The sequence below is a fragment of the Lemur catta genome, chromosome 13, assembly GCF_020740605.2.
Source record: "Lemur catta isolate mLemCat1 chromosome 13, mLemCat1.pri, whole genome shotgun sequence".
Classification (NCBI taxonomy): Eukaryota; Metazoa; Chordata; class Mammalia; order Primates; family Lemuridae; genus Lemur; species Lemur catta.
The window spans coordinates 8,550,883-8,695,061 of NC_059140.1; the positions used below are offsets into that span (position 1 = coordinate 8,550,883).

General features: G+C 39.3%; 1 protein-coding gene and 1 pseudogene across 1 annotated transcript; one reads left to right on the forward strand and one right to left on the reverse strand.

Moving 5' to 3' along the window:
• Positions 1-54,247: 54,247 nt before the first annotated feature.
• On the forward strand, positions 54,248-67,479 carry LOC123649402 (zinc finger protein 679-like). The gene is made up of 3 exons (XM_045567522.1): positions 54,248-54,419; positions 66,032-66,158; positions 67,370-67,479. The coding sequence occupies exons 1-3, from the start codon at positions 54,390-54,392 to the stop codon at positions 67,477-67,479; spliced, it is 267 nt and encodes an 88-aa protein (XP_045423478.1). The 5' UTR covers positions 54,248-54,389.
• Positions 67,480-76,022: 8,543 nt separating this feature from the next.
• Positions 76,023-91,813, reverse strand: LOC123649033 (annotated as a pseudogene).
• Between the last annotated feature and the right edge of the window lie 52,366 nt (positions 91,814-144,179).

Consider the following 144,179-nt stretch of genomic DNA (forward strand, 5'->3'; position numbering starts at 1 on the left):
CCTGGGACAAAGGATACCAGTTGGGACAAACAATGCACATGCTGAAAAGCCCAAGAGGAAAGACTAGGGAATCAGATGCTTTGATGATTAGGGCTTTGAAACACATCCACCAATTCCTGGGAATCTAGAGATCCATGTCAATGTTCAGGATGGGGTGCATTCTTAGGAAAGACCTAGAAGGTGAGGGAGTGATCACCACTAGACCTGCCTAAAAGAAATGCTAAAGTGATTTCTATATTTGAAAAGAAAGAATGATAATAAAAACAAAAGCACATGAATATGAATATATATACATATCACTGTTAAAGGTAAATAGATAGATACAGAGTAATGTAATGCTGTGACTGTGGTGTGTAAATCACTTTAAACAGAGTATAAAATTTAAAAGAATGTAGTATTAAGAATAACTATAGACTCAATAATTTGTCAATGGACACATAATATAATAAGAACTGAATTCTGTTGAGCCTAAGAAATATTGATTTATAAAAATTCCCCTATAATTTTAGAGACAGAAATGATTTTGGGAGTCTTGCAATGCTTTGCCCTGAAGAAAAATGTAAATGTGTTAGTTTGCATATCAAAAGCTGCCTCGCCTCAGGAGGGCATCTCAATGGTCAATAGCAGCTGTTTTCCAAGGTGAAGCTGCAGTCTCAAGCCTGTGCTTCTCACCTGCTTTGAAAGACAAAGCAGGTCTTGCATAGAGCCATGGGATGGGGAGCTGATCAACAAAGACAGGCTGTTCAAGATGAGAGTTGATCAGAGATGAGAGCTGTTCAGTAAGATATGCTCCCAGAGCCAGGGCCCAGACGGAACCATGTGGATAAAGTAAATAACATAAGGGACAGCTCATGCTTGACTTCTAAAATCTATATTCTAATACACAATAACCAGAGCCACGATGTCTCCGTTTTTGCTAAAGTAATAGCTTTATCTTAAAACTTAGAAGTTTGCCCTAAAAAGATTTCATAATCCCTTTGTTCACCTAGATAGAGTTAGTTAAGGGATCTGTAGAAGCCTTTTGGAAGACTTTGAACCTAAACTAAACTACCTGTTACTATGTAAATCCTGTTACCCCTGGCAACCAAAAACACTGTACAATATAAATACCTGTGTGAAACTTCAGTCAGGGTTGCACCTCTAATGGGAAAGGGGTGTAACCTGCCGAGTACCCTCCCTTGCCTATCTTCATAAATCTGTACTTTATATTTTTGCCTCTGTGTATTATTTTTATTTCTGTTTTCTACTATTTTTTCATCCTTTGTGATGACCCCTGTCTGAGGGACCCAAACTTTTGCTGGGAGCATAGCTAACTCCCCGCAGAATTCTGACATAATTACTATAACATGTGTGAGGAAAGTAAAAGTGAAGTTTGTGTATGTGATCGAAGATAAGTTATCAGCTTAAAACTGTAATTAACTACAATAACTTTTACACAAGTCTCAGAGTAATTGCAAAGAAAACTTTCAGGAGGCACAAAAAAGATATAGAGAAATGAATCCAACTGTATCACTAAAAAAAAATCTAAAGGAACAAAACACCAAATCACGAAGGAAGATAACAAGCAGAAGAGAGGACCACAAAAATACTGCAAAACAGACAAAAAGCCATTAACAAAGTGGCAATGGTAAGTCTGTAACTATAAATAATTATTTTGCATGCACATAGACTAAACTTAGTGATCCAAAGATATAGTGTCTGAACAGAAAACAAAGATCCAACTACATGCTGTCTATAAAAAAACTCACTTTAGATTTAGCAAAAACAAAGAAACAAACAAAAAAACTGCCTTCAAGGAAATTAAAATGTCTGAAGGTGAGAGGCCACAAGACCCCTATATTACAGATTTCTGTCTTTCCCTTTTTCTGAAGACAAAAAGGAAACATGACCCAGATGTGGGACTTAACTGAAAACTTTCAGTTAAGAAAATTTCTAGAAAATTTTATTCTAGTAGACAAAGCCCAAGAATCACACCCCCAGTCATACAGCAATCAGGTACCACTACAATCTATAGCTATCCCTCCTTTAATTACAGTCAACCAACAGACAACCTCATGTCGCTTTCTATAAGGGTCACTTTTCTTACTATATCTGCATTTTTTTCAAATCCTAGACCTGTATGCTCTAAATTATACTGAGTTTGGGATAAGCTTTAAAGTATTTTTCTTGGCTGGGCGCGGTAGCTCACGCCTGTAATCCTAACACTCTGGGAGGCCAAGGCAGGAGGATCACTCAAGGTCAGGAGTTTGAGACCAGTCTGATCAAGAGCAAGACCCTGTCTCTACTAAAAAAATAGAAAGAAATTATCTGGATAAAAATATATAGAAAAAATTAGCCAAGCATGGTGGCATATGCCTGTAGTACCAGCTACTCGGGAGGCTGAGGCAGGAGGATTGCTTGAGCCCAGGAGCTTGATGTTGCTGTGAGCTAGGCTGATATCACGACACTCTAGCCTGGGCAACAGAGCGAAACTTTGTGTCAAAAATAAAATAAAATAAAATAAAATAATATAAAATAAAATAAAATAAAGTAAAATATTTTTCTTAGCTCCAGATACACTGAGAGCGCACAGAAATTCAGAACCATCACCCACATTCCCTACCCTGACAAATCATACTATTATATATGGTATAGATGGGTACAAAATGTGCGATTACCATGGGACTCAATAACAATGCTATCACTTGCCTTAGTATGAATTTTAACCTTGTATTTTATTGCATTTTAATACAAAAATGTAAAAACAAACCCAAAATAATATTTTAATACTGAAACTTTATGCAAATGACTTCATCTATCTTTTTTTTAATAGATGCTGTGACCTACCAGATGTAAAAACTGACTCAGCTTCACTTTACTCTTTTTCTCTGTACTTAAATCTGCAGTAAAACAGCTTTAAATACCAAGACACTTTGGTTTAAGCCTTCAGAATAAAAAAGTATATATAAATATTTCATACACACACACACACACACACACACACACACACACACATTTCCACTGCTCTTTCTCCACATTCTTGGTTGTGATTCTCTGTGCAATGTTGGTAGATCAGGGAGGTGGTGTATAATTTGCACAAAATAACTTCAGCCAGGGTGAGGCTTCAGAAAGTGTATCTTAACAAACAATTTTTCAAAACACATCATAATTTTCTCCCATCATACCTCTTTATGAAGCCCAGTTAGCTGACCCTGTGACATATTTGTTCACAGATAAAATGGGTCATTTCCTAGGCTCACAGATGCAGACAATTAATGTTAATAATAGAAAGAAACAAAAGACATTGTTTTTTGTTGTTTTCCTTAGTCAACAGCTTTAGTAAAATAACTAAAAAATGACATTAAAAAAACCCGATAACTGCCTGAAGAGAATTTGATAAAAAATATGCAAGGCATGATTGCTATTATTTTGAAAATGATATCCAATTATTTTCCACAAACTACATTCAGACACTGTCACACAACTTACCAATGTATACAAAAATGTCAACTGCCATAGGTTACATACATTTTAGTTTGCATATATTACTTCTTAAGACCCCCAACAGATGAAGTTCTAACAAAAACAACTTTTAATTTCTCAAAAGTTCCAATAAGATTTGTAAAGTTTATATGTAGTATTGTTCTTTTGTGTTCCTGGTCTATTTCATTAAAATTTGATCTCCAAAGGGTGTATTAGCTAGCTGTCCAGAATGCTAGGGTTATGATGAATACATTGCTTCCTTTGGGAGTAAAGAATGGCATTTAAGGCCAGGCACAGTGGCTCACACCTATAATCCTTGCACTCTGGGAGGCCAAGGCGGGTGGATCGTTTGAACTCAGGAGTTGGAAACCAGCCTGAGCAAGAGCCAGACCCTGTCTCTGCTAAAAATAGAAAGAATCATATGGACAACTAAAAATATATATAGAAAATATTAGCCGGGCACGGTGACATATGCCTGTAGTCCCAGCTACCTGGGAGGCTGAGGCAGGAGGACTGCTTGAACCCAGGAGGTTGAGGTTGCTGTGAAGGAGGCTGACACCATGGCACTCTAGCCCAGGCAACAGAGTGAGACTCTGTCTCAAAAAAAAAAAAAAATGGCATTTAAGAATAATTGCTACGACATAAATTTTTCAAGTATGGCCTCAATTTGAAACATTGAAATATTTAAGAATTAAGATTGGTATAACACCACTGTGTCAGTTTCTTTTATCATTCCAATGACGATAGGGAATTTTTAATGTTTTTTTATTTTACTGAAATTAAAGTCGAATAAAATAACTGACTTATAAACAAACTCTAACAAAAGGACAAATATTTAGTCAGAGATAACAGTACTTACTGAAAAAGAATACCCACCTCCTCTAATTAAAATCTTTGTGAAGGTATCCTACTGATTTTAGATAGAATTTAAAATTCGAGAAAAACTAATAAAACTATGCTCAAACTTTCTGACAGAATCATGGGTACGTGATACAATAATTAGGCACTAGCAGTTTTAAGTAAAGTCAATAAAGAAAAAAAAATTCAAAGCCAGCGTTTCCCTTTGCGGGGGCGGGGGATGGGGGAACCACTTTTGACCAGTTGTTTCCCACACACATACACCCCGTGCCAGGGTGTATGTACCAGCGAGCCAGGTCCCTCCTGGTCTGGAGCGGGTGGGGCACGGGCTCTGGAACGTCCCGGCCCCGCGGGGCAGCAAGGCCACTCCTGCAGGCCTCCAGTTGCAGTGACCGGGCAGGCGATTGGCCGGGGGCAGAAGCCAGGTGGGGGTGCCAAGAAGGTGCGCAGAATTTCTAGGGCACCCGGTGGGCTCGGATCCGAGCCCGGCCGTGGAGGGCCCGGCTGGGGCGCGGGCTTCCCACTTCAGAGAGTTTGCTGTGTCGCCCGGGGGCCGGGGGCGGGCGGCTCCGCAGCAGCTGGGGAGGGACCGAGGCGAGACGGCAGCGGCCGGAGCCAGGCTGCCCGGAATCCCCGGGTGGCACGAGCCAGGCGGATGGAGGTCGGAGAAGTCCGGGAGCAGGGACCGGGCCACCGCCGCTCCCGCCCCTTCTGGTCCAGGTGAGGAGCTGTCCTCCCTCGGCAGCAGCGCCCTCCTCCCGCCGGCGACGGCGCCCACCGCCTGAGGACGCTGCGGCCCTGTCCCTGCGCCCTCGCGCTCTGCGTGGCTGCGGGGGCCGGCGCCGCCTCAGAGTCCCCGGGGCACGGAGCAGCGCGTTTTGTACCTAGAGCTGCAGGTGACAAAGGACCTGTGGGCACCGGAGGGGACGGGCCATGCAGGCAGAAGTGTCAGGAACCCGGAATGAGCGTGGCGGGGTCGCGGGTTGTGAGTGGCACCGCGGGTCCAGTCCCTGCGATCTCCTGCTCTGGGTCCCTGAAGACCGAGGCCCAAGCGGGCGCAGCGGTTTCCGTTGCTCCTGGAGCGGCAGGGCCACCACCCCAAGTGCAGGCTGCCATGGGGAACCGGACCGGAAGTGACCGCACCCTGAGTCCCAGTTCTTGGGTTCTCTGGCCAAAACCAGAGGCTGGGCTTTGGAGGGTGGGTGTGAGTTTGTCAGCTGAAGCCCGGTTCCTGGGTCCAGTAGCTGTCTGGATGAGATGACACCCTCTGGTGCCACCATTGCCCCATCCTGCTGTGGTGCCCGGGAGTCTAAGGGATCTTCCCTGGGGGTACGTGCCCAATTCCAGGTGGAGGTGAGCAGACAAATGTCCCAGGGGTGTGAGGGCGCTGACAGTCAAGGTCTGGGGCAAGGTGGAAGGTCTTCCAGGAAAAGCCAGAGAGAGGGAAGGGGAGGGTCTGCTGGGCTCACTTTGCACAGGCCGGAGGCTCCAGGCCCCGAGGTGCCGCCCCGGTGGCCCCCAGCCAAGCCGACTGATCACTCAGGTGCTGCCCAACCCGCGCACACACGCAGCCAGGCTCCTGGTGGCTGAGCAGAGAGGAGTGACCAGGCAGGTGGCCACAAGCAGCCAACTCTCAGCCTGGGTGAGGGGCACGTGCATTGCCATCCTGCCAGCCGGGAAGAGAGGTCGTGACCCTGCCATCCATGGGTCTTTGCGGAGGGCGGGTGGTCCAGCCTGCCCGAGCGACTTACACATGCATTAGCGGGGTGTGGAGCCGCCTCTGGCTTGCTGTTGGGGGATCTGCCCGGACCTCCAGGGCTCCAGGATACTAGCTGCCTGCCCAGGCTCTGGGTGCCCTTGTTGAACCTCAGTTCTCTGTCCTGTCCGAAGACCTGTAATGGTGGGGTGGTTTGGAGGATTAGGCCACGTAATCCTAGTAAACCCTCATCAGCCCGCCTGGCCTCTGGGAGTTTTTTGTTTTTGTTTTTTCTTTTCTTGTTAATCTAAAAACATAGAAGGCTACAACTTAGAAATAAATTCTGAGATAGGAGCAAATCATACAAGTTAAAGTTAAGAAACATATTTATAGACTTATATCTTAAGAAATAGAATATATGAAGAGACTTATAATCAGATATGAAATTAATAGAGAATCTTCTCATGAACGAAAGCCCAAACACAGGTGTATTCACTGGTGAATTCTACCAAATATGTAGTGAAGAATTAATACAAGTCCTTCATGATCATTCAAAAAAAAAAAAAAACCATAGAAGAAATAGTGGAATAGTGTTTATGGGGTGGGGTCAGGGGGCTGTTCATCAGAGTATAAAAGCTTTCATTAAGATACCAGGAAAAAGTTAAAGAGATCTCATTGCATAACATGGTGACTATAGTTAATAACAATGTATGGCATTCTTGAAACTGAGAATAGATTTTAAGTGTTCTCACCACATAAAAATAAGTATGGGATGTAATTCATGTGTTTAGTAGCTCAATTTAGCTATTCTACAATGTAAACATATTTCAAAAAATTGTATTGCACATGTAAACATATGCAATTTTGTCAATTAAAAATAAATTTTAAAATTGAAGAAAAGGAAAAACTTACAAATTCATGATATGAGGCTGGTATTACCCAGATAACAAATCCAGGCAAAAGCATCAGGAGAAAAGAAAACCATAGACCATAATACCTTCTAAATATAAACACAATTTTCAAAAATACTAGCAAACTGAATGTACCAACATATAAATATGACTGGACACTACTACCAAGAGGGGTTATCTCACTAATGCCATTATGGTGTAGCTTCAAAATCAGTCAATGTAATACAATATAATAAAATAAAATATAAAAAATTCAATTGACAGAAATAAGCTTTTAGTAAATCCAATACTTGTTTATAATTAAACCCCCAAGCAAACCAGGAATAGAAGGATATGTCCTAGACTTGCTAAAGGTCATCTATGAAAAACCTACAGCTAATATCATACTGAATGATGAAAACCAGTGAGCTTTATATCTGAGAACAAGAATACCTGTTTTTACAATTTGTAGTCAACATTATACCAGAGGTTTTACCAGGTGTATCACACAAGAAAGAGAAACAAGTGGCCTCCAGATTGAAAACCTATCAGATGACATTATCCTGTATATATCAATTTTTAAGAAATTCATGCATAAAAACTCCTAGAACTAATAAATAATAAAAATACTAAATACTAATAAACACTAATAAATACTAATAAATAATAAAAACACTAGAACTAATAATAAAAATACTAGAACGAGTTCATCAAGGTGCAGGTTACAAGACCAATATAAAAAATAGAATTTTTGTAAACTGACAAGGGACAATCTCAAAATGAAATCTCAAAAAACAATTCCATCCACAGTAGCTCAAAAATACTTAAAAATTTAACAAAAGCTTAAGACTTGTCAACTGTAAAGTTTTTAAAAATTTAAAAGAAATCAAAGAAGATCTAAATGAAAAGGCAGCTAACATTCAAAGATAACACAACTTAATTTGATAAAATCACAATATTCCACAAATAGAGCAATTCCCAACACCTTTTTGCAGAAATTGGCCAAATGACCCTAAAATTCATATGTAAATGCAAAGGAAATCAAATAATCAAATTAATATTGAAGAGTCTCCCCCTCTGGACAAAGGAAGCAACATACCTAGATTGTTTCACAGCCTAAGAACAGAGTACAAGGTGTGCTGTTAGCCAGACTAAAGCTGTGAGAAAAGATCTAATGATAGATCCAGATAGGAAGGGCTCAGTGGAAAAATATGGGGAGCACAAAAAACCAAAGGGAAACCTCGCCCCCACAGAGAAATACCAGCTCTCTTCCAACTGACACAAACCAGATTCAAAATACCAACATGTTACCAGAAGAGTTTCAGTTATGGATTATAAATAAGCTGAATAATATAGAAGAAAAAATGGATAACCAACACAAAGAAATCACACAAAAAATCCAGGATTTGGAAGAAAAATTCACTAAGGAAATTGAAATATTGAAGAAAAACCAAACTGAACTCCTAGAAATGAAGAATTTATTCAGGGAGCTACAAAACACAGTGGAAAGTCTCAAGAACAGGGTAGATCAAACAGAAGAATCTCAGAGATTGAAGATAACTCTTTATGATTAAATAAGTCAGTCACAGAGATAGAACAAAGAAATAAGAAAAAAGATCAGAGTCTACAAGAAATGTGGGATTATGTGAAGAAGCCTAATGTGAGAGTTATAGGCATCCCTCAGGGTGAAGAAGATAATAAGCAAGGGCTGGATAAGCCATTTGAAGACATAATAGAGGAAAATTTCCCAGGCCTTGCTAAAACTCTAGATATACAAGTTCAAGAAGCTCAAAGAACCACTGGGAGATTCATAGCAAATAGGAAAACACCACACCACGTAGTCATCAGACTGACCAAAATATCCACTAAAGAGACCCTTCTTTGAGCTGTAAGGAGAAAGAAACAAGTAACATACAAAGGAAAGCCCATTAGAATTATGCCAGATTTCTCAACTGAAACCTTACAAGCAAGAAGAAGTTGGGGTCCCATTCTCACTCTTCTGAAACAGAATAATGCCCAGGCTAGAATCTTGTACCCAGCTAAGCTAAGCTTTCTATACGAAGGAGAAATTAAGACATTCTCAGATAAACAAGGACTGAGGGAATTCACCAAGACAAGACCAGCCCTCCAAGAAGTACTCAAAAGAGAGTTACACACGGATCAGCACAAGAAAGACCCACAAATGTAAAACCACTCAAGAGCTAAACATCAAATTCCAGCCACCACAATGGCTCAAGAGAGCAAACATAGCAATGAAGTTCTACCCAATAAGATGTACAGAAATCTGTCTCACTTATCAGTTCTCTCAATAAATGTCAATGGCCTGAATTCCCCACTCAAGAGACATAGACTGGGCCAATGGATAAAAAAACACAAACCAAGTATCTGCTGTCTTCAGGAAACTCACCTAACCTGGAAAGATGTACTTAGACTGAAAATAAAAGGATGGAAATCGAAATTTCAAGCAAACAGTAGCCAAAAGAAAGCTGGTGTGGCAGTTTTAATTTCCAATGACTTAGTTTTTAAACCAAAAAAAGTAATAAAAGACAAAGATGGTTACCACATACTGGTGAAAGGCACAATTCAACAAGAAGACATAATCATACTTAATATATGCACCCAACTTAGGCGCACCCAGATTCATAAAGCAAACCCTACTTGATCTGAACCAAATGATAGACAACAATACTGTAATAGCTGGAGACTTTAACACCCCACTGACAGTACAAGACAGATCCTCCAAACAGAACATAAGCAAAGAAATAATGGACTTAAATAGAATGCTAGAACAAAAGGGCCTGACTGACATCTACAGGACATTCTACCCAAAATCCACTGAATATACATTCTTCTCATCAGCTCACAGGACATTCTCTAAGATTGACCATATCCTAGGACATAAAGCATGTCTTAAAAAATTTAAAAAAATAGAAATCATACCATGCATCTTCTCAGATCACAGTGGAATAAAAGTAATAATGAACTCTAACAGAAACTCTCATTCCTACTCAAAGTCATGGAAGCTAAACAACGTTCTCCTGAACGATTATTTTATAAACGAAGAAATCAAGTCAGAAATCAAAAAATTCTTTGAATTAAATGACAAAGGAGACACAACTTATCAAAATATATGGGACAGAGCTAAAGCAGTCCTGAGAGGAAAATTCATTTCCATAAATGCCTGTATCAAAGAGACAGAAAACTTACAACTAGACAACTTAATGAATAGACTCAAAGAGCTGGAGAAAGAAGAACAGACTGACTCCAAACCCAGCAGAAGGCGAGAAATTATTAAGATCAAATCAGAATTAAATGAAAAGGACAACAAAAATACCATAAGGGAACTTAATAAAACAAAAAGTTGGTTCTTTGAAAAGATAAACAAAATAGACACACCACTGGCTAGACTAACGAAGAACAGAAAAGAAAAATCTCTAATAACTTCCATCAGGAACATGAAAGGAGAAATGACAACCAATGTCACAGAGATACACGATATCATCTATGAATTCTACAAAAATCTTTATGCACACATACTGGAAAATATGGAAGAAATGGACAAATTTTTAGAAATACATAGCCTTCCCAAGCTCAATCAGGAAGAAATGGAATTCCTGAATAGACCCATATCAAGAACTGAAATTGAAACAGCAATAAAAAACCTTCCCAAAAAGAAAAGCCCTGGTCCAGGTGGATTCACACCCAAATTTTACCACACATACAAAGATGAACTGGTGCCCATCCTACATAAACCATTCTCCAATATCGAGAAGGACGGAATTCTCCCCAACACATTTTACCAAGCCAATATAACATTGATACCAAAACCAGAAAAGGATGCAACAAAAAAAGAAAATTACAGACCAATTTCTCTCATGAACGTAGATGCAAAACTTCTCAATAAAATCCTAGCAAATCGTATCCAAGTGCTTATTAAAAAAATAATTCATCACGACCAAGTAGGCTTCATCCCAGAGATGCAGGGGTGGTTCAACATACGAAAATCTATAAATGTAATTAACCACATAAATAGAAGCAAAAATAAAGACCATATGATCCTCTCAATAGATGCAGAAAAAGCATTTGACAAAATTCAACACCGCTTTAAGATAAAAACACTTAACAACATAGGCATAAACGGGACCTACCTAAAAATGATACGAGCCATACGTAACAAACCCACAGCCAACATCATACTGAATGGGGAAAAATTGAAAACATTGCCACTCAGAACTGGAACCAGACAAGGCTGCCCACTGTCCCCATTACTTTTCAACATAGTATTGGAAGTCCTTGCGAGAACTATCAGACAAGAGAGCAGAATCAAAGGTGTCCAAATGGGGACAGAAGAGATCAAAACTGATTTAGATTGGACAGATTTATGTATAAAGTTTTATTAAAATTAGCTTTAATATTAATAATAAGTAATTGAAGAGTAAAATTTGGCTTTCTCACTTAAACAAGATTTTCATGAAGTATTTATTGGAGGTAATAAATGTGTTTGCTTCACCTTTTCAGTAAACTATAAAAAAAAAGAAGAAAGAAAATGACCAAATTTCTTACTTGAATTTTTGTTTAACTATGACCCTCTACTCTTTTCCTATTCCTTCTTGGGGATTTCCTTCTGAGCTTCACAGAGACTGAGAAACTCCTTTCACAGGTCAAATAATTCAGTCTATTTGCACCATGTGACAAATTTCTCAGAATTTCTATTGTGAACACTACCCTCAGTCCTCCAGACCAATAGAATATATAAATGAGGTACTACAACATCAACTGACAACGTTTACACAAACTTTTAACCTTCTCTGGACTAATGCTCTCCTATTGGTATGTTTAATATATGTTCTAGGCCAGGCATGGTGGCTCACACCTATAATCCTTCCACTCTGGGAGGCCGAGGCAGGAGGATCGCTTGAGGTCAGGAGTTTGAGACCAGCCTGAGCTAAGAGTGAGACCCCGTCTCTGCCAAAAATAGAAAAAATTAGCCAGGCATGGTGGTGCACACCTATAGTCCCAGCTACTCAGAGGGTGAGGCAGGAGGATTGCTGGAGCCCAGGAGTTTGAGGTTGCTGTGAGCTAGGCTGATGCCATGGCACTCTAGCCCGGGTGAAAGAGTGAGACTGTCTCATAAAAAAAGAAAAAATATATAAGTTCTACCCCCTTTGGAAAACATTAGCTTTTTCCCTTCAAAATAACAACATAAAAACCCATGCATCTGCATTAAGCATCACATAACCAAGATCTCCTTAAAGGTGATATTCTTCGTTATCACGACTTCAACCTAGAAAATATGTGTATTGAAAATACCATCAAAAAAACATTCCCTCTAACCCTGGTGGTAGAAAGCATATGAGGTATTGCTCACCAATCTCTGTGATGCTAAACTGAAGGTCAATATAGAGATACAACATTTGATCACCCCTCTATATAAAAATGGCCCTGACAAATCCCAACACTGGACTATGTACCTCAAATTTTCTTCCAGGAATGACCACCTATCATTTTAGATGGAGATTCTATTTTGGGGAAAACTACCAATTGCCCACCTGGTCATCAAGAAGATAGCTACATGCAATTCAGAGTACTTTTGCCTTAACAGGGTGCCACTTCCCATGAAACTCTAGGAAAAATCATAAAAGATGACACTTCTAGAGACAAGTCTCTAAGAAAGAACGTAGATTTAATTTTCTTCCTGATGTTTATAATTGGCTAATGGAATAGGTTTTTGTTGTTGTTCTGGCATACAAATCCTCTTTTGATTATCCTTATGAGCATTATATTCTACTATTGAAATTATTAATGCTATGTATCTCATGGTTTTACTTCTTCCAACAAAACCAAAATCATGGTATTCCAAAGATTACAGATAATAAAACAAGCAACAGCAGCTATATAAATCAATGACTGGACTGAAGTCTCATTCTTGGCACTCTGTGATGCCATTAATTTTGCTTTTGGGTGCTCTTAAAATAACTCACTAAGCTACATCCTCTTCCCCGTTTCCCAGTGTGGGACAGGACTGTCTAAGACAGAATACCTGGTGATGAGGGACACCTAGACACTGAGACTTTGAGCCACAAAGCTTCTGAAGTGAAATATTTTGATTAAAGGGGAGAAATATGAAAAAAAAGAAACTTTTGTCTGAAAAATGCAAGCCTCCTCTAAATCATCAGGCTTAGAGAAGCACAGAAATCAGCCAGCAGTCATGTTCCACTCCCCACCTTGAGTATTAAGCTAATTAATTATCTCTAGAAACTGCTTGTTCTGTGTGGCCTCTAGACAGATTGACACAAGTAGCTATAAATCAACCTCAAATGCCACATGCTGAACACCATAACTCACTGCATACTTCAACAACTTACAGCCAATCACTAATCAATGTCTGTGTAAATCAATAAGAATTCCTGACAAACAAGTTTGCTTTGGTCCACTCCGTATCCCCCCTTTTGCCTTTAAAAACCTGCTTATAAAAAATACCAAAAGGATCTCATAGCCAAGGTTACTTTGGTCTGTGCTTACTCTGGCTCAAGTAAACTCTTCAAAATCATATTTTGTGTCTCAGTTTCTTCCTTTAGGTTCAAAAATTTCCAAAGTGTTAATACTTAGAGGACAACACCAAAAATGGCCTTGTCTACAACATCCAAAACTGAACTTGAGGCTAGGCTTTCTGGCTCATGCCTGTAATCCTAGCACTCTGGGAGGCCGAGGTGGGGGGATTGTTTGAGCTCAGGAGTTTCAGACCAGCCTGAGCAAGAGCGAGACCTCATCTCTACTAAAAATAGAAAGAAATTATATAGACAGCTAAAAATATATATAAAAAAATTAGCTGGGCATGGTGGTGCATGCTTGTAGTCTCCGCTACTTGGCAGGCTAAGGAAGGAGGATTGCTTGAACATAGGAGTTTGAGATTGCTATGAACTAGGCTGACACCTCAGCACTCTAGCCTGAGCAACAGAGTGAGACTCTGTCTCAATAAATAAATAAGTAAATAAATAAATAAATAAATAAAGTGAACTTGAAACAAAGTCCCATTAACAGTGGAATGTGCGAGCAAATTGGGTGAGCCACAGCCTCAGACAGCAGTATGTGTGCCACGAACTGAGGCACAAAAGCCACAGAAAAACCTTTAGAGCATAATATTAACACAATATTGAAGGTAACAAATTATGAGAACTCAAAGAGGCAAAACAGAGCCATCCTCCGCTTCATGATAGATATTTAAGCTACAAAGAGTCACAAAAAGAATCAGCATGGCAGCGGCCTCTGGGAGCAGAAGGGAGATGAGATCAAAGGGCACATCACAGCTGCCTGAGGCTGTTTATTTACCTGGATGTTCAGATTCTTATTACTTAAATTCTGCATGAAACTATTTATTTTAAGAATACTCTTTGCTTTTTCAGATCCTATCACTCAATCCATTCTGATTTTCTGGCAAGAAAATAAGAATCTTACGCTGAAATCATGGAATAAAATTCACAGATACTTGGGAAAACTGGAATTATATGGTAGCAAGATTTTATAAAGGAAACAAAAGGGAAACAGCTCAGACAAGCAGCCTGTTCCATCCACAGTTCACAAGGAACCCTATATTCAGTAGGTTGAACACATTCTCAAGCTTGGGGACCACACCTACTGTGGAGACACAGCCTAGTGTGGCTCACTATTAAGTAGTGAGTGAGAGAAACCTGAGAATCTGGGAAATTTAATTCTGGGATCTCCACACATCCTACTGCCCCTCCTAACAGGATGGAAATGCTCCCTCTTCCAGTTTGTCAATTTGCACCAGTGATCACTCACCAGGAGTCAGTTTAAGGTTTTGACTTATGATGTCATTATTCTGACAACGCTTCTAACACCAAAATGTTTGGCATTTGCTGAGCACCAATCAATTCTCCAACACTAATTGGTGGGCCAGCAATTCAATCCTGACACCATCCAGAGATAGCACAGAACCCACAGCTTCAGGGCCTGGTCCCACATCAGTGCTCACACTTTAGACACCATTTGCAAGCTCTGAGGGCCCATCTATACTTCTGAACACCTGCCTATATACCAGGATTCTCATAATCCCCTTCTCATGTTCAATAATTTGATGTAACTATTCATAGAACTCAGTAAAACACTTTAAATACATTTCCAAATTTATTAAAATTGCTACAGTTAGGAATGGAAAAATGGAAGAGAAGTGTAGGGCAAGGGAAAGTGGTGGGGTAAGATGGGGCTGGAAAGTATACCTGGCAAATAGCTGTGATTAAAGAAACCCCCATCCTCTCTGTTCATCGAGAGCACCTCATTGGAAAACAAACAAACAAAAAACCTCTCCTATTATGACTTAGATGGTGCTTCCTCTTTTACCTATCATAAAGCTAGACACAGACTCTACAAATTTCCATTTTTGCCTCATAAACAATTAGATGAACAATTCTGCTTTCACTGGTCTGAACAGAGTACTTGTTGAGGAAATACAGCTTAAGTTACGCTTTCTGCCAGGTCCCTGATGGTGGTGCCCCCTCAGCCTTAGTCAGCAGACAAACCCTCTCTGTGCCCCTTCTAAGAACAGAATGAATACTAGGTAAATTAGTTTTTGGTTTTGCTACCCTACATTCTGCCTTCCCCCTCTCATCCATCTTCTAAACTTATTTACTCCTGCCTATGAAAGAAAGCCCATTTCCGCCTAACCATTGAGAAGCTTGTAGATTTTTTTTTTTTGAGACAGAGTCTCCCTTTGTTGCCCCAGGCTAGAGTGAGTGCCCTGGCATGAGCCTAGTTCACAGCAACCTCAAACTCCTGGGTTCAAGCAATCCTTCTTCCTCAGCCTCCCCAGTAGCTGGGACTACAGGCATGTGCCACCATGTCCAGCTTATTTTTTCTATGTATATTTTTAGTTGGCCAGATAATTTCTTTCTATTTTTTAGTAGAGACAGGGTCTTGCTCTTGCTCAGGCTGGTCTCTAACTCCTGACCTTGAGCGATCCACCCACCTCGGCCTCCCAGAGTGCTAGTGTTACAGGTGTGAGCTGCTGCGCCTAGCCTGAGAAGCTTGTAGATCTTATATTTGGTGATTTTCTCATATTGCAATACTAGAATAAAGTCACTTCCCACCTAAATCTGAATTTGTTTCATTTGTCAACGTATAAAAATAGCCCTAAGGCAATGACAGTTGCAATAAAAAATGGGGCATCACACACTCCTGCCATCCCAAACCCAACCAAACTTTCCTCTGGATCCCCAGATTTTCAGGGCTCTATAGCTTCTCTGGATAAAGGGCTCCTTCCATGATGTTCTGAGCAGGCTGGGACACCTCTCAGGGTGGCTCCCCAGAAGAAATAATTGGGCTTTCAATGACCTCCTCTTGCAAATTGAAGATTGGCCTTGGCTTCGAGTCACTGGGCTTATGTCTCTGCATCTCAGTCAGGGTTATTCATTTAATTGTAAATGAGAAAATACCCAGTGTTTCAAGAATCTAGCAAAATCACTAAAATTCAGATTTTATGTTTATAAAAGGGAAGGAAATTCTGAAGGAAAAAATTTCAAACCACAAGTGTTTTTTCTTTTCTCTCACACCACATCAACCAACACAGAAGACTTCTCTGACAAAAAATGTACAATTTCACCCTACCACCACAGAAGCAATCAATTTGGCAAGAGACGCCAGTTAAATATCTCCAAATACAGCTAAATTCTGACTCTATCTACCTGGACATAGCATCAAATCACACAGAATGAGGACTCAGTCCTACAAAACTGTCTGCACTTCAGACACCAGTTGAAAATCCAGGACTCCAAAATCTCTGACTAACCAGCTTCAAATTACGGTTCTGAAGACTGAACTCTGATCTGTTCTTTTGCTCAAAATTTATTCCTAGGGTGGCCAGATGAGTCAAGCTCACAAATGGTAAAATCCCACTAGGCAGGATTTGTGAACCAAATATAGTGTGGTTTACTTCCCAACTGACTCTGGTGTAGCATTAGCATCACCTAAAAGGTAGAAAGCCCCCAAACTTAACTCAAGCAGCCTAGCAAATCCTTATCTTAACTTTAAAGATTCTCCTGTCTGGACCTCCCAGAGTGCTCACAACTTTATCTTAAATTAAGCATTTCATTTCTTGTCTTTTAAATAAAGCCTCACTCTCTCCAATTGTCAGCCAAAGATCTTTAAACCCACCTATAATCTGAAAGCCTCCCCCCCCAGATGTCCCACCTTTTTTGGCCAAACCAATGCATGCCTCCCACGTGTTGATTTATGACTTCACCTATAACCCCTGCCTCTCTGAAATGTACAAAACCAAACAGTAACCCAACCACCATGAGTCCACATGCTCAAGGCTTCTTGGGAGTGACTCCAGGCCATGTCCTCAAATTAGGCTCAGAATAAACCTCTTTCAGATATTTCAGAGTTTGGATTTTTCCATCTACAGTTCCATGACTCCCTTTGAAGATGTGATTAATCTGCTAGATCACCTGAAAGAATTCAGGGAAACACTTACGTTTACCAAGTTATTATGCAGGATATATTAAAAGATATACACAACCAGCCAGATGAAGAGATACATACAGCAAGGTATGGGGGAAGGGGTGCAGAGCTTTTGAGTCCTTGCTAGGCTCACCACCTTCCAGAAACTACCATGTGTTCAGCTGTCTGGAAGCTCTCCAAACCCTGTCCTTTTTTTTTTTATTGAAGTTTCATTTCATGGGCACAACTAATCTAAGAATAGGCCATTTTCAATCATCTTAACCTTCAGCCCAAAGGTTGGGGGTGAGACTGAAAAGTCCATCCCTCCAAGCACATGGCTGTGTCCCCTGTCAACAAGCCGCCATCCAGTGGTTTCTAGGGGCTTTGAAAAACAAACCACACAGCAACATAAGCTCAGGTGGGTTTGAAAGGCTTATTGTAAATAACAAAAGACTGCCATTCACCTTACCATTCAGAAGGTCCTTCAGGAATCAAGAATGAAAGATCAAATATTTAAAGAAAAGAAATTCTTATTGCTCTAGTCATTTAGCAAATACCAACGCTTACAGGAGTGGAGAGCCAGGAATCATGGACAAAAAAAAAAAAAAAAAAGAATATATCTATCATAGTATCACAGAAATTGTAAGGCATTTAAATTTTATACCTCAATAGGAAAATCAAAAGTATCTAGCCATTTCAGAAAATAAACGGGTCATTTAATTGTTCTTTTCATGGTAACAAATTACTTTGTAAACAATCATGTGTGAACACTTCTAGAAATTGCCAATCCTATCTCAAAGGATTTATCATTAAACTCCAACATCCAGCTAACAGGATACAGAACAGAATTACCCACTGTCACAAACACTCCACCAAGCACAAGAGAGAAACTGATGCTTGGCTAAATCTTTGTAATTCACCAACTTTTCTACTGTGCTTTCTTGTGGAAATACATTAATTTTTCTGCAACAAAAATGGAAGAGATTTTTCCTATTTCCTTCCCTGAGTAGCATTCCCAAAACAAAGTCCTGAAATTCCATTGAAAATTACCTCCAAAGAAGACATATCTCTAAGAGCCACCACAGTGAGGCCAGAGTGAGTGGTGGCTTGCACTTGTAATTCTACAATTTTGGGAGCCCAAGGTGGGAGGATTGCTTCAGCCAGGAGTTTGAGACCAGTGTGGGCAACATAGTGAGACCCATCTCTACAAAAAATGTTTAAAAATTATCCAGCATGATGCCACATACCTATAGTTGTACCTATTAGGGAGGCTAAGGCAGGAGGATTGTTTGAGCCTAGTTACTGAAGCCTGCAGTGAGCTATAATCATGCCACTGCCCTCTCTAGCCTGTGCAAAAGATTGAAACTCTGCTAAAACAAACAAACAAACAAACAACAACAACAAGCAAAATTAGACCTGAGAACCTTACTACACTCACTCTAGGGAAGAAAATAGGCAAATAATAATTTTTAACAAATGGAATATATGAGTAGTTTTTATTTTCTGAAACCCACCAGTTTCATGCCTCTTTTGAAGTATTTTTTATCTTTAAAGATGGACTGCCAAAATTCATTTTACTGTTGATGAAAACCAAAGTTGCAATGAGTAAACAAATCCTTTCAAGGTGACAGGCCCAAGGAAGAGCAGTGATGACAGAAACACAGTCATGTCTGACTCAAGTGTCAAATCATGCCATCCTATCACTTGGGACACACTCCCACACCCAGCCTGCTCACCATAGTGCTCAAAGACCACCCTCCCAGGAGCCACTGCACCATTCCTGCACCACACTGAGTGCCTCAAGTGCAAATTGCTTTGCAGGTTCTTGTACCAGCTCACTGGGGAGGGTTTTTCTTGTCCTTGGGGATAGTTTTATCCCATACAAGTGTGAGAAAAATCCAAAGAACAAGAATCATTTTTGTCCTTTCCCCTTAAAACCAGCAACTTATTGGTTTTCCAACAATGTGTCTCCAAGAAATGAAAACTAGGGCTGGGAGAAGAAAATATTAACGTCTCAAGGGGTTAGCTTTTCAGGTGAAAGGTAAACCAGAAGACTCTCTCAGTTCCAGGACATCCAGCAAGCTGGTCCCTATAGGCTCCAGCCCCATACCTCAGGCTGTCCTGTGCAAGGAGGTGACCCAGGGCTGATGGTATTCACTAGACACTCTAGGACACATGGTTTCTGTGGGTGTCCTGATTCATGTTCAGACAGCTGTGGAACTCATGACCAGAAAAAAACAGGAGAGTGGCTGAGGACATATCACCCTGTAAAGTCTCCAGGGAAGAAACTCAACCTAAAGCCATCCTGGTAAGATGTCTGTGCCTAGGAAAATATAGAAGGAGAGGCACAAAGAGGTTTTACAAAGAGGTGTCAAGTGAATATTCTCTGATGTCCTCTGATCTGAATTTTTCAGCAAGAGGAAACAAATATTCTTAAAAGACAACTACTATTTTGTGAAATAATAATAAAGAATTAAAATACTCTTTTCCCTTGGACAACACAATAAAAACAAATAATTGGTAATTTTTTTACTTGTGAGGGGAAGCTGGCATTTAGGAATGTGGGGAAAGAACTGGAAATTTAGGATTTTACTGTAAGCCCTAGAAGACTCAACACTGGGGGCACAGTGTTGGATTTGAGACCCTGCATACATCTGGGAAACATCGGAAAAAAACAGTCCCTCTGTGGAGTTTTAACTAAATAGGAGGCCATTAGACTGAAGTGATTCTAGTGCCCTGGGTTCCTACCTAATAGAGAAATATAACTCAAATGTAGTTTTTATAAATTACTACCTTAGTGCGAAGCAAAATTCAGGCTTAGTGAACCATGAAGCACCAATTACATGTAACAGCACCTTTGATTACATAACCAGAAAATAGCCATAGTCATAGTCCAAAAAAAAACGACTGCAAAACTATAACCAATTCATTATTGAATTAGGTTTCCTTCTTCATTTACCTTATAAAAGCCTTTCCTTAAAGTCCCCTAGTGGACCTGAAACCACAAACCATTGCTGGGTGCTTCCAGATTCATAAATTGCTGTTTGCTCTTATAAACTCTTTAATGTTCTAACAGTCCCTTAGTTTAATTATTAACAAAAGAGAGGAGGACTGGGGACCCCACTGACCACAGCTGCTCCCACGCACTGGCCCCCACACACCCAATGAGCATCTTCCTGTGACGACCACCCCATCGTCACAGCACAATCTGGGGACGACGTGGAGCTGTGGGCACGAACTGCCCAGAGGTCCTGCTGGGCCAAATACGCCTCAGCGGATGGGACAGGATGCTCGGGGTTCTGCCTGCTGGCCCAGCCTTACCCTGGAGCTGAAGGGGACCGAAGACGGAGCTGTATCATGGGGGGCTCAGATCCGCAGACGCAGCTGGCTGTTGGGAGGCCTGGGGCCGCCACAGCCACTTTTGGTTGGTTCCAAGTAGCCCTCGCCTCCCTCAGGACACCTGGCCAGCATGCTCACCAGTTCCTGGATTCCTGAGTGTCCTGCCACGCTCCACACAGATCTTCCAGTAACTGCAAGTCACAAGAGGACATAAGCTGCAGCAGAGCCACCCAGACCTGCCCCAGCAACGGCAAAGCAGCAGTGAACACAAACAGAGCTATGGGCGCTGACGCAAGAAACAAAGGGCCCGCCAAGATGGTGGAAGAGCCCCTCCTTCCGCTGAGCGCCTGATTGGACAGTTCCCACAGCTGTGCCTCCGATTGGATAAGGCCCCAAGCCCCTCCCTTTTGGGCCCTGAGTGACAGGTGATGGGATCCCATATATTTATGGCTACAACCAGGGCTGCTTCTCTGCGCTGGGACCTGGCCCTTCCTTCAAGACATTTGTATTTAACCTTGTGTATAAGGTTATATCCGCTTATATATAAAATATGTGATATTCAAAATTGGAAACAATATAATAAAATTATTTTTAGATTTCAGATTTTCTAACCTTTCTGGCTTCTGGTCTTTTGAAGAGGCAGGCTGAGTTTTAAAAAGGGAGGTGATCCTCTCTGACCTCAATGCCTAATAAAAATAAAATATGAGCCACATGTGTTATTTTGAACTTTCTAGTAGCAACATAAAAGAAAAGACAAAGAAGCAGTGGATTTGATTGTAATAATTTATTTAACCCAATATATCCCAAATATTGTTTTTATAAGTAATTAATATAATACTATTTACAAAGTATATTTTGATTTTGATATTAAATCTTTCAAAGTCACTTTGTATTTTAAGCTTCCAGCACATCTGGATTCAGAAAGCACATTTGGATACACATCTCGGGGTTTTTTCACTTTTATTTATATTAAAGTTGATAAATGTGTCCAAATAATGTCTGCCTGTTTCTTTCAAATAATTATTTAGCATTTTTTGATTAATATTTTTCTAATTTCACTTATTTTACTGAGGGTTGCCTAATAGCAGTTTTCTAATTATTATTAATATATCCTTTGAATGTATTAGTTCTCACTCTTTTATTAAGAATTGCATTTTCTCATGAGCTCTTCATTATATTAAAAATTAGCCTATTAGGGCCTGGCATGGTGGCTAACACCTGTCATAATATTTGGGGAGGCTGAGGCAGGAGAATTGCTTGAGGCCAGGAGTTCAAGACCAAACTGAGCAACATGACAAGATCTTGTTTCTACAAAAAAAGATGTGGTTGTGTGCACCTATACTCTCAGCTACTCAGTAAGCTTAGGCAGGAGGATCTGCCACTATACTCTAGCCCCAGCAATAGAGTAACACATTGCCTCAAAAAACAGAAATAAGAAAACTAGCCTATCTGGAAAGGAAAGCTAAAAGCTTGATTCTTTCTTTTATCTATTATCATAATGATGGTGTGGGCCCAGCAAACAAAAAAACATATAAGTAATATTTTCTTAATTTTTTTGTGTTTTTGATGGAATTTCATACACTGCCATCTAAGTTTATTTTTGAGCTCAAATTTTCCCATCTTAGATGAGTGAGGGACCCTTCTCATTGCTTCCTTTGTCCTTGTTCCATGAAACCACATGTTTTGAGAATATTCTTGTTTGCTAAACAAACAGATGTGTGCTTCCTTTTGCCTGTTATATAAGTTGCAAAAGATGTCCCCTTGGGTATTTTCCTTTTCACTTGACCTATGGGGCTTCCTGCCATACACAGTATTGGTTTTCTTTTGTATACTTTATCGATCTTTTTTTTTATTAAGATTTCTTGGTTTGAGTCATAAGCCAGATTTATCACAGCTTATAAAAATATTTATCAATGTTTTCTACTATTTGTATGTTTCAATTTTTTGCCATTTAGATTTCTCCTTTGCCATTTATCTTACTATAGCATGTAAAGAATGTATCCATATTCACCTTTTTTTGAGGAATATGCAGCTCCCAAACACCAAGTATTAATAAAGGTTCCTCCTCTGTAGTTTTTATTGCATATATTCTCTTAGGCATGTTATGGATTTCTGAATTTTCTATTGAACTGGTCTGTTTGCCTATTTTTGCATCAATATCATACTGCTTTATTATAGAATATTTTATTTAATAATGTGTTTTAATTTGTCATAGGACCAGACTCCCTCACCGTGTTTCTTTCTCAGGGATTTTGGGCATTCTTATGTGTTTGCTCTTCCATGTGCACTTTGAGAAATCATTGCTAGCTTAAAAAAAAACTGACATAAGCTATCATGAGATCAAATACAAATCTGAAGTGAGTTTAAGGATAAATTCCTTCTTTATCTTACTGAGTTTTTCTATCAAAAAATAAAATACAACTTTTCATTTGTTTAAGTCTTCATTCATACATTTCTGGAATTCTTTATTTTTTTTAGCTCATATAGACTATGCAAATTTTTAATTAGATTTTTTTTCCCTAGGTAATTTTCTTTTACTTTTTAAAATGTATGTCACGCTTTTTATTGTATTCTTCACACAATATATTCATGAATAATTGTCAATTATGCTTAGAAAGTCTACAGTATTGTGCATCAATGTTATATTGTATTAGTCTGCTGAACTATTTTTGTATTAGGTTTTTTCCTACCATTTGCTTCATGTTTCCATATATATAATCATATCATGTGCAAATTGAGTCTTACATATTTATTCTCATTTCTTCATTTTCCTTCAATTGCCTTTGATAAAGCTCACTGCAAATTTAATAAATACTATAGATTTGTTATAGAATAGTGTGCTTTTTAGTATTGTTTCTGAAAATAGTAGCAATCTCTTGTTTTTCATGAGAATGAAAATGACTGTTTTGTCAATTTGAAAAGATCTAATTTCTCATTTTGATGGTTTTATTTTATTTATTTATTTTTTAGTTTTTTTGAGACAGAGTCTCACTCTGTTGCCCAGGCTAGAGTGCCGTGGCGTCAGCCTCACTCACAGCAACCTCAGACTCCTGGGCTCAAGCAATCCTACTGCCTCAGCCTCCCAAGTACCTGGGACTACAGGCATGAGCCACCATGCCCAGCTAATTTTTTTCTATATATTTTTAGTTGGCCCGCTAATTTCTTTCTATTTTTAGTAGAGATGGGGTCTTGCTCTTGCTCAGGCTGGAATCAAACTCCTGACCTCGAGTGATCCACCTGCCTCGGCCTCCCAGAGTGCTAGGCTTACAGGCGTGAGCCACTGCGCCTGGCCTGATGGTTTTAAATGAAGAGTATTGTATGTCAAATTCTGCTAAGTGGACATTTTTGAATCTATAAGCACAATCATGTGACTGTTCTATTTATCTCCATGAAAATGATGAATATTATCAGTGGATTTCCTACTAATGAATTACTCTTAAGTATCAGACATAAACTGCATTTTTCATTATGTATTGTTTTTAATATTCAGTGAAGATTTCTTTGCTAGTATTTTTTTGTGACCTATTTGTTTATTGTCCCATTTTTCTGTTGTATGTTTGTTTCTTTCTTGTTGACTTATAAGAGTTCTTTACAGACTGAAAATATTTACCTTCTTTTATAATAAGGATTGTCACCATTTCTGTTATATGTTACAAATACTTTTTCTCACAGCAGCATTTTCTTTTAATTTTAGTTTTATTGTATTGTTTCAAATACTTTTTTTAAATTATCAATAAAAAGTAAATATGTTACTTTTTATTGTATTTTTTTTATTTCAGCATATTGTGGGGGTACAAATGTTTAGGTTATGTATATTGCCCTTCCTCCTCCCCCAGTCAGAGTGTCAAGTGTGTCCATCTCCCAGACGATGTTCATCGCACTCCTTATGTATGTATATACTCATCCCCTCCTCACGCTCTCATCCACCCAACGCCTGATGAATGTTATTCCTGTATGTGCACTTAGGTGTTGATCAGTTAAAACCAATTTGATGGTGAGTACATTTATTTTATGTTTCTGTGGTACAAACGAATGTCCTGAAGTGTTTCCCCAGTGTTTTCTTTTAGTAGTTTCAGATTTAGATTTAAGTCATTAATCCATTTTGATTTGATTTTTGTATGTGGCAAGAGATATAGGTCTAGTTTTATTCTTCTACATACAGACATCCAGTTTTCTAAGCACGATTTATTAAAGAGACTTTCCTTTCCTCATTGTATGTTCTTGGAATCTTTGTCAAACATAGGTTCACTATAAATATGTGAATTTATTTCTGGATTCTCTATTCTGCGTCATTGATCTGTATTCTGTTTTTATGCCAGTACCATGCTAGTTTTGTTACCACATCTCTGTTGAGGTTAGTATTTTAGGGAGACAGAGTTTGTAGAGGAACGGGGCTTATCAGGATTCTGGGAAAATGCTTGTGGAAAAGAGATTCTTCTAGATTTCCAGTGAGCCCAGTGCCAAATACACTCAGGATAGAAAAATAATTCCTGAGTCAAGAGCTGACCTCTTGAAAATAGACCAGAGGTCCTAGACCCTACACTGATCTTTATCTTCTCCTAATACCATTTAATCAATAGTAGTGGAAGTTGATGTTTTATCTTAGTAAATTTAAGCTGATACTTAAATTCTCTATGATTGTCATTTTGAAATTAACTTCTTCTACTTAAATACAGACACTATTTTCTGGAAAATAAAATTATTGGTACAAAATCTCCATGTTTGTGATTATAATTATGTGGAACTATAGTGCAAAATTAACTGCTGTACAAAAACCATGTCTCTATGTGCCAATGAGTTAACTGTATATTTTCTCTAATGGTTGGTGTATGATGTGCTTAACTAACTATTATTACAGAAAAGCTGTGTTGTTATTACGATGAGATTATTTTCTGTGTTAAAATAATGGAAGGCACATTTAAGGAACAAGTTACATTGTGATTTGGGGTTTCATATAGTAGAAAAAGAGCCTCAAAGCCTTCCAAACTTTCTGTTTAAAAAATTTTGCAATGTCATCTCTCATCTCACTATGAATCTCTCCAATAATTTTTCAATGTACTTATTTTAATGCCTTCTATATGCACCTTTATGAATTTATCTCATATTGAAGTACAATTTAATAATAATTACATTGTCTTTAACTATTATTCATGTATTATTTTTAAAATCATAATATGGCTAGAATCAATAATAATTTCTTCAGTATCGTGCAGTGTTTTGTCTTTTATTCACATGTCCAATCCCATTGCATAGCTCATAGCAGGATTCTGCAAAGATATTTGTTCTTGCCATCACTGTATAATTGACATGTTCCAGGAGCAGAGGAGTCTGTAGTAAAAACAGACGTGCTATTTTTCCCAAACACTTCTCTCACAGACAAAGCAGATATTCTTATGTGGAAAACCCCAGTATGATTCTACCAGGTTCTGGTGGTATAGTATCCTTTTCTCTACTATTCCCTCCTCCCCTTCCCCCTTCCTTTATAGTACATAAAGTATCTGGTGTACGTGCACAAGCATATTACTGAATGACAGTGGTCTCTGTTGATGGGTGTCCAGAGGAGATGGGGAGAAATATTGGTTCTCTGAAGAGACTCCCTTTCTCCACCAGTGGCTGCTCCCTCAGCTCTTATCTGTATATTCCAGGACTTAATTTAATGACACCAAAAACCACAATAATCATTGCATACATATTTTAATTGGAGAATTTTAATGTTTTTTATATGTCATCATAAAACCAAGGACAATTTAATAACTTTTTTTGTTACACATAGAGGAAATCTGTCTGTACAAAGAGATAAATGATACTTTAAAAAAGAATGAATCATAGATACTTTCCCTTTCAAATCAAGCATCTGGTTATTTAAATACACATCTTTTATAAAATAATAAAGTAAACAAAATAAATATAAAAATGAAAACATGAAGTGAAGTTTCTCTTGCCTCCATGTGTATTGGTGAACCAAAAATGAGGAAGGAGGATGTCTGTCTGCAGAGTTCTAACCTCTACTGGGAACACAGAAACAACCAGCACCTTGCTAGCGCTCTCCCCTTCCTCCACCTTCTTCCCCAGTAAGTGCCCTCATAAGATTTCCAATTCCTGGCCCAGGAGGTGCAAGGATGGGGAGAGGTTGTCTGTCTCAAACCCAGACAAATATCCCTGGCCCAGGACCCTCTGGGAGAGTATTCTCAGGGTTTCATTTGGCTTTCAGGGTTGAGCCCTTTCAGAAAAATTATATGGATAAATTGTTCTTGGGTGTCAATCCATTGGTGATACCAAATGACAAGGCATCCTGGACAGAGGCCAACCATCTAATGCAACTGCAAAGTTCAGCAAAGCTGTATAAGCTGACAGAGGCAGAGCCTGGGGCATCCTCCTTGATGCTTTGAAGGAAAGGAGAACAGACTAGAGGGGTGAAGCTCACCTGTTCTTGACTGTTGTCTGGGTCACTTTAGAAGTGCAGGAAGGGCCGGACGCGGTGGCTCACGCCTGTAATCCTTGCCCTCTGGGAGGCCGAGGCGGGTGGATCGCTTGAGGTCAGGAGTTCGAGACCAGCCTGAGCGAGACCCTGTCTCTACTAAAAATAGAAATAAAAATTATCTGGACAACTAAAAATATATATAGAAAAAATTAGCCGGGCATGGTGGTGCATGCCTGTAGTCCCAGCTACTCAGGAGGCTGAGGCAGGAGGATCACTTAAGCCCAGGAGTTTGAGGTTGCTGTGAGCAAGGCTGACGGCACGGCACTCACTCTAGCCCAGGCAACAAAGTGAGACTCTGTCTCAAAAAAAAAAAAAAAAAGAAATGCAGGAGGTCAGAAATGGGCTGAATGGAACCTGTGAAGTAAGATGGTGGCTCCACTTCATGGAAACAGAGGACATTTTTTGTTGAATAGTGAAGAAAAAAAGAAGAAGAAGAAAGAAAGAAACCCGAAGGCCCTCTATTACCATTAAAAAAGAAAAAAAAAACTCCATAACAAAGTCCTAATCAGGGTGTGGATGCCACATAGATGCTTTCGAGCAATGATTGGATGAAAACTGCTACCAGGAAATTATTCCAATTGCTCCAGAAAATTAAGAAAAAATAACATTGCCTGTACTCTTTTCACAGACATGTGAGAAACTCAGTTTCCACAAGTTACATGAGAAGAAAAAAAAAAACTACCCAGATTATATTGGAGATGAAACTGATCGCTGCTGGAACAAAATACACTCACATACATTGAAGTGTTGCTCCTGGTGTGTGTGTGTTTGTGTGTGTGTGTGTGTGTGTGTGTGTGTGTGTGTGGTGTTGTGTGTTTGCCACTGAGGATCAGAAAAGCTGCCTGCTTGAACTAAAGAAAATGCTATGAGTCTAAATAAAAGCAATTCCCTATGGAGCCGCAGAATCCTCCCAGCTGGTAGTTCCTTCTCCAACCTCAGGTATCAACCTTGGCTTTTTTGAGAGTTGTGGGCCAGCAGAGCCATTGGAGTGGATCGGGGGATCCTTGGAGGATGTCAACGCCTTTGTTCGGGGCCAGGCACTAACTGGGGAGAATTCTTCAAAAGAACACATCCCCATCCACAGCCAGGAGCTGAGTCCTGATTTTGGCTCCAGAGAAAAAGTGGTCACTTCTCACCCCTGTGCTTCCTTCTCCATTTGAAGGTGGTCACCACCAGGTGGTGGCCAAAGATCAATATCACCAGGACTGAAACTGGCTGCAATTCCTTTGACTTTGTCTTGTTTAAAATTGACAAATTAAAATTTTGTATATTTATGGGGTACTATGTGATGTTTTGATGTATGTATACATTATGGAAAATTTCAATCAAGCTAATTATCATATCCATCACCTCACCAATTTATCTTGAGAAAATGAAAATTCTATTTTTGCAATTTTGAAAGATACAATACATTACCATTACCTGTGGTCACCATGCAGTGCAATAGATCACTTAGTCCTCCAGTCTAATTGAAACTTTGTATTTTTCCATAATCATCTTCCCTCCATCTCTCCCTTCTCCATGCCTCAGCTTGTGATAACTGTAAGGCTGGTGCCAGGCACTCCTCCCTTCCCTAATGAAAAACAAGAAGCCCCTCCTGTTCCTGAATAGCCGCTCTAAAGCTGAAACAAAGAAATTCCTTACTCCTAGAGCTGACATCTCCTGGTCAAAGAAGCTCCCATCCCCCATCCCTAAAAACGTATATAAACCCACTCAGACTTCTGGGCAGGGTGGCTTCTCTGGTTCCACTCATGGGACCATGAGGCTCGCCTGGGCCCCTCTCTTGGGACCCGTTACCCTGTTAGAACTGGTTCCCCGTTTGGCCCCAGGAACAGAGTGGGAGAGTCCAAGGCTACAAAAGGCAAAGGAGTTTATTGGCTGGCTCGAGCCAGGGTCCAAGTCCCAGAGCACCAACGCAGTGGTCTCTTTACGAACTAGGACCCCGCCCTGGGGTAAAAACTAAGCTTTTATGCTTTTCAGTAGGTTACACACGCCGTGCACACCATTCCCCCTCCCCCCTTAGTTCCTTAGCTCCTTCAAAGGTGGCTTGATCGAGTTGTCTCCTGATTGGTTGGCTCCAAGGTGCTCCACATCCCAATAGTTTTCCAGCTGTTTTGCAGAGTCATTGGGCGGGAAGAGGATGACCCATCCCAGGAACTCGTGACTTAGGCCCACCCATCTTGGGGAAACTGAAACTTAGGCCTGTGTCAGGAGATTCAGCCTGTCATGGAGTCACTCCTGCTCCCCCTTCTGCCCTTCACCCCCACCTGGGAGTGCCCCAATAAAGCCTCTTTACTTATCTCTTTCAAGTCTGCTCATCTTTCTTTCTCTGGCGCCCGCCACTCCAAAAAACCTTACATTTGGTGCCGAAACCTGGGAGGGGCGTTTGGCTACGCCACCCGCTTCCGCGAACTCACTTTCCGGACCTGGACCTCTGCTGACTTCTTAGAGTCCCTGATTGACTACCTCAGCCTGGGTGAGTCGCCCCGTGTTATCCCAACCCGGATCCCCCACCGGGAGCCTCCATTCCCTCCAGGAAGCTGTTCCCTGTCCATTAAACTGTGGACCCACGTCCGAGGCTCCCCCTTTCCAGGGGCTGAGGCTATTCCGGTATGCCTGAATTCCTCTCACCCCTTTCCGTGTCCGTGGCAGTGTAATCTGAGTGGAGACATTCCTCCCTTTACACTCGCCATCCCTCTGGCACTCTAGTCTCGGGTGGAGATGTCTCCCCAGACTTTTGCTGCCTCCGTAGCCAGCCTGTTCCTGGCTATTTTCCCATCCGGGTTGAGACATCATGGGTAGCCAAAGTTCCAAAATTCCTTGCGAGATGCCCCTGGGGTGTCTGCTGGCAAATATGAAGACCCTGGATTTAGACATCTGGCCCAAAGGCCTCATTCTTTCCTGCAATACTGCCTGGCCAATGTATAAATTGGACAATGGCCCCCAATGGCCTAAAATGGGACTTTCAGTTTCAATATTCTACAAGACCTTGATAACTTTTGTTGCAGGAATGGCAAATGGTCGGAGATCCCATATATCCAACAATTTTTCTGTTTGTGCTCCTGTCCTTCTCTCTGTCTGACCTGCCACCCCACATAGGTCCTCCTTGTGCTGGGTCCCCCACCCCCCTCCACCTCTTCTCCCTCTAATTCTCCACCGGTCATCTCTTCAGATACCCCTTCTGCTTTCTCCGATCCTCCTGACTCCCTCAGCCCTCCCCCCACCCAACCTCCACCATACCCACAGGTGCCCGCCCATCCTCCCACACCGCCCAGCCACTTGCCGATGTCTCCAGTCAGCCAGCACACTCACTCCCATGCAAACCCCTCAGACCAGCCCCTCCTCTGTCTGTTACAGGTGGTGGCAGGCGCTGAAGGGCTTGTACATGTACATGATCCCTTCTCCCTTTCTGACCTTTCTCAGATTGAAAAGCGCCTAGGTTCATTTTCTAATGACCCTACAGCATACACCAAAGAGTTCCGTTACTTGACACAGGCATATGACCTTACCTAGCGTCATATTTTTGTTATACTATCCTCTACCCTTACTACTGATGAAAAGGAGTGCGTCTGGACAGCAGAGGAAACACCTGTTGCAGTACGTCCTTGCCGGCATCCAGGCTGCTGCCCACTGTGCTGTAAATTATGATAAACTCAGGAAAATCACTCAAAGGGCAGACAAAAACCCTGTGGCCTTTCTCAGATGCCTTACAGATGCCCTTATCCAATATACCCGCCTAGATCCTACCTCCCCTGTGGGGACTTCTGTCCTTGCAACTCACTTTATTACTCAGTCCTCCCCTGACATCAGAAAGAAGCTCAAAATGGCAGAGGAGAGCCCTCAGACCCCTATCTGAGACTTGGTGAATATGACATTTAAAGTCTTTAATTCCCCAGATGAACAGGCAGAGGCCCAAGAGGAGGCCCATGTCGGCCAAAAGGCACACCTGCAGGCCCAAGCCTTGTTTGCAGCCCTGAGGCCAGTGGGACCCATAAAGCCATCAACGTGGTCTAAGGCAACCAGCCACGCTCCACCAGGCACCTGCTTCAAGTGCGGTAATGAAGGCCACTGGGCCAAGTGGTGCCCGCAGCCACTTCCACCCACCAAGCCTTGCCTGGCATGTGGTCAAGAGGGACACTGGAAAAGTTATTGCCCCTTGGGACAGAAGTCTGAAGGGTCAGTCCTTCCATCCCTAGACCTGCTGATGGCAGTTTTGGGTCTGGCTGCTGAAGACTGAAGAGGCCCCGACTCGGCAACCCCGATAACCCTCGCTGAGCCCAGGGTAACAATCAAGGTAGGGGGTAAGGCAGTGTCCTTTCTGGTTGACACAGGGACTACCTACTCTGTCCTGCCTTCCTTTGCAGGCCCTACTTATCCTTCCCAGGTGTCGGTCATAGGTATTGACGGCAATCCCTCTCGGCCCCCAACACCAGTCCCCTAACTTGTCTAATAGATGACCGTCCCATCACCTATTCCTTCCTTATCATGCTCTCCTGTCCCACTCCACTATTGGGAAGGGACTTATTAACCATGCTGGGCACCACCCCCCACTTTTCCTCCAGAACTTCCACCCTCCTTCTTCTCTCTCTCCAGATTCCTCAGCTCTGCCCACAGCCCCCTCCCACTTTACCGAGTCCTACATAGCCCCTCCCACCAGAACTCATAGACCCCCAGGTTTGGGACACCTCCACCCCAGTGGTGGCCACATACCACACCCCTGTCTTCACTAGACTCAGAGACCCCTCATTCTTCCCTTCCCAGCCAACCCACCACAGAGGTCTAAAACCCATCATAGAATGTCTTCTGTGCAAAAAAACTTTTAATTCTGACCGACTCTCCCTATAACACACCCACTCTCCTGGTAAGAAAGCCAAAGGGCTCCTACAGGCTAGTCCAGGACCTCAGACTCATTAATGAGGCAGTTGTCCCCATACACCCTGTGGTGCCTAATCCCTACACTTTACTCTCTCATATTCCACCCTCCACCACCCACTTTCTGTCCTGGACCTCAAGGACACTTTCTTTACCATTCCTTTAGACCCAGCCAGCTACAATCTCTTTGCCTTTATGTGGGAAGATCCCGACACAAACTTGTCTCGACAACTCAGTTGGACTGTCCTGCCCCAGGGCTTCAGGGACAGCCCCCACCTCTTTGGTCAGGCTCTCGCCCAAGACCTTCTTCAATGCCCCTTACAACCAAGCACTGTCCTCCAATATGTGGATGATTTATTACTCTGCAGCCCCTCATACTCCAACAGAAACACACACACACACACACACACACACACACACACACACAGCCTCTCTACTCAACTTCCTTGCCTATAAGGGCTACCAGGAGTCCCCCTCCAAAGTTCAGCTGTCTAAGCCTACTGTCACATACCTTACACTTAGTCCCGTCATCTCACTGTTAATCACCAGCAGGTCCTTCATGACTTTCAGCCTCCCACCACTGCTAAACAAATTCTATCCTTCCTCGGGTTCATTAGTTTCTTCCAACATTGGATCCCCAACTTTTCTCTCCTTGCCAAACTCCTCTATGAGGCAGCACGTGATGCCTCCACTGGCCCTCTGTTAAACCCTCAGGCTGTCTGCTGTGCATTCCTAAAACTTCGAGAGTCTCTCTTTCAAGCACCCCCTCTAAGACTCCCTCATCCTGAAAAACCCTTTAACCTCTACATGGATGAGTGCCAGGGCCTGGCCCTCAGCGTCCTCACTCAACCTCTGGGACCTACTCCCATTTCCACCCCAGTGGCCTACTTATCCAAACAGCTAGACGCCATGGTCTGTGGCTGGCCACCCTGTCTCCGTGCCTTAAAAGCAGCCACTACTCTCACCAGGGAGGCCCTGAAACTCTCCCTGGGACAGAACTTACATGTCTTCTCCACCTACCACTTACAAGACCTTCTAACTCACTGCTCTTTAGCCCTCCTCACTCCAAGTAGAGTACAGGAATTACTTTTCTTGTTTGTAGAAAATCCCACCATTACTTTATCTCAGTCCCCGACTCTAAACCCTGCCACTCTGCTCCCCATTCCCTGCCTATCCCTGTCCTCACACTGCTGCTCAGAAATGGTTGAAATCTCCACTACCCATAGACCTGATCTGTCAGACAAGCCACTCCCTACAGCTAACTTAACTTTCTTTATTGAAGGTAGCTCAGTCACAGGTGAGGACGACAAATGCCGGGTGGCCTATGCCATTGTCTCTGTCTCTCAGGTAATAGAAGCCTCCCATCTTCCACAGGGCACCACCTCCCAAAAGGCAGAATTCATTGCTCTCACCCAAGCCTCACACCTAGCCAAAGGCAAGATTGTAAATATTTACACAGACTCCAAATATGTGTTTATAATAACTCACTGCCATGCTGCCATATGGAGAGAACGGGGCTTTCTCTCCACCAAGGACTCCCCTGTTATTAACGCCACCCTTATCTCCCATCTCCTCGAGGCCCTTCAGTTACCCACCCAATTAGCTATCATACACTGCAAGGGACACCAGTTGGACCGGTCCCCTGTCACTAAGGGAAACAACTATCTGATACTATTGCCTGCAGCCTAACATCCCCAAAACACCCTAGTCTGGCTCCTCTTCTTTTCCTTTCCATTCCTTCCCATTCCTTCCCTCCAACCTTGCTACACTTCAGAGGAGCACAACAGCCTTCTCGCTCAAGGGGGCCTCAAACCCCCCATGGCTAAATATTATTTAACATACCCTCACCTTCCTAAACTCCTCTGAAATAATCTCTAATGTCTCCAACTGTTTCCTCTGTACCTCCCTTCAGTGAGCCCTACTGGCTGCTGTCCCCCTAAACTTTTCTAACCCCCAGACGACTCCCTCATCGGCTCCCTCATGCTCCACTCCACTCACTCAAGTTTCCCTATGGGAACCTGAGCCCCCAAGGCAACCTTACACAGATGGAGTGTGCTATCTTACCTCCCTCACTGATCCCAACCTACAACTTCATGGACGCTGTCTTACTAACCATACTGTGACCACCACCACCTCTTCTGCTCCAGGACAGTTCTGGTGTAATGGAACACTTACCCGCTGCATCAATACTTCCACCTCAGGTCCTTGTTTCCCTGTCATGGTGGTCCCTCAATTAACTCTATACGGTGAGTCTGAATTCGGGTGGCTTCTCCTGGGACCCCGCTCAAAACGAGCCATCTTCTTGCTGGTCATGGTGGGTCTCAGCTTGGTCTCCTCCATCGCAGCCTCAGGGCTTGTGGGAGGCGCCCTGGGCCATAGTGTCATTTCTGCCCAAGACTTTGCAGATCGCCTACAGCTATCTTTGGAAACCACGTCCACGTCACTAGCTTCCCTGCAGAGACAACTAACTTCTCTGGCTCAGGTAACTCTCCAAAACCGGAGGGCCCTGGACCTATTAACGGCTGAAAAAGTAGGAACCTGCATTTTTCTCCGAGAGGAATGCTGCTACTATGTCAACGAGTCGGGCCTTATAGAGCAAAACATAGACAAACTTGACACCCTGAACAAAGAACTGCATGACCGCCATGGGCAGAATACATCCCCCCTTGGATGGATACAGTCCCCACTAGCCACCTGGCTGTTATTCTTAATAGGATCCATTGTCATTATTTGCCTAATCTTTTACAATATCTCCAATGCCGCCTGCAGGAATTATCCAGAGTGACAGTAAATCAAATGCTTCTTCATCCCTACTCTCCCCTTCCAGTCACCCCTCCACCAGCCAACTCCGGGCCATAGCCCCCACTACACCCCTCAAAAGCAGGAAGTAGCCAGAAAGACTGCAGTGCCCCATTATCACTAAAAGGCAAGAATGTAAGGCTGGTGACAGGCACACCTCCCCTCTCTAATGGAAAAAGAAGAAGCCCATGAGACCTGCCAAGGGCAATGCCTGCAAGGCCCAGCTAAGTTAAAGGATGACCACACCTGGATGGTTACCCTGATAAGAGTTTCAGTTCCTGGAGTCCACACATACCACCAGCCCCTCCTATTTCTCAATACCCACCCTAAAATTACAAGGGACAATTCCTTGTTCTCCCCACCATAAATCTTCCTGCCAAAGAAACCCTTACCCCCAGCCCTAAAAACATATATAAACCCACTCAGACTTCTGGGCGATGCGAATTCCCAGGTCTCTCTCTCTTAGGGGCTGTGAACCTTGCCCTGGAGCATCCCAATAAAGCCTCTTTACTTACCCCTTTCAACTCTGCTCGACTATCTTTCTCTAGTGCCAGTCAATCCAAAAAACCTTACAATTACATCATTATTCAAAATAATAACAGAAAGAACAGTGTGATGCATTGAGTCTAGGGAATCTAGTAGGTCAAGTAAATACTTCCATCGTTCAGCATTCCAATATTGGCCATGAGCAAATTTAATGCAGATACGAGATCTAGTCCATAATGAGAGCTCTTAGAGCAGTGGATACTTGTTGACTCTGAATTGGCTCTTGCTGACTCTCAAACTCCAGAATGTTCTTATGCCAAGGCAGCATCTTTGCAACTATTCTAGAGGTGTCGGGCTGGATTACATGTAATACCAGGCCTTGTTTTTTTTCACTTAAAGATATCTGTTCTAGTCCAGACAGGTAAAACAGAGGGAAGCAATTTTTTAACAGGGTACTTGAAAGCCTATCTGAGAAAGTTTTCTGACTGAATCCATAGGGCTCTTGAGAGGCTGGGGTCTTAGTGAGACCACGAACCTGCACCCTCCTACTCCAGATGAGTTCTTCAGAGGTGAAGATACTCATGGAAATGATGTCAAAAGGCTGTCTTTAAATTTTGACCTAGCCAGGTGTGGTGGCTTGTACTTACAATCCCAGCTACTTGGAAGACTAAGGTGGGAGGATTGCTTGAGGCCAGCCTGGGAAACCAGACAATGTAGGGAGACCCTGTCTAAAAAAATCTTGACCTAAATGTATTATTGCATTTCCTGAATAATCTAGTGAAGGCAAAAATTTACTGACATTGCAAGACAGTAGGATCTCCTGCATTAGATTATACATGTGACAAGTGGGGGGCAGATTTTTAGTTCTATTGTCAGCATCTAGGAAAGTGCTGATACTTAGTAAGTTCTCAATGAATGTACAATTTGGTTCAGTGTGTGCCTTGGGGTTTAATAGTTGTGACCAGTATTTTTTAAACTTAAAAAATTTTCTACTTCCATACAAATAAATGAAATTAACTTGGGGGGCATTTAACTATTATAGGTTTCTGTGTGACAGAATGTAGTTTGTTAAGCTTGGGGTTAATACTTGAATCTACAATCCACTATCAGAAGAAGTAAGCCTAAATTACTCTTGGTGTGATTTTGGAAAACTCAGTTTCCACTTTGGAAAATGAGGCAAACATTTCCTATGAGCTCTGAAATTCTGTTTCTATGCCTAGTATACAATAAGTTCTCAATATTTGTTGGATAAGTGATTTTCCAATGTACTCCAGACCCTACATTAGTAAAAAACTGAAAGATATTGCTCAAAAGCCTTTATTCTATCTAGTTAGAAAATTTTCTGAAAACTATTCTTGGTAAACATTTTCAAACTTAACAATTTTCATAAAATATTTAATCAAATGAGAAATTTTATTTTTCTATATCAGATCACATAAACAGTAAGTTTCCCAATTCCTCAAACACTTTACATAATTTTTCCAGTCAGATATCACTGACTTTTAGGCCAGGCATGGTGGCCCACGCCTGTAATCCTAGCACTCTGGGAGGCTGAGGCAGGTGGATTGTTTGAGCTCAGGAGTTCAAGATCAGCCTGAGCAAGAGCGAGACCCCCGTCTATACTAAAAATTGAAAGAAATTACATGGACAGCTAAAAAATATACATAGAAAAATTAGCCGGGCATGGTGGTGCATGCCTGTAGTCCCAGCTACTCGGGAGGCTGAGACAGGAGGATTGCTTGAGCCCAGGAGTTTGAGGTTGCAGTGAGATAGGCTGACACCTTGGCACTATAGCCTGGGCAACAGAGTGAGACTCTGTCTCAAAAAAAAAAAAAAAATGATATCACTGACTTTTAATGGCTTGGCCTAAGAAATAAAAATAATGACTAATTTATTGTATTCTGTACATTTGATTGGAAATCATATGTGTTAAGTTGAACTATACTAAATTGCTGCTATTCAATGGTTTTGACCTTCAAAAATGGCAATTTTAAGTGGCTCAAACTAAATATATTTAGCATTAACAGGTTTAAGAAATATGACAAGAGGGGTTCGAAAGCCTCTCAGTTCTCCCTTTCACTCTTTTCATCTCCTGCCTATTAGGGGTATGGCAGGGATTTTCCTAATTTCACAGTCTTGTATCTCTTCTACACAGCATTTGCAACTTGTTGTTTAAAAACAGTATAAATTTGTATTTTGTTTTTCTAACTATGGTAGGGGGCAAGTATGAGTAATTAAACGTTTTACAGAGAGAATCTACTGTAAGTTCCTTAATGATTTAGGTCAGTGCTTCACCATTTTAACATTCATCACAATCACCAGAGAACTTGTTAAAATTGTTAAAACACAAGTTTCTGGGCCCTATCCCAGAGATTAACAAATTCACAAATTATGCTAATGATGCTGGCTACTAAAACCAAACTTTGAGAACCACTGACCTGGGTGTAGGAGAGACTTATTTGTAACCAGGCTTTTTCTTTCTCTCTTTCTTTTCTTTCTTTCTTTTTCTTTTTTTTTTTGGGGGGGGGGGTCTTTCAGTAGATAAAACTCAAGTTGATGAGCTATGAGATATATTCCCTAAAATCAAAACCATTTTTGGTAAATTAGTATATTAGCTCAATTGTAAGATAATTGTAAACTAGATTTGCTTTGACTTGACTTAGTTGCTACAGTCCACAATTTCAGGACAACTAACTCCGAGGAATTCATTTACCAGTCCCTTCTTTCCAACTGCACTGTGCTCTGGCTTGCCAAAAGAAACAAGGGTCGCCCCAGCCTTGCACTTGGAACTCCAAGCCCGGGTCACCTCACTGGCATTATCAGAGACAGGGCGTCCAGCTTGACAAACTCTGCAGGAGGCTCCTGATAGGGAAGCTTTTGGGCATCAATCTAGGAGACCAAGCCTGACCCGCGGCAGCGGGCAAACCCAACCCCATCAGCGAGTTTTCTCTCCAGTGACCTTCTCCGAGCAAAGGGCGCCCGAGCAGGAGCACAGCCCCCAGGTAGGACCCGCTGGAGATGACGCGGCAAATCTGCTCCGGGAACCTCCACCTTCCAGCAGTTGTTGTTGCCGCCCCACAAGGGGCCACTGGGCCGAGGATCAACCTCAGCCCCGCTCTCAGTTTCAGGAGAGGCTGTGCAGATCGGCGTTCAGGGTGCGAGCTCGCCCACTTAGCTCGCCAAGATGTCGGCCAAGCCCGGTGTCGGCTTAGCGCGAGGCTTCTCGGCAGATCGCGGCCGCTGGTTCTGCTGGTAAGGTCGCCCCGCCCCGCCCGAGGCTAGTCGTTTTCCCTACCGCGTGTCCCAACAACATTTCCCGGACAAGTGTCACAACCGCAGTTCCACCCTCTTCCTCAAAATTCCGCGCTCCCGGCACAACCCTTGAGCCGGTGAAGCGCGAGATCAAAGGAGGTGGGAGGAGGCCGCGGAGGCCGGTGCCTCGGGTAAAGTAGCCGCGGCGCCCGCGCCCGCGCCCTCGGGTTCCGTCCAGCCTTCTTTGTTCCTAGCCTAGAAAGCAAGGGTGTCAGTCCCAACGCCCGCAACTTTAAGGAGTCCTTTTTGCCTTGCTGGTTATTTTACTTCAAAAGGGTCTAGTTTCGTCTTACTTATGTTGTCAATTGTAGACTGTTACAAGCTAGCTCAGATCTTATATAAATCCTGCCTCCCTCCTCAAAGTACTCAGGGCTTCTTATTGCATACTCTGCTTGCTTGGGGACATTTGTGCCTTAAATACTCACATTAAAGTCAAATGCATATGTTAAGACATATAAACACCTTTGATATAATGGGCTCACAATTTATGGAGAGTTATGCTGTGGGGAAAAAACCTTTAGAAAAAAATCTATTATAACTAGTCTTGGAAATAATTACCTCTAAATGTGGCTGGAGAAAGTTACTAACCATAAGATACGTCATGTGCATGTAATTTAAAGATATTTAAACTATAAATTATGAGTTGGTTGAAAATTTAATCTTACATACTGTGATGCATTTTTATTATAAATATGTAAAGTAATTATCATTGTCTAACTGGCTCATCACCATAAAACATTTTATAAATGCAGCTATTCTTTTAATAAATTATATTGTGGTAACTCTAATAACTCATATTAAGACACAGACTAAAAGATGTCTAATGTTTAACTTTGACTAGGTAAAATTTACTTTATTTTCACACAAATTTGGACTTTTTATAAGGGACTACTGAAAATTATGTTTAGTTATCATTATGTCATGAACTGCTTGCATCTCAGGGATACCAAAGCCACCAGATGTGTCTCTTACAATCTGCACACTTTCCTAAAAATGTCCTTCTATTAATATAACAATGGAGGCATTCTTTTCTTTTAGGTAACTGTGTAATGTCCATTCATTATTATCATGACAGTGGCCCCACTGCTTACTTTTTTAGTTGTTTCTCAGTAGTGATGATGAATTTGCACCAATTTATTTGCTATTTTGGGTTAAATTTCACAATGTTCAAGGCTCTGCCGGCTGATCACCTGCCTTGTGATCAAAAAAACTCAGATGTCCCAAAGGGAAAGTGAGGCTAATTGATCAGTATCCTCAGCTACGACTAATGACTCATAAGGCATCTGTATGTTGATTTAGATGATCACGCTACATATTAGGCACTGCCAAACTCAAAGAATGTTAAAAGTGGATCAGACTCTAATCCCACTTACACAGTTTTGTTGGATGAGTATTTACCACAAACATAATGGGTGATTCCATCATAATTCTTACAGTTGTAACTAATGTGAATGAAAATTAGAACATTTATAAGACAAAAGTAGTTGCCTAGTTAATTTGTATGTTTTGTACTTTCATAATAGTAAAATAGAGTCATGCTTTCTTTTACTTGACTAAAAGTATTCTCATAAAACTTTATGTTTATTACATTGTAATAAATGTAGACTAACACTATTACATAAACTAGATCAAGGGCCAGAAAGCAATCAATATACAAGAGAGGTAAAATTTTAATAAAAACAGAAAATGCACTTGGTTCTCTGGCACTCAATTGTAATTACTAATACTGCCATTGAATATAACCTCTATGTGTGTGTGTGTGTGTGTGTGTGTGTGTGTGTGTGTGTGTGTGTGGTGTGTTATATGACCTTTTGGTTATAAAGGTCAAAAATATATTCTGGCTTTCTTAGGGAAAATAAAAAAGAAACTTGGAGGTTTATTGGAGAGATACCAGGGTACCTCATGGAATTGAAGGTCTGGGATGCATTCTTGGAACAAACTGGAATCAGGGGCTTAAGCACTGATGGGAAGTTAGGAAATGAACTGCCATTTCTCTTCTTTTTTTTGTTTTGGACAGAGTCTCACTCTGTTGCCTGGGCTAGAGTGCCATGGCATCAGCCTAGCTCACAGCAACCTCTAACTCCTGGGCTCAAGCAATCCTTCTGCCTCAGCCTCCCGAGTAGCTGGGACCACAGGCATGTGCCACCATGCCTGGCTAATGTTTTCTTTATATTTTTAGCTGTCCAGATCATTTCTTTCTATTTTCAGTAGAGACGGGGTCTTGCTCTTGCTCAGGCTGCTTTCAAACTCCTGACCTTGAGCGATCCTCCTGCCTTGGTCTCCAGAGTGCTAGGATTACAGGTGAGAGCCACTGCACCCGGCCTCCATCTCTCTCTTTTTTTTTTTTTTCCAAACTAAAATATTTCAAATTTTTTTGTTTGGAAGTAGAGTAAATATGTTGATTGACTTTGTTTTTGTTGTTGTTGTTTTGTTTTGTTTTTACATCTCTTCTCTTTCTCAAGTGGTCAAGCATTCCCAAGGCAGCAAGGAGGTAGGAATAATAGGGCCACAAGTATTACTACTACAGCTGTTAGGAAGGCTTGCCATAATTTCACGAATTTGCCTGATAAGGAGTAAACATGCCAAAATAGATTCAGACAGTTTATTACTTACACAAATAGCAAAAGCAAGTCATCATGGCACCAGTTCCTGTGCCCTAGTACCACAGAACGCAGAACTGAAGGCCAGAGTGTAGGTGTTATGATTGGTGGGTCACTCTGCTTTTCAGGACCCCCCCCCCCCCAACCACAGCCAGGCAGGTTTATAGACTTATGCTGAAGTCGGCAGTTGTAATCTACATAAGGGTAGGGTGCAAAGTCTTGTGCTGTTCTGAAACTTTAGAGATGGATGGGCAAATGGCCTTGTGGCCATCTTCCACAAGATAGAGAGGAGAAACTGCCTCTTAGTAGCTCCTCACAGGCTGCTTACCTTCCCTTTCACTTGGAGAAATTACAGGGCATTCTGTGGACTCAGGCCAGACTGTGGTCAAGCTTTGCCTACCCAGGCTATGTGGAGATATATGTCATGCTGTGTAGCTATTTCCCTGTGTTCTTCTGGTGTCCACTTCAGTCTTGTTTCTTACATCTGACTGCTGTTTTGTGCTCTTCCAGTCCATGTAGCAGAATGTGGTCACTAGCAGATTCTAAGTATACATGCTCTTGGCTTCTGTTCCTTGCAGAGAGCAAGAGACTGACTTGCTTTTCTTTCAGTTCTAGCCCAAAATCCTGGGGTAAAGACTCAAAATAACACAGCTTTGGCAGGGGACCACCTCTGTAACAATCAAGATAGTTTGTAATATTTGCATTTAAAAGACCAAAGAGATTGATGCATTGACAGTTGCTTGGACAATACACATCTAAAGACTGGTCTTGAGATTGTAGCTACAGCTATTATATATAGATCTTGTTACCAATGGTAACTTTGTCTGACTTGATGAAGGCTGTGCTCAAGACAGGTCAGTATGTACTGGACTTTTACAGAGCAGGCTTCGAGTCTGTGTTCTCAGTTTCAAGTGATAGCATAAGATTCAAGTTAGAGAGTCACAGAAGCCAGTGATGAGAGCTATAGGAAGATCAACAAGGCCCAGCACTGCAAAGGGGGTAAAGATGAGAATGAGAAGAGCCCACTGGATTGGATCTTTGGTACTCAAATTGTGGTCTATGGATGAGCAGCCAGAAAGAGTATGGTAGCACTGGAAAGCTTGTTGAAAATGTAGGATCTCAGGCCTCAGTCCACACTGACCACATCAGAATCTGCATTTTAGGAAGGCCCCAAGTCACTGGTTTGTACTATATAAAGTGTTAGAAGCACTGTGTTAGAGGACCTTTGAGAAAAAATATTCCATAGATTGGGAAGACCAAAGCCAAACTGCAGAGGGTTGCAAGTGAAATCTGTCTTGGTTTTCATTGCTGACCAGAGAGAGAAGAACGAATTCTGTATTCCTTATTATGTGCCCTCAATTTAGCTTTCAGGCTTATTTTCTATCCCTCACCTACACATTGCATCCAGTTTCTGGTAAATAGGCCTGCTTACCATTTTTGGATGTTGCCTAGAACTTTCCATCTTTATTCCTCCCAGTGCCTGAAATGTCTTCCCCCTTATTTTCTCTACCAAATGAAATCCTATCCATTTTCCAAGGCCCAGCTTGAAAATGAGTTTCTGCATAAATGTTTCCCAGATGTCCTCTACAGCTCCATACAGCTTTGACATTGTCATTAACACAAAAATGATGCAAACTATAAAGCTAGCTAACATTTATTGGGTAAATACTAAAGTCAGACCCAGTTCTAAGCTTTGCATATATTAACATTTTTTAATCCTCACCACAACTCCACAAGGTAGGCAGGATTATAATCCCCAGTTACAGGGAAAGACACTGATGCACAGAGGGGATAATTAACATGCCATGGTTAAACAAGCTTGCAGCCATTTTTACAGGAAGTGAAGGGTAGGATAGGGACTGGGAGAATGCTGTTCCCACTTCCAGGCTGTTTTAGAAGCTGGAAAGCTCAAGTTGTGTTTACTAGCTATCATTATCTCTGTAGCTCTTATTAGTTTACATTCCTTAAAAGAACTCTTTTATCTACAAATACAATCCTTACAGTTTTGTTGCTGAATAGTTTCTTCCTCACTCCAAATAATTTCATCTGTATAGGAAAAAAATTAGCTTTCAAGAGCACAGGTCCACCTCAGACCCTCCCATTCTCCCTGATGACTAATTTGGGCCCTTTCATGTATTTCCAAAGCCGATAGGGTGTTCTTATTTTCCATGTCATATAGGAGCCTGTCAGGCCCACACAGAGGGTCATTCTCTACAACCTCTCACTGGGTTCTCACACCCAACCTCAGAACCTCCCAGGGTCTGTGACAAAGTCCCATTGGGCCTCTGAGAGGCCCTGCTCTTGCCAGGGCCTGTCAGGCTTCCTCCTTAGGTCATGCCTAGGTCCTGTCCACACCGAATTCCCTTCTACAGTGGCAACTCTAGGACCCTCCTCCTGCCTCCCAGAATCTTATATCACTCAAAATCAGCAAGGCCAACTGAGAACAATTCCTATAGCATCATTCCCTTCTATATACCATATACATGAGCACCGTGCTGGCAAGACACTGATTTATTTTCCAAAATCTCTAGGCTGCTGATCTCTCCTCTCCAACCTCAACTTAGTCCCTGGTATCTTGTAAGGACTTGCACTCCACCACATGTTCATCACTGATTGTGTTTTCACTTTGTGCATCTCTCTGGAATCCATTGTTTTCATTGCAATGAATTGTTTTAGCCAAAGTATTCTGGAAACATGTTTTCCAGTTTTACACTAAGCATAATTCAAGTACTTTGTGCAGTGTAATCTCACTAATCACCTTCAAAGAGTCAAATGAGAGTGAAATGAAAGAACTTTTTTGGGGAGGGAAACCTGGGATTCATGCATAGGCTTCTGGGAGAGTAATTGTCTGAAAGTATCTGCAAACTGTGCCCTATTCTGATAGGGAGAGAGTCCAAGGCTTTTAACCTAAAAAGGTTAATAAAACATAATAAAAACATAAAGGATAATTTAAAATCTTCATTTTTTAAAACTGATCTTCTGTATCTTATGCTTCATTTTCACAAGATTTCTACATTTTCTTACTTTAACATAACAGTTAAAATGCAATTAAAAGAAATGCCTGAATAGTCGGTATGTATACTAGAAGTCTTCTGGATTTTAATTTGGACTAGGTAATAAAAGGGCTGATACACCAGGGGGTAATGAAGGCTAAATTTTTTATCAAGGAGAATTCTTTTTTAGAATGGGTGCAGAGGGGACACACATGTGATTTGGATGAATAGCACCTTTGGAAAATTCAGGATTTGGGAAAATGTAAGTGTTTGATAATAAATAGCAGATTCTAGTGAAACCGGTGAGCCTTTATGACACATCAAAGGGAGGCTCGAACCCATTATCTGGGTGATTAGGGAGGAAAAATATCCCCCTTTTTTTAACCACATAAGAGGAAGCAACTCTATTGCTCAAATTAATTATAAAATATTTTTAAGGGATTTGTTTCAATTAAAATGCAGCTTGTCTCTCTTTAAGAAAGTCTAGTTCTCTAAAATAAGAATTTAAGAACAAATAAAATATGAGTTGCATAACCACATTTCAAAGGATATCTTATTTTACTCTCCTTCCCTTCAAGATGTTTTAAAAGTGTAAGTACCCTTAATATGTGGGTACCTGATTCAACTGACATAAAACATAAAACTTTTACACAATGTTCTAGGAACGTATTGTTAAACCAGCCCTTCCTCACCTCCCCCTTGCTCCCATACTTGATGTACAACATCTCAGAGCATTGAGAAATGGGTGTTTCAGAGTATAGCATAGTAGGTGCTCAGAAATGTTTGTTGACGATATTAATAAATAAATGTCAGAAGCCCAAGCCATAGAATATTATTCTTAGGCTCCTACTCTGAAGAAAGAAAAGTATTCAGGGGTTCTAGTCATTAGACAACATTTGCAATAATATTATACTTTCTTTCAACAATCATTTCTTTTGTTGAATTCATTCAGTAAATGATGTGAAAAATAATACCTTTAGGTCTAAAATCTCTGTCACCTTATGAGTGAGACGCTTATGATAATCTTTTTATTTATGTTTCATTTCTCATTCCAGTATCACAAACTGAAGAGAGTTGGACAAATCCTTTTCAGACATTTTTATGATTTAACTAGGTGATATCTTTAAAATGATAATGAGTGAAAGAAGCCATGTCAATGGGCTTCTATAGCGTTTTCACAATTGTACTAGATTTTAACTAGTTTTTGTTACCAATTTCCTTTTCCTTTTTCTTTCATTCTCACATTATTTTTATATCCAAATTGGCAGACAGTTATTTTCCAAGTAGTTAAGATATTTAAATGTTTTTGTCAATTATTTCACACTTTAGTATGATCATGGTTTATACACATTGTAAATATTCTATTAGATCTGTATTTTTTATTTATTTCCACAGACCTTGTATTAGTTGATAGGGTTGCCAGAACAATGTACTGCAAATTGGATGGCTTCAAAAACAGGAATTTATTCTTTCATAGTTCTGGAGGCTGAAAGTCCAAAGTCAAGGTGTCATCAGGGCTGGCTCCTTCTGGAGGCAGTGAGGGGAATCTGTTCCTTGTCTCTCTACTGGCTTCTGGCAGTTGCCAGCAGTCCTTGGTATTCCTTGGCTTCTGGGCAGAGCACTCCAATCTCTGCCTCCATTGTCACATGGCATTCTTTCCCTGTCTATCTATTTGTGTCCCTTTTCTCATAATGACATCAGTCATTGGGTTAGGGCCCACCGTAATCCAATATGACCTCATCTTGATGACATCTGCAAAGACCCTATTTCCAAATAAAGTCACATTCACAGGTATTCAGGTTAGAACTTGAACACATTTTTTTCAGGGACACAGTTCAACCCACAACAGACATTTTACTGTACTTTCCACCTCATGTTGTGTTTCTGAGATTCACGTCCCATATCTCAAGCTATGGGCCTGTGTTCCTGCTTCCTTTCACAGTCAATGCTTCTGACAGATTCTTCACTCAGTCTTCAGCTTAGTATGATTGGCATATCCATCTTTACCTTTCTGATGAACCTGTTAACTGCTGCTTTTCATTTCTGATTCTATCTAGTCTTCATGGAATTTCACATCTCTCACCATTTTTTCTCTTTAAAGGGTCTCTGTGGTTGATTTTCGCCCCCTGCTTTTCATCTGATCACTTTTAGTGTCTCCTTTGCTGGCTTCTCTTCCCCTTTCCTCAAAAATTGATATTCTACATAGTTCTAAGCTTTCTGCTCCACACATTCTATTATGTCCCTGGACAAGCCCACCTACTCTGTGGGCTCAGTAGTACCTATTTGCAAGTGGCTCCCAGATCTGTATCTCCAACTTCTTTGTGCCCTGCAGACTCACATTTCTAAGGCATACAGTAGAAATAACATGGAATGGAGGGTCGAGTTGACTCTGTTGATTTTCAAACATGTTTTAGAGATATACTTTGAAACTAATATCAGACCTTCAAATACCATTTTCTGATTTTTGTATAGTTCTGTTCATCCCTATTTTGAGTTCAGTTTAAATTTTTTTTATTTCAAAATATTAAGGGAGTGCAAATGTTTTTGTTACATGGATTGCTTTTGTAATGCTTGAGTCATGGCTATAAGTATTCCTAACACCCAAATAGTGTTCACTGTACCCTTTAGGTAGGTTTTTGTCCCTCCCCTCCTACCCCTCCTCCCTTCTTGATTTCCAGTGATTTTTACTTCCCTCTGTGCACATGTGTGCCCATCCATTAGTTCCAATTTAATAGCAAATACATGTGGTATTTGTTTTTCCATTCTTGAGATACCTCACTTAGGATAATGTTCTCTAGTTCCATCCAAATTGTTGTAAAAGACATTAATTCATCCTTTTTATGGCTGAGTAGTACTCCCTGGTAAACATATACCACAATTTGTTAATCCACTCATAAAATGATGGGCACTTCGATTGATTTCACATCTTTGTAATTGTGAATTGTGCTGCAATAAACATTCGAGTGCAGGTATCTGTTTCATAAAATGACTTGTTTTCCTTTGGGAAGATACCCAACAGTGGGATTGCTGGATTGAATGGTAGGTCTACTTTTAGTTCTTCGAGAATCTCCATATTGTTTTTCATAGAGGTTGTACTAATTTGCAGTCCCACCAAGAGTCTATAAGTGTCCCATTCTCTCTGCATCCATGCCAGCATCTATTGTTTTTGGACCTTTTAAGAAAAGCCATTCTAAATGGGGTTAGGTGATATCTCATTTTGGTTTTTTTTTTTTTGTTTTGTTTTGTTTTGAGACAGAGTCTCACTCTGCTGCCCAGGGTAGAGTGCCATGGCATCAGCCTAGCTCACAGCAACCTCAAACTCCTGGGCTCAAGCAATCCTTCTGCCTCAGCCGCTGGAGTAGCTGGGACTACAGACATGTGCCACCATGCCTGGATAATGTTTTCTATATCTTTTTAGTTGTCCAGATAACTTCTTTCTATTTTTAGTATAGATGGGGTCTCGCTCTTGTTCAGGCTGCTCTCGAACTCCTGAGCTCAAACGATCCACCTGCTTCTGCCTCCAAGAGTGCTGGTATTACAGGTGTGGGCCACCACACCAGGCCTCATTGTGGTTTTAATTTGCATTTCCCAGATGATTAGTGACATTGAACATTTTTCATATGTTTGTTTGCTGTTTGTTCATCTTCTTTTGAAAAGCTTCTGTCCCTGTCTTTTGCCCACTTTTTAATGTTTTTTTGTTGTTTTTCTCCTGATTTGCTTGAGTAGATTCTGGATATTAGTTCTTTATCAGATGTATAATTTACAAATATTTTCTCCCCTTCTGTAAGTTGTCCATTTGCTCTGTTGATTATTTTTGAGTTCATTTATTTATTTATTTATTTATTTATTGTCATCTTAAGTCACAAATAAACTTTGTTGGGTGTTTGTTTTGGTTGAGTGGGTCCTCCCTAATTCTAGCAGTGAATAAATAGGATAAGATACAAGACAAATGTCTTATGTTTTTGAGTGCTAACTTTTATTGACTGTTTGCTTACTATGTGTAAAGCACATTACTTTGCTTAAATCATCTATATTAATTTGTAACTTCTTGAAGATGAGAAAAGTGAAGCTCAGGGAAATTGAGTGACTTGCTCAAGGCCAGTGACAGAGCACAGATTCAAACTTTGTTCTCTTTGTTTTCCAAGCTTGCGCTCTTGTCCACTATGGCACCCTGCCTCTTAGAGTGCAGAATGAGAAATGAGGTAAGCAGCCCCATACGTGTGTTGTCCCCATAAGGCTTCGGGTTAAATGTCATAGCTGCCTTGGAAACTTGAGTATTGATGAACAGAGTTTGTAATCAGTGCAACAGGCCATTTCTTGTTTTTGTAGTAGTTTTAAATGCCGTAGTTCATATACAAAATTAGCCATATTTCCCAGCAGGGGGCTCTGTCAGCATCAATGGCGGTATCTCTTTCTGCCAGTCCTTACAGGCAATTGATTAGGAATGGGCAAAACCTCAACCCTCATGTATTATTAATAGCAACAGAACGCTTATACAACCAGGTAAGTTTCTGGAGTGTCTCACTGAAATGAGAGCAAGCCCAGAATGGACAGGAAGAGCCCATTTGTGAAAAGGGAGGGCTCTTAAGTTGCATGAAATAAGTTTGTCTTGAGCCTTTTCATTTGTATGAGTCTGGTTTCTTTAGGTTAAGTGCAAGGCTGAATTTAGTTTAATGTCCGTAAATAGTAGAATGGACTGCTGTAGGGAGAAGACATAACTTCCTTATATTTGGAGAAAGAAGAATGAAATGTATGTTTCAATGGAATTGGATGAACCCAAAATGGAACTGTGGCCAAAATGAAAATTTCAGAATGTGTGGGGGGAGGAAAAGTGGGAGAGTGAGAGAAGTAGAGGGAGAGGGAGAGAGAGGGAGAGAGAGAAAGAGAGAGCAAGAAGAAAAGAGAGAGAGAGGAGATACCAATATGCTAATATTTCTTGAAGAGTTACCAATATTTATGCACTAGCAAATGTACCAAATCAGAGTAATACAATGTGAGAAACACTGGTTTAATTTTTTGTTGCTGAGGCTGCTATTTTTAGTAGTATTATTTGGGGGAATGATTGTAGAAATAGGTTAAAACACTTTGGGATAAATTGCAAGATCTTCTCCAGAGATTTAAGAATGAGCAGGGTTATTTGGGAGCATCTTTCTAGGGCAGTACATTTGATTGGCTAGTGTATCACAGTGGACATTCATAAGAATGTTGAGATATGAATTCACATAGATCCAGATTCCAGATCAACGTTCTGCACTTGTGCAAACCTATAGGTGTGCTGTCTTCCTATAATTTTGGTGATTTGATTTTTTTTTAAAAAAGGAAAATCTTCTGCAGATAGAGTTAGATCTAGAAATGGATTAACTTCAGATTAGATTCCATCATTGCAAAGCATTTGTGACAGGTGCCTTACATAGATCATAGAGGATTCTACACTTGAGAAATACAAAGGACTGTACTTTTGGAGTTAATTTTTCCATTTAATTATGATGTGTATGGAAAATAGGTTCGTATATGAGTAAGAAAGAGAGATGGAAGAAACTATTTCTATTAGTTATAATATTTATTTTCTCTATGGTGGTTCTTACTTTGGAATTTGAAGTAGAGTCCTGGATCAAACAAAACTTTTTCTCAAAGTTCTTAGGGCTAGAGTGTATATTACAGTAATAGTAAATTATACACTCCGGTGAGCATGAGCTATAGTGCTACATGCATAGTTGTTTTAATTTATGTATCTGAAGCAGCTACTGACAATGCCATATATTGTTTTAACCTAGTGGCCTTTAACATAAGATATTGGGGAGAGTTATGAATAATATTATTTTTCTTAAATGTAAGTTCTAAACAGGAATTTTTTCAGGATAATACATACTGTGTTGGGGATTTAGTTTGTCAATGGGAAATATAAGTACTTGCTGCTGTAAATAAACTTTTAACCACAAGATGGCAGTATAACTTTCTCATGTCTTTATTTTTGTTCCTTAATTTTTTTTTATTTCAGCATATTATGGGGGTACAAAAGTTTAGGTTATGTATATTGCCCTTGCTTCCCCCGCCTCCCCATCAGAGCTTCAAGCGTGTGCATCCCCCAGACGGTGCGCTCCGCACTCATTATGTATGTATACACCCATCCCCTCCCCCCCATCTGCCCGACACCTGATTAACGTTATTTCCCATGTCTTTAAAAACTTTTTTTTTTGTTTGGTTAAATGATTACTAAGTTAAACAGATTACTTTTTCTCTCTTAATGAGAAATGCATACAGCTAAGGAATTTTAGGACAATTATTATGTAAATAGGTTAATATTGAAAGTACCCTAAAAATATACGAAGTATTAAAGACTATTTAGTGATTTTTTTGATTGAGCAGTTTTAGTTGCCCTAAGAAAACATTTGTTTTATATCCTTAGCAGTGAAACAGGAGTGTAATGACATCAAAATGCTAAGGCATGTCAGGAACTTTGTTTTACAGAACAATATAGTTTTGTTGTGTTTGCCTGATCGAGTCTCAAGAAGTGATAAAAACTTTTCCTGTTTCCTTCATTAGTTCATAGAGATATGCCTTGGCATATACCTGCTATCCTTTTGAGCACATGTATGCTGGAGATTAGAAGTTCAACAGAGAAGCAAAGAAAGGAAGAAAAATTGAGGAAAGTAGAGACACTGGTGTCTAAGTTAAACAAAAAGCAGTGGTGAGAATGATGTCTACGTTATTGTTGTGGGATTAATATCTTCTATACTAAAAATATGGATCATCTGTTCATTCAATAATTAAAGGGCCATAATCTAGTATCATATGTACTTATAATGTTTTCATTGGTATGCTTTCATATTATGTAGTATTATGTCTCACTCTGCAAAGATGCTTATGACAATTATTTTAGTTTTCCCTGATTTTTTTTGTGATAAATTTAAAAGATTGCCTTGGATCTATGTCTTGTTTTCTAAGTCTTGCAAAGTGTGAGCCCCTTTTAGGTAGAGGCCAGGTCTTATTTATTTTGTATCTCCACCTGACTCCTTCCTGCTTTCAGGATGGCGGTCTCAGAATGACAGTTAAGGATCCAGTGTGTGTGTGTAAGGGAGGCAGCAAAACTCTGAGCTAGACTCTTGTAATTCTGTAACCTCTCCTCCCCAGAGAACTGCAATTGTCATTTTATCTATAGTGAAAATGACAGTGCACATTAGTGGAACTGAGACTGTTTGTGAAAAACTCTATCTTTGTCAGGAATCCCCCAAATAATTGCCAGTTCCTAATCAGCATCTTCAACAAGAACGTTAAAGTGTTTGGCAGAGACTCTTCCTTTTCCATGATCCTTGGTGGCAGACGGAGTCTCATGTGGAAGAGAGCAGGAAATGCTGAGGTCTGATATGGGAGGGACTGACAGTGAACCATGTGTCCTACATGGTACTATGTGCTTCCCTCAGAAGGTCGCTTACCCAAAGTTTAACACTTTGTTAATTCTTGAATTTCCAATATGCCCCTTTATTTAAGTTAATCTAAATGGCAAAAATCAAAGCATACAAATAGTAGAAGAAAATATTGATAAATATTTTTATAAGTTGTCATGAATCTGGTATATGACTCAAACCAGAAAATATTAATAAAAGAAAAGATTGATAAAGCATATAATAGAAAGCCAGAATAGTGTGTATAGTAGGAAGCACGGTAAGTCAAGTGAAAAGGAAAACGCCAAAGGGGACATCTTTTGTGACTTATATAACAGACAAAAGGAAGCACATATCCGTTTGTTCTAGAAAACAAGAGGGCTCTCGAAACATGGTTTGATGGTATAAGGAAAAAAGAGGCAATGTGAATGATCCCTCACTGACCTAAGATGGGATAATTTGAACTCAAAAAGAAACTTAGATGGCAGTGTATAAAATTTCATCAAAAACACAAAAAATGTTAGGAAAATATCTACTTATATGTTTTGTTTGTTTGCTGGGGCCACACCATCATTACTGTGACAACTGATAAAAGAAAGAATCAAACTTTTATCTTTCGTTTCCTGATAGGCTAGTATTTTTTCTCTGTTGCTAGGGCCAGAGTGCCATGGCAGATTTTCCTGCCTCAGCCTCCTGAGTAGCTGGGACTATAAGTTCACACCACCACACCTTTTTTGTAGAAACAGCATCTTGCTGTATTGCTCAGTTAGGTCTTGAACTCCTGGCCTCAAGCAATTCTGCCTCAGCCTCCCAAAATGTTACCATGACAGGTGTTAGCCACCATGCCTGGCCCTAATAGGCTACTTTTTAATATAATGATGAGCTCATGAGAAAATGCAATTCTTAGTAGAAGAGTGAGAACTAATATTTTCAAAGATATAATAGAATTAGTAAAGTGGTATTTGGCAACCCTCAGTAAAATAAATGAAGTTACAAAAATACTAATCAAAAGTGCTAAACAATTGTATGAAAGAAACAGGCAGACCTTACTTGGACCCATTGATCAAATTTAACATAAATAAATGTGGAAAAACCAGCTGTGTATCCAAATGTGCTTTCTGAATCCAGCTGGGCTGGAAGCTTAAAATACAAAGAGACCTTGAGGGATGTCATACCAAAATTAAAAAAAAAATACTTCATTAATTATATTATATTGATTACATAAAGAAACAATATTTTAGATATATTGGTTTAAATAAATTATTACAATCAAATGCACGTGTTTCTTTGCCTTTTCTTTTATGTTGCTACTAGAAAGTTTAAAATGACACAGGTGGCCCAGACTTTCTTTCTACTGGGAATTGCAGCCTGAGAGGATCACCTCCCTCTTTAAAATTTAGGCTGCCTCTTCAAAAGACCAGAGGCCAAGAAGGTTAGAAAATCTGAAACTTAAAAATAATTTGGTCACACAGGTTAAGTGACTTTTCACCGTTCTCCCTGCCTTCAAGGGCTGAGTCTACACAGATACTCGCCGTTAAATTGGTACTAACTGATCAACACTATGGTGCTCACACGGTAGTCATATTCTCCAGGGATTAGGGGGTTTGAGGGGGCAAACTCACAACTAATGGTCACAGACATGGTGAGCATTGTAGAGGGGAAGGACATTCCTCTAAACCTCGCTTGGCTGAGGCAAAGACATAAAATGTAACCAGAAGATATTTGCACTTCAGTGTTTATTGCAGGATTATTCACAATGGCTAAAATGTGAAATCAGGTTAAGTGTTTGTTTATCAAGGGATGAATGGATAAGGAAGATGTGGTGTATGTACACAGTGGAATATTGTTTAGCCATGAGAAGAAAAGAAATTTTGTCATTTGCAGAAACATGAATGGATCTGGAGGACATTGTTTTGGGTGAATTAAACCAGGCACAGAAAGACAAGTGTTGCATTTTCACACTCGTATATGGGATCTAAAAAAAAAAAAAAATTGATCTCAAGGAGGTAGTGAGTGGAATGGTGGCTACTAGAGATTGGTAAAGGTGGTGGGAAGGGGTAATGAAGGGGCGTTGGTGATGGGGTAATTCTGTTGAATAGAAGGAAAAAGTTCTGGTGTTCAATAGTGCAATGGGGCAACTGTAGTTAACAATAATTTATTATATTGCAGAATAGCTAGAAGCTTTCAAATACTCCCCACATAAAGCAATGATAAATGTTTCAGGGGAATCATGTCCCAATTACCCTGATTTGATCACTGTATGTTATATGCTTGTATCAAAATATAACACGTACTCCATGAATATGTACAATTATGTGTCAATAAAAAATTCATCAAAAATAAAAAAATAAAAATAATTTTATTATACTGTTTCCAATTTTGAGTATCGTATATGTTATACATAAATGGATATAACCATATATACAAGGTTAAATGCCAACATCTTCAAGGAAGGGGCAGGTCCCAGCAGAGAGAGGAAGCTCTGGTCACAGCCATGAATGTGTGGGATCCCATCGCCTGTCACTCAGGGCCCAAAAGGGCGGGCTTGGGGCCTTATTCAGTGCGGGCCCCGCTGCGGGAACCGTCCGATCAGGCGGGCAGCGGAAGGGGCGGGGTCTTCCGCCATCTTGGCGGGGCCTGTTTCTCTTGCATCAGGCCGCCAAGCGTCCTCCGTGTGCGCTGCTCCTTCGCCATTGCCCCGGGAGGTCGGGGTGGCTCTGCTGCAGCCTCTCCTCCGGGGGTTCCTGGAAGGTCTCCGTGGAGGATGGCGGGACACCCCAGAACCCAGGAACTGGTGAGTGTGCGGGCCGGGTGTCCTGAGGGGGCGAGGGCTGGTTGGAACCCACTGGAAGTGGCCGTGGCGGCCCTAGGCTCCCCACAGCCAGCCGCGTTGTCTGCGGGTCGGAGTCCCCGCTGGTACAGCTCGGTCCTCGGTCCCCTGCAGCCAAAGGGTGGCGCTGGGCCTGGGCCGGCAGCCGGAGCCCGGGCGTCCCGTCCGTCCGCTGGGGCGTGTTTGGCCCCGCGGGAGCCTCGTGCGGGCAGGTCTGCGCCCGCGGCCCCGCGCCTTCCTCAGGGTGCGGTGAGGACGCAGGAGGGTCGTCCCGGGAGGATCGTCGCTCGGTGTGCGGGGGCTCGTGCGTGGGGGGAGCTACGGTCATTGGGTCCCCAGTCCTCCTAGCACTGAAAATTAAACTAAGGCGCTGTTAAAACATTAAAGAGTTTATAAGGGCAAACGGCAATTTATGAATCCGGAAGCAGCCAGCAATGGTTTGTGCCTTGGGGCCCCCTGGGGGCCTTGCAGGGAAGGCTTTTATAAGGTGCGTGAAGAAGGAAACCTAATTCAATAATTGGTTACAGTTTTGTAGTCATCTTTTTTGGACTATGACAATGGCTATTTTCTGGTTTTGTAATCAGAGGTGCTGTTGCATGTAACTAGTTCTTCGTGGTTGGTTAAGCCTGAATTTTGTTTCGCACTAAGGTAGTAATTTATAAAAAATACATTTGAGTTATATTTCTGTATTAGGTAGGAACTCAGGGCACTAGAGTCACTTCAGTCTAATTGCCTCCTATTTAGTTATTTTAAAACTCCACAGAGGGACTCTTTTTTTTCCTATGTTTTCCAGATATATGGCATGCAGGGTCTCAAATCCAACACTATGCCCTCAGTGTTAACTCTTCTAGGGCTTACGGTGAAATCCCAAATTTCCAGTTCTTTCCCCAGATTCCCAAATCCCAGCTTCCCCTCACAATTCAAAAAATTATCAATTATTTGGTTTTTTTTCTTGTTTTGTCCAAGGGGAAAGACTATTTTAATTGTTTAATATTATTTCACAAATCAGTTACTGTCTTTTAAGAACATTTGTTTTCTCTTGCTCAAAATTTCAGATCAGAGGAAATCAGAGAATATTCATTTGACACCCCTTTGTAAAACCCCTTTGTGCCTCTCCTGCTTTTATCTTTCCTGGGCACAGACATCTTACCAACATCTCTTTAGGTTCAGTTTCTTCTCTGGAGACTGTAAGGTTTTTTGGAGTGGCCGACGCCAGAGAAAGAAAGATGAGGAGAGTTAAAAGGGATAAGTAAAGAGGCTTTATTGGGCTGCTCCCAGGTCGGGGTAAGGGGTTCGAAGAGAGGGGCCCAAGTGAGCCTCATGGTCCCACAAGTGGAACCAGAGAAGCGCCCAACCCAGAAGTCTGGGTGGGCTTATATATTTTTTAGGAGTGGGGGATGGGAGTTTCTCTGGAGGGAAGGTTTTGGTGGGAAGAGTGAGGAATTTCTTTGTTTTGGCTTTAGGGCAGGTATGGAGGAGTAGGAGGGGCTTCTTCCTTTTCCGTTAGGGAGGGGAGTGGTGCCCGCCACCACCTTACGGAGACTTTACATGGTGATGTGTCCTCAGCCACCCTCCTGTTTTTTTCTGGTCATGGGTTCCACAGCTATCTGAGGATGATCAAGGACACCCACAGAAGCCATGTGTCCTGGAGTGTCTAGTGAATATCATCAGCCCTGGGTCACCTCCTTGCACAGGACAGCCTGAGGTATGGGGCTGGAGCCTATGGGGACCAACTTGTTGGATGTCCTGGGGCTGAGAGAGTCTTCTGGTGTACCTCTCACCTGAAAAGCTAACCCCTTGAGACGTTAATATTTTCTCCTCCCAGCCCTAGTTTTCATTCCTTGGAGACACATTGGTGGCGAACCAATCAGTTGCTGGTTTTAAGGGAAAAAGACAAAAATGATTCCTGTTCTTTGGATTTTCTAACACTTGTGAGGTATAAAAGTATCCCCAAGGACAAGAAAAACCCTCCCCAGTGAGCTGATACAAGAACCTGCAAAGCAATTTGCACTTGAGGCACTCAGTGTGGTGCAGGAATGATGCAGTGGCTCCTGGGAGGGTGGTCTTTGAGCACTATGGTGAGCAGGCTGGGTGTGGGAGTGTGTCCCAAGTGATAGGACGGCCTGACTTGACACTTGAGTCAGACATGACTGTGTTTCTGTCATCATTGCTCTTCCCTGGGTGTGTCACCTTGAAAGGATTTGTTCACTCCTTGCAACTTCGGTTTTTCATTAACAGTAAAATAAATTTTGGCAGTCCAGCCTGAAAGATAAAAAATACTTTCAAAGAGGCATAACAGTGGTGGGTTTCAGAAAATAAAAACTACACATATATTCCATTTGTTAAAAATTATTATTTGCCTATTTTGTTCCCTAGAGTGAGTGTAGTAAGTTTCTCAGGTCTAGTTTTGGTTTGTTTTTGTTGTTGTTGTTTGTTGTGATTGTTTGTTTGTTTATTTGTTTGTTTTAGCAGTTTCAATCTTTTGCACAGGCCAGAGAGGGCAGTGGCATGATTATAGCTCACTGCAGCCCTCAGTGACTAGGCTCAAACAAGCCTCCTGCCTCAGCCTTCTTAATAAGTACAACTATAGGTATGTGGCATCATGGTGCATAATTTTTAAACATTTTTTGTAGAGACAGGTCTCCCTATGTTGCCCATGCTGGTCTCAAACTCCTGGCCTAAAGCAATCCTCCCACCTTGGGCTCCAAAAATGCTAGAATTACAGGTGCGAACCACCACTCACTCTGACCTCACTGTGGTGGCTCTTATTTAGAAATATGTCTTATTTGGAGGTAATTTTCAATGGAATTTCAGGACTTTCTTTTGGGAATGCTACTCAGGGAAGGAAACAGAAAAAATCTCTTGCATTTTTGTTGCAGAAAAATTAATATATTTCCACAAGAAAGCGCAGTAGAAAAATTGGTGAATTACAAAGATTTAGCCAAGCATCAGTTTCTCTCTTGTGCTTGGTGGAGAATTTGTGACAGTGGGTAATTCTGTTCTGTATCCTGTTAGCTGGATGTTGGAGTTTAATGAAAAATCCTATGAGATAGGGTTGGCAATTCCTAGAAGTATTCACACGATTGTTTACAAAATAATTTTTACCATGAAAAGAACAATTAAATGACCCGTTTATTTTCTGAAATGGCTAGATACTTTTGATTTTCTGTTGAGGTATAAAATTTAAATGCCTTACAATGTCTGTGATATTGTAATAGATACACTCTTTGTTTTTGTCCATGTTTCCTGGCTCTTGGCTGCTGTAAGCCTTGGTATTCACTAAATGATTAGAGCAATAAGAGTTTCTATTCTTTAAATGTTTGGTCTTTTGTTCTTGGTTCTTTAAGGAGCTCCTGAATGGTAAAGGTGAAAGGCAGTCTTTTGTTATTTACAATAAGCCTTTCAAACCCACCTTAGCTTATGTTCCTGTGTGGTTTGTTTTGCACAGCCCCTAGAAACCACTGGATGGGAGGCTTGTTGACAGGGGTGGCAGCCATATGCTTAGAGGGATGGAATTTTCAGTCTCACCCTGAACCTTTGGGCTGAAGGTTAAGTTGATTGAAAATGGCCTATTGTTAAATTAGTTATGCCCATTAAATGAAAATTCAGTTTTAAAAAAAAAGGACAGGGGTTGGGGAGCTTCCAGACAGCTGAACACCTGGTAGTTTCTGGAAGGTGGTGAGCCTAGCAAGGACTCAAAAGCTCTGCACCCCTTCCCCCATACCTTACTCTATTTATCTCTTCATCTGGCTGTGTGTGTATATCTTTTAATATATCTTTCATAATAAACTGGTAAATATAAGTGTTTCCCAGAGTTGTTTCAGGTGGTCTAGCAAGTAAATCAAATCTACAAAGGGAGGCATGGAACTGTGCATGGAAAAATCCAAACTCTGAAATATTTGAAATAGGTTTATTCTGAGCCAAATTTGAGGACATGGCCCAGAGTCACTCCCAAGAAGCCTTGAGGAAGTGGACTCGTGGTGGTTGGGTTATAGTTTGGTTTTTATACATTTCAGAGAGGCAGGGGTTAAAGGTAAAGTCATAAGTCAGTACATGGGAGGCATACATTGGCCCAAAAGGTGGGACATCTTGAGGCAGTGGGGGTGCTTACACGTTATAGGAGGGTTTAAAAATTCTTTGGCTGAGGTAGTCAGGCTTTATCTAAAAGACCAGAAAGGAGATGTTTAATTTATGATAAAGGTGTAAACACTCTGGGAGGTCCAGACAGGAGAATCTTTCAAGTTAAGATAAGGATCTGCTAGAATGCTTGAGTTAAGATGGGCGCTTTCTACCTTTTAGGTGATGTTAATGCTATACTCAAGTCAGGTTGAGAAGTAAACCATTCTATATTTGGTTCACAAAACCTGCCTAGTGGGATTTTACCATTTGTGAGCTTGACTCATCAGGCCACCTTAGGGAAAAATTTTGAGCAAAAGAACAGATCAGAGTTCAGTCCTCAGAACTGTAATTTGAAGGTGGTTAGTCAGGTTTTGGAGGCCTGGATTTGCAACTGGTATTTGAAGTGGGGACAGTTTTGTAGGACTGAGTCCTCATTCCGTGTGATTTGATGCTATGTCCAGGTAGATAGTGTCACAATTTAACTGTATTTGGAGATATTTAGCTGGTGCTTCCTGAAAAATTGATTGCTTCTTTAGTGGTAGTGTGAAATTGTACATTTTTTTTTTGTCAGAGAAGTCTTGTGTGCTGATTGATGTGGTGTGAGAGAAGAGAAAAAAACACTTGTGGTTTGAGATTTTTTGCCTTCAGAATTTCCTTCTCTTTTATAAACATAAAATCTGAGTTGAAGGGATTTTGCTGGATTCTTGAAACACTGGGTATTTTCTCATTTACAATTAAATGAATAACCCTAACTGAGAAGCAGAGACATAAGCCCAGGGATTCGAAGCCAAGGCCAGACTTCAATTTGCAAGGGGAGGTCATTGAAGGCCAAAATATTTTTTCTGGTGAGCCACCATGGGAGGTGTCCCAGCCTGCTCAGAACGTCATGGAAGGAGCCCTTTATCCAGAGAAGCTATAGAGCCCTGGAAATGTGGGGATCCAGAGGAAAGTTTGGTTGGGTTTGGGATGGAAGGAGAGTGTGATGCCCCATCTATGATAGCAACTGTCATTGTCTTGGGGCTGTTTTTATACATTGACAAATGAAACATTCAGATTTAGGTGGGAAGTGACTTTATTGTAAAGTAGTATTGCAATACGAGAAAAGCGCCAAATATAAGATCTACAAGTTTTTTTCACAGGCAGGAGTAAATAAGTTTGGAAGACAGGTGGGGGGGGAAGGCAGAATGTGTGGTGGCAAAATCAGAAACTGATTTACCTAGTATTCATACTGTTCTTAGAAGGGGCACAGAGAGGGGTTGTCTGCAGGCTAAGGCTGAGGGGGCACCAATTTCAGGGACCTGGCAGAAAGAGAGTAACTTAAGCTGTATTGCCTTATCAAGTATTCTGTTCAAACCAGTGAAAGCAGAATTGTTTATCTAATTGTTTATGAGACAAAAATGGAAATCTGTAGAGTCTGTGTTTGGCTTTATGGTAGGTAAAAGAGGGAGCATGATCTAAGTCATAATGGGAAAGGTGGGTTTTTTGGGTTTTTTTTTTTGTTTGTTTTGTTTTGTTTTTTGGTGTTTTTGCAGTGAGGTGCTCTCGATGAACAAAAAGTTGGGGGTTTCTTTAATGACAGCTATGTGCCAGGTATACTTTCCAGCCCCATCTTACCCCACCCCTTTCCCTTGCCCTACACTTTTCCAGTTTTCCATTCGGAAGTGTAGCAATTTTAATAAATTTGTAAATGTATTTAAAGTGTTTTACTGAGTTTTATGAGTAGTTACATCAAATTATTGAATGTGAGAAGGGGATTATGAGAACCCCTGGTTTATAGCAGTTGTTCAGAAGTATAGATGGGCCCTCAGGGCTTGCAGATGGTGTCTTAAGTGTGAGCACTGATGTGGGACCAGGCCCTGAAGCTGTGGGTTCTGTGCTATCTCCGGATGGTGTCAGGATTGAATTGCTGGCCCACCAATTAGTGTTGGAGAATTGATTGGTGCTCAGCAAATGCCAAACATTTTGGTGTTAGAAGTGTTGTCAGAATAATGACATCATAAGTCAAAACCTTAAACTGACTCCTGGTGAGTGATCACTGGTGCAAATTGACAAAGTGGAAGAGGGAGCATTTCCATCCTGTGAGGAGGGGCAGTAGGAAGTGTGGAGCTCCCAGAATTAAATTTCCCAGCTTCTCAGATTTCTCTCACTCACTACCTAATAGTGAGCCACACTAGGCTGTATCTCCACAGTCGGAGTGGCCCCAAGCTTGAAAATGTGTTCAACCTACTGAACATAGGGTTCCTTGTGAACTGTGGATGAAACAGGCTGCCTGTCTGAGCTGTTTCCGTTTGTTTCCCTTATAAAATCTTGCTACCATATAATTCCAGTTTTCCCAAGTATTTGTGTATTTTATTCCATGATTTGAGTTTAAGATTCTTATTTTCTTGCCAGAAAATCAGAGTGGATTGAGTGATATGATCTGAAGAAGTAAAGAGTATTCTTAAAATAAATGGTTGCATGCAGAATTTAAGTAATAAGAATACGAATATCCAGGTAAATAAACAACCTCAGGCAGCTGCGGTGTGCCCCCTGATCTCACCTCCCTCCTGCACCCAGAGGTGGCTGCCATCCTAAATTCTTTTTGTGACTCTTTGTAGCTTAAATGTCTATCATGAAGCAGAGGATGGCTCAGTTTTGCCTCTTTGAGGTCTCATAATTTAATGTTACCTTTAATATTCTTTTAATATTATGCTCCAAAGTTTTTTCTGTGGCTTCTATGTGTCAGTTTGTGGCACACATACTGCTGTCTGAGGCTGTGGCTCACCCAATTTGTTCCCACATTCCACTGTTAATGAGACTTTGTTTCAAGTTCTGTTTTTGATGTTGTAGACAAGGCCATTTTTGGTGTTGTCCCCCTGGTATTAACACTTTGTAAATTTTTGAACCTAAAGGAAGAAACTGAGGCACAAAATATAATTTTGAAGAGTTTACCTGAGCCAGAGTAAGTACAGACCAAAGTACCTTGGCTATGAGATCCTTTTGGTACTTGTTGTAAGCAGGTTTTTAAAGGCAAAAGGGGGGATATGGAGTGGGCCAATGCAAACTTGTTTGTCAGGAATTCTTATTTATTTACACAAACATTGATCAGTGATTGGCTGTAAGTTGTTGAAGTATGCAGTGAGTTATGTTCAGCATGTGGCACTTTAGGTTGATTTATAGCTACTTGTGTCATTCTAGAGGCCACACAAAGCAAGCAGTTTCTAGAGATGATTAATTAGCTTAATACTCAAGGTGGGGAGTGGAACATGACTGCCGCCTCATTTCTGTGCTTCTCTGAGCCTGATGATTTAGAGGAGATTTGCATTTTTCAGACAAAAAGTTTCGTTTCTTTCATATTTCTCCCCTTTAATCAAAATATTTCACTTCAGAAGCTCTGTGGCTCAAAGTCTCAGTGTCTAGGTGTCCCTCATCACCAGGTATTCTCAGTGTTAGACAGTCCTGCCCCACACTGGAAAACGGGGAAGAGGATGTAGCTTAGTGAGATATTTTAAGAGCACCGAAAAGCAAAATTGAAATGGCATCACAGAGTGCCAAGAATGAGACTTCAGTCATTGATTTATATAGCTGCTGTTGCTTGTTTTATTATCTGTAATCTTTGGAATACCATGATTTTAATTTTCTTGGAAGAAGTAAAACCATGAGATACATAGCATTAGTAATTTGAATAGTAGAATTTAATGCTCATAAGGATAATCAAAAGAGGATTTGTATGCCAGAACAACAAAAACCTATTCCATTGGGAATCAATTATAAACATCAGGAAGAAAATTAAATCTAGGTTCTTTCTTAGAGACTTGTCTCTAAAAGTGTCATCTTTTATGATTTCTCCTAGATTAGTTTTTATTTCATGAGAGCTATTTATGTATACATGATAGGTATTTGTCACTGTACATATGTCTTCTTGCTCATGTAATGTATAATCTAAAGCAATGTGATGTCTAATAAACCTCTGCCAGCAAATCAGCTGCTTTTTTTTGATGTGTGATAGAGGTAGCACTTTGACCTACCAGCAATTTTTCCTAAGGTTATAGGAAGATGTCTATTTATGTGTTCATGGTAAGTGGCACCCTGTTAGGGCAAAAGCACTCTAAATTGCATGTAGCTATCTTCTTGATGGACAGGCAGGCAATTGATAGTTTTCCCCAAAACAGAATCTCCATCTAAAATAGATAGGTGATCCTTCCTAGAGAAAAATTTGAGGTACATAGTCCAGTGTTGGGTTTTGTCAGAGCCATTTTTAGATGGAGGGGTGAGAAAATGTTATAAGAGATATTGACCTTCAATTTATCATCACAGAGACTGATCAGCAATACGTGGTATGGTTTCTACCACCAGGGATAGAAGGAATGTATTCTGATGGTATTTTCAATACACATAATTTCTAGGTTGAAGTCATGATAATAAAGAATATCACCTTTAAGGAGATCTTGTTTATGTGCTACTTAATGCAGGTGCATGGGCTTTTATGTTGTTATTTTGAAGGGAGAAAACTAATGTTTTCCAAAGGGGGTAGAACATTTTTTTTTTTTTTTATGAGACAGAGTCTCACTCTGTCACGTGGGCTAGAGTGCCCTGGCATCAGCCTAGCTCACAGCAAGCTCAAACTACTGGGCTCAAGCAATCCTCCTGCCTCGCCCTCCTTAGTAGCTGGGACTATAGGTGTGCCTCACCACGCCTGGGTAATTTTTTCTATTTTTGGTAGAGACGGGCTCTGAAACTCCTGACTTCAAGCAATCCTTCTGCCTCAGCCTCCCAGAGTGGTAGTATTATAGGCATGAGTCACCACCCCTTGCCTAGAACATATATTAAATATACCAGTAGGAGAGCATTAGTCCAAAGAAGGTTAAAAGTTTCTGTAAACTTTGTCAGTTGATGTTGTAGTACCTCATTTATATATTCCATTGGTCTGGAGGACTGAGGGTAGTGTCCACAATAAAAATGCTGAGAAATTGGTCACATGTTACAAATAGACTGAGTTATTTGACCAGTGAAAGGAGTTTCTCAGTCTCTGTGAAGCTCAGAAGGAAATCCCCAAGAAGGAATAGGAAAAGAGTAGAGGGTCATAGTTAAACAAAAATTGAATCAAGAAATTTGGTCATTTTCTTTCTTTCTTTTTACTTTTTTTTTTTACAGTTTCCTGAAAAAGTGAAGCAAATAGTTTTATTATCTCCAATTAATACTTAATGAAAATCTTGTTGAAACAAGAAAGCCAAATTTTACCGTTGAATTTACCTTGAATTATTAATATGAAAGCTAATTTTAATAAAACCTTATAAAAAATGTATCCAATTTCAATCAGTTTTAGCCACACAAGATAAGATTTCTATATACCTTTTATAATCTGTTATATTTCTATTCTCTTTTTTCTGTAATTTTCTGTACCCACTCTGTTTATCTCTTTCATTTTTTTCTTTTATTCTTTCAATTGAATTCAACCTTTAAATAAATTCTAAACTAGCAAAAGTTACTTTTTTTAACCAGAAATCACATTCTTCTGTATATTTCAATAACCTTTTGCACACACAAAAACATACATCTTATTTTATTTTTACACACTGCATGTGGAATTGTTTCTCTTTTCTCTAGTTTTAGTTACCATATGTTAGTAAGAATTTTAAGTCTTAGTAACTTTAACTCATAGTGAAAACATAAGACGTAGGGAAGTTTAACAGTGACTCACATACTAATAATTTATGAATATGCATTTAATAATGTTTAGAAGAATACCCTTTGTAATGGAATAATTTTTCAATGTAGAAAAGAACATATTTCCTAACACATCTAAATACATTTTATCTGTGAAATAAGAAACCAAATGTATATAAGCTTAAACTCATATTTAATAATTAATGTCTTAGCATTATATCTTATTTCGAAATGATCTATATATTCAATGAACATTCATCATTTAATTTACCATTGCAAAACTCTAAGAGTATAGTTACCAAAAATATTTGAAAAACATTTTTAAATAAACATATTATGGAACAATTATTATAGGTTTATTTATTAACTTCCAGGCCATTTATGTCTGCTTTATTCATTGTTAACAATTATGTTTGTAAAATTTCATGAGACATAAGAAAAATCTAGCCATCATCTCAGGTTAAACTTTTTATTATAACCATTTTTATACTAGTCTGTTAGGCAAATATTATGAAAGCAATAATCTTAAAGTTAAGTAAATGAGTATTTTGCTGATATATCAGAAGACATGATTGTTTTTATTAAACTAAACATATTAAACTACTCATATTCACCAAAATATTTACTCAAGTCATGTGCAATTGGAAAATATTTGTTCTTATTTATTTAATTATGAGCACTCATTCATTTTTAGGTTAATTAGGTACCATGTAGACAATATAAAAACACATGTATAAATGTATGCATACATGTAGACACAACATATAACTTACATATGTACACATCCATGCATGTAAAAGAAGAGAATGTGGAGTTAAATATAAAAGAGAGTAGAACTTTAGACCATGGAGGAGGGGTGATGGCAGACAGTGAGTGATTTGACAGGAGGCAGAACTCGGATGGTGATGCCAATAATGGGGAGCGGCACCTGCATGAACTTGAACAAATCATTTCCTTTCCAGGCCTGTTGTACACATTAAAGTGAGAGAGGCACCTTTTACCTAAGCATGACTTTTCTATCTGACATGTATATACAACTTATCTTGCATGATGTAATGTAGAACTTAAAAATGTAAATGTGTTTTGGTGCCTTGAATTTATACTGTATCATCCACAAAACTATAGTACCTACACTGGATTTGTTGATCTTATTGTCAGTTTAATTCCTCAGAGTTACGGAATACATTACAGTATATTTTTGTGTTAAAAATTGTCTTTGGTTCTCCTGGAGAGAGTTGGAACCCATTATATTAAGTGAAGTATCCCAAGAATGGAAAAACAAGCATCACATATACTCACCAGAAAATTGGTTTCCCTCATCATCACCTAAATGCACATTGGGGAATGATACCAATTGGATATCAGACTGAGGTGGGGGGTGGGGGGAGGGGATGGGTGTATGCCTACATGATGAGTGCGTTGCGCACTGTCTAGGGAATGGTCATACTTGAAGGTCCCTGCTCGGGGAGGTGGGGGCTGGGGGGAGGGGATGGAGGTATGACTACATGGTAAGTGCCAGGTGAACTGTCTGGGGAATGAACGTGCTTGAAGCTCATACTCAGGGGGATGGGTGGGACATGGGCAATATAAATAACATGAACTTTTGTACCCCCATAGTAAGCCAAAAGAAAAAAAGAAAGATAATACATCAAACATCTAATAAATATTTAAAAAGAAAAAACATTGTCTTTTGGAACAATTCCAGTCACTCATATAATTAGGAAAATGTTATCTTCCCTCTTTCATTTCACCTGGAGCCAAATTAAGAACTCTTCCCATAGTCACTTTGCAAATATGTGTTTTTCTTTCAGGGACTGTTGACATTCAGGGATGTGACCATAGAATTTTCTCCAGAAGAGTGGGCATGCCTGGGCACTGTTCAGCGGAATTTGTATAGAGATGTGATGTTGGAGAACTACAAAAACCTGGTCTCCCTCGGTGAGGATAACTTCAATAAACAATTTCTATTCCACACTAAGGATTTCATATCCTTCCTTTGTAGGAAGTTTTCTGGGAGTTTCTGCTTTATAGGAATTAATTTTAGATCTTTCTTTCCAAGGAAATCTTGGGGATTTGTTGTATACAAAAAATCTTCAAGATGTTTTATCTTGACTTTAATCTTACCCATTCTTGAGCTGATCTGTATCCTTCATTCTAGATTAGTGGTAATTTCAGAAATTTAGTGGCATAAAATATTATCTACACCATAAAATTAAATTTCCAGCATCAGTTTTTGATTCACTAGTGCTGAGTAATAGAGATAACAACCCACACATTTCATTTTATTTTATTTTACTTTTGTTTTATTTTGCTTTTGTGACAGTCTTGCTCTGTCACCCTGGCTAGAATGCAGTGGTGTCAACATAGCTTACTGCAACCCCAAACTCTTGGGATCAAGCGATCCCCCTGCTTCACCCTCACTAGTTGTTGCTGGGACCGTAGGTGTGTGCTAACATGCCTGTCTAATTTTTTTGATTTTAGTAGGGATGGGGTCCTGCTCTTGCTCAGGCTGGTCTCAAACTCCTGACCTCAAGCGATTGTCTTACCTTGGCTTCACAGGGTGCTAGGATTACAAGTGTGAGCCAACACACCTAACCAAAACCCACAAATTTCAAATATTTCCTAAATATTCTAAAGTTTCCATCAGGGAATGGTACTTTTTGATTAATTTTCTAAAATCTTATATAATATTCTTTCTTTTCTTTCTTTTTCTTTTCTTTTTTTTTTTTTTTTTTTTTTTTTTTGAGACAGAGTCTGGCTCTGTTGCCCAGGCTAGAGTGAGTGCCATGGTGTCAGCCTAGCTCACAGCAACCTCAAACCCCTGGGCTTAAGTGATCCTGCTGCCTCAGCCTCCCACGTAGCTGGGACTACAGGCATGCACCACCATGCCCGGCTAGTTTTTTCTATATATATTTTTAGTTGGCCAGATAATTTCTATTTTTAGTAGAGACATGGTCTCGCTCTTGTTCAGGCTGATCTTGAACTCCTGACCTCAAGCAATCCACCCGCCTCGGCCTCCCAGAGTGCTAGGATTACAGGCATGAGCCACCGTGCCCAGCTATGTTCTCTCTTTTCTACTGAGCACGATACTAAGTTGGTAATTGAAGAATCTGAGTAAGGGTGATACCATATTTTCTCTCATAAAACAGGTCTTGTTGTCTTTAAGCCAGACCTGATCACCTGTCTGGAGCAAAGGAAAGGTCTCTGGAATGTGAAGAGACGTGGAACTGTAGCAGAACACCCAGGTAGGTGGGAGTGAATGAAGCAGATGACACAGGTGAGAGGTCAAAGAGAAAGCCAAACTTTAAATTGTGGTTTGGGCAGTTCTGCTCCAATGGAAATGGTTTCTGAGAAGCCTTGTGTCTTTCTCTTAATCTCACATATGGGCATCTCTGGCCTTTGTTCTTATGTTATCTAAGGACTTGACTTAGTGATCTTCTGTGATCTTCCTTCACATTTACAGTGAGAGTCAGAGTCCTTTTCATGGCTAACAAGGGACCACAGGATGTGACTGCTCTTCCATTGCTTTTCAAGAGATGGGAATGTCGCTGTATTTCTGAGGAAATCAATGAATGATAAATGATTTTTTAATTTCCGTTTTTGCATCATATCTAAAAGATCTTAGTGTAGTGGTAGTATTGGTATTTGTTTCAGAAATCCCAGAACACCACAAGCAAATGTTGTATTTTCTGCTTCATTGTTTCGTATCCTATGGAAGTGTTAAATGCAATTCTACAGAAATTCATCAGTAATATTATCAGAACACTAAGTATCTCCCTAAATATAATAAAATCTAAGGTTACTTTACTTCTAAATTCTGTTTTAGTGTGGACTGTGATTAATAATAAACTGAACACACCCAAATTCCTCAACTTTAATATAGTTTAATATATCTACGCCCTACATTTGTTAAATATTCTAAGTCATTGGGCACCTTAGATTATTGCTCAGCATATATTTAACTACAGCATTTTACCTTTTTTTTCAATTTTAAATAATCTTAACCATCTTCTTTATTTCTCAGTAACTATCATTTTATGATTTCATCTTGTTTAGTATGAAGCTTACTGGGACTGTGTCATTCATATGTGTGTATACACATTTATGTATATGTATATATGTCTGTGATATGGACTTTCTTCACAAATAAAAGTTGTATCACTATACAATTATTGTATACAATGTAATGACTTGATATGTGTGTCCATTGTGAAATGATGGGTACATTCAAGTTAATGGACATATTTAACACTTCACAGTTACCTTTTGTTGGTAGTCAGAACACTTAAGGTCTACTGTCATAGCAGATTTTTAAGAAAAAAAACCATTATTATTAGCTATAGTCACAATGGTATACATTAGGTCCACAAAACTTATTCATCATATTATATAAATAAATGTTTGTACCTTTTGAACAACATCTCCTCATTTTTCCCACCTCAGACCCTAGCAACCATCTTTGTACCTTCTGCTTCTATCAGTACAACATTTTTAGATTCCCCATATAAGGGAGATCATGCAATATTTTTTTTTCTGTACCTGACTTATTTCAGCTAGTGTAATGCTCTCCCCGTCCATCTATGTTGTTGAAATGGTTGAATATTTTTATAACCAAATAATAATCTATTGTATATATATATATATATATATATACACCACATTTTTTTGTCCATTCAGCATTCACAAACATAAGTTATTTTCATTTATTGGCATCTTTGAATAATTCTGCAATGAACTTGGGAGTGCATGTATTTATTTGAGATGCTGATTTTATTTCCTTTGATTATATACACAGAAGAGGGATTGGTACATTGTATGGTAATCCTATTTTTTTTTTTTATTTTTTGAAGATCCTACACAGTTGCTTTAAAGATGAATGTATCAATTTACAACTCATCAATAGTGATTTCTTTTTCTTCACGTCATTGTCAAAACATTTCTTTTTTATATTAGCCATCCTAACAAGTATGAGTGAAGTGATATCTCATAATAATTTTGATTTGTAATTCCCTGACAACTGGTGATGTTCAGCACCTTTTCATATACCTGTGGACCACTTGTATGTCTTCATTGGGAAAATATCAGTTCAGTCTTAGGCCTATTTTTCAACCAATTATTACGGTCATTATTATTGTTTTTGCCTTTGATTTATGTTTCTTATATAATTTTGATATTAACCTCTTATCAGATACATGGTTTACAAATGTTTTCTCCCATCCTATAAATATTTTATTGTTTGCTGTGCAAAAGCATTTTAATTTGATGGAGTCCAACTTGTTTATCTTTCTTTTTGTTTTTATACTTTTGGTGCCATTTTCAAAAAATCCATTACCAATATCAATATCAAGAAGGTTTTTCATATATTTTCTTTTCAGCTTCTCAATATTCATATCTTATGCAAGTCTTTATTTTGTGTTAATCTGGGGGGGCATGGTGTAAGATAAATTGTCCAATTTTATTCTTTTGATTGTGGATACCTAGTTTTTCTATCACCCATTATTGGAGAGACTATACTTTCTGCATTGTGTATTCTTGTTGTGTCTGTCAAAGGTTAGTTGACCTTGTAAGCATGGGTTGATTTCTGGGCTCTCTATTCTGTTCCACTGATGTTGTGTCATTTTTAATATATATACCATTCTGTTCTTATTGCTATAGTTTTGGAATATAGTTCAACATCAGAAAATATGATGCTTTCAGCTTTGTTTTTCCTTGAGATTACTTCAGCTATTCAAAGTCTATTCTAATTTGGGCAGGCATGGTGGCTCATGGCTGTAATCCTATCACTCATGGAGGCTGAGTTGAGAGATTGCTTGAGGTCAGGATTTCCAGACCAGGCTGAGCAAGAGTCAGACCCCATCTCTACTAAAAGTAGAAAAGATTATCTGGATGACTGAAAATATTAATAGAAAAAAAAATAGCCAGGCATAGTGGTGCATGCCTATAGTCCCAGCTACTCAGGAGACTGAGGCAGGAGGATTACTTGAGCCCAGGAGTTTGAGGATGCTGTGAGATGGGCTAACGCCATGGCATTCTAGCCTGGGCAACAGAGCATGACTGTTTCTAGATAAAAAAAAAAAAAGAAGAAGAAAAGAAAACAAAGTCTATTGAAGTTCCATGAAAATGTTAACATTGTGTTTTTTACATTTATGGAAAATACCATTAAAATTTTAATAGGAAGTTGATTGAATCTATAGAACACATTGAATTATATGGCACTTTAAAAGTATTTATTCTTGGAATCCCTAAAATGGGGTATTTTTACATTTATTGGTGTCTTTTTCAATTTCTCTCATCAATATCTTATTCTTTCAGTGTAAAGCTTTTTCATCCTGATAAAATGTATTGCTAAAAATTAATGTTTTGGTATTATTTTACATGAGATTGTTTTCTTATTTGTTGTTAACGTATGGAGTCACTGATATTTATATGTTAATTTAATATTTTGTTCACCTGCACTTCATCCAAGTGTATGTTTTAATTTAAACAGTATTTTCGTGTGCTATCTATAGTTTTCTGTATGTAAGATTATGTCATCTGCAAACAGTGACAATTTTACTTCTTTCTTTATTTGGACAGCTTTTTTCTTTTTCATTTTCTTTCCTAATACTTCTGCCTAGGATTTCCTATACTGTCTTAAAATAGAGCCATTGAAAATGGGTATAATATAAACTTGCATTGTTATCTGTGCATTTGAAGGAATGCACACCTCTTCTAGTTTTTAATATGCCAGTTTCAGCAGGTAAAGATCTTCATTTTGGGGTACCAGGCTTATGGGGTCTCCTCTGGGTTTGTAGATCAGAGGGGTTGTAACTGGGTTCAAGTCTGCTGCTGGGTATGCAGTTAGGTCTGCCTTGAGTGTGGGCCTGTTACCAGGGGCTTGGGTAGTTGTGAATTCTGTCTTATTTATAAGCAGGCTGGATTGCCTTCATGACTTTGATCTGCAGGGCAGGGACTTGCAGTTGGGTCTGCCTAGGGTGGACCTGACATCAGGTGTATGGATGAGTGTGACTCCCACTGAGAAGTTTTCTCCATTTCACTGCAGAGGCCCTTGGGTGGGCAGAACTGAGCAATGACTGTGTCTAAGAGGGCTGGAACTGGGTCACAGAACTGCGTCAGAGACCACAGTGCAGGCTTGTCTCCATGACCACAAGTGGGCATCTCTCCCTAGTTCTCTTGATAGGCAAGAGTACCACCAGATCATGGCTGGGAGAAGTTGGAGATGCCTGCATGGCCACTTCAGAATTCTCAGTGGGACCAAGTTGACTGGGCCATTTCCTGGTCTGTAGCCAAGAACAGGGGTCCTCAAGTTTGCCACCTGAATTAGGGCCTGTCTTTTTAAAATTACCTTTCTTGTTCTATGGCTTTAGCGGCTTTGGAATCCTCCTCCTTGGATCCCAAAGCTCTCATAAATGCACATTTTTTTAGGTAGAGTCTCACTATATCACCCAGGCTAGTTTTAAACTGCTAGACTGGAGTGGTCTTACCTCAGCCTCTTAGTAGCTAAGAGTACCAGCATGAGCCACTGCGCTGGGCTGTCATAAAGACACTTTTTTCCATGTATGGCTGCAAAATGTTTGTTGCTGCAGGGATATAAAGAAGCAGGGTACTTCATGTTCCACCATCTTGCTAATTTCACATTCTCTATGTATTTTCACTTTCTGTTTTGTTCTATATTAAAGTTTTTATAATTTTAGATTCAAATATTCACAACAACATGCTAGAGTTTCACATCATGCAAGAAGTAAATTAGATAATTAGTAGGCATCCCATATTTACTAAAATTTTCACTTGAAAATTTAAGTTTACTGTAGGCGAAAGGGAATCATTAGAATTGTCATCCACTTTCCTTAATTTTTCAGTAGTTAGTGACTCCCTCTGTTATTTTTCCTAAGTGTATAAGTGAGTTCTCTGCTAGATAATAATCTTTAGTCCTGGGGATCAGTAATCCTTTCCTACTTGGAGTGTTGTTATTTGTTGTTGACAAACTTTATGCCCTAAATATAGTAGTTACAAAAGGTATGGCTGGAGAATATAGTGAGTCAAAAGAAAATTTAAACTACTATGTTTGCCACCTTTCAGTCTTACATCTTTGTGAAGACTTTCCTAACTGTAACCTACAGTATTGTGTTTTCTAAACTTCTATTGTGATTATAGTTCAACCTCAAAAAGGTGAACATTTACATGTTCTCCAATTATCTCATCTATAGTGTGTCTTGTAACTGGATAAAACAAGTAAGAATCAAATCTTATATTTAAAAATATTTCCAACTTTGATTAAAGACTCAATTAATAATTGTTGGTATATAAAGTCAAGGAAGTAGACTTTTATAAAAGATTGTAAAACATACACATACAGGGTTCAATAATCAAGTATGGATGTTCACAGAAAAGGTTATTTTATTTTTTCTGAAAAATGGTTAAAGATAAAATTATTTTTTATCCTTTCCATTTATTCTTGGCAAATAATGCCACACAGTTATTTTTCTTTCACATTTTCATGAGTGCATCATTTTAAAGAGCAATTGGTAAGCAGCCTCTCAAAATAATGACATAAATGAGAATTTATAGTCATAGTGCAAATCCCACAAGCTTTCTCTCAACTACACTCCTTAGATTTAAGAAAACAAAACTTATGATAATTTACAAAGCAAAACAATGGGAAGACAATCGTTTGGGCAAATTGATTCCTCTATTGTAGAACATACTATGGAAGTAAAAATAGCATGGACTCTGGGTTCCAATTCTGATTTGCCACTTAATAATTGTGACATCCTCAACAAGTTCTCTACACTTGTTTTATTCCTTATCTATAAAATGGGGAAAATATACATTTTGTAGGGTTTTCAGAAAGATTAAAGGAGAAAATGCACATAAAGCACCTAGCACATGGAAGTTACTTAAAATTAGTTTCCTGTTCTTCCCTCATTGGACACTGTTTTTTCTCTTCTCTTCTTCCTTTCTAAATCAAATTCAAGAAAGTATGCCTCTCATTTTCCTCCCACTAGTTTTCATTCTATCTCCCTGTATTTTTCTCATTATTCTCTAAGTGTACCTTGTTCTTTTCCTCCCTATCTTTTAAACTCTCTTCCAAGCTGTTTACAGCACCCATAAGGAATGATTTTTAACTAACCTTACTGATTTCATTTAACCTATTCAATAAAATCTCTGGCCCAAAGAGCAAAGGAACCTGCAGAAGAAATAAGGCAAACTGGAAGAAGTATACTCCATAAGTGGGTTAAGTTCTGGATCAAGGCAATACTCCTTATTTACTCTTCCCCATGTACAATCCATAACTCCTCCCCATGGGCCTCTATATCAACCTCAAGATAATTATACTCTTGCCTCAAAATAAAACAAAATCCTCTACCTTTGGTACCCTAAACATCCCAGTTGTATATAAGTTGGATGAAAGTATCATGTTGTGTCTTGAATCACTTTATATTTATTTAATCATTTCACAGTAATCCAAGTTGAAAAAGTCAGTTTGGTTTCTCATAAATGAATATATAAGTGCTGAGGAAAGCAAAAAGAACTATATTCTCATTAATGAACATGTTTCCTTAGGTTTTCTCAATATGTTTTTATCAAGAGAAGCTAGTAGGCAAGAAAATGAAATATAGAGAATGCTAGGAAAAATTTTTGACTTCACATATTTTCTCCATTGGGCTTCAGCTCTGACTTTGCTGGGAGTGGAGATGGATGCCATCAGAGCTCAAAAATGAGCATAACCTTCTTTACAATGTGCCTCTCTTAATTTTTAGATTTCTGACATGTCCACTGCCAATAAATTTTTTACCCTACAGTGCTCCTTTGATACTATACAGCTCTATTCCTCAAATAGCAAGTATGTTATCCAAGTTCAGAGATACAATTGAGGAATTAACAAGAAATCTATATTTCCTCAGTAAATCAGAAACTGCTAATTAGTCTCTAGAGCCTATGAAAAGACACCAAAGTGTTATTACTCAGTCACCAATCTAAAGAGAGAACTTTGAGTCAACGTATAAATGAAATTAATTATGTAAATATATTTATAAATATTTATACAGTTACATACTTACACATAAGCACTTACACAGACTGAGGAAAAAATGTAAGAATGTTAAGTCAAAAGGACTCACTGAAGAATAAGCAGAATTTTCTGTGATCTTCTTGGAGAAATTAACAGCTCATTGTTTAAGGAAGATCCCTCAAAATCTAGTCATTAGAAACCATACTCTCTAATTGTGTATGAGCAACATGTAGATTCTCCCCCCACCCCAATTCCATAGTTACCAAGAGAGGAATCTTAAAGTAGATGGGAACTTAAAGGTCTCTGTGCAGTAGCAATTTACGTTCCTCAAGTAGAAGATTCAATCTAAATCCCCAATTGACAAAATAGGTACATTCCATATTATGATTTTACAACAAGTTAAAGTTCTGATTTTGTCACCAGAATTATTACTACCCCTTCAGAAGACTCTATTTTAAGCACAGAATAAGAACTGGGCACATATATAGTGAAACTCATATGTAAATAGTATTATACAGATTTGAGATGGTCTCTTCTAAAAATACTTAAAAAACCTTTCACTAACTACAATTTGAATGTGGCTTTTGTGGCAAAAGAAACTCACAACATCTGAAGGTTACTGGTAATCTCCACAAACCCCCTTAATTATATTTTCTTATGAATTGAGTTTAAAGCTCTTGCCCTCAGAGAGGCTTTCAGTTTTGATACCTTTTAAAAGAAAACACCATTTTTCAGGAATTATGCTCTTTCAGTCAACAGGGACTTTTAGAGACCATTCCAACTAGGAGGAAAGAGTGAATCATTATTTCTAACCAAAGGCACTTGGTTAGCAACTCTCAGCTGCACATTTTCTTTTTCCCCAGGGGCATATCTAGTGTGCCTTAAAGAACTTAGGACAATCAATAACCAGAGTGGTTACAATTATAAGCCACTGTTGTGCATGATTATTGACCAGCTGCCTTCCTAGGATCACTGGACCCAGACAGTGGAGGGGTCAAAGGAGCTAATATGTCATACTGGCAGAACAGCAAGCACCTTCCTTTTCTGGTCACCACAGTTTGCTCACTAGATGTTCATTGTAGGACCAGCAGGGTCAATATAGGTAATAGAGTAATAATAAAGAAAACTATCTCGGGCTAGGGCACTGAAAGCTACCCCATGCTACACACTCCACATTTAACACTCATTCTGCCAATAACAGATGCCATGGAAATAATTCTTACCGCTAGGAAGATGGGAATCCTTAAAAAAAATTAAATATGATTAATAATAATAAAGGATGCTTTTTGTATGTAAACCAAAGCCTAGGTATTTTGTTATATGATATTTCCTACATGAAGAACAAGAGAAAACAAAATATGTTAGAGAATTTCTTCTCCCTACGTACAAAAAGGGAGTTTGTTCATATGCTGAATTTAGCCATTCCTGTGCCAAAGGAGTCTGGAGAGTAACATTTGATCCCCAGGAAGTGCTGTGCAAGAGACCACTTATTGGAACACACACTTCCTGCTGATAGTTCTAGGGGAGAACTTATCCTTACACTTCTACACTTCTATTTGGTCACCATATTAGGTAAGAAAAAAGTAAGCTGGGGGTGGGGGAAGAAAAAAGAAAAACAAGTAGAGACTGATCATAGGAGAGAACAAGAAATAAAAAAGAAGACAGGTGACTTGTCTGCCCAACTTTGGCTCCATGGTCCTATGACCCAAAATGCATACTTGGTGATATGGTGTCACAAGAAAAGGGAAAAATTGGGGGGGGGGTAAGCTGAGATAGTTCAGGCCATGGTGTTAATTTCTTTCCTGTACAAAGACAGTTTTTTAAGGGCTAAGGTTTGCCTCTTGTAACATAATGTCATAGTCCAGATGAGATAGTTTCCTTGGAGGGAAGTTGGTGAGAAGTTCAACATGTTCATTCAGATATCCTTTACACTGGACATGCTTCACCAAAGCTAGCAGTTTAGCTTGCTCTGGATGAATGGTGTCTTCCCTTTTTTGATCTGGATACCACTACATCAGCTGTGCTTTTTTGGTGCTTTTACATCTACCCCTTCCACTCTGTTACATCTGATTTTTCAAGTGACATTGCTAGTATATCTGAGTCAACAACTGATAATGCTTGGTGGTTTGTGGCTGTTCCAGGCTCAGTTCTGGCAGGGGGCTGAGTTAATGGCCTTCTCTTCTCTTTTTGGTGCCCCAGATCTTTATGGGAAGACTTTCTGGACTTGGCAATGTTTTCTACGTTATCTTCTTCATTGGAACCACAAACAGATACGAATTCCTCACTGCCATAAAAAAGTTCAGATCAGATTCTTCATCACAGTAGCTACCCTGTTTTTTCTGTATTGAATCAAAATGTGTCTCTTCCAAGGAGCCTCTGATGGAAGCTTCTAGCTGGCTGTCTTCACTTGCATCTATAAGACTCTCTGAATGGGCACATTTTTGGGGAGACTGCTAGAAAGTCCATCCAGTTGCCCATGGTCATCTAGAAATCCTATCACTTGGTCCAAGAAAGAAGATATATCTAATTGGTGCCACTCTACTAGCTTCTGACCTGTCCATGGATCCAATACGGAAATGGGAAATCCCCTATTTCATAGAACTGTATGTATTACATCTCTGGGCTTCTTCACTGTCGTGATAAACCTATCCTGGCTGATTTTCAATGGTTGTTTTGTCTTGTCTGGGTTAGTAGTCATGGAAATAGTCTTAAATTTACCATGTATCAATATGTGTTGATGAATCTATATTATCTTGGTGTGAGAGAAGCACTTTTGTTATTTGAATGTAATTTCTGAAAAGCTTGACAACAATTTTAGTTATTCTTTTAAAAAAATTTAATCAGTAAAACATAAAATTTACCATCTTAAGTTTATTTACATGTACATTTCAGGAATAGTAAGTATATTTACATTGCTATGCACAAGATCTCTAGAAATTTACATCTTGCAAAACTAAAACTGAATACCTATTAAGTAACAACTGCCCATTTTACCCTCTCTCCAGCCCTTGACAAACTTCCTTCTACTTTCTATTTCTATGAGTTTGACTACTTAAGATACAGCATATTAAGTGTAATCATACACTGTCTAACATCGTTACTGGCTTATTTCCATTAACATAATAGTCTCAAGGTTTACTTTTATCATAGAAGGTGCCAAGATTTTTCTTTTTTTTTTTTTTTTCTATGATTTTTTTTTAAGACAGGCTCTCATTCTCATGCCTGGGGTAGAGTGCAGTGTGTCATCATAGCTCACTGCAGCTTCAAACACCTGGGCTCAAGTGGTTTTTCCTTCCTCAGCCTTGTGAGTATCTGGAACAGTGGTGCACATGAATATGTTTAGCTAGATTTTCTATTTTTTTTGTAAAGACGAGGTCTCACTATGTTGCTCAGGCTGGCTTTGAATTCTTGGCCTCAAACAATTCTCCTGCCTTGGCCTCTCAAAGGGCTCGGATTACAAGCATGAGCCACTGCACCTGGCCTAAGATTTTCCTTTTCGATGCTAAATAATATTGCGTTGTCTGTATACCATATTTTTTTAATGTGTTCATGAGTTGAAGGCCATATGGGTTGCTTCTGCCTCTTGGCTTTTATGAATAATGCTGAAATGAACATGGGTGCACACATACCACTTCCAGATTCTGCGTTGCATACTTTGGATAGATACCCAGAAATGGGATTTCTGTATCATATGCTAATTTTAATTTTTAATTATTTAGGGAACCCTTATACATTTTTCAAAGTATCTGCATTATTTTCAACACCAATATTTCAAAAGGGTTCCAATTTCTATACATCTTTGACAAGGTTTTTATATCGCCCATTCTGAGTGTGAGGTGATATTTCAATGTGATTTTGCTTTGCATTTCTCTAAAAATTATTAATTTTGAGTGTCCTTGCAAATGTTTCTTAGCCATTTGTATATCTTCTTTCAAAAACTATCAGTTAAATTCTTTGTCCATTTTTTGATCAAGTTATTAACTTTTTATTGTTGAAGTTTCAGAATTGTTTATATTAATATATTCTGAATATTAACTCCTGTAATGTGAATGTTTTACAAATATTTTTACCCATTTAGTATGTGGTATGCTCTCTCCACTAAACCTTTCCTTTGATGTATAGAAATTCTGAAATTTGCTGAAGCCCTATTGTTCTCTTGTTTTCTTTGTTGCTTTGCATTTGATGTGATATCCAAGAAAACTGTGCCAATACTAATGTCATGATTTTTTTCCTATATATTCTTCTAAGGGTTTTATTAGTTATATTTCTTGTATGTATTTAATCTATTTAAAGTTTTTTTTATATCAGAAGGGAATGATCCGACTTTATTTTTATGTAGGTAATCCAGTTTTCAACACCAATTGTTGAAGAAACTCTCCTTTCCCCATTGTGTGGTCATGGCCAGCTTGTGGAAAATCATTTCATCATATACACAAGGATTTATTTCTGGGCTCTCTTTTGTTTTCCTTGATCTACTTACCTGTCTTAGTGCCAGTACCACATTGCTTTTATTTTTGTAGCTTTGTAATATGTTTTGAAATCAGGATGTGTATTGTGCCTGTGTTCTTCTTTTGAAAGGGTATTTGGCTAGTCATAGTTGCTAAGCAAATTTTAGGATCTTCGCAAAAAATGTACCAATGGGATTTTGATAGATATAACATTGAATTTGTCCATCACTGTGGGTAGTATTGACATCTTAATAATATGAAATCATCTGATCCCTGGGCTAGAATATGTTCAAGAGTTTGTTTAATTTCCACATCTTTTTGGATTTGTCAGTTTTTTTTTCCTGCTTTTTATTTCTGGTTTTATTTCATTTGGTTCAGAAAAGATACACTGTATGATTTCAGTCATCTCAAATTTGATTAGACTTATTATGTGTCCTAACAGAAGGCACCAGCTGTAATTGAAAATATTGTACATTTTGCTTCTTTCCACTGGAGAGTTCTTTTTTTTTTTTTTTCTTTTTCTTTTTTTTTTTTTTGAGACAGAGTCTCGCTTTGTTGCCCAGGCTAGAATGAGTGCCGTGGTGTCAGCCTAGCTCACAGCAACCTCAGACTCCTTGGCTTAAGCGATCCTACTGCCTCAGCCTCCCAAGTAGCTGGGACTACAGGCATGCGCCACTATACCCGGCTAATTTTTTCTATATAGATTTTTAGTTGGCCAGATAATTTCTTTCTATTTTTAGTAGAGACGGGGGTCTTGCTCTTGCTTAGGCTGGGCTCGAACTCCTGACCTCGAGCAATCCACCCACCTCGGCCTCCCAGAGTGCTAGAATTACGGGCGTGAGCCACCACACCCGGCCTCCACTGGAGAGTTCTGTACATGTCTGTTGGGTCTAATTTGTGTATTATATTCAGGTGTTCTATTTTCTTATTGATCTTATACCTGATGTTTCTATTTGTTATTGAAAGTGGAGGCTTAAAATAAACAGTGACCATGTTGCTGTGCATTTCTTGCTTCATTTCTGCCAATATTTGTTTCATATATTTGGAATCCCTGATGTATATACATATAATGTACATATTATACAACATAAATTATATAACATATATAATGTGTATGTGTTTATTTTATATATATACCATACATATGTGTTATATTTATATTATATATATTACTGTTATAGATTCCTGGTAAGTGGACCTATGCTGTCATTATTTAACATCAATTTTTGTTTCTTGTGACAGTTTTGACCTAAAGTTTATTTTGTCTAATATAATTATGACCACTGCACCCACTTGCGGTTACTATTTTCATGGGTTTTTTTTCATCCTTTATTTTCAGACTACTTGACTCCTTAGGGCTAACATAAGTCTCTTGTGGACATAATATTGTAGAAACTCCATTATTATTAATCCATTCAGCCATTTTATCTTCTTTAGATTTAAGAGTTTAAGCCATTTATATTTAAAGTAGTTACTGAAAGAAATGCAGTTACTCTTCATATCTTCTAGACTTCCCTGATTTCTTCTCTTGTAGCCTTCATTTTTGTTTTGCTGATTTTGCAGTTATGTGCTTTGGTTCCTTTCTCCTCTCCCATTTTCTTTAGCATAAATTTTTTTTTTTTTTTTTTTTTTTTTTTTTTTTTTAGACAGAGTCTTGCTCTGTCACTCCAGGTAGGATGCATAGAATGCAGCGGTATCTTCATAGCTCGCTGAACCCTCAAACTCCTGATATTAAGTGATTCTCCCACCTCAGTCTCCCTAGTAGCTGCGACTCCAAAGTCACAACACAACACATGGCTAATTTTTCTATATTTGGTAGAGACGAGATCTTGCTCTTGCTCAGGATGGTCTCAAACTCCTGAGCTCAAGCAGTCTTCTCACCTCAGCCTCCCAGAGTGCTAGGATTACAGGTGTGAGGTGCCACACCTGGCCATGACTTCTGTAGAGAATTTCTTTCCGAGCACCTTGAGAAATGAAGAGTACAAGTACATCTTAAAGTTATAACAATATAGTTTAGTCTCATAACAAGTTAATTTTAATTTTATTGAAAAATCATACCTCTATATGACTCACTTTGTTATTAATGTGACAAGTTATAATATTTTATATTGATCATGTATTAATAGAGAACGTTTTGAGGATCTAAAATAATGTGCTTCAATTTATATGTTTTACAAAAACTGAATTAGGGAATTAGTTTGCATACCACATTTTACTAAACTGATTGGTTTGTATGTTTCAGTTTACTGCATGTAAATAGCATTTCCATGCACTGAAATCAACCTTTATCAACAGGATAATATAATTTATTCCTAATTATTCATTTTGTGCATCAGTTTCACTACACATTTTACAATGTTGTTTCTGTATTTAGAAATGTAAGACTTTTCTCTGTTTCTGAAAGCTGGATTGCTGTAGCCTTTCACTTTTGTGTAAGAAGAGTACCAACATAGTAATAAGAAAGTTTCTCTAGTATCATTTAAATGTCTAATGATTAAAATTTTTTTATCAAAGCTTTTTATGAATGACAATAATGTGTTTTGTGAAATATTATTGCTCTAATATAGGCCACTTCACATCAGTCAACTAAGTTTTTAGGTTTATCTATATATTATAATTTTGTATGATAATATTGGACTCCGTATACTTTAAGACATGATTGGTAAAAGTCAAAGATAAATCACCTATGTACCTATTGCGAATGTGATTTTCTTTGTGTTTGCTTACCCGTATAAATATTACTCCTATTTACTTTATGAATAGTATATTTTTTCTTGGTTGGTTGTCAATGGTTATTTTATCCTGTCTAGGTAAATAGTCATAAAATTATCTTAATTTCAAAATATATTTTTTGGTGAATATATATTATCTTTGTGTGAAATATTTGTGTGATTTGAAGATAATTTTTAAATAACTTCAAAAATCTATTTTTGATATTATGTAGTTTTCATGTAAAACCACATAACATTTAGAATCTTAAATATTTTAATTAGAGTATAGTCATGTTAAGTATATTGACATTGTTATACAACATATATATCTCTAGAATGTTTTTATCTGGCAAAGATAAAACTCAATATACATAAAACAGGTACCTCTTTTCTGCATTTTCTGGTCCTTTACCAACATTATTGTATTTTTCTTTTGTTTCTAAAGCTGTAACTACTTTAGAAATTTTATATAACTGGATTCAAGAAGTATCTGTTTTGGGGAGTGGATTGGCTTATTTCATTTAGCATGTCAAGATTTATTTTTATAGTAGACGCTAGAAGATTTCCTCCTTTTTAAAAACTGAGAAATACTCCATTATTTTTATATCCTAAATTATACATATTTGTTCATTTTCTGAGGCAAGTTTGGGTTGTTTTCACCTATTGGTTTTTGTGAATAATGCTGTAATAATATGGATGTGCAAATAAGTCTTCATTTGAAAATACATGCAAGGGTTTTATGTCTGTGCTGCATTTTGTTTTATTCGTCTGCGTTGTCTGCCTTTATGCCAGTAGCAAACTGCTTTGATTACTGTACCTTTGTAACATGTCTTGAAATCAGAAAGTGTGATGCCTCCAACACTGTTTCTTTTATTGAAGGTTGTTGTCTCTTCATGGTACTTTGCCTTCCATATAATTTTTGAATTCCTTCTTCTTTGTTTGCATAATATGACATTGATAATTTTAAAGAGATCGCTTTGAATTTGTAGATGAGTTTGGGCATTATGGACATCTTCACAATATTCAGACTTCCAATCCTTGATTAAGACCATGCTCAAAAGTATCCCATTTAATTTTCGTTTATTTGTAGATGTTCTGGTTTTCCTTTTGTTATTGATTTCTAGTTTCATTCCATTTTGGTTATAAATAATAGTTTGTAAGATTTTAATTTTTAAAAATTTGTAGAGAATTGTTTTGCGGCCAATAGTTGTTCTATCCAGGGGAATTTTTTATGAGCTATTAAGAAGACTGTGTATTCTGTTGTTGTGTGGAGTGTTTTCCATATGTCTATATTTTGTATAGTACTGTCAATTATTCCCTTATTAATATTATGCCTTACATTATTATTTATTACTGAAAGTGAGGTTATTGAAATATCCTAGCATTATTATATTGCTGTGTATTTCTTGCTTGAATTCTGTCAGTGTTTGGTCTATATATTTGGCAAGCCTGAATTTACACACACAGACACACACAGACACACAGTATGCATATATTTATTTCATATTTTATATATATTACATATATAATGTAAACAAATCATAGGTTCTCAGTGAAACAACACTTATTTAATATACTTCTGTGTCTTTTGTGACAGTTTTGACTTAAAGCATAGTTTATAAAATATGACAAGTCTTCCCTCAAAATGTACTGTGCCTAATTGTAGCCTCCCCTGCTCTCATTTGATTAATATTTGCATGCAATATCTTTTTATGTACTGCCACTTTTAGTCCATTTTTGTTGTTTGATGTAAGCTGAGTCTCTTGGAAAGAGTATATAGTTGGATCTTATTGTTTTTTTTTATTTTCCTAAGTCCCTATCTTTATTCAATTAACATCTTTTGATTGTGAAGTTTAGTCCATGAATGTTTACATAATATTTTGAAAGGAAAGGACTTACTATTGGCATTTTATTAAATGTTTTCTTTGATTCTTCTAACTATTTTGCCCTTTCTTCCTGCCTTCCTTTGTATTTCACTGATTTTGTAGTTATACACTTTGACTCCTTTCATATCATTTTAGTGTATCTCTATAATAGGTATTTCCATGGTGGTTACCATGGCAATTATATTAAACTTATAGTTAAAACAACATATTTTAAAGTGCTAATAACTTAATTTTAGTTGCATTTAAAAATTTGTCTGCTGAGCGCAGTGGCTCACGCCTGTAGTCCTAGCCCTCTGGGAGGCTGAGACAGGTGGATCACTCAAGGTCAGGAGTTCGAGACCAGCCTGAGTGAGACCCCGTCTCTACTAAAAATAGAAATTAAAATTATCTGGACACCTAAAAATATATACAGAAAAAATTAGCCGGGCATGGTGGCACATGCCCAGAGTCCCACCTACTTGGGAGGCTGAGGCAGTAGGATCGCTTAAGCCCAGGAGTTTGAGGTTGCTGTGAGCTAGGCTGATGCCACAGCACTCACTCTAGCCCGGGCAACAAAGTGAGATGCTGTCTCCAAAAAAAAAAATAAAAATTTTTGTCCGCATTATATCTGTCCTCAACTTTGTTATTGATATCACCAATTATATCTTGTTATATTCTATACCTATTAACAGAGTTTTAGTATTGTTTTTGTTTTTGTTTTCAAATTTTATACCATGATTAAGTGTTTTCTGCACCATTATTTTAATACTACAGAATTTTACCTAGATGTGCTTGTATGTCTTTCCAAGAGTTTTATTTATTTTCATATGATTTTGTGTTGTTTTCTAGCATTTTTAAATTTTTAATGAAAGGGAGTCCCTTTGGCATTTCTTGTGGGAAAGGTCTAGTGGTAATAAAGTTTTTCAGCATCTAGTTATCTTGACAAGTCTCTATTTTTCTTCACTTAGAAGGGCAGTTTTGCTGAATATGGTATTTCTTCTTTGGAGTTTTCATTTCAGCATTTTGACTATATCACCCAACTCTTTTTCTGGCATGCAAGGTTTCTATTGAAAAACTCACTAATAATCTCATAGGAGCATGCTTATAGATGACACATCACTTTTCTCTTGCTGATTCTCTTCTTTCATGTGATTTTCATAACTTTGCTTGTACTCTGTCTTGTTAGAGCTCACTTTGTGCTTACCCTAGCTGAAGTAGGCTAAGATTTTAATTTTTTATGGCTCTTTTTTATATTTGAAAATATCTCAGTCATTTTTTTATTGTATTCTTCAGCTCCACAATGTATGTTTTCTATGATTTTATTTTTTGTGATATTGTCATTTTCCTGATGTTATTTAGCTATTTATATTGTTCCCACTGGGCTCATTCAGCCTCATTCAGATGGTTATTTTTAATATTTTCAGATAATTTCTACCTCTCCAGTCCTTTTAGGCTGATTACTGGTCATTTATTTTGTTTCTTTATTGGGGCTATATTTCCCTGAAATGTTGTGTATATTGTAACCTTTAGTTGAGATTAGAGTATTAAAAAAAGCCACCTTTCACAAACTTTATAAAGTGCCTTTTTCCTGGGGGACTCTGACACCAGTTGACTTTACTAGAGGTTTAAGGGACCTCAAATCCATTCTGAGGATTTTCTTTCTTTCTTTCTTTCTTTCTTTCTTTCTTTCTTTCTTTCTCTCTCTCTCTCTCTCTCTCTCTCTCTCTCTCTCTCTCTCTCTCTCTCTCTCTCCCTCCCTCCCTCCCTCCCTCCCTCTCTCTCTCTCTCTTTCTTTCCTTTCTTTTCTTTCTTTCTTTCTTTTCTTCTTCCTTTTTTTTTTTTTTTGAGACAGAGTCTCACTCTGTTGCCTGGGCTAGAATGCTGTGGTGACAGCCTAGCTCACAGCAACCTCAAACTCCTGCACTCCAGCAATCCTGGTGCCTCAGCCTCCGCAGTAGCTGAGACTAAATGCATGTGCCATCATGCCCAGGTAATTTTTTCTGTATATATTTTTAGTTTTCCATATAATTTCTTTCTATTTTTAGTAGAGACAGGATCTCACTCTTGCTCAGGCTGGTCTTGAACTCCTGAGCTAAAACGGTCCACCTGCCTTGGCCTTGCAGAATGCTAAGATTACAGGCATGAGCCACTGCACCCAGCCCATTCTGAGGATTTTCTTTGGTGGAATTGTGTGTTTACTTTCTAGTTAAAGCAGTTTTCCCACATTTTATCTTATGGGCCTGTGATCATTTGCTACACCTGTTTTCTATTTGTGGTACTGAAGCCTCTCTGCTGCTCTAGTGACTTTTTACCTTTGGTTTCAGTACACACAGTCTGTCTTTCAAACTACAGCACCATTCCTTTCAGCACTCTGGGTTATGGGACATAGAAACAGGGGCCTTTGGAAGGACCCTGAAAACCCAGAATGATGGACACAGGTATTAGTATTTTCATTCTCTATTGAGGGAGAAGCTGGGGGTGGGATTTTATTTCTATATACAACATGCTGTATTAAGGAGGAAAAGCCATGGTAGGCAAACATAACAAACATTTCTTCCCTTTCCATATGGCTCTTGGTGTGCTCACCTGGTATGTTGGAAGCTCTTACCCGGTTTTTAGAATTCCCACAAAAGCGATTTGGTCAGGATGGTTTTGTTACTTTTTCTTTTATCTAAAAGAGGATTATAGGATGTATATTGTATTAAATGCAATTTTGCTAATGTGCTTGGTATAATTTTAAATATTAAATTTATAATATATATTCATAAGATTATAAAAAAAGAAATAAGTGGGATAATTTGTTATTTTTCAAATTTCTTTCAGCTATTCCCTCTCATTTCACCCAGGACCATTTGCCAGAGCAAGGGATAAATGTTTCATTCCAAAATGTGGTACTAAGAAGATATGAAAACTGTGGCCTTGACAATTTAAACTTAATGAAAGACTGGGAAATCATGACCAAGTGTAAGGAGCAGAATGGATGTAATAATGGACTTCACCAACATTCAACAACTACCCATGCTAAAATCTTCCAATGTAATAAGTGTTTGAAAGTCTGTAAAAAATTGTCAAATCTAAGTAGACATAAGATAAGACATACTGTGGAGAAATGTGTTACATGTAAAAAATATGGGCAAGCGTTTAACCAAGGCTCACACATTACTGAACATAAGAGAATTCATAATGGAGAGAAACCTTACAATTTTAAAGAATGTGACAAAATCTTTAAATCTTGCTCAAGCAGTTCTAATCATAAGATAAGTTTTACTGGTGAGAAATGGTATAAATATGAACATTATGGCAAAGCTTTGAACCATAGTTCAAACCTTTCTACACATAAGATAATTCATACTGAAGAGAAACTCAACAAAAGTGAAGAATGTGGAAAAGCCTTTGCCTGGTACTCAGACCTTACTAAACATAAGAGAATTCATACTGGAGAGAACCCCTACAAATGTGAACAATGTGGGAAAGTCTTTACCCAGTGCTCACACCTTACTGCACATAAGAGAATTCATACTGGAGAGAACCCCTACAAATGTGAACAATGTGGGAAAGCCTTTACCCAGTGCTCACACCTTACTGCACATAAGAGAATTCATACTGGAGAAAAACCCTACAAATGTGAAGAATGTGGCAAACAGTTTACACAGTACTCACGCCTCACTACACATAAGAGAATTCATACTGGAGAGAAACTCTACAAATGTGAAGAATGTGGCAAAGCCTTTACCTGTGCCTCAGACCTTAGTACACATAAGAGAATTCATACTGGAGAAAAACCCTACCACTGTGAAGAATGTGGCAAAGCCTTTGCCCAGTGCTCACACCTTACCAATCATAAGAGAATTCATACTGGAGAGAAACCCTACAAATGTGAAGAATGTGGCAAAGCCTATGCCTGGTACTCAAGCCTTTATATACATAAGAGGATTCATACTGGAGAAAAACCCTACAAATGTGAAGAATGTGGCAAAGAGTTTACACAGTACTCATTCCTCAGTAGACATAAGAGAATTCATACTGGAGAGAAACCCTACAAATGTGAAGAATGTGGCAAAGCCTTTGCCTATTACCCGTACCTTAGTAAACATAAGAGGATTCATACTGGAGAGAAACCTTACAAATGTGAAGAATGTGGCAAAGCCTATGCCTGGTACTCAAACATTACTATACATAAGAGAATTCATACTGGAGAGAAACCCTACAAATGTGAAGAATGTGGCAAAGCCTTTACCTGGTGCTCAAACCTTACAAAACATCAGAGAATTCATACCTAGAAATGTGAAGAAAGTGGCAAAGCCGATGCCTGGTACTCAAACCTTAGTTCTGATAAGAGATTTCATATAAGAGAAAACCCGCAAATGTGAAGAAAGTATTAAAGTCTTTAAATATGCCCCAGCCTTTCTTATCATAAGATAATTCATATAGCAGAGAATCCCTGCAACTGTGCAGAATGTGGGAAATCCTTTATGTTATGTTCATGTTTCTAAGCATAAGATAAAACATACTGAAGAGAAACCTTATGAAAGTGAACAGAGTGGCAAAACCAATAACTAGTGCATCAGTATTTATAAACATAAGAAAATTTATACCAGAGAGAAAACATACAAATGTTGAGAATGCAACAAAGCCTTTACCTGGTCCACTTCCCTTACTGTATATTAGAGAAATCATACCTGAGAAAAATCCTACCAAGGTAAGAAAAATGAGAAAGCTTGCTCATGTATTACCTGCCATCAGAGAGTCATTCTCCTTAACGGCAATATAGGTGTAACAAGTGTCAAAATACCTTTCATAAAAGAAAAGTCTTAGAGTGTACCAGACTGTTTATACAGATTAAAAAAATCACAACTATAAAAAGTGGTACAACACCTGTACTTCTATCACAGATCTTCTTGTGCATGGGAAAATTTATACTGAAATGAAACCATATACCAACTGCTCAAACTTTAAGTTCAGAAAACTTGGATTTGAGAGAAACTCTACAAATGTAATCAATGCAAAAAAAATTTGTTCATAAAACACAGTTTGTAAAAGAGAACTTGTACATTACAGATGCCTTAATGTGAAAAAAATTAATAAAAAATCAAGTCTAAAGATATGAGGATTCACAGCAGAAAGTACTAAGGCACTAATATTATCAGACACTACCCTAAAGCAGTCTGTAGATTATGTAGAATAATTTAACATTAAAATTGTTAGATAATTTAAGTGTATGTATGTGTAAAAGGAGCATAAAATTGATTTTTATCTAACAGAACTTGGCCAAATTACTAAGTCTCCAAGCTTCAGTTTCTTTATCCGCAAAATGGATTGATTATGGTTCCCTTCCCATAGGTACTGAGGTGTTAAATACAATAAATACTAGCTCTTGTTGTACTCCATGTTCTGTTTTGTTCTATAGACTATGAAGTAGACAGATGATGGCTTATGGTGGGGAAAGGAGAAAGATTAGGTTTAAGTTGAAGACATTTTCAAGGTGAAGTGTAAGAGGTAAATATCAGAGATGGTGCTGAGGTGCAAGAAGGAATGTCAAAGGCCTTCCATTTTAACTCTGGCCTCATGCATATCTGTAAATATGAAAGGTGAACTAATCAGGTGATCTCATTCGTTGTTCCTTCCAGCTATGACATTGTCAAAATAGAGTGGAGAATGGAAATGTCATCCAAAGCCAAACAGAAATGTCCACATTTGATCTAATCTTACACACAGAGGCTCAGAAGTATGGAACTGAAGAGAGAGAAATTCTTAGTGGTAGTATTGTGAGTTAGTTTAGTTCCTTCATTGATTTTTTTCTCTTTATAATTTTCTGTAATATGTTTGTCAATCAAAACAAAACACTTAACAAAATATATCAATTTCTTGATATTTACATCCACAAATTTAAGGTTAATAACAGAAGAAAAAAAATGGAAAAAGGAAGGAAAGAGAAAGGACACCCCAAACTCTGACACACGTTCTCAGAATAAGAAACCAGAAATCATCTGGGCAAAAAAAACACTGTTTTTGATGCACTAGGCCTAAGCCAGAAGAGCATTTTGAGATGGGACAGAGCTATCATAGATTGCAAATATTTCTGGGACATTTTCTAGTTTTATTGTGTTTTTCATGCCTTCCCTCAGTTACCTAGAGTTTCTCTTTTTTTTTAGCTAAAGCTAATTTAATCTTCCTTTTAATATTTTATCTTGTTAATAAAACCCTGGACGAAAGGATGGGAATAAAAGGGTTTTATTCTCACATTTTCTTAATTCCAAAAACTAGCCTGTATTGAATGATCCCTTGTTCTTGAATTTCTTAAACAAAGCAGTTATTAGCATTCTGAGCAAGAATCTTTGTTTCAAGAATCTAAGTACTGCAATTATTTGGCAGTGCAATTCCATTGGTCTTTAGAAAATTAGTTGTTAAAAAGGCTCAAAGATACAAGAAGATTCACAGAGAACTGTTTGTAATGTTTAGAAATTGAAACAAATGAAAAAAGATAATTAGGGATAAAGCATTATAAATCATTAATTTATTCTTCATGATCACTTAAAACTGAAATATATCTGCAGTAACAGAAAAAGTTGCATAGTATGATCCAACATGTATTTAAACAACAATATATGTGTATCTGCGTACATGTCTCTAGAAATACTTCTTCAGGAATAAAGGAAACATTTATGTTTGTATTGTACATATTAGCTTTTCTCCTTTAACAATTAGCCGGTATGTTCAAATTTTTAAAAAGGAGATCTATGGTCTTGATCTTTAAAGTACAATGCCTTGTGTGGGGACAAAAGTGACTTTATTTTAAATGCTAATCCACCATGCAGCTTCTGACCAGCCCTGAGTCCAGCAATGCCTCAGAAATGTCTAGTTGACACATTTCTCTTTATGTAGAAACACCTATTCAATGTAAGGTTTACTTCTCCTCCAAAACAGCCCTGATGTTGCTGCATACATTACACACTGTGATGTCCATAGACAACTGCACATTCCTTTCAGAGCATGTGCACTTCTCCCCAAGTTATTACTGTAAGCCCTGGGTCTGGGAGTTTGCAGTCTGAAGAGTGTCTAGACCAGGCTTCTGTCCACAAATTTCCATCATAAGTCACCCTTTACAAGCAAACTGGATTTATTATCCTCATTCTTTGGTTTCTTGGCTCCTTTGGCATTTGCACGTACAACCTTTTAATGGAACATCTTGACACTTCCCTCCACAACTTTTCAATATTTTCCCTGGAAGTTTCTGTGTTGGCTGAGAGCACAGATTCAAAGAATCACCACACTGTCCAAGGTAGAGGTAAAACTTTCACTTTAACCTTGCTGGGCACAACCCTGGCTCCTGAGCAGACTGACTGTGACCTTGAATATTAATTCTGGAGTCTGGTTGGCCTACCTGGGTTTCATGTTCCTTAAAAAAATCCTTGGCCTTTTCCAGGTGAATCTTCAGTGTTTCCTGGTGGCTTTGCTGCCTCATCTGGTCCAAGAGGTCATTAAGATGAACCTCTGAGACTGGCAGCTGCCCTCACCAAAAGAGAAAGCAGAAGCGAATCACCATGTCTTGTAGACAATAAATGACATGCAGAGACCTTGTCATTCAAAATGATGCTCTGGCTTCCAGAAAGGCCCAGGGTTTTTTTCCCCTACACAAGGAACTGAAACTCTGCCTACACACTTGTTCTTTCAGGGCCAGGACTCAGCGATCTCTCTGGAATGCTCTTTCCTGCACACCTTGCACTCCCAAGACCCAGCTCAGAGGAGACTCCTCAGGGACACTCACCCCACCTGGTCAGTCCCCTGCCACATTTTTCCGTAGCACCTGCTCCTCACTCTCCTTCTTACCAGTCATACTCAAAATCAGATGCTGGATGTGTCCCCACCCACACCCCAGACTGTGTCATCTTCTGCGGGTGGGTGTGTCTGCCAGAGACAGATGCTCCATAACCCACCCCATCAGCCTATTGATCTGTCTTTCAAACACTTGATTTTCCAGACATGATTTGTTCCCAACACACAGCTGAGACCAGGATGGGAAGAAACTTCTGCTACTTCCCATCCAGTCTCATGACCAAGATAAACCTGTTTCCCATCAGTACAAGTTTTACAGCTTAAGCTTTTACATATGGGTCTAGGATGTGTTTTCAATTAATTTTTGTTTCTGGCATGAAATATGGATCACAGTTCTCATCACTTTATTTTTCTTTTTGCATCTGAATCCTGGTTGGATACATGGGCCACAGTGCTGGGCCCTCGGGGCTGATGACTTCCTGGGTGTGGCCCAGCCCTCATCCCCCTTGAGGATGCCCCAGTGTGGGGCCTGCACCTGCTTCTCACACTGCGCTTCTGCCCATGCTGCTGTGTCTTCCACTCAGGCTCCAGCTGCTGCAGCGACAGCACACTGGTGCCTCCCAGAGCCACACAGCCTCCTGAAAGCACCTGAAGGGGTCAGGGCTTTACCACACCGTCCACTTCACCAGGGCCTGTAGGGATTTCAGCAGTGGCAGAGCCCAGAGAAGGGGCCTGGAGGGCTGACCTGCCCAGGGTGAGGAGGATGGCCCCACTCACTGGCCATTGATGGGCTCATTCAAAGGCCAGTGGAGGCCCCACTTCTCAAGTACTCATCATCACTGCCTGGGCACCATCCCTCAAGGTCAGCTTCTGGGCCCCACCCTGGCTCATGCCCCTCCCTTTGGGGTAGTGTTTCTGTTCTACCCAAGGACACACCCCTGATCTGGCTCCCCTTGAAGTTCCATCTCTCGACTTGTCCCATCACCCATTGATGTGACTGACAGAAAGAAGGTGGAGTTTTGTTAGTATAAAAAAGAATGACCAGCCCTAGAAGCCAGCCTGAGCTCTCAGGGGGGCTATACTGACCTCTGGGTCATCTCTCCTTTGGCACTCACTGACTCACAGCATGTGAGCTGAATGTCAAAGCTGTTGTTAAATCCACACTCCACCTCCCTACCGTTTAAAAAATATATATGTATGTCATAATCTGGGTCGTGGGTCTGCAAACTGTGGCCTGAGTGCCAGATTGGCCCTCTGCCTACTTTTGTGTGGCTCTGTCAGCTAAGCACAAATTTTACATTTATAAATGGTTGAAAGAATTAAAATAACATTTAATGATGTGACAATGATATGAAATTCAAATTTAGGTGTCTATAGACAAGTATTTATTGGAGCACAGCCACAGCGATTCACATCTGCACTGTCTAGAGCTGCTTTTAGTGCTTTGAGTAGTTGCAACAGAGACCTGAAGGCCCTCAGAATCTACAACATTTACTACCTTGGTCTTGAAAGGAAATATTTGCCAACTCGTGCTCTAGAGGGGAGCATCGTGAGGTGGGGACTCCTTGCTCTGGTGTGGCCCTGCAGTGCCCTGAGTCAGCAGGGCCTCCAGAGCACTCACTGCCTGGGATTCTTCTGATTGTCAAGTGAGGCTGGAAGGAGGCAGCAGAATGAGCCTGGAACCCAGCAGAGAAGGACTGCTGTGACAGGGCCTAGGATGGCTACGATGATTGGATACACCAGTGACACTCAGGGTGGGTCCTCCAGGGGTCCACTCTGCTCACAGCCCAGCAACCAAGAGCCCCCCTCCCAGCCTGGCTCCCCGGCTGTGTGGATTCCAGGTTCCAGCTCCTCCTGCACCTGCCCTGGAAGAAGGACGCCCTCCCCACCCCACCTCTCCCTCCTCCCAGGGGAAGCCTTTGCCATCCAGCAGTTGCTTCTGGAGGGGACACCAGGGCAGAGCCTGCTTAGGGCTGGGGACTGGATCTTCACTCCAGGATCTGGCCCTGCCCACTGAGCTCCGCCCTCACCGCAACCCTGAGAATCTCAGGGAAGCCCTAACCAAGGTGGGGACTCCGCCTTCCTGAGCAGGAGCGGAGCTCTGCCCACCGGTGCTCTCACTGGGTCCCCCGGATTCACACTAGCCCTGCCCGACGGGTGAGGAAATCCAGCCTCACAGAAGGGAAGGAACTTGCTGGAAGCCACAACACGCGGAAATTGGTGTGGCGAGGATCTCAGCCTGAAAGCTGAACTGAGAAACTGCAGCCCTCACAGTCCTAAACCGCGTGCTGCACAGGCTCTGCCTTGCCGCCCGTCGGACGTGGACTCCTATTTTGTGCAGAACTTTGAAACGGACTCAGGGGTCAGCACGGAGTGCCAGAGGCTGGCGGGCTGGCGGGGGGAATCTGGGCAGAAGCCAGGGTGGGGTGTGGCCTGGTTGGGGGTCAGTCTCCCCAGTCCTTCAGCGGGAGGCCCCCTGGGGACACGGTTTCCTTCCCCGCCCCAAGGCTTGGCTTCTGAGGTTGCCGCTGCCCTAAAGAACCGCCCGACCTGCCCCAAAAGCCGTGGAGAAGCTGGCAGAGCTGCATGACTCTGGGTCTTTCCAAGCTCCATCCCTTCATCTCCATGTGGGGCAGGGGCTCCTGCTTTGCAGCCCTGGTGGGATCCGTGGGAGTCCGTGCCAGGGCGGCACAGTGTAGGGACAGCAGCCCGGCCTGCACCGCTGCGCAGCACTCAGTCCCGATTATGCTCCCCATGGGGCCCGGGCGCCCAGCAGAGGCTGCACAGTTGCAGAGGAGCTGGCGGGCCACAGAGCCTAAGACCCTGAAAAATCATTGGGCTTCTGTGGCAGTTTAGTTAGTTTAGTTTTGCCATGTATTTTGCTTTAATTGACAAATAATAATTGTATATATTTGTGGGGTACAATGTGATGTTTTCATACATGTATGCAATATCGGATGATTACACCAAGCTACTTATCAATCACCTCACTTATTTGTGTGTCTGTAGTGTGAATGTTTAAAATCTACTTGCAGCAATTTTTGTATCTACCTTACCTTATTAGCTGTAGTCACTCTGCTGTGCAGCACATCTCAAAGACCTATCTGTCTCCTGCATTTCTCACCTAAAGTTTGACCAAGGAGGCAGGGAGGGCACATTTTGTCAAAATATTTGCATCTACACAGAATACTGGTTGCTGTCATCAGAGGGATTTGGAGCAGACCCAAGGTCTCCCCATGTCCCTAGACTCCAAGTGGAGAGAAAAGGGGCCCTGACAGCAGGGGCAGCTCTATCTACAGAGGGAAGCATCACAATAACCCTGTGCTGTGATTCCATTAAACCAATGCTGTCAAGGACTATGCCAAGGACACAGTGTCCAGGGTGAAGTCTGAGGTGAGCTGAGAGCCACAACTTTATCACACACAGGCTTCCTGGAGGAGGAAATGTTGAGCTAAACCTGAGCCATGGACAGGCATCACTGGGAGGGGGCCTGGAGGAGGGAGCAGCTTCAGAATGCTGAGGCCAGTGAGCACGTGTGGTCTGTGAGGAAGGGAGAAAAGCCATGATGGAGGCTGAAGGGTGTGTGTAGGGTGTTGGGGGCCAGAGAGGAGACATCAGGCCACTCCCATGTTCTCCTTCTTGAGTCCACAGGGTGTGGTGCCCACCTTGCAATGGGGCACATGGGCAGGCACCTCTGCCAGGTCTTCTCATACTGCAAGGGGATCCGCATCCTGCAGTCCATGTGGTGGGGAAGAAGCTCCTCCCCAGCAAAGTGCCTACATTTTGCCTGCAGCAAAAATGATGGACTCATGTCAAAACTTAACCTTACTCTTGAAACTTAAAAGACTGGTGACTTTCCTTTTAATTTTATTCTCTCTTGAATATCTCTCTCTCTCTGTCTCACCCTCTCTCTCTCTCTGCCCCCTTCCTCCCTCTGTGGTATACATTTCTCTGGGGAAGCAAGCTCCAATCTTTTCAGTTTCCCTATTTTAGACCCATGTGGCAAAGAATGAAAGGGTCATCCTGACCAATAGACAGAAAGGAATTCAGGCCTCATCCCAAACTGATATACACCAACAACGCACCCGATTGAGCTGCGGAGCCACTTCTCTCCCCGTTGAGCCTCAGTTGAGACCACAGCCCAGCCTCATAAAACACATTGAGGTAGAGACACCCAGCTATGCCGTGACCAAATTCCTGGTCCACAAAAGTAGGGACACAATACACAGTTGGAGTTTGAAGCCACTCCATTTTGAGATAATATTGTCAGAGAGCAGCAGATAATGACAGCCTGTCAGGCCACAGCATCTGACCCTGCCCTCTTCCCTCCTATGTCATCTCCCAGGCTTGCCACAGCCACACCGGCTGCCTTTCTAATCTCCTCTGGCCACACTTCTTTCTGTCTGCACATTCTGCAAGAGGGGTGCCTTCTCCCTGACACACTGTATCAGGGTTCTCCAGAGTGACAGAACCAATAAAATATAGACAGATATATAAGAGGAGATTTATTGTGGGAATTGGTTCAAGTGATTATGGATACCAAGTAGTAGCACAACATGCCCTCTGCAAGCTGGGGAAACAGTATAGCCGGTGGTGTAGCCCAGTCCTTGTCCAAAGGTCTGAGAAGGGAAGCCACTGGTGTAACTGCCAGGCCAAGGCCAAAGGCCTGAGAACCAAGGGGGGCTGTTGGCATAAGCCCCAGAGTCCAAAGGCCTGAGAACAAGGAGCTCTGACGTTCAAGGAAAATGTAAACTACCCAGATCTAGAAGAAAAAATTCACCTTCCTTTACATTTTCATTCTATTTGGGCCTGCAACAGATTGGATGATGCCTGCCCTAATGGAGATGGTGGGTCTTCTTTGCTTAGTCTACTGATACAAATGCTGGTCTCATCAGTAAACACCCTCACAGAAACAGCCAGACATAAGATTTCCCAGCCATCTCAGCATCCCTTAAAACACTGAAGTGAGCACATAAAATAACCCTTACAGTCTACGTCTTGTCACGTTGGTATCCATGTGTATCTCCTTAAGCCATACTTAATCTATAAGTAAAAACAATATGATACAACTATTGTGTGTACAACTGAAAACCCAATTATCACTTCCCAGTAGAAGAGCTAAAGTTGAGTGCTGTTTACTTTTCTCCTGATAACCCGTAATTTAAATACTACAATGTAAAATTAACAATACTTAAGCAATGATATAGGCTTGGTGCAGTGGTTCACACCTGTAACCCCAGGACTTCCTGGAGGTCTTAGCAGAAGGATCACTTGAGTCCAGGAGTTTGAGACCAGCCTGGTCATCACAGTGAGACCCTCTTCTACAAAAAATTTTTAAAAGGCCCAGTGTGGTGGTGCTTACCTGTAGACCCAGAAACACAGGAGGCTGAGACAGGAGGATTGCTTGGGGATGGAACTTTGTGTCTATAGTGAGTTATGATAGTGCTACTGCACAGTCCAGCCTGGGTGACAGAACAAGACCCCATCACAAAAAATAAATACTGAGATGAGACAAAACATCATATATTGCATCAAAAGGTAATAAGAATGAAAGGAGGACACATATTTGCATAATGCATGTATATATATTCACACATGTATTCATAATGAAACAAGAAAAAAATGCTCATGACAATCACAGTCCTCCTTTCTGTAACTGATACCATGACTGTACATGGCATCTATAACTAGTTTCTTCACTACTCCATATGCAGTTTTTTTACCTTCAGCAAGAATGTCAGATGCTCATAGTTCTTTACATGGTGGGGTGGACCAGTTCTTTATTCCATAGGTGACTGGGCCATTTGTAGTCCTGCCTGGACTGGGTTTCCATTAACCATAATCACAGGCCATGGTAATACTCACAGAAGCCCTGAGACATCTCCTGTGTTACAGACATACTCTTCCTTTCCTCCAGTGTGGGGCAGCAATCCAGTTGCTGCTTGGTAGTCAGCACCAATCACCCCAGCCAGCACCATCACTCCCTCTTTTACTGTCAATTCAGAGGCATAAGGAGCCCAAGTGGCCAGGTGCAGTCTTAACCTCCAGTTCAATAAAATCATGGTGTCTCCTTGTAGGAGCATTCCTCCCTCTATGGCTAGTACTTTTATGCCAGAAGAGTCTAAAGTTATGGAAATAGAAAGCAAATATTTGGCTGGTGGGTCACAGGGTAATACTGAGTGGTGCCACTCCCATTTCCACCCCTTGATTCCTGAACCCAGGCATCTTGGGTATAAGACAAATGACACCATGTACTGTTTGCTGATTAAGAGCATGTACAGCCTTCTGGAGAACCTTCCTCAGCCATGCAAGAATTGCCAACTAGCTTGTTTTGTAACCAAGTCTTCAAAATGCGTTTCCACCATTCTATCAAGCCAGCTGCTTCAGGATGGTGGGGACATGGCAAGACCATGAATTCTATGAGCATGTGCTCACTGCCACATTTATCTGGCTGTGAAGTGATTCCTTGGTGCGAAGCAATGTTGCATGGGATATCATGACAATGGAGAAGGCCTTCTGTGAGTCCATTAATGGTAGTTTTGACAGAAGCATTGTGTGCAGAGAAGGCAAATCCATATGCAGAGTAAATGCCTATTTCTGTAAGGACAAATGCCATTCCTTCCATGACTGAAGTGGTATGATGTAATCAACCTGCCACCAGAAACCTGGCTGATCACCGAGGGGAATAGTGCTATATTTGGGGTCAGTATTGGTCTCTGCTGCTGACAGACTATGCATTCAGGGGTGGTCAGAGCCAGGTTGGCTGGGTGAGTGGAAGTGCACCTTGCTAAGCCCAAATATAACCTTCATCCTTGCCACCATGGCCACATTTTTCAAGATTCTTATAGGCAATGATGAGGTGGCTAGAATAGAGGCTGAATGGTACCCACTGAATAGGTCATCCTATCCACTTTGTCCTTAGTCCTTCTCTGCTCTCAACCTTTGGTGGGCACTAATATGGGCAACATATATCTTCATGGTTTTCTTGCCCATTTGGAGATATCTATTTCATACCTCTTCCACAAATTTATTTGCCACCAGTTTTTCTAATAATGTTACTTCCAAGTGCTTGTCTCTCCAGCCAAAACTTTGGACACAGCCCATGAACTGGTATATAACTCCACATGTGGCCACTTATCTTTCCAAGCAAAGTGAACACCATGGACACTGCTTAAAGTCCTGCTCACCGGAAGGAATAATCTTCAAAATTATCTTTCAGGGATGTCCCAGAGAGGGGCTACAGTCCTAAACAGTCCACTTTGGGGTAGTATCTGCATATATTGCAGAACCATCTGTGAAGCAGACCTGAGTCTCCTCTTCCTCTGTTAACTGATCATCAGGAACTCCCCATGAGCCCATAGGGGATGGGAGAGAGAAGACAGTGTAGCAGGTTTGGGGAACATGACATTTGGATGACTTTTTCATGTAACTTATTTGTGCCTTCAGGGCGCACTGGGGCTCAATCATGTGCACGCCACTTTCATTTGATAATGGGGTGGTGCTCTGCAAGTATAAATTTATGGCTCAGTGGATCAGATTACACCCTGCACATAATGGACATTTGAAGTCATATGGCAAGTAGGTGGCCCATGGTTAACTGTTCAATACCTACTAAGGCTGAGTAGCAGGGCAAGAGCTGTTCTCTAAAGAAGGGTAGTTATCTGCAGAGGATGGCAGGGATTTGTTCTAATATCCTGAGGGTCTGAGCTGTTCTTCACCTATAGGGGCCTGCTAAAGGCTGAAAACAATATTGTTAAGTGTCACTGATGCTTCAAACACAATTAGATTTGATAGATCATATGCCCTAAGTGGCAGAGCAGCTTGCATGGCAGCCTGGACCTGGTGCATGGTGTTCTATTCTGGGCTCGCTCAAAACTAGCAGCATTTGGAGCCACTCAGTAAGTGGGCTAGAGTTACACACCGATTGAAAAATATATTGCCTCCAAAATCCAAAAAAAAAAGGCCCACTAGGTGTTGTGTCTCTTATTTGATTGTAGGAGGCTTCAGATACAACCACTTATCACTCACCTTAGAAGGTCTATCTCAGCACACCCCACACCAATGGACCACTAACAGTTTTACTGAGGACGAAGGTCTCTGAATTTTAAGCAGATTTATTGTCCACTTCCTGACACATAGATATCTTAACAACAAGTTTAGGGTAGTTTCTACTTCTTGCACAGTAGGTCCACTCAGCATAATAACATCAATGAAATGGTCCAGCGTGATATATTGTGAAAAGAAAAGGCGATTGAGGTCTCTGTGAACCGCATTATGACACAGGGCTGGAGAGTTGATATGTCCCTGAGGGAGGACAGTGAAGGTGTAGTGCTGCCCATCCCAGCTGAAAGTAAACTGTTTCTGATGGGCCTTGTTGACAGGCATCAAGATAAACACGTAAGGCAGAGCAATAGCTGCAGACCAGGTATCCACAACATGCTAATTTGGTCAAGAATTAATCCACATCTCTTACAGCTACATCTATTACAGCCATATCTGCTATTAGCATCACCATTTGTTTTAGCCAAAAATAATCCACTGTTATTCTCCAACAGTCATTTGATTTCTGCACAGGCCATAGAGAAAAGTTTCATGGAGATGCAGTGTGCATCCACCCTGCATCTCTTAAGTTCTTGACACCTTGGATAATGGCACTAATCTCTTCAATCTCTCCAGAAATGCAGAATTACTTTTGCTTTACTATTTTCCTAGGCAGAGGTAGTTCTAGTGGTATCTTCTTGGCCATTTCTACCATAATAACTCTCACTCCACAGGTCAGTGCACAAATATGGAAATTCTATCAGCTGCTGTGTATGTCTATTCCAATGATGTATTCTGGAACTGGGAAAATAACCACAGGTTGGGTTCTGGGACACACTGGGCTCTTTGTGAGATGGTCCTAAGCAAAAACTTCATTGATAATCTCCTCTTCTTAAATTCTTACTGTGACAAGTGACCACACTGATATTTAGGATTTTCTAAATTAATGTCAGTTCACAGCCAGTGACCAGTAGGCCCTGAGAGATCTGCTTGTTTACTTTCCCCCAATGCACAGTCACTCTGGTGAAAGAATGTTGGCCCCTTTGGGGAAAGCTGTGTAAAGAATTAACTATATAAATTTTTGGCAGTGTAACAGGGTCCTACCTCAAGGAGACTTGGCTTCCCCATCATTTACAGGGTTTGGAGTCTGTAAACTGGCTCAAGCCTGTGGAATGTCTGAGAGTCCATGGTTTTCTGTTTTTATGATTCAGTTAGACTTTTGATTACTCAGCTTAGCAGTTTGCTTACATGAATAAGAATTTCTGAATTTCTTAAAGAGCCTCAGCTTAGGTTCTTGTCATGGCCATTGATATTCTATTGCAGTTTTCTACTTATCATTCCTTGGCCCCAGGAGTCCAGAATTCTGCAGCTCCATTACAGTGTTCAAGTGCTATGAAGTCCACCCTGCCTTTTGCAGCTCCTTCCAGCCTGAGATCCACATGATGACACCATTGCCCATCTTAGCTCCAAGTGAGGAAAGACAAAATCAGCCCTTAGGACCACCCACAGACAGGTTGAATATTTCAAATATATTCTATTCTCCTTCTGTCCTCATACAGGGAACCAAGAATTGGTCAGCTTCCTGTAGTCCATGCTGTGCTGTGCAAGGAAGGTAGTGGGGAAGGATGAGTAAAAACCCGATGAAATTTTCTACCATGTTGCATATGGCTTTTTCTTGACTGCACACTGGCTTGTTTGTTGTAAATTTTTGTCTAGGTTACAGAGCTCCCTATAAAGTTTATTCAGTCAATTGTTTGAATGTTCATGTAGGGGAATGAAGCCTGGTGCTAACTAGTCTTCTGTTTTGAAGATGTCACTCTCAAAGTTATTCTTGTCTTGATGATGATGTCATTATAGCTTCTTAACAATCAGTGAGTTGCAGCAGTGTGTCTTTTATAAGATGCTATTATTTATTTCATTTTTGTGGCTTCATAAAAATAAAGTCTGTCCCTTAATATCCCTTGAAAACTTCTGTTTTTATTTCATGTGTGTAATCACTAAAATCAGTTTTTATATTATATCTCTGTCACTGTTATCAGTCTGTTAATGCATTCTCTTTCCTCATATATAGGTCTATTCCTCCATTCTGTACCTTCTTGAGGTAATTTTATCAGTGCCTATCAAGGAATTTGTTTATAACTTGTCATATTCCAAATATAGATTTACATGGCAGTGGTTAGAAGAATCAGAAAAAATAGAGGAATGGTGCTTAGAAGCAATTCATAATTCTCTAAGTTCTACAGTTCTGTACTTTAGTAAGAACAAAATTAATATATATGCCATTCTTAACACTCGTATTTAGTTTGTGAGACAAATGATGTACAGTATTCAAAGTAAATTAGGAAACTCTTCCATTTGACTTGGATTTTATCAAGGTGGCACACTGAACCATCCTCCTAATTTGCCTCGATATGTAGGTAGAGAGAAAGAAGAATTTTTGTAAGAAAATATACAATATAATATTTTAAGATGACAATTGTATCAATAGATAAAAATTTTTAATCAGAAGTGTTAATATTTACCAAGAAAATTCAATATATTAGGTATTATTCCAAGCCAATTTCACATATAGCATAATGTAAGAGTCACAATGTATAACACAAAGATTCATGCAAAAAAGAAATTGAAATATTTATAATTGAAATATTTATATTCTCTTAGAGGAGATATTCTTCTAAGTGAAGTATTACAAGAATGGAAAAACAAACACTACATGTACCAATCATTAAATTGGAACTAATTTATCAATACTTATGTGCACATATGGAAATAGCATTCATCAGAAATCAAACAGGTGGGAGGGGGAGAAAGGACAGCTAAATTCACACATAACAGGTACAATGCACACTATCTGGGTGATGGGCACACTTTGACTCAAATTGTACAAAAGCAATTTATTTAACCAAAACATTTGTACCCCCATAATATTCACAAATAAATTTTAAAAAGAAATATCCTACTGTATGCTTCCTTGTTTCAGAAACATATAAATATAAGTAATAAATATATGCACTTGATACCTTAAAAAAGAAATATTTATGACAATGTTAGATGACATTAAAGCAATCATAAAGGTCAACTGTTTTGACTACAACAAGTAAGTATACAGGGTGTGAATAACTTTATTAGTAAGTTTTACTAGTTATAGAGATAAGCAAATAGACAGCATTTTAAACCAGAGAGCACAGGATACACATTACTTTCAAATATAAGAGAAAATATTTAGAAATGAAAATGGTTTTGGCCTCAGAATACCATTAATATACGGAAAACAAAATCATATTTTCTAAGTACCATGAATGACAGTAGAAACTATCAGTTGAAGAGTAACCAGCAAGTAAGATTTAAACATGTGCATATTTCAACTAAAATTCTTTTTAAAAACTGCTGATTCAAGTGAAAACCCCAAACTGATATTACCTTCTAAGTGTCAGAAAAATGTTAAGAAGAAACCGTGGTGCCAGGAAGATTCTGAACTCAGGTAATTAATGCTATCAACTATAAGAGTTTTGTTACAGAAAAACAGTAATTATGTATGTATAGTTTTCACTAAAGGTAAGAAATAACTCCAGAAAGCTGTGCAAAGCATAAGAAAACTTTTCAATATGAAAGAAAAATTATCACGCTCTCCAAATATCAATGCCATATGGTATAATGTACGAGGGTGAGGTGATGAACCAAATCAAGAAAATCAATATTTATCATAAAACTCTGTTTTATTCCAAAAAAAATTGTGAAGTATTTTGCCTTTGTACTTTGTGCATATTATGCTTTAAAATTACTACATATTTTAAAAATCCTTGCAATGCACACAGCAAAAAAATAATCAAGAAATGACAAGGATCCTTATAACGTCCCACAGAATTGAAACCCAAATATGGCAGCACAGGTGCCAACAGTGTTTACATAGTTTAAACGTGTCATTCCACACATCTTAATTAAACCAGGTGGCAGAGCCTGTGCTACTTAAGTTATTTAACTGTTAGCAAAAGAATGTACATTTTATATAATTATTTTCATAATCAATCTGTTAAAAATTGATAAACATTTTGCCACATAGTTTGGAAAACATTGATTATTCTTTTATCAGAACTGAGTAGCACCAAAGGACTCACTGTGACATAGATGTTGACCACAAGCCTCTGGCTACCCAAGAAACTGGGTCATATGCCCACAACAGGGTGGAGGAGGATGAGATGATAAGGTCCACCCAGTACATGACCACAGAGAAAGTCACCAGTAGCAAGATGGTGTGGGTGGCCCTTTTCTCTGGGCAGGCTCTTGGGGAGAGGCTGGTGCTGTGAATGTCCTGGTATTGGATCTGCACAAGAGAATCACCATGTAGGCACTTGGGAAAAGCATAACTCCTAATAGAAGGACATCCCTGGATACTGACAGAGTGACAATCAAGCCCCTAATGATGTAGCTCATGGGTGAGAGGGAGCAGTACTGTGCGAGTTTCTAGAGGCTGCCTGCAGTTCTTGGCTCCTGTCTTCCTACCACTTGCAAAGCCAGCAGGGGCTGGTCACATTGTTCTCACATGCATCAGACACCGAATCTTTCACCTCCTGATTACACATTTCAGGACCCTGGTGATTACATTGGGCCCATGTGGATAACCCAAGACAATCTCCCTTTCTTAAAGTCAGCTGATTCGCAGTCCTCATTTCATCTGCAACCTTAATTCTTCTCTGTCACACTGCCTAATATATTCACAGAAGCTCAGGACTAGAAGAAGGGATTAGGATGTGAATGTCTTTGTGGGCCATTATTCTGCCAATCACAAGTCCCTTTAACAATATTCCCTCAAAATTATCCTGCTCTTCCCAGTTTACTTTCTATTCCAGATAATCCTTACAGAAGCTTTCTAGACTCAGGAGGAAATCACTGACATCTGTCTCTCAATTCTATGGGTAATAATTCTCCATTTTCCACCATCTAGGAAGTAGGATCAAAATAATCATCTGGTGCCTCTTCCTTGAAGCTCCACTCCATGTGGCAAATTTTACCATTACTTATTCAAGTCATATTCTATAGATATAAACATATTTTTTTCAATCCAGGTTTTAGCAAAGCTCATCTGTATGAATCTAATAATAAAAAGCACCTACCTGTCTTTACATTTCTCTTCTGAGGTTAATGAATGTTTTTGCATAAAAGTAGTATATTGCTTTGTAGCCCCAAAATACAAATTAAAAATAAAATGTTGACAGTTATTGTTCTTGGCTAATATTCAGAAATGCATGGTTGAGGCAGAAAACTTCTCTAAAACAAATGAATATATATGTGTTTATAATGGAAAATTTACACAGTGATTAAGTGTTACTCTTTCTACCAAAGCTTAATATACCTAAGGTACATATTTATCTCAGGTGCCAGAACCAAAAATAGTTTTCACCAACATACATCTCACTCTCAGCACACTTTTCTACATTCATGCTGAACCCAGGAGAAGCAGCAGGATAATACTGTGTTATAGGCACAGTGATCTCCACTTCTTAAAGATGACATTCCAGTGTCAGTAAAACAGTATTTGGGCAGTGGTCACTAATGTATGTATAATTATTTTGTAACTATATGTCTGAATCATATTGTTAATATATAGTACTTATTATACAAGCCATGTAACAAAGAGATAATACAAATTATTAGATAGCTGTACACGGATAAAAATTTTATTTTCTTATATCTTCTCAAGGGACATATGACCCACTTCCTCAGAAGCATGTTCTCTCTCTGAAAGTGACTATCACATTCTGCAAAGGATTCGATTCTGAGACTCTTGAGAGTGGTGGGGCAAAGTCTGGATGTGAAAGGCCCATCATCTCATAGACCAGGACTGCCAGATAAAATATGGGAGAAAAGCTAAATATAAAATTAGTATAATTAATAAATTTATTATAAGTATGTCCTAAATATTGAAATATGACATACAACTATGCAAATATTGAATACTTATACAATGAAATTATCTTTATCTAAAATTAAAAAATATTATTATTTGCTTTAACTGGCTTTCCTATCATGGGATAATCAGAGGCTTTGCAATAATATGGTACAGCACTCTGAGAAATGAAATACAAAAAATCATAGAAGCCATAAATGCTGGTCAGAATGTAAAGGAGAATTGGATTCTAACTGACTCATTAAAATCTGACAAGTATGAACACAAATCTTAGCACTCACAGTGAAAGTATTACCCAGGCTGTCCTGGGGCTGAGGGTGAAGCCCGTAGCACAATCAGAAAAAACATAATGCAGGTCAAGTTCATCCTCACTATACTGGATTCTACCTTAGGATATTTTAAATACAGTAATCCTCAAAGTATATACATAAGCATGGACAGTCCTTGTGAAATAGCATCATTTAATGGAGCAGGTACAAAAGACTGTGGGTTATATCAGTCACCTGAAGATAACAAGTGTAATAAAAAGAAGCCATTTACAAAAATCCAAGTGTTATTTTGGGAGAAAAAAATGATATGCTGGGGAAAATGAAGTTTGATAAAATGTATTTCCTCACCTTTATTATAATGTCTAATTTTTAAAGTTGGGTTATTTTATAAAAGATACAATATTCTAAACAGATCTGTGTTACTATGCTCAGCTTACTATTAAGTAATGTAATCACAAAATAATACCCTATGTTTTCTTTTATATTAACAAAGAACGTAATTTTGTCATCAATTTTATCATATTCTAGAAAAAGGCTTCTAAAACCTATGATTGATTTTAAACAGCATAAAGCTAGTATGAGACTTGCAGGTGAAAATATTAAAGGTTAGTTTGGCTCAGTGGTAAGAGCTGGTGATGTGTGAAATGCAGCACATAATTTTATGGAAGAAAAACACCTTTCCTTCTAGTTCAGTTTGTAGGGAAACACATCTATGAAATGTACAAATGTCAAAAGAATACATATGAAGAGCATAATATATCCTTGAATAACTGAAAGAAAACTGCTATTCTTTGATGATTCAACTTAGTGGAGGGCGTATGGGAAGCAAAATACTGGCTAATGTGGATATTCACAATCAGAAGACCTTCAGTTCTCACTCTCCTGAGAAAAAGCAAAAGCAGGAGAAATGGCACAGAGTTAGAAAGGCAAGGTGTAGTTTGAATAAAAATCATGTGCTATGGATTTTGAGAAACTCTAAAAGTGATATTTTGAGTGAATTTGTCTCACTGCTGGAACTGATCAAATATGAGCAAAAATAAGTCTTTCAAAAGGCTTACAAAGTCTTTTACCATCACATCACTCTGTATCACAGTAATGTGAGGCTGAGAATCAAAACAATGGTCTGAAGTATCGATTTTCTAGGGCAATGAAGAATGTGCCCTCTGTCTTGCAGGCACCCTGTCAGGATCAGTGGTGGTTGGCCCTCTCCACGGTCCCCTTCCTAAATGCATGGGATGTAGAACTTCGAACAGACCTGCTTTTAAGACGATCTCAAATTCTCTGGTGTTCTGAGATACAGAGGTTTTCTATTGACCCATGGGGTTTTGATGGCCTCATGACCACAAATGGACAATCACTATTATCATTTTATTTTATTTTCCATATTTAAGCAATCCTGACTCTATACTCTCTGTTTTTCACCTTAAAGTTACTTAGATACTAGAAGATACTATTTCTACTAAGCGTAGAAAACTTTAAGTACTGGTAATGAAAAAGTAATTAAATTGTAATTTATTGAGAATGTTCATGAATCATGTCTTTATGAGCAAATTACAACTTGAAACATTCTGAGGAAATAAAAGTGTAGTAACTTTACAGGATATTTTCATAATAAAACAATGTAATTTCCTTCAAATTTTGGCACTTTTGTTAATCTCATGACTAAACAATTATCCCCCATCTAATGTATAAAATAAAGTTTTGCTTTATTCAGATAACCTAGATTCAAAAACTAATTTTATTTTAAGACTATATCTGAACTCATGCTGGATATTACCAGCTCTAATTTATCAAAGTTAGTTATTAATTTGATAAATATTAAAAGGTGATTTTCCTAACAGTTATTTGATAGCTAGAAAACAAATTCATCTCTCAATTACTATAAAACAATAAAAGAAAATAATGATCATTGTCATATTGTAAAATGTCATTTTTGTAAAATGTCTTAAAATTATATTGTATTATAATTGTAAACAATCCTACAATATTTGCAAAATTTTAAAATAGGACTAAAGTAGAAGAACTTTGAATTAGTTCAGATATAGTGTGTTTAAAAGATATAATTTCACCTAATATGCACACAGAAGGTTAAAACAAGAAAAAAACTGGTTAAAAAATCACATACAATTCCAATTCCAATTCAACATCACAAAATTATAGATGCCCTTCAACAAAACTATTTTTATGTTTTCACAAGTTGCATAAAATTGATCCTTCCATCTGGAAAAATATGTTGTATTTAATTGTGACTCACTGATATATAAATTTGAATGTATATGAAGAAAATATCCAAAATACTTCATTGAGAAAATCGTGACTTATCCTACCATCATCTCAGAGTACATGCAACTTACCCATTAATTCCACAAAGACTTAGTGAATGGCAGGAAGGAATATTTCTAGAGAGTTTTATGAAAATAAAAAATCCTCTATTAGCAATTACTATAAAAGAAAACAAAATAATCTTTATGGTCATCTGTTGAAATATAATTAATATAAATATTAAAAATATCTCATTTTATTATATCGTAGCTTTGGCAATAAAATATTTAAAATATACTAAAATGTTCCAAACTTAAAAGAATACAGACATATAACTAAGTAATGTTGAATTCACCTAGATTTGTTGTATTTGAAAATGTAAAATTTTACCTAAGTACATGGAGTAAATTAAATTGATAAAAATTATTAAATACAGTCAAACAAAATTCTAATTCAAGTATATCACAAAATTATAAATTCCTTTTAAAAATATATAAATTTATGGCCTCATATGATCCATGAAATTCAATGTAAATGTGTTAGTTCGCATATCAAAAGCTGCCTTGCCTCAGGAGGGCGTCTCAAGGTCAGTAGCAGCTGCTTTCCAAGTGAAGCTGCAGTCTCAAGCCTGTGCTTCTCACCTGCTTTGAAAGACAAAGCAGGTCTTGCATAGAGCCATGGGATGGGGAGCTGATCAACAAAGACAGGCTGTTCAAGATGAGAGCTGATCAGAGATGAGAGCTGATCAATAAGATATGCTGCCAGAGCCAGGGCCCAGACAGAACCATGTGGATAAAGTAAATAGCATAAGGGACAGCTCATGCTTGACTTCTAAAATATCTGTTCTAATACACAATAACCAGAGCCATGATGTCTCTGCTTTTGCTAAAGTGATAGCTTTAGCTTAAAACTTAGAAGTTTGCCCTAAGAAGATTTTATAACCCTTTGTTCACCTGGATAGAGTTAGTTAAGGGATCTGTAGAAGCCTTTTGGAAGACTTTGAACCTAAACCAAACCATCTGTTATCATGTAAATCCTGTTACCCCAGCAACCAAAACGCTGTACAACATAAATACCTTTGTGAAACTTCAGTCAGGTTTGCACCTCTAATGGGAAAGGGGTGTAACCCTCTGAGTACCCTTCTCTTGCTATCTTCATAAATCTGTACTTTATAAACTATATTTTTGCCTCTGTGTATTATTTTTATTTCTGTTTCCTACTATTTTTTCATCCTTTGCAACGACCCCTATCTGAGGGACCCACAGTTTTGCTGGGAGCGTAGCTAACTCCTTGCAGATTCTGACATAATTACCATAACATGTGTGAGGAAAGTAATAGTGAGGTTTGTGTATGTGATCAAAGATAAGTTATCAGCTTAAAACTGTAATTAACTACAATAAATTTTATACAAGTCTCATAGTAAGCACAAAGAAAAACCATCAGGAGATACAAGAAAGATATAGAGAAATGAATCCAAGTGTATCACTAAAAAGAATCCAAATGAACAAAACATCAAATCACAAAGGAAGATAGCAAGCAGAAGAGAGGACCAAAAAAATATTGCAAAACAGACAGAAAGCCATTAACAAAGTGGCAATGGTAAGTCCTTAACTATAAATAACTACTTTGCATGCACATAAACTCACCGATCCAAAGAGATAGTGTCTGAATGAACAGAAAACAAAGATCCAACTACATGCTGTCTATAAAAAACTTGCTTTAGATTTAGCAAAAAACAAACAAACAAAACTGCCTTCAAGGAAATTAAAATGCCTCAAGGTGAGAGGCCATAAGACCCCTATATTACAGATTTCTGTCTTTCCCTTTTTCTGAAGACAAAAAGGAAACATGACCCAGATGTGGGACTTAATTTAGAAAACTTTCAGTTAAGAAAATTTCTAGAAAATTTTATTCCAGTAGACAAAGCCCAACAATCACACCCCCAGTCATACAGCAATCAGGTACCAGTAGAATTTATACCAATCCCTCCTTTAATTACAGTCAACCAACAGACAACCTCATATTGCTTTCTATAAGGGTCACTTTTCTTACTATATCTGTATTTTTTTCCAATCCTAGACCTGTATGTTCTAAATTATACTGAGTTTTGGATAAGCTTTAAAATATTTTTCTTAGCTCCAGACACACTGAGAGTACAAAGAAATTCAGAACCATCACCCACATTCCCTACCCTGACAAATCATACTATTATATGTGGTATAGATGGGTACAAAATGTGTGATTACCATGGAACTCAATAACAATGCTATCACTTGCCTTAGTATGAATTTTAACCTTGGCTTTTATTGCATTTTAATACCAAAATGTAAAAACAAACAGAAAATAATATTTCAACACTGAAACTTTATGAAAATGACTTCATCTATCTTTTCTTTATACATGCTGTGACCCACCAGATGTAAAAACTGACTCAGCTTCACTTTACTCTTTTTCTCTGTACTGAATTCTGCAGTAAAACAGCTTTAAATACCAAGACAATTTGGTTTAAGCCCTCAGAATAAAAAAGTATATATAAATATTTTACACACACACACACACACACACATACTTCCACTGCTCTTACTCCACATTCTTGGTTGTGATTCTCTGTGCAATGTTGGTAGATCAGGGAGGTGGTGTATAATTTGAACAAAATAACTTCAGCCAGGGTGAGGCTTCAGAAAGTATATATTAACTAAGTGACCCTGTGAAATATTTGTTCACAGATAAAATGGGTCATTTCCTAGGCTAACAGATACAGACAATCAATGTTAATAATAGAAGAAAACAAACGACATTCTATTTTGTTGTTCTTTGCCTTAGTCAACAGCTTTAGTAAAATAACATTTAAAAAAAAAACGACTACTGCCTGAAGAGAATTTGATAAAAAATATCCAAGGCATGATTGTTATCATTTTGAAAATGACATCCAATTATTTTCCACAAACTACATTCATACACTGTCACACAACTTATCGATGCATGCAAAAATGTCAACTGTCATAGGTTATGTACATTTTACTTTGCATACATTACTTCTTAAAACCCCCAACAGATGAAGCTCTAACAAAAACAACTTTTAATTTCTGAACACTTCCAATAAGATTTGTAAAGTTTATGTATAGTATTATTCTTTTGTATTCCTGGTCTATTTCATTAAAATTTGATCTCCAAAGGGTGTATTAGCTAGCTGTCCAGGATGCTAGGGCTACGGTGAATGCATTGCTTCTTTTCAGAGTAAAGAATGGCATTTAAAAATTATAGCTACGACATAAATTTTTCAAGCATGGCCTCGATTTGAAATATTAAAATATTTAAGAATTAAGATTGGTATAACACCACTGTATCAGTTTCTTTTATCATTCCAATGATCATAGGGAATTTTTAAATTTTTTATTTTACTGAAATTAAAGTTGAATAAAATAATTGACTTATAAACAAACTATAAGAAAAGGAGGAATATTTAGTCAGATAACAGTACTTCCTGAAAAAGAATACCCACCTCCTCTAATTAAAATCTTTGTGAAGGTATCCTACTGATTTTAGATAGAATTTAAAATTCGAGAAAAACTAATAAAACTATGCCCAAACTTTCCGACAGAATCATGGATACGTGATACAATAATTAGGCACTAGCAGTTTTAAGTAAAGTCAATAAGGAAAAAAAAAATTCAAAGCCAGTGTTTCCCTTTGGGGGAAAAAGCCACTTTTGACCAGTTGTTTCCCACACACATACACCCCGTGCCAGGGGCTCTGTGCCAGCGAGCCAGGTCCCTCCTGGTCTGGAGCGGGCGGGGCGCGGGCTCTGGAACGTCCCGGCCCCGCGGGGCAGCAAGGCCACTCCTGCGGGCCTCCAGCTGCAGCGACCGGGCGGGCGCTGGGCCGCGGGCAGAAGCCAGGTGGGGGTGCCAGGAAGGCGCGCAGAATTTCTAGGGCACCCGGTGGGCTCGGATCCGAGCCCGGCCGTGGAGGGCCCGGCTGGGGCGCGGGCTTCCCACTTCGGAGAGTTTGCTGTGCCGCCCGGGGGCCGGGGGCGGGCGGCTCCGCAGCAGCTGGGGAGGGACCGAGGGAGACGGCGGCGGCCGGAGCCAGGCTGCCCGGAATCCCCGGGTGGCACGAGCCAGGCGGGTGGAGGTCGAAGTCCGGGAGCAGGGACCGGGCCACCGCCGCTCCCGCCCCTTCTGGTCCAGGTGAGGAGCTGTCCTCCCTCGGCAGCAGCGCCCTCCTCCCGCCGGCGACGGCGCCCACTGCCTGAGGACGCTGCGGCCCTGTCCCTGCGCCCTCGCGCTCTGCGTGGCTGCGGGGGCCGGCGCCGCCGCCTCCGAGTCCCCGGGGCACGGAGCAGCGCGTTTTGTACCTAGAGCTGCAGGTGACAAAGGACCTGTGGGCACCGGAGGGGACGGGCCATGCAGGCAGAGGTGTCAGGAACCCGGAATGAGCGTGGCGGGGTCGCCGGTTGTGAGTGGCACCGCGGGTCCAGTCCCTGCGATCTCCTGCTCTGGGTCCCTGAAGACGGAGGCCCAAGCGGGCGCAGCGGTTTCCGTTGCTCCTGGAGCGGCAGGGCCACCACCCCAAGTGCAGGCTGCCATGGGGAACCGGACCGGAAGTGGCTTCTGCAGCCACCACCCTGAGTCCCAGTTCTTGGGTTCTTTGGCCAAAACCAGAGGCTGGGCGTTGGAGGGTGGGTGTGAGTTTGTCAGCTGAAGCCCGGTTCCTACGTCCAGTAGCTGGCTGGGTGATATGACACCCTCTGGTGCCACCATTGCCCCATCCTGCTCTCGTGCCCGGGAGTCTAAGGGATCTTCCCTGGGGGTACGTGCCCAATTCCAGGCGGAGGGGAGCAGACAAATGTCCTAGGGGTGTCAGGGCGCTGGTGGCTAAGGTCTGGGGGAAGGTGGAAGGTTTTCCAGGAAAAGCCAGACACAGGGGAGGGGAGGGTCCGCTGGGCTCACTTTGCGCAGGCCCGAGGCTCCAGGCCCCGAGGTGCGGCCTCGGTGGCCCCCAGCCAAGCCGACTCATCGCTCAGGTGCTGCCCGCCCCGCGCACACACGCAGCCAGGCTCCCGGTGGCTGAGCAGAGAGGGGTGACCAGGCAGGTGGCCGCGGGCAGCCCACTCCCTGGAGACAGCCATCTCCCAGGCTGGGTGACGGGCGCGCGCATTGCCATCCTGCCAGCCGGGAAGAGAGGTCGTGGCCCTGCCAGCCATGGGTCTTCCGGGAGGGCGGGCGGCCCAGCCTGCCCGAGCGACTTACAGGAGCATTAGCCGGAAGTGGAGCCGCCTCGGGCAGGGGTTGGGGGATCTGCCCTGACCTCCGGGGCTCCAGGCTGCCAGCTGCCTGCCCAGGCTCTGGGTGCCCTCCCCGAACCTCAGATTTCTGTCGTGTCTGAAGACCTGTAATGGCGGGGTGGTTTGGAGGATTAGGCCATGTAATCCTAGTAAACCCTCATTAGCCCTCCTGGAGTTTTTTGTTTTTTCTTTTCTTGCTAATCTAAAAACATGGAAGGCTACAACTTAGAAATAAATTCTGAGATAGGGGCAAATGATACAAGTAAAGTTAAGAAACATATTTATAGACTTATATGTGAAGAAATAGAATATATGAAGAGACTTATAATCAGGTACGAAATTAATTGGGAACCTTCTCATGAAGGAAAGCCCAAACACACGTGTATTCACTGCTGAATTCTACCAAATATGTAATGAAGAATTAATACAAGTCCTTCATGATCATTCAAAAAAAAAAAAAAACCACAGAAGAAAGAGTGGAATGGTGTTTATGGGGTGGGGTCAGGGGGATGTTGATCAGAGTATAAAAACTTTCGTTAAGATACCAGGAAAAAGTTAAAGAGATCTCATTGCATAACATGGTGTCTATAGTTAATAACAATGTATGGCATTCTTGAAATTGAGAATAGATTTTAAGTGTTCTCACCACATAAAAATAAGTATGTGATGTAATTCATGTGTTTAGTAGCTCAATTTAGCCATTCTACAATGTAAACATATTTCAAAACGTTGTATTGTACATGTAAACACATGCAATTTTGTCAATTAAAAATAAATTTTAAAATTGAAGAAAAGGAAAAACTTACAAATTTATGGTATGAGGCCGGTATTACCCAGATAAGAAAGCCAGGCAAAAGCATCAGAAGAAAAGAAAACTACAGACCATTATACCTTTTAAATATAAACACATATTTTCAAAATACTAACAAGCTGAATGTAGCAATATATAAAAATGATTGGACACTACTACCAAGAGGGGTTATCTCACTAATGCATCTATGGTGTAGCATTCAAAATCCATCAATGTAATACAATATAATAAAATAAAATATAAAAATTTCAATTGACAGAAATAAGCTTTTAGTAAATCCCATACTTGTTTATAATTAAACCCCCAAGCAAACCAGGAATAGAAGGATACTTCCTGGAGCTGCTAAAGGTCATCTATGAAAAATCTACAGCTAATATCATACTTAATGGTGAAAACCTGTGAGCTTTATAGCTGAGAACAAGAATACCTGTTTTTACAACTTCTAGTCAACATTATACCAGAGGTTTTACCAGGTGTATCACACAAGAAAGAGAAACAGGTGGCCTCCAGATTGGAAACCTATCAGATGACATTATCCTGTATATATCAATTTCTAAGAAATTCATGCATAAAAAATACCAGAACTAATAATAAAAATACTAAATACTAACAAACACTAATAGATAGTAATAAATAATAAAAACACCAAAACTAATAATAAAAATACTAGAACTAGTTCACCAAGGTTGCAGGTTACAAGACCAATATAAAAAAAAAGAATTTTTGTAAACTGACAACAATGTCAAAATGAAATCAAGAAACAATTCCATTCACAGTAGCTCAAAAATACTTAAAAAAACAAATTTAACAAGTTTAAGACTTGTCAACTGTAAAGTTTTAAAAAATTTAAAAGAAATCAAAGAAGATTTAAATGAAAAGGCAGGTAATATTCAAAGATAACACAACTTAATTTGATAAGATCACAATATTCCACAAATAGAGCTGCAGGTTCAATGCAATTCCTGTTGAAATCTCAACACCTTTTTACAGAAATTGGCCAAATGACTCTGAAATTCATACATAAATGTAAAGGAAATCAAATAATCAAATTAACATTGAAAATAGAATGAGATGACTTGCTTTGTAATTTTTGTTGAAAGTGGTAAATATTTTTTTCAAGTTATTGATGAGCACAGATTCCTCTCAGATAAAGCTTAGTGTGGAAGTTTATGCTAATGTAGACAAGAGTAAGGCTGAGATTAAAATTTCTTGCTGCTGTGATAACCTTCTGAGCACCAGAGAATTCATATTCCTTTCATCATACTTTGTTAATAGCTCCCAGGTTTGCTGTGCCTTCCCTTTCTACTGCTTGCCAGTAACGGTCTGTCGTTTGCACTTGGCCCAGCTGTATTCCAATGGTTATTTTTACTTCATACTTCTTAGTGGCGGAGGGGTGGGGGAGTGAGGGTATCTCGGCTGTTCTGATGAAACCTCAGACTTTCCGGTACTGATAACCAGGGTGTGGAGGTGTTGACCTACAAAAATCTTCCCTTACCTCCTGCAGACACAGTCCTGGGAGGAGAGCACATTCCTGCCCCTCCCCTAGTGGTAGGGATGCACTTTGTCCCTGTTCCTAACTCCCTGTAGAAGTGGATTTGCAATAGTGCCCTGTAAATTAAGGCTTTGTTTTCTTTTTCTTCTTTTGTGGGAGGGAGGGTTAGAAATATTAATAATATATATTAGTCCCTTCCCCATATGCAGATTAATTCTCAGAAACATGAAAATATTATTCATGTCCTTATCAATTTATCAATTACAGTATGTAGAAAAATAAACTTAACTCATATCCTGTCAATGATATATTTCTAACATTTTTAAAAAATAGCTGTTTTATTTTTCCATGTTAGTTCAATAATAGTTTCAAGTTTTGTCTTTAAAATCAAATCAAGTCAATCTTTGTTTATAGGTAAGAAGTTTATGACAGAGTGTTGTGGCCTGATTACAGACGGGGGATGAACACAGAAAGAAACACACAGACACACAAAGACGGTACAAGACTGCAGTGCCAAAAGCACCAGTCATTTTATTTTTATACCTTCTGCCCCACAGCTACTTCCTGGTATGTGACTTTCTTTGATGCCTTGAGGTAACCTGTTCCATTCATTCTGGGCGATTGCTCAAGGGAGGTGAATGTTTGCAGATCAACCTCTTGATCTCATTACCGCGTGCAGGACAATGAGACGCCTTGGCTTGTGTGCAAGACCTCAGGCCCTTGGCTATCTGTCATAAGGAACAATTTGTTTGTTCAACAGGCCGTATGGGGACCTATTGACCTCTGGCCTCAAGAAGCACGTCCAGCTTCGCTGACTCTGGACAAAAGCCAATTTCCTGCCCAGGGGTGGCCCCTACACAGAGTCTCACTCTCCAGTCACTAAAATAATTCTGTATCCTACGTGATAAGCTCTTTTTGTACATTCAGCATAATTTATGTTGGAAAAGAAAAAAATAATTGAGATAAGTGTTTAATGCATAGTTATAAATCTAGCTGAGCTTGTACACCTTGCTATACAATGATGTTTACATAAAATAAATAATCTCTTATCAAGTTACAATGTTAACTTTTTTCACTGTAGATATGAAAGCTATCTGCTTAGTACACTGAAATTTCCTAATTTTAATCTAAAACCATCACCATAAGGACAGGCTTCATCTTAATATATAGCCCCTTTTTCTCAACTATTTCCCCTTAAAAGCTTGAATCCTCTCTCAGATTATGTATAGAGATATATTAAAAGCATTGGATAAAAATGTATTAGCTGCTAACATAATGCCCTTAAGTTTGCTGACACAAAGGCCACATTTTAGCTTTAAAATGTAAAATCATAGTTAAAGCATCACTTAATTTATACAGTACATTATTAATTAATCAACATATCCCACTGACTCAGAAGTTTCCTAAATTTGTTGTCTTCTCTGCATTTAGTAAGTTTATAACCAATGACTCAGTCAAATAGTATGCTTCTATTAATAGGCTGTTGGTTTAATTTTAGAATCAAAAGTTTCATATTGGGCTACTTCCAATTGTAGAAATGTTATAAGTGGAATATGAACTATTCTGTTTTCCATTACTCACAGAGATAACTTATTCAAGAAATTTTAATAGACAAAATGTAAATCTATATGGCTGTATAGAGATGGATACATGCCTATATTGAACCTAACTAAACTTTCATAAGCAATACGAACATAGTTCTGGTTACACATTCCTAAAAAATTAATTGCTAAAAAATACATATTATAAAGAGGTTTATACAAAAGGCAAAATTAAGAATTAACATGATTTTTGAGGTTTTCAATATTACTTCAAAAAGCTGTTTCTTACCCCCATGAAAGAAAACTATATATTTATCTTAGTAAAATAATTACAAAAAGGTAATATGATCATGTAAAGAATTCACTAAACTATACTGTGTATTCCATGAAAGCCATACTTATTTAAGGTCTATAACAATTATGGTTTGTATTGTGTTACAAACATCACCATCATCTTTTCTCTTTAATAATGAAAGTATATAACCCCTTTTTTCTTTTCTCTTTTTTCTTTTCTTTTTACTTTTATTTTATTTTTGCCACCCTCCTCATTTGCTGGCATATAGCTCTTGGTTTAATGTACTTAACTAGTGCCCCAAAAAGTCAAGTCCCAGGAGCAACAAGGTAAATAAAATTATAAAATAAGGCATTCTGCTCACATGTCTTGAAAGTTACAGGCTTAGTACAGTAAAGTGGGATTTTATCATTATTGCAAATTTATATAATCTGTATTTATACAGAAGACAATCTTCATCAAAAAATCCAATTAATTTCCATTTTTCAGGGAAAAGAAAAACATACGTAAGACCCCCAACTTTGGCTACGTCTTCTATTACCATATACATAGGCTGATCTTATCTATATAATAAAAACCACCACTAGAAATGTGAAAGAATTTTGCTAAGTTCCATATAGATTCTAGTTATCAGCCCTTTATCAGATATATAGCATGCAAACATTTTCTCCCATTCTGTAGATTGTCTATTCACTCTAATGACAGTTTCCTAGGCTGTGTAGAAGCTTTTTAATTTAATCAGGCCCCATTTATTTATTTTTGTTCTTGCTGTGATTACTTTTGGAGTCTTCTTCATAAATTCTTTGCCTAGGCCAATATCTATGAGTTTTTCCAATATCTGCTTCTAGAATTCTTATTATTTAATACCTTAGGGTTAAATCTGTTATCCATTGTGAGTTGATTTTTGTGAGATGTGAGAGGTGTGCATCCTGTTTCAGTCTTCTGCACGTGACTATCCAGTTTTCCCAGGACCATTTGTTGAATAGGAGTTATTTTCACCAGTGTGTGTTTTTGTCTGCTTTGTCAAACTTCAGATGGCAATATGACGATGGCTTTATATCTGGTTCTCAGTGCCATTCAAATGGTCTATGTCTCTGTTTTTGTGCCAGTACCATGCTGTTTTGGTTACTATAGCCTCGTAGTATAGCTTGAAGTCTGGTAAATTGATGCCTCCCAATTTGTTTTTTTGTTTTTGTTTTATTTTGTTTTTCTGCTTAAGGTTGCTTTTGCTATACAAAGTCTTCTCTGTTTCCATAGGAAGCATAGAATTATTTTTTTTCTATATCTGTGAAAAATGATGTTGGTATTTTAATAGGGATTGCATTGAATCTGTAGATCACTTTTGGGTAGTATAGATGTTTTAACAGTGTTCATTCTGCCAATCCATGAGCATGGTACGGTTTTCCTTCTGTTTAAGTCCTCTTATATTTCCTTTCTCAGTATTTTCTAATTCTCCCTATGAAGGTCTTTCACCTCATTCGTTAAAAATATTCCTAGGTATTTTATTTTCTTTGTTGTTATTGTGAAAGGTACTGAGTCTTTGATTTGCTTCTCAGCTTGACTGTTGTTGGCATTTATGAATTCTACTGATGTGTGTACATTGATTTTGTAACCTGAGACTTTGCTGAATTTATTTATCAGTTGCAGTAACCTCTTGGCAGAATCTTTAGGGTTTTCTAGATATAAGATTATATCATCAACAAAGAGTGGTGGTTTGACCTCTTCTGCCCTGATTTGGATACCTTTGATTTCCTTACCTTGTCTGATTTCTCCGGCTAGGACTTCCAGCACTATGGTAAATAGTGAGAGAGGCAACCTGGTCTAGTTCCAGTTTTAAGTGGAAATGGTTTCAATTTTTTCTCATTCAGTATGATGTTGGCTGTGAGTTTGTTGTATATGGCTTTTATCATTTTGAGGTAAGTCTCATCTAAGCCTATTTTGTTAAGCATACTTATCATAAAAGGATGCTGAATTTTGTCAAATGCTTTTTCTGTACCTATTGAGAATATTACATGATCTTTGTTTTGACTTCTATTTATGTGGTGAATTACATTATGGATTTGAGTACATTGAAACAGCCCTACATCTCTGGGATGAAGCCAACTTGGTTGTGATGGATTATTTGTGATGAGCAACTGAAAATAGTTTGGATTTTATTGAGAATTTTTACATCTGTATTGACAGGGATATTGGTCTATAATTTTGTTCTTAAATTTTTTTTATTTCTGCATATCATGGGGGTACAAATGTTTCAGTTACATATATTGCCTTTGGCCCACCAGAGTCAGAGCTTCAAGTGTGTCCATCCCCCAGATTGTGTGCACTGCACCTATTAGGTGTGTACATACCAATCTCCTCTTCCCCACTTCCATCTGCCTGACACCTGATGAATGTTATTACTATATATGCACTTAAGTGTTGATCAGTTAATACCAATTTGACGGTGAGTACATGTGGTGCTTATTTTTACATTCTTGGGATAATTCACTTAGTAGAATGGGCTTCAGCTCTATCTGGGATAATATAAGAGGTGCTAGATCACCATTGTTTTTTGTGGCTGAGTACAACTCCATGGTATAATATACCACGTTTTATTAATCCATTCATGTATTGATGGGCACTTAGGTTGTTTCCACATCTTTGCAATTGTGAATTGTGCTGCTATAAACATTCTAGTGGAGATGTCTTTTTTATAGAATGTCTTTTGTTCTTTTGGGTAGATGCCCGTAATGGGATTGCTGAATAAAATGGTATTTCTACTTGTATCTCTTTGAGGTATCTCCATATTGCTTTTCACAGAGGTTGTAATAGTTTGCAGTACCACCAGCAGTGTATGAGTGTTCCTATCTCTCCACATCCATGCCAACATTTATTGTTTTCAGACTTTTTGTTAAAGGCCATTCTCACTAGAGATAAGTGATATCTAATTGTGGTTTTGATTTTCATTTCCCTAATGATTAGAGATGTTGAGAATTTTTTCATATTTCTTGGCCATTTGTCTATGTTCTTTTGAAAAGTTTCTGTTCATGTGCTTTGCTCACTTTCTGACAGGGTTGTTTGATTTTTTTTTTCTTTTTTGGCTGATATTTCTGAGTTCTATATGGATTCCAGTTATCAGCTTTTTATTGGATGTGTAGCATGTGAATATTTTCTCCTATTTTGCAGGTTGTCTGTTTGCTCTCATGATAGTTTCCTTGGCTGTACAAAAGTGTTTTAATATGATTAGGGCCCATTTGTTTGTTTTTTTTTTGTTGCTGTGATTGCCTTTTGGGTCTTCCTCATAAATTCTTTGCCTAGGCCAATATCTATAAGAGTTTTTCCAAGATTTTCTTCTAGCATTCTTATAGTTTCATGCATTAGGCTTAAGTCTGTTATCCAACATCAGTTGATTTTTGTGAGAGGTGAAAAGTGAGGATCCAGTTTCAGTCTTCTACATGTGGTGATCTAATTCTTCCAGCACCACTTATTGAATAAGGATTTTTCCCCATTGTATGTTTTTGTCTGCTTTGTCAAAGATTAGATGGTTATATGTAGATGGTTTTAATCTGGGTTCTCAGTTCTGTTCTATTGGTCTATGTCTCTGTTCTGGTGCCAGTACCATGCTGTATCAGATACTATGGCCTTGTAGCATAGCTTGAAGTCTGGTAAACTGATGTCTCCCAATTTGTTCTTTTTGCTTAAGATTTCTTTTGCTGTACGGGGTCCTTTCTGGTTCCATACAAAGCATAGAATTATTTTTTTCTAGATCTGAAAACAATGATGTTGGTATTTGAATAGAGATTTCATTGAATCTGTAGATCACTTTGGGTACTGTAGACATTGTAACAATGTTGATTCTGTTGACCCATGAGCATGGTATGGTTATCCACCTGTGTATGTCCTCTGCTCTTTCCTTACTCTTCTTTTTTCATTGATTCCTTTCCTGGGTTTGGTATCGAACTGATGTTGGCTTTGTAAAACACGTCGGGGATGATTACTTTCTTCTCTACGTTGTGGAATAATTTCTACAAAATAGGTACTTGTTATTCTTTGTAGGTCTGGTAAAATTTGGGTGTGAAACTATCTGGTCCAGGCTTTTTCTCTGTTGGAAGATTTTTTTATTGCAGCTTCAGTTATGGTACATGATATTGAGCTGTTCAGGAATTCTACTTCTTCCTAATGAAGCCTGGGGTGGCTGTGTGTTTCCAAGAATTTCTCCATATTTTCAAGTTTATGTGAATAAAGACTGTTAAAGTATTCAGAGATAATATTTGTATTTCTGTGGTATCAGTTGTAATTTCTCCTTTTTCATTCCTGATTGAGCTTACTAGAGTTCTTTCTTTTCTCCTTCTGGTTACATAGTGAGAAGCTTGTCAATTTTGTTTATGTTTTCAAGTAACCAACTTTTTTTTCAATAATTTTCTGTATAATTTTTTGGTTATTGATTTCATTTAGTTCTCCTCTCATCTTGGTTATTTCTTTTCCTCTGCTGGGTTTGGAGTTGGTTTGCTCATCCTTTTCTAGTTCTTTGTGATTATTCATTAGAGTGTTGGTTTGTGATTTCTGTTTTTTGAAGGTAGGCACTTATGGCTATGAATTTTTCTCTTAGGACTACTTTAGCTGTATCCCACAGATTTTGATAACTTGTGTCCCCTTTATCATTTAGTTAAAAGAAACATTTGATTTCCACCTTAATTTCCTCCTTCTCCTGACTATCATTCAGCAGTAGGTTGTTTACTTTCCATGACTTTGTGTAGAGATGGGGGTTTCTGCTGGAGTTGATTTCTAATTTTATTCTACTCTGGTCTAAGAAGATGTATGGTATAATTTATATATTTTTCCATTTGTTGAGACATGTTTTGTGGCCTAGGATGCGATCAGTCTTAGAGAATGTCCCATGATGTGATAAGAACATATATTCAGTGGTTTTGGGGTAGAATGTTCTATAAACGTGTGTTAGGCATGTTTGTTCTAGCATTCTGTTTAAGTCCATTGCCCTTGTCTTTATTTTATGTTTGGAGGATCTGTCCTTTTCTGTCAGAGGGGTGTTGAAGTCTTTATGGTGCTGCTGTTTATCATTTTCTTAGATCAAGTAGGATTTGCGTTATGAATCTGTGCACACTTGTGTTGGGTGTATAAATATTTAAAATTGTTGTGTCTTCTTCTTGAATCGTTTGCTTTATGATTACATAATGACCATCTTTTTCATTATTTTTGTTGATTTGAAGAGTATGTTATCTGATTTGAGAAATGCTGCACCAGCTTTCTGTTGGTTTCCATTTGCATGAAATATTGTTTTTCATTTCTTCACCTTGAGTCTGAATTAGTCCTTTTTGGTTAGATGTGTTTCCTGGAACAGCAGATACTTGGCTTCTATTTTTTAACCATTTAGCCAGACTATGTCTTTTGAGTGGGGAGTTCAAACCATTCACATTTATTGAAAGAATTGATAAATTGGGTGGATTTCTGTTCATCCTGTTGAGTTGGACTTTGTTGCTTTGTTTTATCTCTTGAGCTATTCTGGTATCTGGCCTTTGACCTGTAGCTTTTGGGTGATTTTACACTGATGGGTTTCTATTGTACTAATCCATGTATAGTGCTGTGCTGAGTACTTTCTGCAGGGCAGGTCTTGTCTTAACAAATCCGTCAGTGTTTGCTTATCTGAGAAAGTCTTTTATTTCACCTTCATATATAAACCTTAATTTTGGATAATACAGAATTCTAGGCTGGCCATTATTATTATTATTATCATTATTATTATTTGAGAAGACTGAGAATGGGGCCCCATCACTTCTGGGTTGTACAGTCTCAGTTGAGAAGTTTGCAGTTAGTCTGATGGATTTTTCTTTGTTAGTTACCTGCTGCTTTCACCTTATGGCTCATAGAAGTACCTGTTTTGTGTTTATTTTGGCCAGTCTGATGATTATATGTCATGGTGTTTGTCTCTTCGTGATGAATCTCACAGGAGTCCTTTGAGCTTTTGAGCCTGGATATCTGGATTTCTAGTAAGCCCAGAGAAATTTTCCTCAATCCCTGAAGTAGGTTTTGCAACCCTGTGTATTCCTCACCCTCAGGAATGCCTATGATTCTTATGTTTGGTCTCTTTACACAATCTCATATTTCTTGTAGACTTTTCTTTCTTTTCTTATTTCTGTGCTGTATCTCTGTGACTGACTTGTTTAATTGAAAGATGTTATCTTCAGGCTCTCAGATTCTTTCTTCTACCTGATATAACATATTCTAAATGCTTTCCACTATTTTGTAATTCCTTTAGCGAATTTTTCATTTCCAGATGTTCTGTTTGATTTTTCCTTAATAATTCAACTTCTTTAGTGCTTTTTTCATTCAGTCCTTGTATTGTTTTTGTGGTTTCTCTGTGTTATGTTTCCATTTTATCTTATATTTCATAGAGCTTCTTTATAATCCATGTTTGAAATTCTTTATCTGTCATTTCAATATTCTGATTTTGATTGGTATCCCTTGCTAGACAGCTGGTGTTCCCCCTTTGGGGGTGTCCTTTCACTCAAGTTATTCATACCTCCAGAGTTCTGTCTCCAATTTCTTCTCATCTGGAGAAGCTGTTGCTTTTTACTTTTGGATTTTCTTGTGTTTAGAGGATGACATGCCCAATTTAATCTCTGAGTCAGTAGGTGATGCTTGAGGGTGAGAATCAACCACACCCTGTATGATTGAGTTGGTAAATGTTATAAAAGGCATGCAAATTGGTCTCCATGTCAGTAGGTGGCACTTGCCAAAGGAACAAGCTGCAATATAGGTTTTGGGTCTTGTGACCAGCTCTAGTTCCTCAGGAGACAACCTCTAATGCCCCAGTTGGTGGGTGGGGCCCTGGAACTTTCAGATGTGCCCCTTATTCTCCACCACAGCAGAAGTAGGTGGGGGAATGACACTGGGTGGTGCTGGGTAGGTTGACCCTGCCTTCGGGCTCAGCTAATGCTGGCAAAGGATTTCCTTCAGAAGGGGCCAGTGTGCACTACACTCCTCTGGGTAAAGGTGCCAGGAAGGGGCTGAAGTGGTCCCACTCAACCAGAAAGTCTGCATATGAAGGTGGGGCTGTCTGAGACCTGAAATCTGGCAGTCTGGAGCAGACCTCCCTCCTTTTCACCCTCCCCTATTCCATGGTTTCTCCTGGGCCTCTGCTGGCAGCAGGACCTCAAGCCAGCTGAGCTCCCCTATGACTGATGTGGGCCGAGAGGTTCCCATCCCTGGATCTCAGCCTGAGGTGGGAGCGTGGCCCTCCTGTGGGAGGAGGGGTACCCCAGAAACATGCTACAGCTAGGACCACCCCTGCACTCTTCCTCCTGATCTGCCCCTACAGACACCCACACCACTCAAGACTAATTCACAAATATCCCCTCTGTGACCCTGGGCAATGTGATTGAGACCTGGGTGTACAGGATCTGGCCTGTGGGTCCATTCCTAGGGCCACAGAGATCAATTCCTGACCGTGCCAGGGAAAAGGATTGTGGTGCTAACTCAGCCACATAGTGCCCAGGCTGGTTGGATGTCCTCCTCCATGTTGGAGCATGTCCCACTCTGATGGGGCTGCCTGGCAAGCAGCAGCAGGGAGTGCTGGCAGGCAGGGAGTTCACAGTCTGAGCACCACCTCAGTCCACTGCAGGACCTCGAAAGGAAAGGTCAGAGGCCCATTCCCTGTGGAGGCCTCCATGTGGTGGCTCAATTGTCTCTCTCAGCAACCATGGGTAGGGAAGGGGAAGAGAAGACACAGAATGTGGGTGGAGGAAAGTCTGCAGTCTGTTTTTCTCTGACACACTCTCTGGGAAGCAGTCCATCCAGAATGACTGAGTTCTGGAGTCATGCAGATCACCCAGGACCCCCTGGACCCCTGTGGCTCCTGCAGTCTGGACCAGAGTTGGGAAATATCTATGTGGGAATGAGCAAGACAGAACCTGAGGAGTTCAAGCACTCTGGGGAGGAAAAAGGTGCACAGTGGGTAGAGAAGCAATATGATGCTTTTTGTCCAGCTTGGGTCTGTGGAGCAGGAGGCACCTTGGGGTTGCTGGGAGCCTGGTGACCTGTCTGCAAGAAGCTTTCTGCTCACTGGCAGAAGCAGTGTTTACACTCATGTGGGAAGAAGTTCTCTCCAGGAGCTTGGGAGCTCAACAAAAGTCCAAGATGCGAACAAAGGGGAAATTAACCACTCCACCTACCCTTCTCACTAGTCTCTCAGCCTCTTGCGGCTTAATCACCACTGATACCTTTCTCCTTCCAGTTCTGCTCCACAAGCTGTTCCTGTGGAGTCTCCTGTAGGATCTGCCACCCTTTCCTTCATATGCTCATCCAGTCTTCATTATCTGTCTGTTATTCTCTTTCATCTAGAACTTCTCCTGATTACTGGGATGCTCTGACTGGTGGTGTCTCTGGTCTGCCATCTTGGCTCCTCCACCTGTTTATTTCTTAGTAGAATTTTTTTTTTTTTTTAGTTTTGTACATACTGTAGCATATTTCAGTACTTAATTAAACTTTAAGCTGTATTAATGAATAATATTTTGATATACATTTTTAATACACTCTCGATCAAGTTCAGAAGAATTTTTTACAGACATAGTAAACACTATTTTAAAATTCATTTGGAACCACAAAATACCCTAAGTAGCTAAGCAATTTTGACAAAGAACAAAAATAAAAGCTTCATGCTATCCACTATCTTATTTTAAAATATACTTCAAACCTATAGTAATCAAAACAGCATGGTCTTATCTTAAAAAGACACATTGATCAATGCAACAGCATAGAGAACCCAGGTAAATCCAGTAAACCCAGTAAATCATGTATTTACTATCAGCTGATGTTCACCAGTGATTCTAACAAGACACAGTAAGGACCAGACCATCTCTGCAATAAGTGGTGCTGGGGAAACAAGATGTGTGCAAGCAAAGAATAAAATGGTGGTCTTATCTTACAATATGTACAAAAATAAACTAAAATGAATTAAAGCCTTCAATGTAATATCTGAAGCTGTAAAACTACTAGAAAAAACAACATAGCAAAAAAGTTTCTTCACATTGCTCTAGACAATAGTTTTTGCATATAACCTAAAAAGCACAGGGAACAGAAGCAAAAAAAAAAAAAAAATCTGGAGTATCTTCATCCATCCATCCCTTCACTTTCAGTCTGAGTGTTCTTGCAGGTAAAGTGAGTCTCTTGTGGGGAGCATATCATTGGGTATGGTATTATTCTTTATTTATTCCACTATTCTGTCTTTTATTTGATGAATTTGATCTATTTACATTCAGTGTGATTATTGATAGGTAAAGGCTTACTATGGCCATTTTGTGAATCCTTTTCTAGTTGTTTGTGGATTCTTTCTTTATCCTCACATCTTTTTCTTCTTTTTTTTTTTTCTTTTTTTTTTTTTTTTTTTTTTTTTGAGACAGCGTCTCACGCTGTTGCCAGGCTAGAGTGGTGTGGCATCAGCCTAGCTCACAACAACCTCAAACTCCTGGGCTTAAGCAATCCTTCTGCCTCAGCCTCCTGAGTAGCTGAAACTACAGGTATGTGCTGCCATGCTCTGCTAATTTTTTTCTATATTTATTTTTAGCTGTCCAAATCATTTCTTTCTATTTTTAGTAGAGACAGGGTCTCACGCTTGCTGAGGCTGGTCTCAAACTCCTGACCTTGAGCAATCCTCCCGCCTCGGCCTCCCAGAGTGCTAGGATTACAGGTGTGAGCCACTGTGCTTGGCCTATCCTCACTCCTAACACCAAATATGTTTTAAAAAAGAAATTAGACAATTACTTTTAATAAGGGTTATTTAAGCAAAGAATGATTCATGAATCAAGTAGTGCTCAGAACTAAGAGATTTACAGTGCTCCACTGCAGCAGCACAGGCAGTGAGCTTTTATGTGTAGGAAAGATGAAGAAAATGTACTTGATTGGCTTGGAACAGAAATAACTTAGTCAGAGGTTAGTTGGTGGTTTATAATTAGTAATGTCTCTAGTTTTATTTTACTCTTTACATGGGATTTTGGTTTGCTTACATAGGAACCTAAAGCATGAGGGCTATGTCAGTCTACTGATGCCTGTTGGAGTTTTTGTAAATACTTAAATCTATTTGTTTTGCATGCCATTATGTAGCCATTGAGCCAACTCTTTAAAAGTTGCATCTGTCATTCCTAAATTCCACTGATGACCTTTATTTCCAATAATTGACCACAGCATACCTGCTATTTCAGATCATTGATGACTCAGGAGACATTTAGGCATCAAAGGTTTATGAACCCCTCCTCTAATTCTTCCACTTCCAAAACAAAGCTTTTGCCACATTTCAGTAAGTCAGAGTCATTCTAGTAAATTTTACTTCCAATGCAATTTTATCAGGTGTCCCATGACCACTCTCAGCATAAATAATTCACTATAAGAACTCAAGGAATTCAGAAAAGCTGTTACATTCATGGCTATAGCATAAGATGAAAGTGGGAATGATGAAGATAAACTTGATCTGTATTATTTATCTCTGAGAGTGCTCAGGGGCTTCACACTTAGTCCAAGGACACTGAGCCACTGCATTTCATAGCATGTCCTGAGATGTGCATTTAGATTTATAATTTTTTGGTATCAGATACCACCTAATTCTCCTTTACATTCAGACTAACCTATACAACTTCTATGGATTTTTCTTTCTTTTTTCCTATTCTGATTCTCCTAGGTTTGCACTGTTTTTAGATCTCATGGCTACTTTATGTTGAGTTCTCCAGATTTACCCAATAAAAAATACAGGCCACACAGTTAAGTTTAAAATTTTGAAAACCAATTAGCTTTTAAGTAAAACTATGTTTGAATATTTGCATGCAATTTTCTATGCAATAACTATTATATATATGCATATGTATTTATTTATCTAAACTTTATATTTAGTGGTTTGCCTTATATGTTTACTGTTAACCCCTATTCATAGAAATCATAGTTCTCCCCAGTCCAAGCTCAGCACCAATGCCCTCCAGAGTCTCATTGGAGAAGGAAGTCACATGAAGATCTAGCAGATTTACTCCTTTTCAGTATGTGACATTTACATCTTGGGGCCATGAAGTAGAGGCAGTGAGCTGGATATCCCTTGGGGGTCAGGGAAAATAATACTAAAATGATTATGTTATTTTGTCTAATATTTTTATTATTTTTTTGGTGTATGGCCTACAATATATGTAGAATAATAATAAAATCATTCAGATATATGGTTATTAAAAAATTTGACACATATTTGTGGTTATGACCAAATATTGTTTAACTTGTACTACACTGTGAACCTTAAAATATGGAGACCATTGAGCCTCTAAGTCAAAATTCTCTCAATGCTTGTCCTCGAGAAACATGGAAATAGCTTCCAACTGAGTGGAAGGTGCAGATGTGTGTTGTTGGGGACTATGAGTAGCTTGGTTCTGGCAGATAAAACCAATATGTTCCTTTACTGGATTAAGCATTTTGAGAAGGTAAAAAAAATTAATTAACTATGCAATTTCTCCTTTATAAACTCATACATATCAGGTGGTTTTGGAGGAATGTTTTGCCTCAGACATGATTTTCTGAGTATGACTCAAGAATATCAAATGTCACATTATCTACATTGCCTTACGTATTTATACTTCTGGGACACTGTAATTTTAAGTGATGTTAAAAATAATTGAACCCTCTTCCATCTCAGAAGAGAAATAGAGTGAGTGTAGAAATTTTCTTCCTTTTAGCATCATGTGGCAGAATTTTTCTAAACCCAGTATCAAAATGATTTGATGTCAAGAGAAATAACATGAGAACATAATTTCTAAATAATTCTGTGAAATTTTAGAGAAGATTCTGATACAAAGATATCTTTATTTATACATGAGGAAAAACTAGTCATAGAAGGAACATACCTCAAAATTATAAAACCCATATATGACAAGCCCACAGCCAACATCATACTGAATGGGCAAAAGTTTAAAGCATTGTCCCTAAGAACTAGAACAAGACAAGGGTGCCAACTGTCACCACTTCTGTTCAACATAGTATTGGAAGTCCTAGACAGAGCAATCAGGCAAGAGAAAGAAAGAGAGGGCATCCAAATCTGAAAAGAGGAAGTCAATCTATTCCTGTTTGCTGATGATATAATCTTATATTAAAAAAATGCTAAAAACTGCACAAGAAAGACCCCTGGAATTGATAAACAAATTCAGCAAAGTCTCAGCTTACAAAATCAATGTACACAAATCAGTAGCATTTCTATTAATATATACTAATAATCATCAAGATGAGAGTCAAATTAGGAACTCAATACCATTTGCAATAGCTGCAAAGAAAATAGTATACTTAGGAATATACTTAACAAAAGAGGTTAAAGATCTCTCCAGGGAGAACTACAAAACATTGATGCAAGAAGTCATAAATGATGCAAACAAATGGAAAAGTACCTCTCACTTATGGATTGGTAGAATCAGCCTTATTAAAATGTCCTTATAGTCCAAAGTGATTTATAGATTTAATGTAATCCCAATCAGAATACCTCTGTCATAGTTCACAAACCTAGAAAAAAAAATCCTAAATTTCTTCTGGAACCAAAAAGAGCCCAAATAGACAAAGCAATCTTAAGTAAAAAGAATAAATCTGGAGGCATAACATTACCTGACTTAAAATTATACTAAATTATAATAAAAATTGGCTATAATAACCAAAATAGTATGTTCCTGGTTTAAAATTAGAGACATAAACCAATGTAAGAGAACAGAGAACACAGAAATAAAGCCATCAACAAACAACCAAGTGATCTTTGACAAAGGAGACATCAACATACACTGGGAAAAGGAAACTCTCTTCAATAAATTGTGCTGGGAACATTTGATAGCCACATGCAAAAGAATAAAAGAGGGCCCCTGTCTCTCATGTATTAAAAAATTATTCAAGATGGATTAAAGACTTAAATGTAAGGCATGAAACCATAAAAATTCTAGTAGAAAATGTATGAAAAACTCTTTAGACATTGGCCTAGGCTAGGAATTTATGACTAAGGACTGAAAGTCATATATAACAAAAATAAAAAATAAAAAAATGGAACTTAATTAAACTAAAGGTTTTGCACAGCAAAGGAAATAATCAACAGAGTGAATAAACAACTTACAGAATGGAACAAAATAGTCACAAACTATACATCCCACAAAGGACTGAAATCCAGATTCTACAAAGAACTCAAAAAAATCAGCAAGAAAAATACAAACAACCCCATCAAAAAGTGAGCAATAGACATGAACAGAAGTTTTTTTGAAAGAAGATAGACAAATGGTCAACAAACATATGAAAAAATACTCAACATCACTAATCACCAAGGAAATGCAAATTAAAACTACAATGAGATACCTCCTTATCAGAATGGCCATAATTAAAAAGTAAAGGAAAAAAATAGATGCTGGTGTGGGTGCAGAGAGAAAGTAATGGTAATCCACACTTGGTGGAACTTCAGATTGGTACAACCTCTATGTAAAACAATATGGAGATTCCTCAAACAAATATAGACCTACCACTTGGATATCTACCCAAAGGAAATGAAGTCATTTTATTAAAAAAAAAAAAGACACCTATACTCTAATGTTTATTGTAGTGCAATTCAAAATTTCAAAGATAGGGGAATCAACCTAAGTACCCCTTATGAGTGGATTTTTTTGTCTTCCCATGATTCCTCAGTTTGTCTTTGAGTAGTAATCTGCTCTTCTCTAGTGTTGTTTCTTCTAATGTGACCCAGACCAATGTGCTATTACTAAGACTGAACACGTTTCTTCACAAGCTACATTGTCTGGAGCCTTTATTTCATGTTGCCACTACTCACACATGTCTCCTTTGTAAAAATTATGCTGCTCTCAGGTACATATATCATAACTCTCCTGTTTAGGCAAAAGTACTCTTAGTACATTTACCATACCGGCCTCTTCTAAAGATCATCCCTAGAGAAATGGGCCACCCAGACCAATCTGCTGCTGGTGAGTTATTTTGTGGTCATGTGCTGGGCGGACTTGAGCATCTCATCCTTCTCATACCTGTTAAGGAAATATGACCCAGTCATCCCGTGTCCAGATACTTTTGGACAATGTCTATTCAACTGTGAGTCCTTTGGTGTTAATCAGTTCTCATAAAAGGATAATATTCTGCAAAATATGCAATAGAAGCATCATGGATTTTTTAGCAAATTTTAGCAACTGATAATAAAAATAATCTGAAGACTATGTTCTGCCATTAGTTAAATTATTCAAGTACCAAAGAATTTGATATTTGAATTAATTAAATTGTGTGGAGTGGAAAAGATGGCAGAGTGGTGGTGACCTCCTGGATTCGTGCTCCTGGAGAGGAAGGCATGGATCTCAGTCTGCCACAATGCTAGAGGATCGCTCCCCCACAAGAACAGCGGTGTGAATCCATGAAGAATCAGTGTGGGACACAGAGAGCAAGAAAAGACTGAGGTGGGACACAGCAAGAAAAGACTGAGATGAATGGGAAATCAGATCATGAAAATCTGGAGAGCGCAGGATGGACAATAGAGAGGGAAATGTGGGACAGCTGTACCCGCCTCACCAGCGAGTGAGGGGGGTTCAGCCCCACAGGAAAGTGGCCTATTTCCCCACTGACCTCCACACCCACTCAATTAGGGATCTGCCTGAAGCCAGTGCAGAATCACCGCGGGAGACGCAGGGCTCTGTGGAGAGGAGACAATAGCAGGAGGCATTTTGAACCCTGGAGCACTGTGGGTGGACTGCAACCCGCGGGAGAGCATTCGTGCTGGGCTGGAGCGAAAGACACCTGGGGAATGCTGAACTGTCTCCTTTACGTGGGCAGCTGGGCTCCCTCAATCCTGGCTCCTCTGGCCCCTGCCGGACCCTGAACATTCGCCCCCAGCGCCAGTGACCGACAGGTGGACAGCCGCCATTGTTGGGGTCTACAGCCTAACCGCTGCGGAGCGATTGGGAACCCGGCGGCTCCATCCCCTAGTCTGTGGACCCCCACTAGGAGCTCTGCCTTTGTGTGAACACTGAGTGCTTCCCCAATCGCAAGGGAGTGGAGCGTGGACCTTGCGGACATTGGGGCGGGGCGGACCATAGCCCCCAGGGAGCTGCAGCAGCCGGGCCGCTGGGTGAACGTGGGCACACCCCCTCCCCCTAGCCGCTGTCTTTCGTGCAGAGAGAGGCAGAAACCACCTCAGGAGAGGAAAAGGCAAGGAAAAAGTTACTTTCCACCTGCAATTAAATCAGCCCAGTGACAGGACTCTCAAACCAGTTTTGGGCCAAATTGATTCTCTGGGGCTGAACCCAACAGGAGCAGCCCCCCAGCTGAGGCAGCAAAATCCTGAACAACACGTGAAGAGCTCCCCCTAGTGACAGAGGAGGCAGCTTACCTGGGCTGCTGCACAGCCCAAGATCAGCATGCACGGAGTGCCTCAGTCCAACCTAAAGCTAGCTGAAAGAAGGGACCTAAGGATTGATCCAGTTGGGAAGGCCTCAGCGAAAGAACTCTGGGAGTATAAAGAATCAAGCTGAAACCTTGCCCTCAAATAAGATTAATAATTCTCCACCAATTGACACAAACCAAACTCAAAATAGCAATATGTCACAGGAAGAATTTCATGGATCATAAATAAGCTGAATATTATGCAAGAAAAAATGGATAACCAACACAAAGATACCACAAAAAAGATCCAGGACTTGGAGGAAAAATTCACTAAAGAAATAAAAATATTGAAGAAAAGTCAAACTGAACTCCTGGAAATGAAGAACTTATTCAGGGAGCTACAAAACACAGTGGAAAGTCTCAAGAGCAGGGTAGATCAAACAGAAGAAAGAATCTCAGAAATCGAAGATAACACTTTCCAACTAAATAAGTCAGTCCCAGAGATGGAGCAAAGAAATAAGAGTAAAGACCAGAGTCTACAAGAAATGTGGGATTATGTGAAGAAACCTAGCATGAGAGTTATCAGCATTCCTGAGGGTGAAGAAGACAATAAGCAAGGGCTGGATAAGTTTTTGAAGACATAATTGAGGAAAATTTCCCAGGCCTTGCCAAAACTCTAGATATATAGGTTCAAGAAGCTCAAAGAACCCCTGGGAGATTCATACCAAATAGGAAGACACCATGTCATGCAGTTATCGGACTGACCAAAATTTCCACTAAAGAGGCCATTCTATGAGCTGTTAGGAGAAAGAAGCAAATTACATAAAAAGGAAAATCCATCCGAATTATGCCAGATTTCTCAACTGAAATGTTATAAGCAAGAAGAGACTGGGGCCCCATTCTCACTCTTCTGAAACAAAATAATGCCCAGGCTAGAATCTTATACTCAGCTAAGCTCAGCTTTATATATGAAGGTGAAATTAAGACATTCTCAGATAAACAAAAACTCAAGAGAATTCACCAAGACAAGACCAGCTCTCCAAGAAGTACTCAAAACAGGGCTACACACAGACCAGCAAAAGAAAGACCCATGAATATGAAACTACTCAAGAGAAGATAAAAACTCAGTTATCACAATGGCTCAAGTGAGAAAACAGAATAATGAAATTCAACCCAACATGAGGAAAGAAATCAGTCTCACTTATCAATTCTCTCACTAAATGTGCATGGATTGAATTTCCTACTCAAGAGACATAGACCGGCCGAATGGTTAAAAAAATACAAGCCAAGTATCTGCTGTCTTCAGGAAACTCATCTAACCAGCAACGATGCATTTAGATTGAAAATAAAAGGGTGTAAATCGATATTTCAAGTAAATGGAAGCCAAAAGAAAGCTGGCATGGAGGATTTAATCTCTGATAACTTAGTTTTTAAATCAATAAAAGTAATGAAAGACAAAGATGGTTACTATATACTGGTGAAGGGTACAATTCAACAAGAAGACATAATTATACTTAATATATATGCACTCAACTTAGGTGCACCCAGATTCATAAAGCAAACCCTACTTGACTTGAACAAAATGACAGATAACAGCACTTTAATAGTTGGAGACTTTAACACACCACTGACAGTACAGGACAGATCCTCCAAACAAAAAATAAACAAAGAAATAATGGACTTAAATAGAATGCTAGAACAAATGGGCCTGACTGACATCTACAGGACATTCTACCCAAAATCCACTGAATATACTTTCTTTTCATCAGCCCATGGGACATTCTCCAAGATTGACCATAGCCTAGGACAAAAAGCACGTCTTAAAAAATTAAAAAAAATAGAAATTATACCATGCATCTTCTCAGATCACAGCGGAATAAAAGTAATAATGAACCCTAACAGAAATTCTCATTCCTACTCAAAGTCATGGAAGCTAAACAACCTTCTCCTGAATGATTATTTTATAAATGAAGAAATCAAGACAGAAATCAAAAGACTCTTTGAATTAAATGACAATGGAGACACAACTTATCAAAATCTGTGGGACACAGCTAAAGCAGTCCTGAGAGGAAAATTTATTTCCATAAATGCCTATATCAAAAAGACAGAAAACTTACAAATAGACAATCTAATGAATAGACTCAAAGAGCTGGAGAAGGAAGAACAGACCAACCCCAAACCCAGCAGAAGGAGAGAAATTATTAAGATCAAATCAGAACTGAATGAAAAGGACAACAAACAAACCATAAGGGAGATTAATAAAACAAAAAGTTGGTTCTTTGAAAACATAAGCAAGATTCACACACCTCTGGCTACGCTAACCAAGAGCAGAAAAGAAAAAACTCTAATAACCTTCATCAGGAACATGAAAGGAGAAATCACGACCAGTGCCACAGAGATACATGACATCATGTATGAATTTTACAAAAATCTTTATGCACACAAATTTGAAAATGAGGAGGAAATGGACAAATTTTTAGAAACACACAGCCTTCCCAGGCTCAACCAGGAAAAAATAGAATCCCTGAATAGACCAATATCTAGATCTGAAATCGAAACAGCAATAAAAAACCTTCCCAAAAAGAAAAGCCCTGGACCAGATGGGTTCACACCTGAATTTTACCATACCTACAAAGAAGAACTGGTGCCCATCCTACATAAACTATTCTCCAATATCAAGAAGGATGGAATTCTCCCCAACACATTTTACCAAGCCAACACAATTTTAATACCAAAATAAGGAAAGGATGCAACAAAAAAAGAAAACTACACACCAATATCCCTTATGAATATAGATGCAAAAATTCTCAATAAAATCCTAGCAAATCAAATCCAAGTGCTTATCAAAACAATAACCCATCACGACCAAGTGGGCTTTATCCCAGAGATGCAGGGATGGTTTAACATACGCAAATCTATAAATGTAATTCACCACATAAATAGAAGCAAAAATAAAGATCATATGATCCTCTCAACAGATGCAGAAAAAGCATTTGACAAAATTCAACACCCTTTTATGATAAGAACACTTAACAAAATAGGCATAGACAGGGCCTATCTAAAAATGATATAAGCCATATATGACAAACCCACAGCCACCATCATACTGAATGGGGAAAAATTGAAAGCATTCCCACTCCAAACTGGAACCAGACAAGGCTGCCCACTCTCCCCATTACTTTTAAACATAGTATTGGATGTCCTTGTGAGAGCTATCAGGCAAGAGAGCAGAATCAAGGGAGTCCAAATAGGGAAAGAAGAGATCAAACTCTCACTCTTTGCTGATGATATGATGTTATATCTAGAAAACCCCAAGAATTCAAGCAAGAGACTCCTGGAATTGATCAATGAATTCATTAAAATCTCAGGATAAAAAATTAATACACACAAATCAGAGGCATTCATATATGCCAATAACAGTCAAATGGAGAACCAAATTAAGGACTCAATACCCTTCAAAATAGCAACAAAGAAAATAAAATACCTAGCAATATATTTAACTAAGGAGGTAAAGGACCTCTGTAGGGAGAACTACGAAACACTGAGGAAGGAAATCGCAGAACATGTAAATAGGTGGAAAACTATACCATGCTCATGGATCGGAAGAATCAACATTGTTAAAATGACCATACTGCCCAAAGTTATCTACAGATTCAATGCAATCCCTATTAAATTATCAACATCATTTTTCACAGATAAGAAAGAATAATTTTACGATTTGTGTGGAACCCTCTGGACCCCGTTTAGCAAAAGCAATTTCAAGCAACAAAAACAAAATGGGAGGTATTAATTTGCCAGACTTCAAACTATACTGTAAAGCTGTGATTATTAAAACTGCTTGGTATTGGCACAAGTGCAGGGACACAGACCAATGGAACAGAACAGAAAATCCAAATATAAAACCATCCTCATATAGCCATCTAATCTTTGACAAAGCAGACAAAAACATACTCTGGGGAAAAGATTCCTTATTTAATAAATGGTGCTGGGAAAACTTGATAGCCACATGCAGAAGACTAAAAGAGGGCCCACAGCTTTCACCTTTCACAAAAATCAAATCACGGCAGATAACAGACTTAAATCTTAGGTGGGAAACTATTAGAATTCTAGAAGAAAATGTAGGAAAGACTCTTACAGACATTGGTCTAGGCAAAGAATTTATGAAGAAAACCCCTAAGGCAATCACAGCAACAACAAAAATAAACGAATGGGACCTGATTAAATTTAAAAGCTTCTGCACAGCCAAAGAAACAGTCACAAAAATAAACAGACAGCCTACAGAATGGGAAAAAAATTTCGCATACTACATATCAGATAAAGGACTGATAACAAGAATTTATTTAGAACTCAGGAAAATCAGCAAGAAAAAATCAAACAACCCTATCAAAAAGTGGGCAAAGGACATGAATAGAAATTTTTCAAAAGAAGATATAAGAATGGCTAACAAACATATGAAAAAATGCTCAACATCCCTAATCATCAGGGAAATGCAAATCAAAACCACAATGAGATACCACTTAACTCCGGTGAGAATGGCCTTTATCAAAAAATCCCAAAACAACACATGTTGGCGTGGATGCGGAGAGACAAGAACCCTCATACACTGTTGGTGTGAATGCAAACTAGTGCAACCCCTGTGGAAAGCAATATGGAGATACCTTAAACAGATTCAAGTAGACCTACCATTCGATCCAGCAATCCCATTATTGGGCATCTACCCAGGAGAACAAAAGTCATTCTATAACAAAGACACCTGTACCCGAATGTTTATAGCAGCACAATTCATAATTGCAAAGATGTGGACACAACCCAAATGCCCATCAATCCACGAATGGATTAGTAAACTGTGGTATATGTATGCCATGGAATATTACTCAGCTATAAGAAATAATGGTGATACGACATCTCTTTGGTTCTCCTGGAGAGAATTGGAACCCATTATATTAAGTGAAGTATCCAAAGAATGGAAAAACAAGCATCACATGTACTCACCAGAAAACTGGTTTCCCTGATCATCACCTAAATGCACATCGGGGAAGGATACCAATTGGATATCAGACTGAGATGGGGGGGGAGGGGTGGGTGTATGCCTACATGACGAATGCGTTGCAAACCCTCTGGGGAATGGTCATGCTTGAAGGTGCTGACTCGGGGAGGTGGGGGGTGGGGGGAGGGGATGGAGGTATGACTACATGGTGAGTGCCAGGCACACTGTCTGGAGAATGGGCACGCTTGAGGCTCTGACTCAGGGGGATGGGCAGGACATGGACAATGTATATAACCTGAACTTATGTACCCCCATGATGAGCTGAAATAAAAAAAAAAATTGTGTGGAGTTGCACTTTTATTATATCTAAATACTTCTGAATGTGATGCAGCTAAGGACATGGTAGTTTCTTTACTTCAATTTTAGTCCTGTATTTCTGCATTTCTTATCTTTAATTCTGATTCCCTAAGGTTCATATAAAACAACATTTCTACCTTCTTGAGATGTATACTCCAGAAACTTCTGTTGGCAATAAAATCTCTCATTTTTTGTAGTTTTGAAATTCATCTACTGTTTATTAAAAAATGTTTTAGGTAAGTATCCAATTATGGGTTGAACAATAATTTCTCCCACCACTCTATGTTTACTTCTCTGTTTTCTGGCTCTACACAGGCTGTGTTAATTTTCTTCTCACCTTTTAAGGTTATCTCTCTTTTTCTTTCATGGATTTTATAGTAAGATTCTCCGTTCTTTTTGGTGTGATGCAGTTTGACTTTTTTTTTTTTCTTTTTTACATGGGAGCCTAGCGGAGGCACAGACCCCAAGCCTTTGCACCCTGGCAACCATGTACACGGAGTAAAACTAAAAACAAGAAGTTCTGAACCAGGCCCTGAAGACTGTGTGTGGGTGGGCGAAGGAGAATGGAAACTCTGCAGTCTGCAGACGTGGGGTTCGCGACCCCCAGGGAGGCTTTTCCTCAGGAACCGCCCGGGCCTGTCAGGGAAGATGGGGCGGAATCCTGAGAATGCCGCCCCCACGGTGCTGACGGGGAGGGACCGCGGCCCGGGGCTACCACTCTGGAGACAGGGCTGTCCCCCGCAGAGCGCGAGGCCCCGTCTACGGAGAAAGAGCACCAGAGCCTGAGCCAGAAGGCGCTGGGGGGACTCACCGCAGCTGCGGGCGGGGACACGAGGCCGCCGCCCGAACCTCTGCGCACAACCTTCTCTCCTGAAGGAAATAAAGCCGGGGCCTTCCGGCCGCTGTGGTCTGCCGGCCGCAGGAAGTTGCCGGCGCCGCTTTTGCCGCGGGGGCCTCTGTCGGGGACCCCGCGAGGAGCACCGCCGCCGCCCCCGCTCTCCCCGCAGCCCGCGCTCCCGCCGCGGTCCGGTCCCGGCGCCCCGCCCGCTCCGCCCGCGAGGGGCCCCGCGACCGCCCCGCTTCCAGCCCGGGCGGCGTCGCCCCTCCCCGAGGGGCCGCGGGGGTGAGCGCGGGAGGTGGGCTCCCCCGTACCAGTTCTCCCAGCCCAGCCTCTGGGCCTGCTTCGCGTCACACTGAGGGTTCACGGAACAGTTTCCTGTCCCGCTCCTCCTCTGTTCCCTCTTCGCGGAGCGGCACTAATTGCCGTACCAACGGGAATCCCAAGGACGGTACCTCCCCAGTATCGAAGGCATCGTGAAGAATGAGCAATGGATTGTTCTATGGCAACAAGGAAATCCAGTGCACCTGGGATGACAAAGAGGCATAGTGGTGTGACAGAAATTAGTGGCATGCCCCTACTGTGTAAAGTCTGTGGGGCTGCGCCGTCAGGATTCCACTATGGAGCTCTCGCTTTGGAAAGCTATGGGGGTTTCTTTCAGAGAAGTATTCAACAAAACATCCAGTACAAGAAGTGGCTGAACAATGAAAACTGCTCTATAAGGAGAATGAATAGGAACGAATGTCAGCAATGTCACTTCAAAAAGTGTTGGTCTGTTGAAATGTCAAGAGATGCTGTTTGGTTTGGTCATATTCCTAAGCCCGACAGAGGATGATAATTGAAATGCAAAGTGCCATGAAGACCATAATGGACAGCATCTCCCCATAGACCTATCAGCTGTGTCACGCTTAAACTGGGGAAGTTACACTGAAGTATAATCACACTGAATGTTAAACTTCTTTACCTGCCAAAACCAAAAGCCATTTTATTTCCCTGTGGTATAAATATAATATGATGCATATTCACAAGTATAGGATGACTTAGAAATTAATCGTTTTGGTAGAAATTCTGTTGAATGATGGAAATATTGTTACCACCATGGGACTATTTAATGTGGTAACTGGAGATTTTGGGAATAAGGAGATCTGCTCGTCTGTATTTTACTCTGCCTCTGTTAAAGTTATATGATCTTGGGCAGGTTACATGGTTGTGGAAAATGAGAATTGATAATGTTCCCAAGGCCCCACCTCACAGAGATGCTAAGAAAGTCTAAAGCATATTTAGCTCTTAGGAGACAGGTATTATGGAAATAAAGTAAAATTGTTGTTATAATTATCCATAATGATCTTCCTTTCTTATCTCTAAACACTTCTGGGAAATCATTTCACAGTTCATACCAACCATGTTATTCAGGGTTCTTGCGAAAGTGTGGGGTATCCTACTAATATACACATATTCAAAGTTTATGAGTACATCAAATACAGAGTACATGTGCATAATGTTTGTGAACATAGTTAAACATAAATATATTTTATAATATTTTATTTTTATTAATTTTTAATTTTTAATTATTATAGATACAGAATAGTTTTAAATATTTATAGGGTACATGTGATGTTTTGGTACAGGCATACAATGTACAATAATCAAATCAGGGCAATTGGGGCATCCATCACCTCAAGCATTTATTTTTTTTTAGGGTTATAAAGTTTAATATATGCTTTCTTATTTTTTTTATTTCAGGAAATTATGGGGGTACAAACATTTTGGTTACATGTTATGACTTTGCCACATGCCAGCATGATTTGAGATGCACCCTTTCCCCTCCTACAACGCTCACCACGTCCATTAGTTTTGAGTTTACCCACCCCCAAACCCCCCTAACACCAAAGAATATTACTACTGTACCTCAAGCAATTATTATTTCTTTATGCTAGAAACATTCCAATTCTGTTTTATTTTAAAATATGACCTCTTATTGATCTTACTCACTTTTTTGTGCTATCAAAACTTCACAAACTTCATAATATTTTAAACTGCAAAGTACTTTATCATACAATAAACAAGAGGTGTCAAAAGACTCCAATTAGGTGCATTTGATCTGTTGATAACATATAACCATTGCTTTAGAATGTCTTTACAGTAGAATATTGAATTTCTACTCATTTTTGTTTATTGAAGCAACATAATGTAAAAGGGTAACAGCGGATTGAGTCCACATTTCAATAAATATGTATTTTAGTGCTCATCTTTGCTAAAATCTTTGGTTCAAGGTACTAGTTGCTTAAAATTTCATTCGTATTCTCACCTTGTGCTAAAAAAAGGATGTACCGCTGCCCTTCATGCACATGCTATAAGTCAGTGATAAAGAATGTTAATTTTTTATGGAGAACTATTAATGTTTAAGGAAACTGTGTTTAATATGATGGCATGGGTATGTATGCTCACATGTATGTTTTGATTCCACCTTTTTCTACAACACAAGGATTTTGTCAAATTAAATTTAATCTGTAATTTAAAATATCATTTAGTGTGTGAACTACAAGCTTTGAAATGGTGTAGTCAAAAACATGTCATCCACATTTCTACTAGTGAGCTTTAGCACATAGGTAAGATCAGCCTGTGTAAATGGCCATAAGAGAAATAGCCAAAGTTGATGATTTTATGTATGACATTATTTTCCCTGGAAAATATAAATTAATTGGATTTTTTGTAAAGATTGCCTTCTATATAAATCCAGATTATATAAATTTGCAAAAATGGTAAAAGCTTATTTTATTGTACTAAGACTGTTACTTTCATGATGTGTGAGTAGAATGCCTCATTTTGTAATCATATTTAACTTGTTTCAACCAGGACTTGACTGTATGTGGCACAAGTTAAGTAAATTTAAAAAAAAAAAAGTTAAATGCTCTCATTATTAATGAGGAAAGTGATGGTGATTTCTGTAATACAATATCAACCATAATTGTGATATATCTTAAGTAGATATGACTTTCATGGGGCATACCATATAGTTGTGTGAATTTTTTACATGATAACATAATCATTTTTCAGTTTGTTTTCCTAAGATAAATGCATAGTTTTCTTCCATGAGAGATAGAAACAGCTTTTTGAGATAATATTGAAAGCCTCAATGATCATGTTGAGTCTTAATTTTTGCCTTTTGTATAAGCCTCTTTATAATATGTTATTTTAGAAAACAGTTAAGTCCTTTAGGAATGTGTAACCAGAATTATATTAGTTTTGCTTTAGTTAGGTTCAATCTATACATGTACACATTTCTATATAGGCATATAGATTTGCATTGTGTCTACTAAAATTTTATTTGAATAAATTCTCCCTGTGGGTAATGGAAAATGGAATAGTTCATATTCTACTTAAAGCATTTCTACATTTGAAAATAGCCCAATATAAAACTTCTGATTCTAAAATTAAACCAGCAGCCTATTACAAGCATATTAGTTGATTGAGTCATTGGTTATAAACTTACTAAATACAGAGAAGACAACCAATTTAGAAAACTTCTGAGTCAGTGGGATATTGTTGACTAATACTATACTATATAAATTAAGTAATATATTAACTATGATTTTACATTTTAAAGCTAAAATGTGGGCATTATGTCGGCAAGCTAAAACATTTTTTTCCCTGTGCTTTTGACGCATCTCTTTACATGATTTGAGAGAGGACTCAAATTTTCAAAAAGGAATAGCTGAGAGAAAGGGGACATATCTTAAGATGAAGTTTGTTCGTATGGTGATGGTTTAATTACAGATTAAAATTTAGAAGGAAATTTCAGTGGATTAATTATATAGCTTTCATATCTACATTAAAGGAAATTACCATTGTGACTGGAGATGATTTATTTTATGAAACATCATTGTAAAGCAAGGTGTAGATGCTCAGCTAGATTTTTTTTACTGTACATGACAGTAAACACTTATCTCAATTTTCTTTTCCAATATAAATTTTGCTGGATGTACAAAAAGCTTATCACTTAGAATATAGAATTTTTTTAGTGCTTGGAGAGTGGGGGCCTCTATCAGGAAATTGTTACCTATAAACAAAGATTGACTTGATTTGATACAAAAGATAAAACTTGAAGCAATTATTGAACTAACATAGAAAAATGGCTTTTAAAAAGTGATAGAAATATATTGTTGAAAGGATGTCTTTTGTCCTTCTGGGTATATGCCCAACAATGGGATTGCTGGATCGAATGGTAGGCCTACTTGTATCTGTTTAAGGTATCTCCATATTGCTTTCCACAGGGGTTGCACTAGTTTGCATTCCCACCAGCAGTGTATGAGTGTTCCTGTCTCTCCGCATCCACGCCAACATGTGTTGTTTTGGGATTTTTTGATATAGGCCATTCTCACCGGAGTTAAGTGGTATCTCACTGTGGTTTTGATTTGCATTTCCCTGATGATTAGGGATGTTGAGAATTTTTTCATACGTTTTTTAGCCATTCTTATATCTTCTTTTGAAAAATTTCTATTCATGTCATTTGCCCACTTTTTGATAGGATTGTTTGATTTTTTCTTGCTGATTTTCTTGAGTTCTAAATAGATTCTTGTTATCCCATTGTTGGGCATATACCCAGAAGGACAAAAGTCATTCTATAACAAAGACACCTGTACCCGAATGTTTATAGCAGCACAATTCACAATCGCAAAGATGTGGAAACAACCCAAGTGCCCATTAATCCACGAATGGATTAGTAAACTGTGGTATATGTATACCATGGAGTACTACTCAGCTATAAGAAATAATGACGATACGACATCTCTTTGGTTCTCCTGGAGAGAACTGGAACCCATTATATTAAGTGAAGTATCCAAAGAATGGAAAACCAAGCATCACATGTACTCACCAGAAAACTGGTTTCCCTGATCATCACCGAAAAGCACATCGGGGAAGGATACCAATTGGATATCAGACTGAGATGGGGGGTGGGGGGAGGGGATGGGTGTATGCCTACATGATGAGTGTGTTGCACACCCTCTGGGGAATGGTCATGCTTGAAGGTGCTGACTTGAGGAGGTAGGGGGGGAGGGGATGGAGGTATGACTACATGGTGAGTGCCAGGTGCACTGTCTGGAGAATGGACACGCTTGAGGCTCTGACTCAGGGGGATGGGCGGGACATGGACAATGTATATAACCTGAACTTATGTACCCCCATGATGAGCTGAAATAAAAAAAAAAGAAAAAAGAAAGGATGTCAGTTAAGTTTATTTTCCACAAACTGTAATTGATGAAGACATGAATAATATCTTTATCATTCTGAGAAGTAATCTGTACATGGGAAGAAGGATAATAAATATTATTTCTGAATAAAAAAAGAAGAGGAAGAAAGAAGGAAGAAGAAGGAGGAGGACAGGGAAGAGAAGGAGGAGGAGGAGGAGGAGGAGGAGAAAGGAAGAAGGAGAAAGGAGAAGAAAAAGAAGGAGGAGGAGGAGGAGGAAGAAGAGAAGGAGGAGAAGAAGAAAGGAAAAGGAGAAGGAGAAGAAGAAGAAGAAGAAGAAGAAGAAGAAGAAGAAGAAGAAGAAGAAGAAGAAGAGGAAGAGGAAGAAAAGAAGAAGAAGAAGAAGAAGAAGAAGAAGAGGAAGAGGAAGAGGAAGAGGAAGAAAAGAAGAAGAAGAAGAAGAAGAAGAAGAAGAAGAAGAAGAAGAAGAAGAAGAAGAGGAAGAGGAAGAGGAAGAGGAAGAAA

What these genes read in the sequence shown, in the direction of transcription:
- LOC123649402 (XM_045567522.1), top strand. Translation starts at nt 54,390, where the DNA reads ATGGCGGGACACCCCAGAACCCAGGAACTG. An exon ending in ACCCCAGAACCCAGGAACTG is followed by an intron (nt 54,420 to 66,031) that starts GTGAGTGTGCGG and finishes TTTTTCTTTCAG; the next exon opens with GGACTGTTGACATTCAGGGA. An exon ending in CAAAAACCTGGTCTCCCTCG is followed by an intron (nt 66,159 to 67,369) that starts GTGAGGATAACT and finishes CTCATAAAACAG; the next exon opens with GTCTTGTTGTCTTTAAGCCA.